The 144,179-nt window shown below is 38.5% G+C and overlaps 6 protein-coding genes and 3 pseudogenes across 7 annotated transcripts in view; 4 read left to right on the forward strand and 5 right to left on the reverse strand.

Moving 5' to 3' along the window:
* Nucleotides 1-35,078: 35,078 nt before the first annotated feature.
* Nucleotides 35,079-38,478, forward strand: LOC143542303 (transcription factor bHLH62-like). Its single transcript, XM_077034919.1, has 7 exons — nucleotides 35,079-36,003; nucleotides 36,566-36,730; nucleotides 36,828-36,893; nucleotides 37,146-37,214; nucleotides 37,303-37,374; nucleotides 37,725-37,868; nucleotides 38,130-38,478. The coding sequence occupies exons 1-7, from the start codon at nucleotides 35,263-35,265 to the stop codon at nucleotides 38,202-38,204; spliced, it is 1,332 nt and encodes a 443-aa protein (XP_076891034.1). The 5' UTR covers nucleotides 35,079-35,262; the 3' UTR covers nucleotides 38,205-38,478.
* Nucleotides 38,479-71,042: 32,564 nt separating this feature from the next.
* LOC143542285 (acidic endochitinase-like) lies at nucleotides 71,043-71,896 on the forward strand (annotated as a pseudogene).
* A 23-nt stretch (nucleotides 71,897-71,919) lies between these two features.
* LOC143542328 (small nucleolar RNA U3) lies at nucleotides 71,920-72,040 on the reverse strand (annotated as a pseudogene).
* Nucleotides 72,041-72,746: 706 nt separating this feature from the next.
* Nucleotides 72,747-77,056, reverse strand: LOC143542319 (peptidyl-prolyl cis-trans isomerase FKBP62-like). The gene is made up of 12 exons (XM_077034933.1): nucleotides 76,838-77,056; nucleotides 76,084-76,170; nucleotides 74,942-75,202; nucleotides 74,697-74,852; nucleotides 74,420-74,602; nucleotides 74,221-74,310; nucleotides 73,951-74,126; nucleotides 73,735-73,860; nucleotides 73,487-73,633; nucleotides 73,277-73,404; nucleotides 73,070-73,181; nucleotides 72,747-72,985 (listed from the first exon to the last, which is right to left on the reverse strand). Exons 1-12 carry the CDS (start codon nucleotides 77,022-77,024, stop codon nucleotides 72,941-72,943), a joined length of 1,698 nt encoding a protein of 565 aa, XP_076891048.1. The 5' UTR covers nucleotides 77,025-77,056; the 3' UTR covers nucleotides 72,747-72,940.
* Nucleotides 77,057-94,887: 17,831 nt separating this feature from the next.
* On the reverse strand, nucleotides 94,888-97,692 carry LOC143542286 (zinc finger BED domain-containing protein RICESLEEPER 2-like; annotated as a pseudogene). The gene is made up of 4 exons (XR_013136875.1): nucleotides 97,689-97,692; nucleotides 95,155-96,953; nucleotides 94,979-95,072; nucleotides 94,888-94,891 (listed from the first exon to the last, which is right to left on the reverse strand). The product of XR_013136875.1 is annotated as a zinc finger BED domain-containing protein RICESLEEPER 2-like (transcript).
* Nucleotides 97,693-98,137: 445 nt separating this feature from the next.
* Nucleotides 98,138-100,293, reverse strand: LOC143542304 (FK506-binding protein 2-like). Its single transcript, XM_077034920.1, has 6 exons — nucleotides 100,114-100,293; nucleotides 99,936-99,985; nucleotides 99,120-99,182; nucleotides 98,696-98,786; nucleotides 98,480-98,584; nucleotides 98,138-98,390 (listed from the first exon to the last, which is right to left on the reverse strand). Exons 1-6 carry the CDS (start codon nucleotides 100,271-100,273, stop codon nucleotides 98,302-98,304), a joined length of 558 nt encoding a protein of 185 aa, XP_076891035.1. The 5' UTR covers nucleotides 100,274-100,293; the 3' UTR covers nucleotides 98,138-98,301.
* A 4,282-nt stretch (nucleotides 100,294-104,575) lies between these two features.
* Nucleotides 104,576-107,552, forward strand: LOC143542305 (uncharacterized). The gene has a single exon (XM_077034921.1). The coding sequence runs from the start codon at nucleotides 104,579-104,581 to the stop codon at nucleotides 107,198-107,200; it is 2,622 nt and encodes an 873-aa protein (XP_076891036.1). The 5' UTR covers nucleotides 104,576-104,578; the 3' UTR covers nucleotides 107,201-107,552.
* Nucleotides 107,553-111,102: 3,550 nt separating this feature from the next.
* On the forward strand, nucleotides 111,103-118,195 carry LOC143542320 (NEDD8-activating enzyme E1 regulatory subunit AXR1-like). The gene is made up of 15 exons (XM_077034936.1): nucleotides 111,103-111,329; nucleotides 111,932-112,104; nucleotides 112,716-112,879; nucleotides 113,008-113,118; nucleotides 113,526-113,605; nucleotides 113,712-113,862; nucleotides 113,935-114,028; nucleotides 114,520-114,608; nucleotides 114,704-114,777; nucleotides 115,359-115,521; nucleotides 115,641-115,726; nucleotides 116,700-116,783; nucleotides 116,862-117,042; nucleotides 117,148-117,232; nucleotides 118,007-118,195. Exons 1-14 carry the CDS (start codon nucleotides 111,289-111,291, stop codon nucleotides 117,229-117,231), a joined length of 1,575 nt encoding a protein of 524 aa, XP_076891051.1. The 5' UTR covers nucleotides 111,103-111,288; the 3' UTR covers nucleotide 117,232; nucleotides 118,007-118,195.
* Nucleotides 118,196-143,941: 25,746 nt separating this feature from the next.
* The window catches only part of LOC143542307 (xanthotoxin 5-hydroxylase CYP82C4-like), a 2,693-nt gene continuing 2,455 nt past the window's right edge, over nucleotides 143,942-144,179 (reverse strand). Inside the window, exon 2 of the mRNA XM_077034922.1 lies at nucleotides 143,942-144,179. This exon is cut by the window's right edge and continues 576 nt beyond it. Coding sequence (XP_076891037.1) covers nucleotides 144,135-144,179 — 45 coding nt within the window. The 3' untranslated portion in view covers nucleotides 143,942-144,134.

A 144,179-nucleotide genomic window follows, 5' to 3' on the forward strand; every position in this document is an offset into this window, starting at 1 on the left:
GTCAGCAACTGGACGGAACCCACGTGGTGTTATATGTTCCAGATGACGCTGGTCGGAGCGGCCAGGGCGTGGTTTGATCGTCTACCGGTCCACCACATCTACGATTGGGCGGACTTCCAGCACAAGTTCAGCCAACACTTCAGTCAACAGAGAAAATATACTGAAGAGCAGTGGACGATCCTCAACTGCGTTAGAGAGGAGGATGAATCTTTGCTAGACTTCATCACTCGCTTCAACTCAAAGAAGCTGAGTCTGGGCACCATAAGTGAAGATCTTGTTCGCGCCACCTTCATCCAGGGCGCCGAATACACAGAGCTTATCCGCACGCTGACGGGTAAAGACGGCATGCCATCCACATGGGATGCCATCATTACGGCAGCCAAGCGCTTTGTCGAAACGGAGAAGCAACTGGGTAGGAATCTTCCCAGAGTACAAACCTCTACACGCAGAGGACCAGAGAAAACAACGTCCGTACCGCCCGGCAAAATAAAAAGAGGAAGCTTGGTATTTGGCAGTCAAGGGTAAACTTTGACACCTCATCCAGCTCTCGCCCTCTATTAGGCGGAAGGGACAACACGCACCCATCAAACCGGAACCCTAGATGGACGCCACTCACCAAAAGCGTCACAGAGATATTTGCCACCGAGAAACTCCCATGGCCAAAAGCTCCAATGATCCGACAGCGCCATAACGCTGATCAGAGCAAATCCTTTGACTTCCACGGGATAAAGGGCCACACCACTGAGGAGTGTACATCTTTGAAGGATATTGTCGAAACATTCGTCAAAGATGGAAAACTTACAAACCTTGTGGCATCAATCAAGAATGGAGGGAGGAATGATAATCGGTACAAGGGCAACGGACGAAAGCCCGTCGACATCAGCATCCACATGGTTCATGGCAACGTCAGAGGAAGAAAACGACGAATGACAGAACCATGTGCGTGGAAAGAAGCTGAAGTGCGCTTCCCGCGAGTGCCAGGAGGGCCCAACAAAGAAGACCCTATAGTCATCAAAAGCCAGCTGGGGCACTACATCACTTCCCGCACTCTTGCTGATAACGGCGCTTCGTAAACGGTCATGTACAGGCAGTTCTTCGACAAGCTAGACGACGAAGACAAAGAACGCTTGGAAACGGTCTACGCCTCGATGGAAGGGTTCGATGGCAGCACAAACACCCCCCTGGGTATCCTATCTTTCCCTGTCACTCTTACAGACGGAAAACACTCCCGCACAGAAGACGTGGACTTCGTCGTAATGAGGAAGCCACACCACACATACGACATTCTCTTCGGGAGAGATGGGATGGCAAGATTCAATGCCATGGTGTCTTCAGTCCATGGCATGATGGGGTGGCCAACAGCTGAGGGTGTAGCGATGATCACCGGTATTCCCCAGGTATGCATCGCATCTGTCTTATCTAAACCCAAACCAAAGATGGCTAAACCAACCATTGCCGAACCAGAAGAATGGGCCTTCAATGGCAAATACCCTGACCAGGCTGTTACCATTGGTCCAACAATCACCGATCCCACACGCACCTTACTCAAACGCTTACTGCAGAAAAATGCTGACATCTTCGCGTGGACACCAGCTGACATGACTGGTACCTCGAAGTAAGGCAGAGCATAAGCTCATGTGTGACCCGGCTTTTACGCCGGTCATACAAAAGCGTCGAGTAATGGGAGCGGAATAGGCTAACGCGTGTAGAACCCAAGTCAAGGAACTCCTTGACGCAGGCATCGTACGCGTTAGTAAATATTAAACATGGGTTGCAAATCCCGTCATGGTACCGAAATGTAACAAACAATGGCGCATGTGCATAGATTTCAAAGACCTAAACAAAGCATGCCCCAAAGATTGTTACCCATTACCCGAAATTGACCTTAAGGTAGATTCGTTAGCACCGTTTCGCCTTAAATGCTTCCTTGATGCGTATAAGGGATACCATCAAATCCACATGGCCGTTGACGATCAAGACAAAACCGCATTTCGGACGCCCGATGGCAAGTTTTTTTTATCAAATGATGCCATTCGGACTTAAGAATGCCGGGTCCACATACCAACGCCTGATGGACAAAGAGTTTCATGCCCAAATTGGGAGGAACTTGGAAGTTTACATGGATGACCTAGTCATCAAAAGCCTTGAGCCAGAAGCGATGTTGAAAGACATCGAGGAAACTTTCAACACGCTCAGAAAGATAAAAATGAAGCTCAACCCGAGCAAGTGTTCTTTTGGAATGGAAGAAGGGAAGTTCTTAGGAGTCATCATTACCAAAGATGGCTTCAGAGCATACCCTGAAAAGGTCGAAGCCATTATCAAAATGGAATCACCTACTACCATCAAACAAGCTCAGACACTGAATGGACGACTAGTCGCACTTAACCGCTTTTTGGCGAATCATGCGGATAGGTCGTTCCCATTCGTGTCAACATTGAGAAATTGTTTAAAGAAAACGCACTTCTGCTGGACACCAGAAGCGGAAGCAGCTTTTCAAGAGATCCGGTCACGCTTGATCGAACTCCCAACGCTCACAGCGCCAGAAGCGGGGGAGGAGTTAATCATATACCTCTCCACCACAGATAGAGCAACCGGGGAAGTCCTGCTAGTAGAACGAAAAGGCATCCAGATGCCCATCTACTATGTTAGCCGCGTCTTAACAGACGTAGAAACCCGGTACTCTACTTTGGAAAAATTAGTCTTAGCGCTCGTACAGGCTTCACGCAGGCTAAGACGGTATTTCCAAGGTCACCCAATCACCATTCTCACCAACTTCAAACTTGCAAACGTTCTAGGCAAACCCGAGTTGTCAGGACGCCTAGCCAAATGGGCAATAGAATTGGGAGAATATGCGATAAAGTACAAGCCAAGACCAGCCATAAAAGGCCAGGTCTTGGCCGACTTTATTGCAGAAGTCCCCGCTTCGCGGGAGAAAGAGTGCCAGGAAGAGGCTCAATCCTCTCCAGCACAGGACATTGATGATGTCTGGCGACTCTACACTGATGGAGCAGCCAACAACGAGGGTTCAGGCGCAGGGTTGAAACTAACCAACCCAGCAGGCCAAGAGTACACTTACGCTATTCGGCTGGATTTTCCAAGTACGAATAACGAAGCGGAGTACGAAGCATTCCTGGTCGGGTTGAGAATTGCGCGGAAGATGGGGGTGAAAAACCTGGAAGCCCACGTGGATTCCATGTTAGTAGCCAACCAGATAAACGGGACGTACACGGCCGTTAACGACACAATGGCCCTGTACCTCGCACAAGCAAAAACCCTTATGCGCGATTTCAACGATTGCAAAGTCATGCACATCAAGTGAAGCGAAAACAAATCTGCGGACGCGTTAAGCAAGCTTGCATCGTTAGCCTTCACCCACTTGGGAAAGGACATCCGCGTTGAACTCCTTGGAGCACCGTCAGTCCCGTACAAGGAAATTTGTGTCATCCAAACCGGTACGGAAACGTGGATGACACCAATCATAAATTACCTTGCGGCGAGTATACTACCAGAGTCAAAAGTACAGGTAAGAAAGATACGCTGTAAAGCACTGAACTATCAACTCGTTGATGACATACTTTACAAGCGTAATTTTCTTAGCCCACTCCTAAGATGCGTGGACGACCAAGATGCTGATTACCTCCTAAGAGAAGTACACGAAGGATTCTGTGGAGTACACGCAGGCCCACGAGCTGTTGTAGCTAAGCTAAACAACGCGGGATACTTTTGGTCGGGGATGCATACGGATGCGCTGGCATACATCAGAAAATGTAGGTCCTGTCAGCTCTACGCACCCAACACGCATCGCCCGAAAAATGAACTCGTTCCAGTCACTTCTTCATGGCCATTTCAGAAGTGGGCCATCGATGTGACGAACCCATTTCCCACAGCAGCAGGGAACGTTCAGTTCCTAGTGATAGCTATCGATTACTTTACCAAGTGGATAGAAGCAAAACCCTTAGCCCAAACAACCGCAAAACATATCAAAAAATTTATTTGGGAATTTATTATTTGTCGTTTTGGACTTCCACAGAATTTGGTGAGTGATAACGGCACCAACTTTGCTGACAAGAAGCTACAAAAGTGGCTGGAAGAACTTCAAATCACCCACACCTTTACCTCAGTGGCACACCCGCAGGGTAATGGTGAGGTGGAAAGAGCAAATAAGAGCATCGTCGACGGCATAAAGAAAAGACTCTTGGAACATAGATCCGGCTGGGTGGACGAAGTTCCACACGTCCTTTGGGCAAACAGAACGCTAAAAAAGGCAAGTACGGGAGAAACCCCGTTCAGCCTCACCTACGGCACTGAAGCCATGGTCCCGGTCGAAATTGGTCTACCTTCACCAAGGGTCTTGACTCAACCAGAAGACAATGATGCAGAAAGACGGTTAGACCTTATGCTAACCGAAGAACGCAGAGACTTAGCCGCAGCGCGTGAAGAGAACTACAAGCGACAAATGCAAAAGTACTACAACACGCGGGTAAAACTCTGCAACTTAATGTCGGAGACTACATATTGCGTAACAACGAGGCTTCGAACCAAGAACGCCCAGGAAAGCTGGCCCCGGTCTGGGAAGGGCCATATATTATCAAAGAAGTTTTGGGAAAGGGCGCATACCGGCTCGAAAGGCTCGATGGCACCCCCATCCCAAGAACATGGAATGGAGCTCAATTACACAAATGTTACATGTAGATCAATTCCAAACTTGTAAAGAAAAGGCCTAGAGCCACTTCTAATGGAAATGATTCTCCTTTCACATTGTGTTGATAGCCTTACCTTTATACTTATGAACATTCCAGACTGATATGCCAGTATTCAGCGCATAAATAAGTGTGGAAAGAAGTAAGTCGTTGCGTGTGGAAGGCGGCAAAACCCGCATAAACATAAAAACGGTAAAAATTTCTAAGGAAAAGATGAGGAAAACCTTCACGCAGGTCAGATATAGGTAAAGTTTGATCATCCTACTAAGTGAAAGTGACGGTCTTACCCGCACAATCATGATAGAGGAAGCAAAACTTGAACTTATTATCTACCACGTTGACAGGTTAACTTATCCTAAACACTTAGAAAATTGCTAAGTTAAACTAAAATATGTATGAGTACAACATATAAGGTTTACAAGGCAAGGCATTAACAAAACATTTATATTCCATAAAAATTCAAACATTACAAGAATGGCTGGGTATCTACCCGCCTACAAATATATAAATGTATCCTAACGGTGGGAAGGGATCTCAAGGTTCAAACTTCAGGACCACTCCCTCCAAACCCACTTAAACCCGCACCATCAGTTGGCTGTGGCGGTTCAAGGAAAGCCTTGAGAATAGTTAGCCCATCATCTGCAGCAGCAATCTTGTTCACCTTCTCCACCACCGGATGCGGGAAGGCAGCATACTGGTTCACTGCTTGGTCGTAAGCAGCTTCAGTGTCCACGTCATATAGAGGAAAGTTGGAAGGCGGGATGCCGTTCTCAACAAACCCCAGACCAAACAGGAAACCAGCCTTTTCCCCATCCTCATGAGAAGCGTTGAGGGCTGCGCTCATGGCATCGTCATAAGATGTGTTCGTGAAGATCCGATGCACAACCTACAAAAAATAAAAATATATGTATCAAAAACTTTTCTAAGTATAAAGAAAAGCGTCAAGAAATTACGGAACTACGCATACCTGCGACAACGCTTCTCGTAGAAGCCATTCCTTGGTGACCAGAGCTTCCTGGAGGGCAACTTGTAACATCCCGAAATTTCCAAAATGATATTAATTATATTACTTAATAATAGAGGGAAAGTTTACTCGGGTTATCGGAAAATAAATAAATAGAGTAGGAGTTGGTATGGGTCGGGCTAGTGTTGGGTAATGGATATGGGTTATGGACTTGGGTTATGAAAGAAGGAAGGAGAGTCCATGGGCTTAATCCCATGATCCCTAAATATAAATACCATTAACCACCATTTAATCCTCATTCTCACATATTCCATACACACACACCCAAAACACACACGACCCGAACCAAGATCCGAAGGCGAAAACCCGAGCTTGTTGGTGCTGGAACGTTGTGACGGACCAAAACAACATCAAGGCTTAACCGTGTTCGTAGTTCGACTCGTTCAAGGTACGTTTATAGTTAGAAATCGTTCATGTAGGTTCGGGTTGATTTGAGAAATGATAGATCTGAGTTTGTATGGTAAAAACGAATCCAACAAAGCTAATCTTACTGAAAATGGTTATGATTTGATGGGTTAATCGATTGATAAAAAGAACCCGTAACCTATATGCCTAAATCGCACCCTTTAAACATCGATGTTAGGTCGATTTGATGGTTGAGGTTTGTAGGCGCTGGTCAGACGATCCCGTGGGTACCTAAATCGAGATATTTGGTTAAGAAACGAAGGTGATTAAGGGATTTAAGAACGAACAGTAGCTGCAGACGACAACTTCGCCTGCAATCTAAGTTCGCCTGATGAACTTCGCCTGCAAGCTAAGTTCGCCTGATGAACTTCGCCTGCAAGCTAAGTTCGCCAGATGACAACTTCGCCTAAAGCCAAGTTCGCCTGATGACAACTTCGCCTAAAGCTAAGTTCGCCTGATGACAACTTCGCCTAAAGCCAAGTTCGCCTAAGGTTTAACTTCGCCTAAAGCTAAGTTCGCCTAAGGTTTAACTTCGCCTAAAGCTAAGTTCGCCTAAGGTTTAACTTCGCCTAAAGTCAAGTTCGATTAGAGAATAGATTAAAACGATAAGTAAAAGTAAGCTAATACTAGGCCACCAGATTAGATCAGACGAGTATTGATACGTGTAACTTATATAGTCAGCCGAGCTCAGTTAAAGAAGAGATTTACAACTATCGGAGGAAGAAGCTGAGTTCAGGTGAGTTTCTAGCCCCATTCCTTGTTATGTTTTCGGGGCTGTGTGCATACTCGATGTGTTTGTTAATACATTTATCCTAAGTGATAAGTGTATGCCATATGTGATATATGTGATGGATATGAATGATTGCTTGTCGGTACGCGAACGATCTTCGGATATTGCGCGTACTGTCAGGTTAAAAATAAAGGTACAAATATTATATATCGAAGATGTATGAATATTACAAATGAATACTTGTCGGGGCGTGAACGATCTTCGGATATTGCACGTAACGACAAGGGGTATGGTTGTTAAATGAAGGATGTAAAGAACGCCTAGAATGTTTTTATGCTATAATGTAATTATTGTATATGTGAAGTATGTGTATACAGGTACACGAATGGTATGTGAGTTCTACGTTCGACATAGTAAGTTAGGATGGCAAATCCCTCTAGCTTCTGTCGGACATAGACTCGGCTGGTGATGGCGTAGTTAAGGACTGCGAGCCTTATACGTGATGTAGATGATAGATATAAACGTAGATAGAGACGGTAGGCCTTATACGTGTTATATGAGATAGACACCAACATAGATAAGGACGGCGGACCTTATACGTAATGTAGATAAGGACTGCGGACCTTATACGTAATATAGGTAGGCGTCAGCACAGGGAAGGACTGTGGACCTTATACGTGCTTTAGCATGGGGGAGGACTGCGGACCTCGTACAAGAATTCTATAATTGTTATAGTTTTTTTCTTATTTTCCATTTTCTTGTCGCTATGTCATGCACATGGTGTAGAGGTATGATGAAGTTAAGTTAAAGAATAAGCGTTTTAATACTAAAATATCAACAGTCAAACACAAGTTATGCACATGAGAAACCGAAGATTAAGAATAGTTCTTGAGATAAGCTCATACAAGTTATGCACTTGGGAACCAGAGATTAAGAATAGTTTTTGAGGTGGCTTGCACACAGTAACACAATTTAGAGAGAGAACCATGGATGAAGGAATAGGGTTGTAAACTTGTATTAAAGATATCATCCGTAACTCATTCACACCTAAATTTCGTAACCCAAGCATAACCCATTTATATAAACGACTAAAACGGGTTATCGACTGGAGTCTGGAGGGTATGGGTTGTAAACATGCTAACCAGGTTGAAGGATTGTAACAGTTTGTACTTGTTACAGACATGTTGGCAGTTCAAAACTAAGTTATTAATGATGTGTACTGAATCACGTTAGGAATTGTCACCCTTAACATGTAGAGAACTGAGAACCTAAGCCTTTGAAAAACTTAGACACAATACTAGATGTCTAGATCAATTGTAACATCCCGAAATTTCCAAAATGATATTAATTATATTACTTAATAATAGAGGGAAAGTTTACTCGGGTTATCGGGAAATAAATAAATAGAGTAGGAGTTGGTATGGGTCGGGCTAGTGTTGGGTAATGGATATGGGTTATGGACTTGGGTTATGAAAGAAGGAAGGAGAGTCCATGGGCTTAAGCCCATGATCCCTAAATATAAATACCATTAATCACCCTTTATTCCTCATTCTCACATATTCCATACACCACCAAAACACACACGACCCGAACCAAGATCCGAAGGCGAAAACCCGAGCTTGTTGGTGCTGGAACGTCGTGACGGACCAAAACAACATCAAGGCTTAACCGGGTTCGTAGTTCGACTCGTTCAAGGTACGTTTATAGTTAGAAATCGTTCGTATAGGTTCGGTTTGATTTGAGAAATGATAGATCTGAGTTTGTATGGTAAAAACGAATCCAACAAAGCTAATCTTACTGAAAATGGTTATGATTTGATGGGTTAATCGATTGATAAAAAGAACCCGTAACCTATATGCCTAAATCGCACCCTTTAAACATCGATGTTAGGTCGATTTGATGGTTGGGGTTTGTAGGCGCTGGTCAGACGATCCCGTGGGTACCTAAATCGAGATATTTGGTTTAGAACCGAAGGTGATTAAGGGATTTAAGAACGAACAGTAGCTGCAGACGACAACTTCGCCTGCAAGCTAAGTTCGCCTGATGAACTACGCCTGCAAGCTAAGTTCGCCTGATGACAACTTCGCCTAAAGCCAAGTTCGCCTGATGACAACTTCGCCTAAAGCCAAGTTCGCCTGATGACAACTTCGCCTAAAGCCAAGTTCGCCTGATGACAACTTCGCCTAAAGCCAAGTTCGCCTGATGACAACTTCGCCTAAAGCCAAGTTCGCCTGATGACAACTTCGCCTAAAGCCAAGTTCGCCTGATGACAACTTCGCCTAAAGCTAAGTTCGCCTAAGGTTTAACTTCGCCTAAAGTCAAGTTCGATTAGAGAATAGATTAAAACGATAAGTAAAAGTAAGCTAATACTAGGCCACCAGATTAGATCAGGCGAGTATTGATACGTGTAACTTATACAGTCAGCCGAGCTCAGTTAAAGAAGGGATTTACAACTATCGGAGGAAGAAGCAGAGTTCAGATGAGTTTCTAGCCCCATTCCTTGTTATGTTTTCGGGGCTTTGTGCATTCTCGATGTGTTTGTTAATACATTTATCCTAAGTGATAAGTGTATGCCATATGTGATATATGTGATGGATATGAATGATTGCTTGTCGGTACGCGAACGATCTTCGGATATTGCGCGTACTGTCAGGTTAAAAATAAAGGTACGAATATTATATATCGAAGATGTATGAATATTACAAATGAATACTTGTCGGGGCGTGAACGATCTTCGGATATTGCACGTAACGACAAGGGGTATGGTTGTTAAATGAAGGATGTAAAGAACGCCTAGAATGTTTTTATGCTATAATGTAATTATTGTATATGTGAAGTATGTGTATACAGGTACACGAATGGTATGTGAGTTCTACGTTCGACATAGTAAGTTAGGATGGCAAATCCCTCTAGCTTCTGTCGGACATAGACTCGGCTGGTGATGGCGTAGTTAAGGACTGCGAGCCTTATACGTGATGTAGATGATAGATATAAACGTAGATAGAGACGGTAGGCCTTATACGTGTTATATGAGATAGACGCCAACGTAGATAAGGACGGCGGACCTTATACGTAACGTAGATAAGGACTGCGGACCTTATACGTAATATAGGTAGGCGTCAGCACAGGAAAGGACTGTGGACCTTATACGTGCTTTAGCATGGGGGAGGACTGCGGACCTCGTACGTGCTATGAATTAGGTTGCAACATAGGGAAGGATCGTGGACCTTGTACGTGTTGTGGATGTATGATGGTATAGGGAAGGATCGCGGATCTTGTACGTACCATGAATGGTGAACATAGGTAAGGACTGCGGACCTTTTACGTGTTCACGACCTTGAGTACAGGTATAGACGGCGGACTATGAACGTACTCTCGGTAGACTGAGGTTAGTGATTGTAGATATGTATGTACGTATGGTAGTAAGTATGTATGTAGAACAGAAGGGTAATTGGTTAAGTATGGATATGTATCTTCAGATATGTATGTATGTGTATGTATCGTGTGGCGTCCGATTAACTACAACTCACTCAGCGTAGCTGACTTTTAGTATGCACGCAGGTGAGTAGGATGAGGCAGCTCGCTTGAGGAGACACGTGGCACTGAATAAGAGGCTGGCATCGGAAGACTCAAGACGTTTAAGTTAATGTTCGTTAATTTTGAAAGACAAAATGATGTTTTAAGACAAGACGTGTTTTGTTATGAAATGTTTTATGAAAGTTTTTTTATTTTCCGCGAAAGTTTTAATGAACTCTGATTTGTACGAACTGTGTTTATGAGTAAATCCGACGTTAAAGTAGGGTTACCGGGTTCGGGGCCTTACACAGCTTGAGCTTGATCACGGGCGCGTTCGGCTTCATTTTTGTTAAGGTTGGCAAGCAACACATCCTTAGCAGCAGCATCTTCAACGCCCTTCAGCTTACGCTCAGTGCGGTCAAGCATACCCTTCTGGTCCAGGAGCTCTTGGAGTTTCTTGGCATCTTATAAGGCCAAAGCATCATGAGCCTGCTGAAGCCTCTCTAGTTTAGCTTTAAGCTCCTCATTCTCGGCGCGCAGAGGCTCAGCAATTGCTTCAGCTTTGGTGGCCCTCTCAGTCGCGTTCCGCGCAGTTTCCTTGGCCAACCTAAGCTGTTCATTAAAAGCTTGGGTAGCCTTGGAACGGGCCTCATGCCTGGCCTGGACCTCGACATCAAGGTCCTTGAAGGCCTTCTCCTTGTCCGCAGCAATCGTGGCAAGCCTTTTGTTCTCCTCCCGCAATGCACGCGCCTGAGCCACTTCCAGGCTACGCGCCGTCATTAACTTGTCGTTTTCACGACAAAGCAACTCAACGTGCGGCTTCATTCGAGCAAGGAGAATTCGAAGCTCATTGGTTAGCCTACCCTCCTGGTAGCTAGCCATTGCCTCCCCCAACGCACCGCTTGGGGCGGCGTGACGCGCCCATTCGACGCAGTCCACAGCCGTTCGAAGGGTTGTTCCCCGGCGGATGTTCCACCGTGGAACATACACCTCATTGGAATCTGAAACTGCAAAAACAAAAAACAGTTAGGAAAAAATGATAAAAAAAAAAAGACAATAGGCCAAAATAACCCCACGCACCTGTAGGGTCGACAACTGGCCGGTAGCCGCCAAACCCATCACCCGAACCTAAGGGATATCCATCCAAGAGGTCAAGGAGATGGGAAGGAGGCAAAGATTGGCTAGAAGCCATAACCCTGAACATACCTGATGAACCAGCCATGGACGAGGTAGTCGCCGGTGCCGGAGGAGGCATGGTTGAAGCCGCCGCGGTAGAGACCATCGGAGGTGAACTCACTGGAGGTGAACTCACAACCGTAGCTACCGCTGCGGAAGAGCCCGCAGAAAAAATCACCGCCGGCTCAATAAAGGATGCGGTGAAGATGGCACTGACAGCCGGCGGAGATGACGTCACAATTGGAACAGTTGCCTCAACGGGATGAGCAACTGAACCAACACTGCAAACAGGCGCAGCTGCCTGGGTCATCGCCTCGGGTAGGTTGACCAAACCTACCGTCGTGGGTCCAGAACTGCTCCTTCCCGCACCACTTTGGAATGCGGTTGCATCCACGCCTGCATGAAGATAACAATATTAAAAACAATGGCGGAAAGAAATGCGGGAAAGATAAATAAAAAGTATACTTACGGGTTTTCTTAATCTTGAAGGTTCTGACGGGCGGGGATGAACCCGATGGAATTGGCCTCTTCACGCCAGTCACCATCGTAGAACTTGGTTACTCGGAGGTGACAGCTGTCTCAACCTCCGAGACAATTGTCTCACCACCACCAGGGTTCCCCGCCACCTCCTCGCTTTCAGTCTCGGAGTCAGACTGATTTCCTAGGTCGACGGCGGAGGTAACCTTCGCCTTGCCCTTCACGGCGGCAGCTTTCTTCTTCCTCACGAAGAAAGGCCCATCTACGGATTCCTCATCAGAAGATGACAAAATTAGAGGAACTCCAGCAGAAGTCTGAGCATGCAGAGGGCGAGGATTAAAGAATCCCTTACCTGGCCGCGCGGCGCTCAAAATCTCGTGGCCCAGCGGATAGACCTCCACGAATCTGTCCGCCGTTTGCTCCAAAATGGGCAACTCGTTCTCGTCGAGATCACGAGTACCCAGTCGAGCGGGACCACCAGTCTCCCACGGTTACAGAAGCGATTGCAAGTTGTTCCCCTCTGAAAATAAAAAGAAACAGTTAGAAGAAAAAACCTAAATCAGCAAACAAGACGGAGCATACCGTAGGGAGTAGAATTCAAACCATATTCAATGATGATAGGTACTTGCGGCGTCCCAGAACCGGCATCCTTCCATACCCGGCTCATCCCGAGCATCACCATCCCAGACTCCGCAAAGCGGTAAACCGGAGTCTGGATCTGGGAGATCTTGGTAAACCATTCCGTCTCCTGGTAGTTGGAGGCGTGAAGGTTGGGGAGTGCTCTCCCGTTCTTGAATGTCATCGCAATGGGGACGACACGGGCAGAGATGTAGAAGAACTCCCGTTTCCAAGACCGAAGACTGCGCTCGGTAGCGCAGATCTTCAAACCCTTGATCCGAGTGACCAAGGTATACCAGCCTTGGATGCACCTCCAGGAGTAGAAGGTCATCAGGCGGTCGACACGGGGCTCGATGCCCAGAATGTGGCACACCCATTCAAAATGGCGGACCTTAGCGATCGCCATTGGGTGTACCTCCGTCAAGTGTACACCGTGTTTCTCCAAAACACGGTATACAAACTTCGTTAATGGGAATCTGAGATTCCCGTACATGAAGAATGAGGCATAAACTCCTATCTTGCCCTTGGGGGCATCATACACCGTCTGGTGAGGCTCCGGAAACTCAGGCTCGTAAGGATCGAGCATGAACTTCTTGACGATATAGTTGTATAGATCGACAGAAAGAGCACACTGGCACTCGCCAGCAGTACTCTTGTCGTCCTTGTCAGACGCGGACATCGGGTTCTCAGGGTATACGTCGGACTCTTCAGCAGTAACCTCAGGATCATGAATGGAAGACATGTTTTGGGTTTGAAGGAGAACGATTTCAGGAGAATGCTCGACAGAAAAGTTAGAGTATTCGCCGGAAATCGCTTAGAAGAAGAAGAAGGAGGTGAAGGTGTGAGTTGAAATGCACCCTCTTCCCCCTTTATATACCCATCGTAATAAATGCGATGAATTTAATGCGAAGAGAGAGAAGCGCAGGTGCAATGAAACGACGACACGTGGAAAGCGCAAGCTGGCAACAGCCGTCGACAAGACGCGTGCTGTAAAATTCGCCCCCAAGCTCCCGAAAACTCGGGCCCACGCGCATGAAAAAGCGTCTGGAATGACCTTATACTGTCACGTCGCCATAACTTCTTGCATGTCCTGAAACTGTCAGAAGAAACCGTCAGGAGACGCCAACGTCACTTCAACCGTTTGGACTGTTCTTATCCTTTCACCAACTCTTCAAATTTCAAAAAGATTCAAAAAGATTTAAGAATAAGAGGGAATATACCCCCTTACCTTGGGAAGCAAAAAACCATAAGACTAGTGCGAGTACCGTGTTAAGGCGAAACCCTTCACATACTTAGCACTTGCAGGGAATTGAAGCCAAGAAGGATCTTATGGGCCATGCTTGCGGAAAGGGAAATAACACATCCGCATGGCGGGAACGTTGAGAACTAGATTGTTTGAAACTTCAAGGTGGAATTGGTAGTTTAACATAACTGATCACTATGTACAAAACTACCAAAACCTCGTGAAGTCTATACAAGTGAAATGCAACGCTCCCGACTTGCGAAGAGGTTAAACACCTACCCGCATCATAACCAAAGATCAGGCAGAAAAGTCGGGAATTTCTGCAAGTGACATTAGGAATACCGCGGGAAGAATCCCCACGGAAAACCTTAAAAAACAAAAACCTCTTTAAAACCCCTTGTTTAAAGTCCAAAAGTTCACCTCACTCATTAACAATTCATGAGAAGAACAATGGACTGGTGGACTTGAAGAGGTAGGTCCCCGCAAAGCCCAGTTGGACCCGCAAGACACACCTTGAAGAGGTACGTCTGCGCAAAGACTAACTGGTCCCGCATGACCCACCATGCTCAGAGAGATGAAGACCTTATACGCAGTAAGCCAGCTGTTCTCGCAGGAAAGCCTCCCTTGGTACAGTACCCTGCTTGTTCCCGCAGCTATGGGTACAAGCCAAGAAGGAAGGCTACCCGCACTAACGGAAAGGCTACACGCATAAGGCACTAACTCATACTTCAGCAATGTCACCTGAAGAAGGAATGAGCAATGCGAGAATATTCCCGCCCAAAAGAGCCAGTCCGTACGCTTCTGGAAGATCTTTTGTACTATACCTGCCAAGGTATGGACAAAATATGCAATATCTGACCAAAGCAGCCAATTAACCAATCACAGGGTGACAGCTCACCGACAATAGTACGAGGAGGAGCACGCTCTAGTACAAAATGTCACTATCAGCCGCTGCCTACCCACCAACTCCCATCGTGGCACGTACATAGCCCGTAGTTGGTGGAAAAGGAATAGTATACAGCCGGTCATGTCACTATCAGCCGCTGCCTACCCACCAACTCCCATCGTGGCACGTACATAGCCCGTAGTTGGTGAAAAATGAATATTATACAGCTGGCCGTACCTGCTTGGAAACCTACCTTCGGCTATAAATACTCCAACACCTTGGAACGGTATCATCATCTTATCTTATCTTCTCTCTAGCTATTTTTCTCAATATACACTTATATTCAGAGCAATCTAGTCTGATTCTCACGCCGGAGGGTGGTCACAAGGAGAAACCCCCCCCCCCCTCTTCTCAGTAACGAGCTCACGGTGTCTGTTTTGCAGGTCAAGAAGAATAATCATCTTTGCCGGACCTAACCCTCGTGGGAAACATCTACTTAACCCTAAGATTATCCTTAATCTGCCGGGGTCATCTAGTGTTTCTTCAGTACATAACATCATAATCACTCAAGAATATTTTAAAAGTGGTCATAGTTTTTATGTCGGCAAAAGGTAAATATATATATTCACGTGTTGAACGAATGATTGTTAAAATATATGAGAAAATAGAAAGAATAAAATTCATCAAGACCGCTATTGTCAATCCCACAGTTGTATCATATTATCAATTTATCGTGCATTGTCCTAGCTAGTAGAGTAGTAGGTCAATGCTATATTTCTCTATAAATTATATCAGCTATGATATGTGAATATATTCTTACATGCAAGCTACCTACAATAGGAAATTAACTTGGAAGTTTATACAAGTCAACTAGCTATAATTGGATTCAAACGATTTTTACCTAGCTAAACTCGAACTAGTTGCAAGTGACAAACTTAAAGTATACAAAAAATGTTTTCTTTTTCATTTAATCATCTACTTATAGGGATGTAAATGTGTCAAACCGAACCGAGCCCAAGCTTGAGCTTGCCTTGTACTCTGTTCAATATATTTATATGTATGATTTTTATAAATGACATAATATATGTTATTTTTATAATAATTCATATCTATTGTATAAGTAATAGACTTGTTTAGGTTTGAAACCAGTTATAGTTCGGTATATAATATATTACATAAAAATATCAAAAGGTCTTCGGCCTAAATGGCGAGTGTTCAAACCCAGCAAATAACAGTAAAAAAATTTAAAAATCATTTAACTAGAAAAACATATAATTACCTCTCTCAAGTCAGCATCTTCTTTCTTTATTCTTTTTTTTAACATCATTTGGAATTATCTCCAATAATCTGATAAACATTTATGAGAGAAGATGTCAATATTATATACTAATTTTGATATTTCATGTCTGATTCATCAATAAACATCTTGAAAAATAAAATTCACTTTGTAAAATAAAAAACAAACTAACAAACCTACCTCTCAAGTCAGCATCTTCTTGATTCAAATATATGATTTTACCCTTTTTTTTGTTTTTTGTTCTTAGTCTATTTTTCTCTCCATCGGTTTGTACTTTATTACACAGTCTCAGGCGGCCCATTGTTTACTTCCAAAGCCCATGAATTAATTACCCACTATCACATTCATATTGACCCGTTAATTGATTGGCTAATCGGCTACAACACAGTAATTGGTCGCAGGCTAAAATTAATAGGACCCACTTTGATGTCTCGAAAAACTAATATTTTCATTTTTTTCTTAACTGAGTCCCATGCCCCCATAGAACCAAAGTAGTGGCACGCCATGAGCTTCAAAAGTGCTCCTTGGCACCGGAAACTCGTATGCATATGTGGCGTCACATGTCACACAACGCCCACAAATGGGCTCCATCCACTACACATTGTCTTATAATCTGCAGTTTTTTTAAATGACAGTCATATTAAAACCGCAAACAAGTAGCTAGAAACCCTATAACAATAAGAAAAAAAGAACACATATTTTTTAAAAAACACATAATAAAACAACAAAAATGAAAAATTAAACCAAAATAAAATCATACCAACTCTCACAATCCACACCTTACATTTTGCTTAAAGGTTTCACCTAAAGGAAGTAGCCTTTATATCACTTATTAGTTTTGTATTCAGCATTGCCTGTTATTGAAAATCTTAATATTGCCCGAGCTTCTTATCATCCAAAATGTTACTATCGTGATTGCTTGAGTTTCTTCACTCTTCTCGTTGGTTGTTAAATATGTTATCATAAGAATCCATTGTTAGTCTAGTCAGAAGTTGATAATACAAGATGACGTGATAACTATTAGTATACTTAACATATATTAAACAAATTTACAATTAAAAAAAATTAATACATTTTTTAATGTGTATGTACGAGATTAACGAAGCATAACTACGAAATATCAAATGGGATTCTGAATTTATTATTTTTTTACGAATTTGATCCAATCACTGTGTCTGGTTCTTTGGTTCGCCTACTTGGATCAGATTACAGTTCAAAAACAAAAGTGCCTAACCAAACCCGTTGTATGAACAGTTCCCGGTCCGCCGGCCGAATCCTTTATTCACTACACAAAACCCTAAAAAACTTGAAAACTTATGTGGATTGTAATTGATAGTTTTAATTTTTTAATCACTTATATTAACCCTTTTTTAATAAATTGTTAATAACGTAGAAATGCATGTTTTCAAATTACTCCTTTTATTGTTGGAGGTTTATGGTCAAAGATTGAAAGTTTTTAATTCTAGTCAACTTGGGAAGATGTGGTTTTCTATGTGAGTGCGACCGGTCCCGGTTTAGCCGCAATGATTCCGAGTTAGTGCAATGATTGACCCGGCCTTAACACGCTAATCTATAATCTATATTATTTATTATCACTTCAGTTTTCAGTTGAACAAATATTAGGGATTTTGATTCACTTGCACCATATTATATACATTATGTTTAATCATATTTATATACATTCTTGTAAGATATGAGATTTTGTTGAAAAGGTTTTGAATAGATGGACAAAGAAAGAAATTCAGGAGATGTGTGTTCTACATGTAAATTAATAAGCTATAATTATATTGTTTTCATATAGGTTTTCTTTGAAAAGCCAAATTTATAAAAGAAAACAAATAGAACTCCACAGGAAGCCCAATGTACAAGGAAAAAAGCTACATACAAATACAAACCGACAACGAACATGAAATTAAAAAAAAATTAACAAAATTAAATTTATTCATGTTTGCACATTTGCTTCTATGTTTTACATACAAGGAGTAAGCTTTAGTATCCCTCGTTAACTTTAAATTGAACACCTTTTGTGTTTGAAAATGTACAAGTTCCCGCTCTCCAAATTATTAAAAGGGTTACAACTGTTATAGATTGTATCATTTTGTCAATATCATTGCCCGTCTTGTGTTTTAGCGAGTACTCTAGGATTTCTTGGAGTGAGTTAAAACAACTCATACTCGGTATGTTTACATATATAAAAATAATAGATCTAAGTAACTTCGTATAGCAACAATTTACTAAGAGATGTGCGGTTGTATCAATATAGTTCATGCATAACCTACATTTGGTATCAACCACATTAATGTTTCTCAATGCTAGTGCACTACGTGTAGATCCAATAAGACCTTTCAATTTCTAAATAAAACAATTTACCATAATATATAATGTTTTTTTAGGTATAGAATAATAGTTTTTGGTGGTTTTGCTAAAATTATGATTATCCATTTTCGTTAAAAATAAATAGATATTTAGATCCTTTATATAATTAATTAAAATATAAAAATAAGATATTGTCTTCTTAAAAGACTAAACATTATCAATATTATTAGGGTTATACTATAAAAATACTATCATAGTGGAATAGGTCACTTGTAATGCAATTTGACAATTCGACATATTACTTTTTGTTACGTATGTTTCATATTAAACGTGTTGGATTGAATTTCAATTTAAATGTCATGTTTTGTGTTTTAAAATGCTTTTTTAACGGCTACAAACACCTCATCTATTCATATCCCAACGTCTAAACTATTCAAAAAGATAATATACTCTAATACCAGGTTTTGAACTCCGGTCTTTACTTCCAAAAACGAAAGTCATTACCACTCAGCCAAGGCTGGAATGACGAACTTTAAAATGCTAACATGTTTAGGTAGACTAATTGGTATATGGGCCTCGACTAGTTGCATCGATTTCAATGTATAATTGACATGAATGTTAATGTATGTGTTGGTGCATGTTTTTGTAACAGATGATCTTTCGTGAATTGAGAGCAACGGTCAAAGGGGAGTCTGTTGGTGCATTTTGTGACCGTCGCTATGCAATTCTGACCAGCGGAACGTCACAGGCGAAGTTAGAACAACTTCGCCATAGGCGAAGTTATAACAACTTCACCATAGGCGAAGTTAGCACAACTTCTGCCACAGGCGAAGTTATATCAACTTCGCCATATGCGAAGTTGTAACAACTTCGCCTACAGGCCCAAGCCCGTGAAGTTTATATATATATATGTGTGTCGTGTTTAGGGTTAGTAATCCAGAAATCAGAGTATTGTGTTTAGGGTTAGTATATGTGTGTCATTTGTTTTCATGTTTGGTATGTAAGTGTTTTGATTATTATATAAGAATCTGCAGATTTGATTATTCCGTTCTTGTATTTGTTCGTGTACGTGTTTGTGTTCTTCATCTTTACACCAATAAACGCCCCCTAGCTAATTAAACTTATCACACAATACTCTGATTTCTGGATTACTAACCCTAAACACGACACACATATATATAAACTTCACGGGCTTGGGCCTGTAGGCGAAGTTGTTACAACTTCGCCTATGGCGAAGTTGATATAACTTCGCCTGTGGCAGAAGTTGTGCTAACTTCGCCTATGGCGAAGTTGTTATAACTTCGCCTGTGGCAGAAGTTGTGCTAACTTCGCCTATGGCGAAGTTGTTATAACTTAGCCTATGGCGAAGTTGTTCTAACTTCGCCTGTGGCGTTCCGCTGGTCAGAATTGCATAGCGACGGTCACAAAATGCACCAACAGACTCCCCTTTGACCGTTGCTCTCAATTCACGAAAGATCATCTGTTACAAAAACATGCACCAACAGACTCCCTCTTAACTGATGATCTTCTGTTTGCTCATCAACCAGCCGTGTCTGAAACTGTCCTGTAGCTTCACAAATCTACCCATCACCCAGCGTCTTCCATATCAGATCTCCCCTTCAGTGTAAGCTTCTCCGACTATAATGATTGAGATCTTTGAAATGCATGCATCCTCGTGCCAATAGATCATCTCAACCAATCACGTGAGTCCATCTGACTTCACCAACACGTGAAGTTGGGCGTCCTCCACAACTTCACCAACTCGTCGGCATACGATAAGGTTAAATCTTCAACTACTCAACATCAAGTGATCAATTTCATCACAAAACCACCTTGACAGAATCTAACACATGACCATTAATTAATCTGAAGCATCTTCAATCACCAGGGATAACGATCAAGAACATAAACACTTTAATTCCCGATTAAATCCAACTTGTTCCAGAATTTTCACTCTAATAAATAAGCATCACGTTTCAGGATCCAATTCTCGAACTCCTTGAAAATAACATAAATAATATGCTCTGACCGCAATCCAGTAATGACGAAAACATTCAGTTCAATTTGACTTTCTTCAGTTGGTCAACCTCGAACAACAACAATTTCATTGCCCACAAACACCCAAATATGTGTCAATATCCAGTTTCAAACAATATCCCATTCACAAACTCAACTCCATATCCAGAGTTGACACGTATTTGTTCACACGTAAGACCCAGAGATAACAAGTTTCACTCGTTGACTGAACAACATCTTCGATCTCACAATAATCGTGTACACCGGGCCATACAGACGAAAACACCAAAATACTCTTTTTTTTTTTCTCATTAACTTCGCCTAAAGTTAACATCGCCTAAAAGTCAACTTCGCCTAAAAGTCAACTTCGCCCCTCAATAACTTCGCCTGGCCATAACTTCGCTTGGCTGCTAACTTCGCCTGGCCAATAACATTGCCGAAACCCTACGAACAGTGACGGCAACTTCGCCTGAATCCCATAACTTCGCCTGCGGCGCTGTTCAGCCAAGAACGCATCAGATTCGTGCCAGAAACACCAAAACGCCGATCTCGAACCATAGCATAAGAGCCTAAGGCTCTGATACCACATGTAGGTCTCCCCGGGGGCGTCGCCGATCGATACGAGATCCGCACGAGGTCTAGGAGTGCGGAATCCTCCTAGACTTGTTTATTGGTGTAAAGATGAAGAACACAAACACGTACACGAACAAATACACGAACAAATACAAGAACGGGATAATCAAATCTGCAGATTCTTATATAATAATCAAAACACTTACATACCAAACATGAAAACAAATGACACGGCCGACCCGAGGTGAGCTCTACCTCGGGCCGTCCCACACGGCTCACTCTCTCGGTTTCTCTCTAGCTAATTAAACTTATCACACAATACTCTGATTTCTGGATTACTAACCCTAAACACGACACACACATATATATATAAACTTCACGGGCTTGGGCCTGTAGGCGAAGTTGTTACAACTTCGCCTATGGCGAAGTTGATATAACTTCGCCTGTGGCAGACGTTGTGCTAACTTCGCCTATGGCGAAGTTGTTATAACTTCGCCTATGGCGAAGTTGTTCTAACTTCGCCTGTGGCGTTCCGCTGGTCAGAATTGCATAGCGACGGTCACAAAATGCACCAACAGTATGTAAAAGTTATTAAAGATAATTCAAAATAAAATGTAAAACAAAACAATGAAAATAACATTGAAATTTAAATGAAAGCTTAAACATCAAAGTGTTACAATGTTGTTTAGGGTGTTGTAGAGGCGGCAACCTTCACAACACCAATTAAACCTTCTGTAACATTACGAAAATTTCGGACCAAAAATACAAAATTTCAAAATTCAGAGACTAAAAGAGAAAATTCTGTTTTTCCTGTCCGATTGCGATACGCGACGGATCAGAAGGAGTCCCATCGCGTACCGCGATGGGTATGTTTTCTAAACCCAAGAAACGGACTGTCGGCGATACGCGACGAACCAAAACCCAACGTCATCGCGTACCGCGATGACGAAGTCTGACAGGTGACACGTGTCAGGACACGTGTCACCACGTGGCATAAAGGTATGACGAGGTGACACGTGTCCGCCACGTGTCACAAGGTGGCATCATGCCTTGCCACGTGTCACCACGTGGCACCGCGTCCGCCACGTGGCGAAGCTACTGGTGATTCATCAAACCTACATCGCGATACGCGACGAGGTTTTTATCAACCATCGCGTACTGCGATGGGTTCGTTTTTCAGTTATAAATATGAGGGTGATAGCACATTCATTTTCACACCACTCCACTCCCTCTCTAGAAATACTTTCTCTCTCTAGAATTATTCTCTCTTTACCTCGGTTTTCGTGCCACCTGACCCGACAAATAATAACCTCGTAATCCGCACCATATACCAACGACACCTCGAAGTTCGTACAACCGGTGCACCTTGTTTTGCGTGCCGACCTCGAAACGAGTGACGACCTCGTAAACCGTGTCAACTCGAGACGACCCGACATTTCGCCTCGAAGTACGTGCACGACCTTGCGACTCCCGAACGTTGCCCCGAATTGCGTGCTGAGGAGTTATTGATCTAGATAATAATAAGCCGAACAAGGTAAGAGTTCTGTCCGAATAAAGTATTAATAAAATAATAAAGGCTTAGACCCTAGTCGAGGGAATAGCCTACACCTTGGTCAAAGTATAACAATTAAATAAAATTTCTTTATAAATAAGAAATACAAAATAGTATCAACAAAGATTATATTAAAAATATAGTTTCTTTATAATTAAGTAACTTAAGCTTTTACATATGAAGGATATAGTTGAAATGTTTATGAAAAGTAAAGGTTTATGAACAAAGGTTATAGTTAAGATAGTATTTCTTTATTTTTAAGAAACATAAGACTTAACATACAAATGTTTTAGATAAATGACGTTTCTTCTTCAAGAAGAAACGTATCATAAAGATTTATTCTTGAAGAAGAAACATAGCACATGGTTAGCAAATAAAGAGAAAGAATTCATGTCCAAAATGTTTTATTCAAACAAACAATCAATCAAGGTTTAAGCTAACAAAACCAGATTAAAGGTCTGTAGCCGGATTAAGAGACGATCCAGGTATTTATATAAACTTATTTTATTATAGGTCAATCATTCAATCATTCATTCATTCACAAAGGTTTTCAAACGAGGTCACCACATCATTCACAACAGACAGTCACAGGTGAATACGTTAAACATTTTTCAGTCAAGATAAACGGGTTGTTTATCTTAAAACAAAAACAGTCAAATAAAGATTTATGGGATTACGTGATCCCTATTAAAATACAAGATAGAAAATAAAAGCAACTCAGACCGAGTACACATGTGTCTGGATCCAAACATAATTAATCTAGTCTATCAGTCAAGGCTACGTGGCCGCAGACTAGAGATCATAATAAAAGTTCTCCAATGTGCATCAGTTCCCGGAGAAGCGTAATTGTGTGTGTATGGCAAGTGGTACAAATCCCAGAAATAAGAGACGTTTCTGCTGAGGGTGTTTCATGAAAACTATCTTGTCAGTCAAAGAAAGATTTATAAAATGTTTTTAGAGTCAACGATTCACCAGCATATCCCTGACGTATTTCCCCCCAAATATTACAGAAAATAAAGTTAGCACATGTAGTATGGAATTATAGCCAACTCATGGAGATAGATGCTCGCAAGGTAGAGATGGCTCAATATTTTAAATTATTAAAATATTGCAAACAATATTTAAACAAAGTTTTATAAATAAAACAAAGGTTTGAATATCAAACTCTTGAATATTTATTATTCGAGAAGCTTTATATTAAATCAAATATTTTGTACAAATAAAATGTTTCAAAATATAAATTAATATTTTATTATAAACTAAAGACTTCCGCTAAAACTCTGATATATTTTCAAAACAGGTACCAACTATTGGTCACACGCCTAGGCCCTAAGTGAGGGTGTGACACCTTCGTAATATCACAACACCCAAATTACGTTGACGGTGCCATGGCTTCTTCCACCTCCCCCCCCCCCAGGTGGGGTCCACTGACACTAACAACCAATCTTTTTTTAATCAAGTTAAACATACTTAGCCCACAACGTGTTTATTAAAGGATGAGCTAGTTAAAGCTCATTATCTATGTGGCCTGAGGTTGATGCGACGCTTTAACTAGACTTTGCTAGTTAAATCATAGCACACAACCCTATATTTTTCTCTATAGAAAAATGTTGTGCATGACAAGAAGAAAAAAAGTAGCAACATTGTATGTAGACGGCTATGGGGCTAAATAGCTACTTTGAAGATCACAAACCTAAGATTTTAGTGCTTCTTAAAAGAGAAACGGTCCATACTTGATATCTCACCAAAAAGCTTATAGTCTGGTTGTATCAATATGTGTACATAGTGGTTTTTATCTTCATTATATTAAGGTTTCTAATCTTGCGATAAACAATGGTGTAGACTTAGAATTATAAGAGCCGTAAAAAAACCACACCTTATATCTTGACTTTAAGATTCTACTCCACACACCTAAAATCCGGCCCTGGTTTACCTACAAAAGCACCATGATTGAATAAACAACTTGTGAACCAAAATTATATTTTGATTGTTTTCTGTATTCATTCATTTGATTGCATTTTTCTAGACATATTACATTGAATGTTGAATTGTTATTGATTTGAATGGCATCTCATCATCCATTCTTTGTGTTATATAATTATCAAATTCAAGTATTTATTATTATCATTGTGAATTTCCTTATTGTATCGAATCCACCCTTCTATTGTAGGGTATAACCTGGCACAATTTTTGATTAAATAAAAAAAACACTAAAAGTTGCATATTAAACATGGGCCCGAATTACGTTTGGATATTAATCTAGTTTACGGTAGCTAGCATTATCAACTTCACTAAAAATTATGTTTGAACAAGAACGAAACAAAATACTACAAGACAAATTCATTATCAACAACTTCAAGTTTACCAAAAATGCTTGTATATATTAAATTAAAACAAAATTGATTAAAAAAACTTTTTTTACCGTTCTATAACAACACAAACTCTAGCTGTTAGCACGATTGCATGAAGTAATGGTATTTATGATTTGATTTGAAACCATGAAGCCGTTAAACCCGGTTTAAATTTGGTTTTACAATCCGTCTTTTTAAAACTTTTTGGTCAGTTTAGGAACTTCGAAGTTGTATTAAGTATCAAACGATTTGATTTTCGGTTTATACTTGAAATTGATTGGAAAAAATCGAACATGGTCATCGCATTTTGAGTTAAGTAACTTGAAGAGGTAGGTCCCAGCAGAGCCCAGTTGGACCCGCAAGACTCACCTTGAAGAGGGACGTCTGCGCAGAAACCAACTGGATCCGCAGAACCAACCATGCTCAGAGACGTGACGTCCTTACGCGCAGTACGCAAGCTGTTCCCACAGGAAATGCCTCCCAATGGTGAAGGACTCCGCCTGTTCCCGCAGCTTCGGATACAAGCCATCAGGGAAGGCCACCCGCGCAGCAAGGCTACACGCACAAGGCACTTAGCTCTCAATCACTCAGTGTCACCTGAAGGAATGAGCAAAGCCGGGAACAATCCCGCACAAGGGCGGGAGGGGGAATACTCCCGCCCAAATAAGCCAGTCTGTACGATACGGGAAGATCTTCTGTACTGTACCTGACGAGGTATGGGCAAAAGATCTGACTAAAGATACGACAGCTTATTGACAACAGTATGGCGAGCAGCATGCTCCTGTACTGTATGTCACTATTAGCCGCTGCCTACTCACCAACTCCTGTCATACCACGTGCATAGCCGGCAGTTGGTGGAAAAGGAATAGTACACAGCAGGCCTGGTCACTATCATCCGCTGCCTACCCACCAACTACCAGCAGGGCACGTGCGTAGGCCACAGTTGGTAGAACAGGAATACTATTCAGCAGGCCACACCTCCTTAGAAACCTACCTTCGGCTATAAATACCACAAATGGTATGACCATCTCATCTTATCATATCTTACCATATTATCATCATATTATACCTGATATCTGCTTTAGCAATCTCTTAATATACATTTATATTTAAAGAGCAATCTAGTCTGATTCTCACGCAGGAGGGTGGTCACAAGGAGGAACCCCCCCCCTTCTCAGTGACAAGCTCACGGTGTCTGTTTTGCAGGTTATCAGAAGAACCATCTTCTCTGGGTCTAACCCCTCGTGGGAAACATCTATCTAACCCCCAGGTTACCCGTAATCTGCCCGGGGTCCGGTTAGTGTTTCTTCATTGGCGCCATCCGTGCATAAAAGCTAGAACATTTTTCTCCAGTTTTTTTCAAACTTCTGGAAAGATGGTTAAAGAAACTCCGGTAACCACAACCCCAGCTACTGGGGGGAATACCGGCTGCACAGTTTTTACAAACACTACCCCGGTTACCCAAGCCGGGGCAAGTGAAGTAAATTTTACGAACACTACCCCAGTTACCCAAGCTGGGGCAAGTGCAGTAAATAATCGCTCACTGGGATTCACCGATACCCAGTTAGAGAAACGAACAAGACTCCCCCGCCAAACTCTCGATGAAGTTAAGGCATGGGCGGAGGCACGACAAAAGGAATTCCAAGCTGAGTTGGACGAACGCTTGCGTTCCGTCCAACAGGCCGACGAATTCGAAGAATACTTGGACGATGACTCGGAGGAATCCGACTCCGACGCGAACCCTTGCCATAGGGCAAAAGGGAAGCGTAAGGAAACGGACTCCCAACCGAGAAGGCATTTTGGAGAAGCCTTCAAACCAAAAAACACAGGTGGAAGTCCACGTGACTTCTCCAAAACATTCAGACCAAACGTTGCAAATGCGGGAACGTCCAAATTTGCAAGGGACATTGCGGAAGCAATCGCCCCAAAAAGTGCCAAACAAATGTCCAGCATAGGCACATATGATGGTATATCTGACCCAGATGATCATTTGAACAGATTCATAGCGGGGGCAACCGTCAGTAGTTGGACGGAACCTACGTGGTGTTACATGTTCCAAATGACGCTTGTTGGGGCTGCTAGAGCGTGGTTCGATCGTCTACCGGTCAACCACATCTACGACTGGGCAGACTTCCAACAGAAGTTTAGCCAACACTTTAGCCAGCAAAGAAAGTATACCGAGGAGCAATGGACAATCCTCAAATGCATTCGAGAGGAAGATGAATCTTTGCTAGACTTCATCACTCGCTTCAACTCGAAGAAGCTAAGTCTGGGTAACATTAGCGAAGATCTTGTTCGCGCTGCTTTTATTCAGGGCGCGAACGACCCAGAGCTCATCCGCACCTTAACGGGTAAAGATGGCATGCCATCCACATGGGATGCCATCATGACAGCAGCTAAACGCTTTGCGGAAACTGAGAAGCAACTGGGTAGAGATCTCCCACAGAGCACAAACCTCTACACTCAGAAAACAAGAGAAGACAACGTCCTTACCGCCCGATTAAACAAAAAGCGAAAGCTAGGCATTTGGCAGTCAAGGGTAAACTTTGACACCTCATCCGGCTTGCAACATCGGTTAGGCGGAAGGGATAACGTACAGTCAAACAAGAACTCCAGATGGACGCCGCTCACCAAAAGCGTCACCGAGATATTCGCCACTGAGGAGCTCCCATGGCCAAAGCCTCCAATAATCCGACATCGTCACAATGCCGATCGGAGCAAATACTGTGACTTTCACAGGACAAAAGGCCACAACACCGAAGAATGCATAGACGTAAAGGACATGGTCGAAGCATTTGTCAGAGATGGGACGCTCGCGCACCTCGTGGCGCAATGAACGCTGAGCAGGCTGATGCGTGTAGAACCCCAGCTGGGGAAAACACGAATAAAAATCCCAGCTTCAATGAGGAGACTACATGCTGCGTAAAGAACGAGATCCCGAACCAGGTGCGTATCGGCTAGATGGCATTCCCATCCCAACAACATGGAAGGGAGCTCATTTACACAGTTTGCATGTAAATCAATTCCAAATTTGTAAAGAAAAGGCCAAGAGCCACTTTTAATGGAAATGATTATCCTTAGAACATCGACGCTGATGATTTTACATTTATACTTTTATGAACTTTAAACACTAATATGCCGGTTTTCAGCGCATAATTACGTGGAAAGTCGTTGCATGGGGAAGGCGGCAAAACCCGCATAAACCCAAAAAACGGCAAACCTTCACGCAGGTCAGTTGAAGGGGAAAAGTTCAGTCATCCCACTAAATGAAAGTGCCGGTTTATCCGCATGAATCTTGATAGAGGAAACTGAACACTAACCTATTAACAACCGCGCGTCGAACGGTTAATTTATTAAACACTAATATGCCGGTTTTCACCGCATAATTACGTGGAAAGTCGTTGCATGGGGAAGGCGGCAAAACCCGCATAAACCCAAAAAACGGCAAACCTTCACGCAGGTCAGTCGAAGGGGAAAAGTTCAGTCATCCCATTAAATGAAAGTGCCGGTCTATCCGCATGAATCATGAGAGGAAACTGAACACTAACCTATTGACAACCGCGCGTCGAACGGTTATTCAAGAAAATTTCTAACAAAAGGATGAGGAAAACCTACACGCAGGTCAGATATAGGTAAAGTTTAGCCATCCTACTAAGTGCAAGTGACGGTCCTACCCGCACAATCACGAAAGAGGAAGCAAAACTTCACACCTATTATCTACCACGTTCAAAGGTTAACTTATCCTAACACTTAGAAATTTCAAAAAAAGATGAGGAAAACCTACACGCAGGTCAGATATAGGTAAAGTTTAGCCATCCTACTAAGTGCAAGTGACGGTCCTACCCGCACAATCACGAAAGAGGAAGCAAAACTTCACACCTATTATCTACCACGTTCAAAGGTTAACTTATCCTAAAGAGATTTCAAAAAAAGATGAGGAAAACCTACACGCAGGTCAGATGTACGTAAAGTTTAGCCATCCTACTAAGTGCAAGTGACGGTCCTACCTGCACAATCACGAAAGAGGAAGCAAAACTTCAACCTATTATCTACCACGTTCAAAGGTTAACTTATTATAAACACTTGGAAAATTGCTAATTTAAACTAAAGTATGCAAGTCATATAACGTTTATAAAGCAAGGAATCCAAAGAAAATAGCGGTCTTACCCGCACAAAGATTTATATTTCATAATGATTCATTACAAGAATGGCCGGGTAACTACCCGCCTACAAGAAAATAAATCTATACAAGCTAAATCTATCCTAGCAGTGGGAAGGGATCTTCAGGATCAGGCTTCAGGGCCACTTCCACTTGGACCAGCACCATCAGTAGAGCGTGGCAGTTCAAGGAAAGCTTTAAGGATAGCTAGCCCATCATCAGCAGCAGCAACTTGGTTCACCTTCTCCACCACCGGATGCGGGAAGGCGGCGTACTGATTCACTGTTTGGTCGTAAACAGCTTCAGTATCAACATTATACAAAGGGAAGTTGGAAGGCGGGATGCCTTTCTCAACGAACCCTAGACCAAGCAGGAAGCCGACCTTTTCCCCATCCTCGTGAGAAGCGTTGAGGGCTGCGCTCATAGCATCGTCATAAGATGTCTCTGAGAAGACCCGATGCACAACCTACAAAGAAAAAATACAAGTATCAGAACCTTTTCTATTTACAAAGAAAAGCGTAAAGACATGAAAAGCTTACCTGAGACAACGCTTCTCGAAGAAGCCATTCCTTGGCAACCAGAGCTTCTTGGAGGGCAGCTTGAGCTTCGTTACGGGCGCGTTCGGCTTCACTCTTGTTGAGGTTGGCAAGCAACACTTCTTTAGCCGCAGCCTCTTCGACGCCCTTTAGCTTCCGCTCAGTATGGTCAAGCACCCCCCTCTGGTCCAAGATCTCCTGGAGCTTTTTGGCGTCTTCCATCGCCAAGGCATCATGAGCCTGCTGGAGAGCCTCTAATTTGGCTTTAAGCTCTTCATTCTCCACACGTAGAGGCTCAGCAACAGCTTCAGCCTTGGTGGCCCTCTCGGTCGCGTTCCTTGCAGTTTCCTTAGCCAGCCGAAGCTGTTCATTAACAGCTTGGGCAGCCTTGGAACGGGCCTCGAGCCGGGCTTGAACTTCAACCTCGAGGGCCTTGAAGGCCTTCTCCTTCTCCGCAGCCGCTGCGGTAAGTCTTTGGTTCTCCTCCCGGACAGCCCGCGCCTGAGCTACTTCTTTAACGCGAGCTGCTTTTAACTTGTCGTTTTCACGACAAAGCAGCTCGACGCGCGGCTGCATCCGGGCCAGGAGAACCCGAAGCTCATTGGTTAGCCTACCCTCCTGGTAGCTAGCCATGGCTTCCCCCAACGCACCACTGGGAGCAGCGTGACGAGCCCACTCCACGCACTCCACAGGGGTGCGAATCTTGTGCCGAATCTTAGCAACGCTCGAAGTGCCGAATCTTGGCAACCGCCATCGGGTGCACCTCGGTCAGGTGCACACCGTGCCTCTCAAGGACACGGTAAACAAACTTTGTCAATGGGCACCTAAGATTCCCATAAACAAAGAATGCAGCATATACCCCGATCTTGCCTCTGGGGGCATCGTACACAGTCTGATGGGGTTCAGGAAACTCAGGCTCGAGAGACTCGAGCATGAACTTCCTGACGACGTACTGGTACAGATCGCCAGGCAGAGCACACTGGCACTCGCCAGCAGTACTCTTGTCATCGGCTGTAGATTCAAGATCACGAGACGACATCTTGCAAAGGAAAGAAGAAAGCGATTTCGAGAGAATGCTTGCCTGAAAAGGTGAGTATTCGCCGGAAATCGCTTAGAAGATGAAGAGAAGAGTGAAAGTGTGGATTACAAAGAACCCTCTCCCCCTTTATATACTAATCGCAATTAATGCGATGAATTTAATGCGGAGGAGAGAGAAATCGAAGGTGCAATGAAACTATGACACGTGGCGAAAAGCAAGCTGGCAACAGCTGTTGAAAGGACGCGTACCATTAATTTCGCGGCCACGCGCCCGAAAAATTGCGCCCACGCGCCTGAAAAAGCGTCTGGAATGACCATGTACTGTCACGTCACCATAACTTCCTGCACGTTCTGACACAGTCAGAAGAAACCGTCGCACGACGTTTCAGAGGTTTGGACTGTTCTTATCCTTTCACCAACCTTTCGAATTTCAAAAATTCAAAAAGATTCAAAAGTAAGCGGGAAAATACCCCTTACCTTGGCAAACAAGTAACCGTAAGACGGATGCGGGTACAGTGTTAAGGCAAAACCCTTCACATACCTAGCACCCGCAGGGAATTGAAGCCAAGAAAACCTTGGCAACCAAGTAACCGTAAGACGGATGCGGGTACAGTGTTAAGGCAAAACCCTTCACATACCTAGCACCCGCAGGGAATTGAAGCCAAGAAAACCTTGGCAACCAAGTAACCGTAAGACGGATGCGGGTACAGTGTTAAGACAAAACCCTTCACATACCTAGCACCCGCAGGGAATTGAAGCCAAGAAAACCTTGGCAAACAAGTAACCGTAAGACGGATGCGGGTACAGTGTTAAGGCAAAACCCTTCACATACCTAGCACCCGCAGGGAATTGAAGCCAAGTATACCTCGGCAACCAAGTAACTATAAGACGGGTGCGGGTACAGTGTTAAGGCAAAACCCATCACATACCTAGCACCCGCAGGGAATTGACGCCAGGAATACCTTGGAAGTAAAGTAACCGTAAGACGAGCGCGGGTACAGTGTTAAGGCAAAACCCTTCACATACCTAGCACTCCGCTGGGAATTGAAACCAAGAAGGATCTTCTGGGCAATGCTTGCGGAAACGGAAATAACATCCCCGCATAGCGGGAACGTCGAGAACTACGTTGTTTGAAGCTCCATGATGGAATTGGTGGTTTTAACATAATTGATCACTATGTTCAAAACTACCAAAACCTCATGGAGAATCCACACAAGTGGGACTCAACGATCCTGACTTGCGAGGAGGTTACAGACCTACCCGCATCATACCCAAAGATCAAGCAGGAAACTCGGGAATTTCTGCAAGTGACAAGGACTTCCGCGGGAAGAATCCCCATGGAAAACCTTAAAAAACCCTTTTCAAAACCCTTGGCTTAAGTCCAAAAGTTCACCTCACTTTATTAAACACTCATGAGAAGAACATTGGACTGGGGGGACTTGAAGAGGTAGGTCCCAGCAGAGCCCAGTTGGACCCGCAAGACTCACCTTGAAGAGGGACGTCTGCGCAGAAACCAACTGGATCCGCAGGACCAACCATGCTCAGAGACGTGACGTCCTTACGCGCAGTACGCAAGCTGTTCCCGCAGGAAATGCCTCCCAATGGTGAAGGACTCCGCCTGTTCCCGCAGCTTCGGATACAAGCCATCAGGGAAGGCCACCCGCGCAGCAAGGCTACACGCACAAGGCACTTAGCTCTCAATCACTCAGTGTCACCTGAAGGAATGAGCAAAGCCGGGAACAATCCCGCACAAGGGCGGGAGGGGGAATACTCCCGCCCAAATAAGCCAGTCCGTACGATACGGGAAGATCTTCTGTACTGTACCTGACGAGGTATGGGCAAAAGATCTGACTAAAGATACGACAGCTTATTGACAACAGTATGGCGAGCAGCATGCTCCTGTACTGTATGTCACTATTAGCCGCTGCCTACTCACCAACTCCTGTCATACCACGTGCATAGCCGGCAGTTGGTGGAAAAGGAATAGTACACAGCAGGCCTGGTCACTATCAGCCGCTGCCTACCCACCAACTACCAGCAGGGCACGTGCGTAGGCCACAGTTGGTAGAACAGGAATACTATTCAGCAGGCCACACCTCCTTGGAAACCTACCTTCGGCTATAAATACCACAAATGGTATGACCATCTCATCTTATCATATCTTACCATATTATCATCATATTATACCTGATATCTGCTCTAGCAATCTCTTAATATACATTTATATTTAAAGAGCAATCTAGTCTGATTCTCACGCCGGAGGGTGGTCACAAGGAGGAACCCCCCCCTTTCTCAGTGACAAGCTCACGGTGTCTGTTTTGCAGGTTATCAGAAGAACCATCTTCTCTGGGTCTAACCCCTCGTGGGAAACATCTATCTAACCCCCAGGTTACCCGTAATCTGCCCGGGGTCCGGTTAGTGTTTCTTCATAACTTGTTATATTTTAGTTGGGTATTTGATTACTTTAAGAGTTTTAGTTAGAATGTGATTGAGTTTTGCTTAACAATATTATAGACAGAGTTGGTCTTTTAAGTTTTAATTGTTGAAATCTTATTGCTATACCTTTAACACGTGTGTTACACGGTAAAATCATTTTTCCCCAAAAAAACTTGTAATGTATACTTAAGACCCCATATTGGTAAACGAAACAACCATATCCCTTCAATAAAACTTCAATTCCCAATTTTGAAGAAAATAAGGTATAGTTTCTAAATCAAACTTAATTTAGGAAGGATTTCATACATTCTTTTCTAAAATTGTAAAATTGCATATATTTATCCAAAACACAAGTTTTCAATTAATAATGTATAATGTTTTTTTAAGGATTATTTGAGAAAATATGTAGTTTTGTATGTTTAATAAAGTATAATTTAATGACATTTAAAATTTATTTATAAAGGTATGGTAACAATTTAACCAATGCAAAAAGTCAAAACTACAAACATGATCCATAAAAAAAATTGCATAACTAATAGTCGAGTTCAAAAATTACCAATATTCTTTTAAAATAATTTTTTTTACTATACAAATTGTGAAGCTATATATGAAAATAGTGTACTTAAGTATTAAAATTTATTTTGGGAAGCAAACAAACGTTTTTTCCCTAAAGAAAATAAAACCTTTTAAAAAGTTTTACACTGGGCAATCATATAGGTGCTTTCAATGTCATATCAACACCGTACAATAAAGAAAAATCAATATGGTGAAAATTATGGACATGTCAAGAAATCCTCAATTTAGTCGTATAATCGTTTAAAGGCTTTTGAACTTTGAAGGTTCGTAAAAGTATTTTAAATATTTCTAAAAGAAATTATTATAGTATTTAAAAAACCATGTTTCATCACTTTCGTATAAGGATTAAGGATGAGCAATATTTCCCTTTTTTAATAAGGATTAGGGATGAGCAATATTACCCTTTTTTAAGGTAAATAACACTAATGAATATGTCATAATATAGTAATCAATTTTCAAAAAGTGTTTTAAATAGGTCATTAATGCATATTTTTTAAAATTAGATCGCTAAAGTTTCAAATCGAGTCTCATCGTTTTTTTTTGCGTCAATAAAGAGATGGAGGATAAGATGTGGAGGGCGTAATTTCCAATATATGTAGTTAAATTTTAAATTTTTTTAAAAAAGATTAGTTGTATTAAAATTATAAAATAAACAATAAAATTCACAACGCCACTCAACGTAAACTTAAAAAAAAGATAAAAAGATTTTCCAATGTGAAACAATAAAAAAAAGGCTAAAAAACATATTAAAACTTTTAATTTAATAAAATATGAAAGTTAAGTAACTTAATTGAAACACTTTTTAAAATAGAGTGACTTAATTGGAACATTTTTAATACTTGATTACAATTCTATTAAACTACCCCTTTCTATCTGAATAGTTATAAAAACATTGTATTTTGATAAGTTATTCTAATTTAAAACGTGTTCCAACATGTGACATCCCACATTGGTTAAAGAGGAGAACAAAACATTCTTAATAAGGAGGGAATATCTTCTCCATCATAACGCGTTTTGTACGCTTAATGGTAGTAAATGAGATGATGAGTCTCTTCTGGAAAGTCTCCACCTGGAAAACCTAAAGCAAATCCATGAGACTATGATGATACACTCCAGCTAAAACTGACAATACCATGATGTGGCGGTAGCTGAGCTATTACACAACACACGTATCGATCAAAAAACAGAGAAGTTCTGCTCAATTGTATCCGACCGGCCAGACCGATCCGGTTTCCAAAATCACTACCCAAAGAAAGATTAGACTAAAACAAGTCACTTCTTTTTTTTAAAAAAAAAATTATATTTGTATATATCTAAAACTTTATTAAATAAAAAAACAAATATGATAATTTTAAATAAATTTAAAAGAGTTCGTTATGCTATATAACTTCACCACCTTCCCACTTTCTCTCTCTCATCTCTTTCCTTTTTCTGCACTTCAAGTCTCATCACCTCCCAATTACCTTAATCCCATTATCCTATGTTCTATGTTCTTCATCTCACCCATCAATCCAACTAAACCCCAATCATTTCCACACATTTCAATGCCGTATTAACAATCTTTTCCATCTTGGTACCCTTAATTTCCAATAAAAAATCATAAAGCTTCAATCTTGAACACTTCCCCTGTTTCCACCATGAACAGAGACTTCTTTATCAACCAATTTGAACCCAACTGGAAGCTGACGTCACCTGTACCAGAAGTTAATTACTCGCCGGACCAATCACATGTTGACAGATTCAACAGTTTTGAACCCAATTTGACCTCAATTGTCACATCCCCTGTTTCAATTTCAAATAGTAATTATGCAATTCGTGAATTAATTGGGAAATTGGGGAGTAATGTCGCCGGTGATGGCTCTCCGGCGACTTTATCTCCGGTGGGTCCGGTGAATTGGTCTCCCAATTTGCGTAATTCGGTCAATTCGGTCCCGAATTTGGGACCGAATTTGTCGAATTTTCCGTCCTTGGCGGCGGATCCTGGATTCGCCGAACGGGCGGCAAAGTTTTCGTGTTTCGGTAGCCGGAGTTTTAACGGTAGAATTAGTCAATTGGGTTTGAATTCAAACAATTCAAATAACCCGGATTTGCAATTTAGATCTAGTGTTTCAGCATTAATGGGAAAGTCGAAAATGCCGCGTGTTTCGAGTAGTCCTTTGCTTAAGATTGATGGATCTGTAATGGGTATTCAAGAAAACAAGAATTCGGTTAAGACCCATATGGCAAACGGGTCGGGTGAGGCGGGTTTTGATCGAAAAACCGATTCGAATGACGAGTCTTCTGTTTCGGAGCAAAAGGAAGTCGGGTCGGGTTCGAGAAAGCGAAAAGCGGCATCTTTAAAAGGAAAAGCTAAAGAAGTTGCATCAGTAGTTGTAAAGGTAATAATAATAATAATAATAATAATAATAATAATAATCAATAACTTATATTAAAAAGCTCGTTTGCCTTCTGTCATGATGTAAACATTATATTTTGTATCTGGTAGTACACTGTATCTTATCTTATAGCCCGGCGGGTCGCCTTTTTAATTCAATGGATAGAAGAAAGTATTAGATAAGGAGTAGGTGAGTGAGTCCTCGCTGACCTGAGCGATTTCGATCACCTAGCAGGCCTTTTATTTGGTAGGTAACATCTCCAAAGCGTATCATCAGATTTTACTACGAAGGAAGGAACTCGGCAGAAGATCGGTCTGCAAGATCATTTCAATGGTGAAGAAAGAGAAGGCTAATACTGTCTATTTTCACAACTTCTCTAGATTTGATGGGATTCTCCTGCTAAAACACCTAGTATGCCATCATTGCTACACGCTTAAACCACTGATGAGGAACAATAGGCTTTACTAAATAAACTTTACTGTAAAAAAAATGTTAAATAATAAATAACTTAGTTTTTTATTATGTTACAAAAAAACAAGATTTTAATAATTTAATGTTGGATCAGGAAGAAGGAAATGATGATTTGGATGCAAAAAAGGTAAAGAAAACAGAAGAGGGTACAAATGGTGAAGCAGAGAAGAAAGCAAAGGTTGTTGAACCACCAAAAGATTATATTCATGTTAGAGCAAGAAGGGGTCAAGCTACTGATAGTCATAGTCTAGCTGAAAGAGTGAGTTTCTGTTAAAAAAATAATAATAAAAATGACATTTTGATATTTTTGTTTAGATTCAAGATCTTGAATTTCAATATGATCATGTCATTTTCAGGTTAGGAGAGAGAAAATAAGTGAAAGAATGAAACTTCTTCAAGATCTTGTTCCTGGTTGCAATAAGGTACAATCATCTAAATTAGAAACAAAAGTTTGATAAAAGTTATGTTAATTGTTTCGTTTTTACTAAATGTACCCCAGCTAAATTTGTCACACCAACTGTCTACTTCTATTAAGAAGGGTTGCGTTAACCGTATATGAAAGGAGTTGCGTAAAAGTAACCCTGTATGCTAAACTAAACGTATCCATTACCAAGTACATGCTGCGCAAAATGTGTAATTTGGGTGATAGACTAAAATGTGTGAATCTTTTTTAGGTTACAGGAAAAGCACTTATGCTTGATGAAATAATCAATTATGTTCAATCATTGCAGCATCAAGTTGAGGTAAAAATATTAAAAAATGTAAAAGTAAAAAAATCCAAAATTTTATAAAAATATTGGATTAATTTGGTAATTTATTCTTGTTTTTCAGGTTCTTTCTATGAAATTAGCAACAGCAAATCCACATCAAGATCTGGACATGAACAGTCACATCTCCAAAGATGTAAGTCAACCCCTCTCTCTCTCTCTCTAAAACACTCTTATTAATACTCATTCCGTCCCATTTTAAGTGTCCTAATTTGATTTTTCAAGTCTTTCTTTTTTAACTTTGACCGACAATATTTTTGTTTGTGTTATATAATACTTAATGTAAAATATATGAATGGATTGGGTTTTAAATGTATTTTACATTGATATAATTTTCATCAAGTATTATATAACACAAATAAAAATATTGTCGGTCAAAGTTAAACAAGAAAGACTTGAAAATTCAAATTATGACACTCAAAATGGGACGAATAGAGTATTAAATATATAAATATCCAGGAATAATAATATTTACCATTTTTGCAGATAAATCAAGCCAATACTAATATGTCACAACAGTTATATCCAATTGATTCATGTACGTCAGATTATTATCAGCAAAACCCACAACTACTCTTTCCAGTGGACCCATTGCCTCCTGTTCATGGATTCACCGAAACTTTTTCACAGGTAAATAAGAGATGTGTTATTCATACACTCTTTATATGGTGTATATAGGGTTTAAATGTGTGTTAAAAGGGTGTGTGAATAACCAAAAAGGGTGCGTGAATAACCATGATCGTAAATAATTAATTTATTTACGAAAAATAAAAAAAATGTTATCATTACATTCAATTAATAATTATTAAAACGTTTACTAGTATTAGACTTTTGCGGGTCTGGTTTTTCTCTATATGTTGTGATAATCTATGATCTAATTTATTATTTCAGTTTGTCGGATTTGAAGGGGATGATCTTAACAGCATTGTGAAGATGGGTTTTGGGGAAAATCGAGGTCAGACGTAGGACATGAAAATTGAGCTTTGATCGACGGTAGATTAATGCTGTAAATATAAATATAGAGTAATTTTAGTTAATATTTGGGTAATTATGAAGTATTATTTTGCTAATTCATCCACTTGTAGGTCTAATTCTTTTTGTCATTTGGTTAGTTTATTGTAATATGTGTTGTATTATAGGGGGATTGTGTGCAGTGAAAGGTTGAAATTTAATAATATTAGATTTGTATTATATAGGTTTTTATATACAGAGGAATTAAACGCGGAAATTTCTATTCATTTGTTTATGTATATGTATAGGGATGGTAATGGGTCGGGTTTAGGTATTCCTAAACCCATACCCGGTTAGTAAAGTCCATCCCAAACCCGCCGGGTTTTAATCGGGTAATTACCCGTCGGGTTTCGGGTTTCCTATCGGGTTTTGATATAATACCCGTCGGGTATACCCGGCTCGGTTTTGACAAAATATAACTAATTGATTACAAAGATGGTTACCATAAAGATAAAATATCCCAAATAATTAGCATAAACAAGTTTCGACAAATAATATGTTGGAATATAGTATATATATAATATAATAAGCTATAACGGGTACATCAGACATATAATCGGGTAAATGGGTTTTTGTTATCGGGTAACCGGGTCGGGTAATCTGGTATATTAGCAATCCCAAACCGTCCCAAACCCGCGAAAATTTTTAAAACTAATCCCAAACCCGTCCCAAACCCTAATGGGTCGGGTATTACCCGTCTCATTTATGTCGGGTTTCAGGTTTTCTCATCGGGTTCGGGTTTCATTTTCTATTCATTGTTATTTACGAAAAGATATCATAAAATATAATATATATTTAATAATTTAAATTACTGCAAGAAATGTTTATTTGTGGTTGAAATAAATAGAAAACTGATTTCTTTCATGGTGCTACCTTTTCTGTTCCACTTTTACAATTCTTTTGTGAGTAGAACAGAGTAAAAGTGTATTATTTAATTCAATAAAAATATATGTGAGGTTTTTTTAGAAGTAAACAATATTTATGGTTAAAGTTGATTTTATTTAAATAATACGAATAAAGATCAAGACAGAGATGGTATTTTGGTATCCTTATATAGAAAGTAATTTTTTTTAATAATTAATTTTTATCTCCACCTTTTTACATTTTGTGAGTGTTGAACCATCGTCTTTGCTATGTAATACCAACACATTATGTTTAGAAATGTATTCATTTATAATGTCTATAAATATTGTATGTTGTGTTAATAGGAATCTCATTGAAGAGGTAGGTCCCAGCAGAGCCCAGTTGGACCCGCAAGACTCACCTTGAACAGGGACGTCTGCGCAATGACCAACTGCTCCAGCAGGACCCACCATGCTCAAAGAACCTTACGCGCAGTACGCCAGCTGTACCCGCAGGGAAAGCCTCCCAATGGTGAAGTACCCCGCCTGTTCCCGCAGCTGCGGATACAAGCCATCAGGGAAGGCTACCCGCACTAACAGCAAGGCTACACGCACAAGGCATTAGCTACTTCAGTAGTCACATGAAGGAATGAGCAAGGCGGGAATACTCCCGCCTAAATGAGCCAGTCCGTATGCTTCTGGAAGGTCTTTCGTACTATACCTACTAAGGTATGGGCGGAACAGACAATTTGACCAGAGCAGCCCATGAACCAATCACAGGGTGACAGCTCACCGACAACAATACGAGGAGGAGCACCCTCTAGTACTGTTTGTCACTATTAGCCGCTGCCTACTCACCAACCCTTACGATGGGACGTGCACAGCCTACAGTTGGTGGAACAGTGCGTAGCCGGCAGTAAAGGAACAGTATACAGCCGACCTTTACTGTTGGCCGTAGCCTATCCACCAACCAGCATGGCCTGTGCGTAGTCCACTGTTGGTGGAACAGGAATACTATTCAGCCGGCTGTACCTTCTAGGAAACCTACCTTCGGCTATAAATACTCCAACACCTTGGAATGGTAAGGACATCATCTGATATCTCAATCTTATCTAGCAATCTCTTAATATACACTTATATTCAGAGCAATCTAGTCTGATTCTCACGCCGGAGGGTGGTCACAAGGAGGAACCCCCCCTTCTCAGTGACGAGCTTACGGTGTTTGTTTTGCAGGTCCCCTGAAGAACAACCTTCTCTACTAGACCTCATCCTCGTGGGAAACATTACTTAACCCCCAGATTATCTATAATCTGTCCAGGGTTCACTTAGTGTTTCTTCATTGGCGCCATCCGTGCATAAAAGCTAGAACTAATTCTTAGTTTTTTCAAAGTTTCTGAAGAAATGGTTAACGTTACTCCGGTCCCAAGACCAGTAAGTAACCAAGAAACCCCGGTGACCACAACCCCAGTAACTGGGAACACCGGCGGTTATACAAATCTTACGAACACTACCCCGGCTACCCAAGCCGGGGCAAGTGCAGTAAATATTCCACTGGGGTTCACTGATGCCTAGTTGGAAAAACGAACGAGGGTCCCTCGCCAAACACTAGATCAAGTGAAGGCGTGGGCCGAAGCACGTCAGAGAGAGTTCCAAGCTGAATTGGATGAACGCTTGCGTTCAGTTCAACAGGCTGACGAATTCGGCAGTACTCGCCAACATCTCAATATGAACAGTGAGTGCGAGTACTCAGACGACGAGAGGGAAGAATCCGATACCGACGCAAACCCTCGCCATAAGGCGAAAGGAAAGTGTAAGGAAACGGACTTCCAACCAAAAAGAAATTTTGGGGAAGCTTTTAAACCAACAAATGCGGAGAGAAACCCGCGTGACTTCTCCAAAACCTTTAGACCAACTGCTACAAATGCAGGAAAGTCAAAGTTCGCAAGGGACATTGCGGAAGCAATCGCCCCGAGAAGTGCCAAACAAATGTCCAACATTGGCACTTATGATGGTCTATCCGACCCAGACGACCACTTGAACAGGTTCATTGCGGGGGCAACCGTCAGTAACTGGACGGAACCCACGTGGTGTTACATGTTCCAGATGACTCTGGTCGGAGCGGCCAGGGCATGGTTCGATCGCCTGCCGGTCCACCACATTTATGATTGGGCGGACTTTCAGAATAAGTTCAGCCAGCACTTCAGCCAGCAGAGGAAATATACTGAAGAACAGTGGACGATCCTCAATTGCGTTAGAGAGGAGGATGAATCTTTACTAGACTTCATCACCCGCTTCAATTCCAAAAAGCTAAGTCTCGGCAACATAAGTGAAGATCTTGTTCGCAGCCGCTTTCATCCAAGGCGCCGAATACCCAGAGCTTATTCGCACATTGACGGGTAAGGATGGCATGCCATCAACATGGGATGCCATCATGACGGCGGCAAAGCGCTTTGCCGAGACGGAAAAGCAACTGGGAAGGGATCTTCCCCAGAGTACACACCTCTACACGCAGAGGACAAGAGAGAACAATGTTCGGATCGCCCGGCAGAACAAAAAGAGGAAGCTAGGTATCTGGCAGTCAAGGTTAAACTTTGACACCTCATCCAGCTCTCACCCTGTTGTTGGCGGAAGAAATCACACACACCCTTCAAGCCAAAAGCACTGGTGGACGCCACTCACCAAAAGCGTCACGGAGATATTTGCCACTGAAAAGCTACCATGGCCAAAAGCTCCAGTGATGCGGCAGCGACCTAATGCGGATCAGAGTAAATCCTGTGACTTCCACGGGACAAAAGGTCATAGTACGGAAGAGTGTACATCCTTGAAGGATATTATTGAAGCATTCGTCAAGGATGGAAGACTGTCACACCTGGTGGCATCAATCAAGAAGGGAGGAAGAAACGACAACCGGTACCGAGGCAACGGACGAAAGCCCGTTGACATCAGCATCAACAAGGTTCATGGTAAGATCAGAGGAAGAAAAAGGCGAACGACAGAACCATGCGCGTGGAAGGAAGCTGAGGTGCGCTTCCCGCGAGTGCCAGGAGGACCCAGCAAAGAAGGCCCTATCGTCATCAAAAGCCAGCTGGGGCACTACATCACTTCTCGCACTCTTGCTGACAACGGCGCCTCGTCAACGGTGATGTACAGGCAGTTCTTTGACAAACTAGATGACGAAGACAAGGAACGCCTGGAAACGATCTGCGCCTCGATGGAAGGGTTTGATGGCAGCATAAACACCCCCCTGGGTATCCTATCTTTCCCCGTCACTCTTACGGATGGGAAACACTCCCGCACAGAAGATGTGGACTTTGTCGTGATGAGGAAGCCACACCACACATACGACATTCTCTTCGGGAGAGACGGGATGGCAAGATTCAACGCCGTGGTATCCTCAGTCCACGGCATGATGGGATGGCCAACAGCTGAGGGTGTAGCGATGATCACCGGCATTCCCCAGGTATGCATCGCATCTGTCTCATCTAAACCCAAACCAAAGATGGCTAAACCAACCATCACCGAACCAGAAAGATGGGCCTTCAATGGCAAGTACCCTGACCAGGCCGTCACCATTGGCCCGACAATTGTTGATCCCACACGCACCTTACTCAAGCGCCTATTACAAAAAAACGCTGACATCTTCGCGTGGACACCAGCTGACATGACGGGTGTACCCCGAAGTAAGGCAGAGCATAAGCTCAAATGCGATCCGGCTGTTACGCCGATCGTACAAAAGCGCAGAGTAATGGGGCCAGAACAAACTAACGCGTGTAGAACCCAAGTCAAGGAACTCCTTGACGCAGGCATCGTACGCGTTAGTAGATATCAAACTTGGGTTGCAAATCCCGTTATGGTACCGAAGAATAACAAACAATGGCGCATGTGCATAGATTTCAAGGACTTGAACAAAGCATGCCCCAAAGATTGTTATCCGTTACCCGAAATTGATCTTAAGGTGGATTCGTTGGCACCGTTCCGCCTTAAATGCTTCCTGGACGCGTATAAGGGGTACCATCAAATACACATGGCCGTTGATGATCAGGACAAAACCGCTTTTCGGACGCCCGATGGCACATTTTGTTACCAATGATGCCATTCGGACTTAAGAATGCCGGGTCCACATACCAACGCCTGATGGACAACCAGTTTCATGCCCAAATTGGGAGGAACTTGGAAGTCTATATGGATGACTTGGTCATCAAAAGCCCTGACCCAGAAGCGATGTAGAAAGACATCGAAGAGACTTTCAACACGCTCAGGAAGATAAACATGAAGCTCAACCCGAGCAAGTGTGCCTTTGGAATGGAAGAAGGGAAGTTCTTGGGGGTCATCGTCACTAAAGATGGCTTCAGAGCGAACCCTGAAAAGGTCGAAGCCATTATCAAAATGGAATCACCTACTACCATTAAACAGGCCCAGACACTGAATGGACGACTAGTGGCACTCAATCGCTTTCTGGCAAACCACGCAGATAAGTCGTTTCCCTTCGTGTCAACGTTGAGAAACTGTTTAAAGAAAACGCACTTCCGCTGGACATCAGAAGCGGAAGCAGCTTTTCAGGAGATTCGGTCACGCTTGATCGAACTCCCAACGCTCACGGCACCAAAAGCGGGAGAGGAGTTAATCCTATACCTTTCCGCAACAAATAGAGCAACCGGGGCAGTCCTGCTAGTAGAGCGAAAAGGCATCCAGATGCCAATCTATTATGTCAGCCGTATCCTAACAGACGTAGAAACCCGGTACTCTACCCTCGAAAAATTAGTCTTAGCACTTATACACGCTTCACGTAGGTTAAGACGATATTTCCAGGGTCACTCAATCACCATTCTCTCTAACTTCAAACTTGCAAACGTTCTAGGCAAACCCGAGTTATCGGGACGCCTAGCCAAATGGGCAACTGAGTTGGGGGAATACGCGATAAAGTATAAGCCAAGACCAGCCATAAAAGGCCAGGTTCTGGCCGACTTTATTGCAGAAGTGCCTGCATCGCGGGAAAAAGAGTGCCAGGAAGAGGCTCAACCCTCTCCAGCACAAGACATCAATGATGTCTGGCGACTCTACACTGATGGAGCAGCCAGTAACGAGGGTTCAGGCGCAGGGCTGAAACTGACCAACCCAGCAGGCCAAGAATACACTTACGCTATTCGACTGGATTTTCCAAGTACGAATAACGAAGCCGAATATGAGGCATTCTTGGCTGGGCTGAGAATTGCGCGTAAGATGGGGGTGAAAAACTTGGAAGCCCACGTGGATTCCATGTTGGTAGCCAATCAAATCAACGGGACGTACACGGCCGTGAACGACACAATGGCCCTGTACCTCGCACAAGCAAAATCCCTTATGCGCGATTTCAATGACTGCAAAGTCATACACGTCAAGCGAAGTGAAAACAAATCTGCGGATGCGTTAAGCAAGCTTGCATCATTAGCCTTCACCCACTTAGGAAAGGATATCCGCATTGAACTCCTCGAGGCACCTTCGGTCCCGCACAAGGAAATTTGTGTCATCCAAACCGGCACGGAAACGTGGATGACACCAATAATAAAATACCTTGCGGCAGGTACGCTACCAGAATCCAAAACACAGGCAAGAAAACTACGCTGTAAAGCACTGAATTATCAAATTATCGATGACATCATTTACAGACGTAACTTTCTTGGCCCACTCTTAAGATGCGTGGACAACCAAGATGCTGACTACCTCCTAAGGGAAGTACACGAAGGCATCTGTGGAGTACACGCAGGTCCCCGCGCTGTTGTAGCTAAGCTAAACAACGCGGGATACTTTTGGCCGGGGATGCATACGGATGCACTGGCATATATCAGAAAATGCAGGTCTTGCCAGCTTTACGCACCCAACACGCACCGCCCGAAGAATGAACTTGTTCCAGTCACTTCTTCATGGCCATTTCAGAAGTGGGCCATCGATGTGACAGGCCCATTTCCTACAGCAGCAGGAAATGTTCAGTTCCTAGTGGTAGCCATCGACTACTTCACCAAGTGGATAGAAGCAAAACCCTTAGCCCAAACAACCGCAAAACATATCAAAAAATTTATTTGGGAATTTATTATTTGTCGTTTTGGACTTCCACAGAATTTGGTGAGCGATAACGGCACCAACTTTGCTGACAAGAAGCTACAACAGTGGCTGAAAGAACTTCAAATCACCCACACCTTTACCTCAGTGGCACACCCGCAAGGTAATGGTGAGGTTGAAAGAGCAAATAAGAGCATCGTCGAAGGCATAAAGAAAAGACTCTTGGAACACAGATCCGGCTGGGTGGACGAGCTTCCGCACGTCCTTTCTGCAAACAGAACGCTGAAGAAGGCCAGTACGGGAGAAACCCCGTTCAGTCTCACCTATGGCACTGAAGCCATGGTCCCGGTGGAAATTGGTTTACCCTCACCAAGGGTCTTGATTCAGCCAGAAGACAATGATGCGGAAAGACGGTTAGACCTTATGCTAGCCGAGGAACGCAGAGACTTAGCCGCAGTGCGTGAAGAGAACTACAAGCGACAAATGCAAAAGTACTACAACACGCGGGTAAAACTCTGCAACTTCAATGTAGGAGACTACATACTGCGTAACAACGAGGCTTCGAACCAAGAACGCCCGGGAAAGCTGGCCCCGGTCTGGGAAGGGCCATACATTATCAAAGAAGTCCTGGGAAAGGGCGCATACCGGCTCGAAAGGCTCGATGGCACTCCCATCCCAAGAACATGGAATGGAGCTCAATTACGCAAATGTTATATGTAGATCAATTCCAAACTTGTAAAGAAAAGGCCTAGAGCCACTTCTAATGGAAATGATTCTCCTTTCACAATGTGTTGATAGCCTTACCTTTATACTTATGAACTTCCCACACTGATGTGCCGGTATTCACCGCATAAATGGGGGAAGAAGTAAGTCGTTACGTGTGGAAGGCGGCAAAACCCGCATAAACACAACGCTAAAAATCTCAAGTTTTAAGGAAAACCTACACGCAGGTCAGATGTAAGTAAAGTTTAGCCATCCTTGTAAGTGCAAGTGACGGTCTTACCCGCACAATCACGAACAAGGAAGCAAAACTTCAACCTATCATCTACCACGTTCAAAGGTTAACTTATTCTGAACACTTAGAAAATTTCAAAGGAAAAGATGAGGAAAACTTCCACGCAGGTCAGATATAAGTAAAGTTGAGCCATCCTACTAAGTGTAAGTGACGGTCATACCCGCACAATCATGAAAGAGGAAGCGAAACAAACTTATAATTTATCACGTTAAAAAGTTAACTTATCTAAGTACTAAAGAAATTGCTAAGTTAGATCAAAACATGCGTAAAATAAACAAGGCAAAGAACTAACACAATCTTTATTTCATCAAATTCAAATATTACAAAGCTATACAAAAGCAAAAATCTACGCTAATGGTGGAAAGGGATCTTCAGAATCAAGCTTCAGGACCACCTCCACTTGGACCCGCTCCATCAGTAGAGCGTGGTGGTTCAAGGAAGGCTTTAAGAATAGCCAGCCCATCATCAGCAGCAGCGACTTCGTTCACCTTCTCCACCACCGGATGCGGGAAGGCGGCATACTGGTTCACTGCTTGGTCATAAACAGCTTCAGTATCCACATCATACAAAGGGAAGTTGGAAGGCGGGATGCCTTTCTCAACGAACCCTAGACCAAGCAGGAAGCCGGCCTTTTCCCCATCCTCATGAGAAGCGTTGAGGGCTGCGCTCATAGCATCGTCATAAGACGTCTCTGAGAAGACCCGATGCACAACCTACAAAGAAAAAAAACAAGTATCAGAACCTTTTCTATTTTACAAAGAAAAGCGTGAAGACATAAAGCCAAACATACCTGAGACAACGCTTCTCGAAGAAGTCATTCCTTGGCAACCAGAGCTTCTTGGAGGGCAGCTTGAGCTTCGTTACGGGCGCGTTCGGCTTCACTCTTGTTGAGGTTGGCAAGCAACACTTCTTTAGCCGCAGCCTCTTCGACGCCCTTTAGCTTCCGCTCAGTATGGTCAAGCACCCCCCTCTGGTCCAAGATCTCCTGGAGCTTTTTGGCGTCTTCCATCGCCAAGGCATCATGAGCCTGCTGGAGAGCCTCTAATTTGGCTTTAAGCTCTTCATTCTCCACGCGTAGAGGCTCAGCAACAGCTTCAGCCTTGGTGGCCCTCTCGGTCGCGTTCCTTGCAGTTTCCTTGGCCAGCCGAAGCTGTTCATTAACAGCTTGGGCAGCCTTGGAACGGGCCTCGAGTCGGGCCTGAACTTCAACCTCGAGGGCCTTGAAGGCCTTCTCCTTTTCCGCAGCCGCTGCGGAAAGCCTTTGGTTCTCCTCCCGGACAGCCCGCGCCTGAGCTACTTGTTTAACGCGAGCTGCTTTTAACTTGTCGTTTTCACGACAAAGCAGCTCGACGCGCGGCTGCATCCGGGCCAGGAGAACCCGAAGCTCATTGATTAGCCTACCCTCTTGGTAGCTAGCCATGGCTTCCCCCAACGCACCACTGGGAGCAGCGTGACGAGCCCACTCCACGCACTCCACAGGGGTGCGAAGGGTTGTTCCTCGGCGAATGTTCCATCGTGGAACATACACTTCATTGGAATCCGACACTGCAAAAAACATAAAGCAGTTAGGAAAAGATGATATATATATAAAAAAAATATATATATATATGGAAAGGGCCAAAAGAACCCTACGCACCTGTAGGGTCAATAACAGGCCGATAGCCGCCGAACCCATCACCTGAACCCAAGGGAAATCCATCCAAGAGGTCAGGCAGATGGGAAGGTGGCATAGATTGGCGAGAAGCCCCATGCGTACCTGATGGATCGGCCGTCGTTGCCGATGACGGGGGCATAGTAGCAGCCGCCGCGGTCGGCGCCGCGGAATCCGCAGCAAGAGTGACCGCCGGCTCAGTGAAAGATGCTGTAAAAATAGCACTCACAGCCGGCGGTGACGTCATCTCAGCTGGAACAGTCGGCTCAAAGGAGTGAGCAACTGAACCAGCGGAAGCAGGCGCAGGCGCCTTGGTCGTCGCCTCAGGTAGGCTGACCAAGCCTACCGTCATTGGCGGAGAGGTACCCCTCTGCGCTCCACCCTGGAATGCGTCAACATCCACGCCTGCGTAAAGAAGAAAAGTGTTAATGATATTAAGCTATGAAGTAAAAAGACAAGAAATTTGTACTTACGGGTTTTCTTGAGCCTGAAGGTACGGACAGGCGGGGACGAACCCGATGGAGCCGGCCTCTTTGCGCCGGTCACCGTCGTCTTCTTGGGCTCTCCGGAGGTGACAGTCACAGCCTCCGGAGCGGTGGTCTTATCACCACCGGGATTCCCCGCCACCTCTTCGCTCTCGGTCTCCGAATCAGACCGAGGCGCCGGATCGGCAGTGGAGGCCACCTTCTCCTTTCCCATCCCACCGGCAGCCTTCTTCTTCCGCACCAACGGAGGACCATCTGCGGATTCCTCATCAGAACATACGATTAGAGGAATTCCAGCAGAGGTTTCAACATTGAGGGGTCGAGGGTTGAAGAGCGCCTTACCTGGCCGCCTGGCGCTCAGGATCTCGTGGCCTAGCGGGTAGACCTCCACGAACTGATCCGCAGTTTGTTCTAGGATGGGCAACTCGTTCTCGTCTAGAGCGCGAGTACCCATCCGAACGGGACCGTCAGCCTCCCGCGGGTTCAGGAGCGACTGCAGGTCGTTCCCCTCTGAAATAAACAGGAAAAAAGTTAGAAGAAATTCAGAATCAACAAAAAGAAACAAAGCATACCGTAAGGAACAGAGTTCGAACCGTATTCGAGGACGATCGGAATCTTTCACGCATCCGCCTCCTTCCACACCCGGCTCATCCCCAACATCACCATCCCGGACTCCGCAAACCGGTAAACCGGAGATTGGACCCGGGAAATCCTAGAAAACCATTCCGCCTCCTCGTAGTTGGAGGCGTGAAGGCTGGGAAGAGCTTGCCCGTTCTTAAACTTCATGGCAAGGGGGATGGCGCGAGCGGATATGAAGAAGAACTCCCGCTTCCACGCGCGAAGACTGCGCTCGGTTGCGCAAATCTTCAAACCCTTAATCCGGGTTATCAACGTGTACCACCCCTGGATGCACCTCCAAGTGTAGAAGGTCATCAGGCGGTCAACATAAGGCTCAATGCCTAGAATCCGGCACACCCACTCGAAGTGCCGAATCTTGGCAATCGCCATCGGGTGCAACTCGGTCAAATGAACACCGTGCCTCTCAAGGACACGGTAAACAAACTTTGTCAATGGGAACCTAAGATTCCCATAAACAAAGAATGCAGCATAAACCCCGATCTTGCCTCTGGGGCATCGTACACCGTCTGATGGGGTTCAGGAAACTCAGGCTCGAGAGACTTGAGCATGAACTTCCTGACGACGTACCGATACAGATCGCCAGGCAGAGCACACTGACACTCACCAGCAGTACTCTTGTCATCAGCTGTAGAATCGAGATCACGAGACATCTTGTAAAACAAGAAGAAAACGATTTCGGGAGAATGCTTGCCTGAAAAGGGTGAGTATTCGCCGGAAATCGCTTAGAAGATGAAGAGAAGAGTGAAAGTGTGGATTACAAAGAACCCTCTCCCCCTTTATATACTAATCGCAATTAATGCGATGCATTTAATGCGGAAGAGAGAGAAATCGAAGGTGCAATGAAACTATGACACGTGGCAAAAAGCAAGCTGGCAACAGCTGTTGATAGGACGCATACCATTAATTTCGCGGCCACGCGCCCGAAAAATCAGGCCCACGCGCCTGAAAAAGCGTCTGGAATGACCATGTACTGTCACGTCACCATAACTTCCTGCACGTCCTGACACAGTCAGAAGAAACCGTCGCACGACGTTTCAGAGGTTTGGACTGTTCTTATCCTTCCACCAACTCTTCGAATTTCAAAATTCAAAATTCAAAAAGATTCAAAAGTAAGCGGGAAAATACCCCTTACCTTGGCAACCAAGTAACCATAAGACGGGTGCGGGTACAGTGTCAAGGCAAAACCCTTCACATACTTAGCACCCGCAGGGAATTGACGCCAGGAATACCTTGGAAGTAAAGTAACCGTAAGACAAGTGCGGGTACAGTGTCAAGGCAAAACCCTTCACATACTTAGCACTCTGCAGGGAATTCAAACCAAGAAGGATCTTCTGGGCCATGCTTGCGGAAACAGGAATAACATCCCTGCATGACGGGAACGTCGAGAACTATATTGTTTGAAACTCCAAGATGGAATTGGTGGTTTTAGCATAATTGATCACTATGTTGAAAACTACCAAGACCCCACGGAGAATCCACACAAGTGGGACTCAACGCTCCTGACGTGCGAGGAGGTTACAAACCTACCCGCTTCACACCCAAAGATCAAGCAGAAAAGTCGGGAATTTCTGCGTGACATCAGGAAAACCGCGGGAAGAATCACCACGGAAAACCTAAAAACTAAACCCTTTTCAAAACCCCTTGCTAAGTCCAAAAGTTCACCTCACTTATTAATAATTCATGAGAAGAACATTGGACTGGGGGGACTTGAAGAGGTAGGTCCCAGCAGAGCCCAGTTGGACCCGCAAGACTCACCTTGAACAGGGACGTCTGCGCAATGACCAACTGCTCCAGCAGGACCCACCATGCTCAAAGAACCTTACGCGCAGTACGCCAGCTGTACCCGCAGGGAAAGCCTCCCAATGGTGAAGTACCCCGCCTGTTCCCGCAGCTGCGGATACAAGCCATCAGGGAAGGCTACCCGCACTAACAGCAAGGCTACACGCACAAGGCATTAGCTACTTCAGTAGTCACATGAAGGAATGAGCAAGGCGGGAATACTCCCGCCTAAATGAGCCAGTGCGTATGCTTCTGGAAGGTCTTTCGTACTATACCTACTAAGGTATGGGCGGAACAGACAATTTGACCAGAGCAGCCCATGAACCAATCACAGGGTGACAGCTCACCGACAACAATACGAGGAGGAGCACCCTCTAGTACTGTTTGTCACTATTAGCCGCTGCCTACTCACCAACCCTTACGATGGGACGTGCACAGCCTACAGTTGGTGGAACAGTGCGTAGCCGGCAGTAAAGGAACAGTATACAGCCGACCTTTACTGTTGGCCGTAGCCTATCCACCAACCAGCATGGCCTGTGCGTAGTCCACTGTTGGTGGAACAGGAATACTATTCAGCCGGCTGTACCTTCTAGGAAACCTACCTTCGGCTATAAATACTCCAACACCTTGGAATGGTAAGGACATCATCTGATATCTCAATCTTATCTAGCAATCTCTTAATATACACTTATATTCAGAGCAATCTAGTCTGATTCTCACGCCGGAGGGTGGTCACAAGGAGGAACCCTCCCCCTTCTCAGTGACAAGCTTACGGTGTTTGTTTTGCAGGTCCCCTGAAGAACAACCTTCTCTACTAGACCTCATCCTCGTGGGAAACATTACTTAACCCCCAGATTATCTATAATCTGTCCAGGGTTCACTTAGTGTTTCTTCACTCATGATTTTTTTATTTGTATGAGATTTCTCAATGATCATACTACTTTATGTTTCTTTTATCGAAGGAAGGTTAGCTATTGAGCTCTCTTTTCATCCGAGATAAAGTAATTAAATCATGTTGGTTGGACTTGTAGCGGATGTCAAACATTCCTTGTAACTCGTCATCTCTCATATCCATAATTGATGTATGTAACCACCTATTAGGGTTTTTTAACCCCCGATGAGGTTTACCACACTCTTCAAAATGGAATTCGAGTGCCTTTCGTACCATTTGTTCATCTCACATCTCATACCAACCAATTTCGTCTCCTTTCCTTAGCTAAATTTCATGACTTTATTTTTAGTACTATGAGTAAAGACTCCCCAAAATGTCACACTTCCTAAAATTTCTCCATCAAAGTATACCTGGTTTTGGTATTTGAGGTCAATGCCAACACCCATCATGTCTATTTATGAAGAGAGACATTTCTAAGGTGTCATATGTGTTTCTTTTTCGTTTGTTTCACATCTTGCATGTCACCAACGTTAAAGATAATACATTCGCCTTCTACGTGTGTGATATAAGTGTTTATCGTGTTTTGCTGGTGTTTTGACTTTACATTGTAGTTTTGGTTTTGAAGTATGGTACATAATCAACTTCCCCGATCTTGTAGGACATTTACTTACATGAATTATGGTTATTTTTATCCAAAGGGTATTTAGTCATTTACCTTATTTGTATTAGTGGACATCATTGTTTTTCTAAAGGTGACTTACTTTGTTGGATAGATGTAGTACTTCCTTGATATCTTTGTTATAAGATTTGAATTACTTTAGTAACAATGGATGTCCCATTAACCACAACCAATGCATCCAAATGTAGATATTTGAGGCAAAGTATTTATTGTGAACCAAGCTTTATATTATTCACGAAGTATTTGGGATTTGCTTAGAGTGTCACAATCACTCGTTTTATGGGTTTTCATCTAGATAAGATCTAGCCCCACCATCCTAATCAATGATGTAGGATTCACCTAAGATTACATGTAAAGGCACCAATTGTTGGATGTAAATTCGGAATTTAAGTCACAAGTCGGGAAACTTGAGAGACCAATATTGACAAGTAGATCATAGTTGGTAATGTATCAAAATTGTATTGTAATTATAATTGATAATGTCTTGGATAGCAAGTTAGGTTAGCCTATATAAACCAAATCATGGTTAGGCATTATAAAATGTGTGAAATGCAACCTATTTACTATGATCATGTCATTTGAATCACCGTTTGAGATAAGTTTTACAGTAGCCGACTCGTATCCTTTTTCGATCAACGCTTCTAAAACATCGATTTGAAACTCTTATAAAAACTTAACGACGATAAGTGTTTGTTAACGGAGATCCATTGAGACAAAAATAGTTGAAAGTTTGGACCGTTGGTAGTGATTTTTAAAGATGTGATTATTATCGGCTAATAAACAAAATATCAAATTATTATCTGCTAATACACAAATGGTAATGTTATTTATTTCCAATTTATCAAAAAAAAATTAAAAAAACAAAACAAAAAAGAGTACAATAATTTTAGAGAATAAGAAAACATTACTAGATCCGGTGCTATCAATGAGCATATATACTTTTATGTACATTGATATTATAAACATCAAGATAAAGAAAGCTTATTATCAAAATGAATGATTATATCAACGCAACTAAATGATTATGTAGTTTGAAAGTAATTAACTAAAAAGGAAAAATGAATAATTTTGGAGTTAATATTTAATTGGAAAATTAAGAATCCCAGGTTGGCATCGGCGGATTATTATTCGAACCACTCCATACAAGAATACGACTAAAAAATATGGATGTGATTAAGGAAAAGACGACTCAATTGTAGTGGATTTACAGGTATGAAAAAGATTCCCATCATATTCGATCATTCTTTTATTAAGTACAATTAGTTTTTTTTTGTACCTAGAGTGTTTATATCTTCTTTAAATTATAATACAGGTAAATTCACATAATATATCTACATAACTACATTCTAAAATGAAAAATATAGTAAAACTTATTAAATATATTAGTAAAAACATACGGTGTTTATAAACTTTATGAATTTCTCATCTTACATTATCCAAAAAAAACTAATTTATAAATTTATTTGGATTTCTATTCAATTTCATACGGGGAGAGAAAATTCGAACTATTAGGTTGTTCACTATGGAGGGGGGCTTTAAAGCCCCTCCAAAGTGCTACATCACCGCCACGTATGTACCGGGAGCTTCGAAACCCTTCTCCATTACGATTCGCAGCGGTTTAAAACATTTTTACCGCTCCATTATATATATATATATATATATATATACATGGATATGTACATGTATGAGAGAGGAAAAGAGAGAGAAAAACACATGGCCCCATCATAATTCCCTTTGTCGCCGCTCTTCACCACACCGCCCCTCTGCGTTGTTCCCCTCCTTTACCGACCCTAAACCGCCCTGGACCACGCCCATAGCGTGCAATCTTAGGGTGTGTGATAACCAAAGTCCAATCGGTCCAATGGTTGCCCGATGTTTTTTCATGTAGGATGTCGTGAATTCGAGTCTCGCTCGTGACAAAATTTCATACACGAGCCAGGTGTTTTTCTAAAGTAGGCCTTCATGCGATGAGTATCTCCTAGAATTGACGGTGGGCTGGGTCACTAACAATGTTTGCACTTGACGCGTGGGTGATATTTTCCTTTTGCCAATAAATATACTGGGTGACCATTGATATCCCACCACCCACCATTATGCTAGAGGTACTTGTATCACATTATCGTGGCCTATGAATTTGATAGGCATATTTTAGTGTAGCATGTACTAAAAATGACATTAAGCGTGTTAAATCAATCCCCACTATTCTATCAAGTTGTTGCGGGTTATGTGTCTACTTTCAATTTATAGTGAAAGAGACGCAATACATGAATGCTACTATCTTGCAAAGAATTTATCCAGAATAAGCTACACTAGTAAAAGCATTTACGTATTAACAAAATCTAAAGATGGTGGAATTTAAGTATCATCGTAAGTATGCAAGCGAGGATGCCTATAGAGTATTCGGTATCCACTGAGCTTAATGTAGATTTGTATGAGGTTCAACAAAAGTTTGAGTATAAAAATAATACAATTTAGTGAATGCATCCATACATCGTATAATACGAATGTAGATGATGAATACCGTGACAATTCATTAGCCTGATGATGATGAGATGGCTACCAATTTACGTAAATAGAGTCAGACATGTATAATGATAATCCCCTTATAGGCATCATGCCCATCCCCATAACTCCTAAGGGGGCGGTGTTAGGACTTGGGAGCATTATGATGTGTATTATAGCGCCTCATGACACATGCCCTCAATTTACATTAGACTAAAAAATGTTCAAAAGTTTATGTGATAAGAAAGCTCACCAGATCGAGACTTCAAAATGATTAATGGAGCATATATGGTCTCTTAACAATAATTATATTGATGTTATGTAATAATTAAATTTCTGTTAATTTTCGTTATGTTGGTTATTTATGTAAGTTTATTATATACGGCAAAACGTTTCACATGTCTCGTCCACTTCGTGCATAACATGAAAGTTAGTTCAAGTTCGACAAGTACTACTTAATGCTTAATTGCTTATCATTATGTCAAGTCTAGAAGACATACGTTGACCAGCTTGTATAGCTTAGATTAGATCTGGATCTTAATTGAGATATAAACTTTTATATTCTAAAATAAAATTTCACTAGCTACAACCATACATTGAAAATAATATATTTATATAACGTAAAACGGTGTGTAAAACCATATTGAAATTATTAAACACATTTTGGTACTTTGGACGACATGCAAAAATTACTTTTGTGCATTAAGCGATCTATATGGGCATATATGTGTACATATATGTTTTATTAAATTAAAAAGACAAAGTTTCCATTTTGTAGGCCGGATTCAGTGCACGAAAATTAAAAGAATGAATAATTTTGAAAAGGTTTTAATGTTTATTTGGGTGATAGGCAATAGTCACATGGTAAGTGACTTAAGCATTTGGCCTTTAATATAAGAATAATAATTATCAACAATCACATGATATGTGCCAACAAGTATTTGACATTAACGCTACGTTCTTTCAGTTTTTTATTATGTGGAAAACTAATATATAAAAATCAAAGAATTAAAATAAAGTCTTGTTTACAGTTAACTTCTTTTAATAGTGATATTCACCATTTGACTTTCCTCGCATACTTAAGACTAAGAAATGAAAACTAATAAATTATAATAAACTAACTTTGTTACTTTATTTTAAATATATATATAAAAGAAAACTTCCTATATTTTCGGAAGTCACCAGATTACTTTATTTGTAAATGAAGACTTCTTATACATTTAACCCGAATTTACAGGTATGAGTTTCACCAAATCCAGATAACCAATTGATGATACCCATGAATGTCCATTCCCCTCTAATAACCAAACATATGATGTGTTTCCATTCGTTTGCATATTTGCCTATTTGGGGTCGGGTTGATTTCTAACTTGACCTTTTAGGACTTTTTTGGTTAAGATTTTAGAAGTTCACATCACATCTATGATCTACCTACATTCACAAACTCCTAATTAATTTTTTAATAATTATTAAATGAAATTAAAAGCAGCCATTAAGCATATTTATTAGCCTTTTAAAACTCTCTTCATGTTTTTATGGTCACATTTTAACTATATCTTTGGACAACGAACTACGAAGGTGGGTTTGCATAAATCCATATAAATTTCGAAAGTAGTTTACAAATTGGAAGAAAAAAAATACTTTGCTTAACAAAGAGAAGTGTTTGTTAGTTGTTTTAAATGTTAAAATGATAATAAAAAGCATTACATAATAAATATACCGAAAATCCTCAAAATGGGATGAACTTGGTATATCAATAACAAAAATACCAATACCGAATTTAAGTGAGCATAATATTAAAAAGTCTACGCTTAAAATTAAAAAACAATTTGAAAAAGTTTTTATTTGAATCCATGTGATTTGTTGGTTTGATCTATTTGTATCCAATTCTCAAATTTTTAACGGTTTAACACTTTGAATCCTTTTCGTTTCAGTTTTAATTGTATGTATACAATTAACTAACACCATCAACTTATTCTGTTAACTTTTTATAAAAAGACATGAATACTCCTTTAATTAATAGTAGTTAATATTAATTTATTACAGTGTGGGACCCATAAATAACATACAAAACCACCACCATCCCTTTCGTAACATATTTTATTACTCATCATCTTGAACGACCCGTCACCACCACCACCACCACCTATCAAAACCACCACACAATGAAATCACCATTACACCCAACCCAATTTACAGGTCATCGGCGACATCAATGTCTTTTGTTACAAGTCAAACAGAAGAACTCAACCAAAAGACTAGTCTGATAGGTGAGGGAACCCATTTGGCTTATAAACTCCACATCAGTTGCCCATACAACCGATGTGGGACAAGTCTCATACCTTGCATTGGTTTCAGTCCGTAACAATGCACCCTCCTTAAGGGCCAACGTCCTCGTTGGTTACGGCCACGTTGGTCACGGCTGGCTCACTCCAGGCCACCACTCCGAGTCCTCGTTGGTCACGGCCACGTTGGTCACGGCTGGCTTCCTCCAGGCCACCACTCCGTGGGCCACCACTTCGAGGTTGGCTCTGATACCAATGTTACAAGCCAAACAGAAGAACTCAACCCAAAAGACTAGTCTGATAGGTGATGGAACCCATTTGGCTTATAAACCCACATCAGTTGCCCATACAACCGATGTGAGACAAGTCCCATACCTTGCATTGGTTTCAGTCCGTAACATCTTTTCACAAAAAGTTAACAGAATAAATGAAAGGTGTAAAGTCAATTATATACAAATGGTTAAAACTGAAAATTGCAAGGACTCAAATAGTTGAAGGTTAGTAAATGATATATAAAATTACAAATAGATGGAACCACCAAACCAGAAGGATTCAAACATAATTTGTTTTCAAATAATTTTGTTAATTCTTTTTCTTTCTTATAAATAACTAGATGGGCGTCCGCGCGATGTAGCAGGAAACAAAGACTTGGTAATCACGTAGCAAGTTTATGGGTGTTCATTGTTTGGTTTAAAGCCGTAAAACTGTTGAAATCGGTCATTGGTATGATTTAAGGGTTGATTTTTTTCTTTAGTTTTTGGCCAGCCGTTTTCAAATTTCAATGATTTGGTTTCGGTTTACGATGACAAAAAATTGTTACTAACAGTTTGGTTCACGGTTTAACTTGAAAACCATCAAAACCATACCGCAAACACCCCTACGCAACATGCTTTTTTTTACTAAAAAAAACTATAACAATATCAAACTCAAATTAAAGAGAAAAATATACTCGTTTTTATGGTACAAATTTTTCTAAAAAAATTTTAACGTACGAAAAAATTATTAACGTTTAAAAATCATGAGGGAGTTGAGTTAAAAGTGAAAATATAAATAAACATTAATAAAAGATTAAGAGTAATAATTGTAACTATACATTAAATTTACATAAAGTTGATTATACTTGAGGGGGGAAAGTTGTAACTATTTTAAAAGAAGTTATAAACACGTGAGTTTTGATGTTGTAATGACCTTTTTGTCCCTATTTAAACTTGTACTATGTGCTTCATTACTTGTAAATTACTTAAAAAGATGCGTCTTAATTTACCCTCATTTGGTGTATTGTATATAGTAAAGATTAAGGTATAACAAACTAATCTATACATACTTCTAGGTGTAGACAAGATATATCTTTATACATTTTTCGACATACAAAAGTAGGATGGCAATGGGTCGGGTTTGGGACGGGTCTAAGTATTCTCAGACCCGGACCCGATTATAAAACCCCGTCCCAGACCCGTCGGGTATTTATCGGGTAAATACCAATCGGGTATCGGGTATACCCGCGGGTTTCGGGTATACCCGTTAGTTTATTAAAAATACCCGTCGGGTATGTCCGACTCAAATCCCATCTGGTTTCTACCGGGTTTTGAAAATACTACATAAAAAAAATTATTTTTCTAGTTTCATGATACACTCAATTTAACAAAAAGAAAAAAATTATACCAAGAAATATATAAAAAAGATCTACGTAATTTATAGAGTATGAGTGAGTGGCGGGATGTAATACAATAGGATTATGTTCATTTCAGAAGTGATCTTAGTGCGTATATAATATAATTTTAATATTCATGGAGGACACACGAAGGACAGTTGAACACTAATACCATTTTTTTTATTGTTACTATGTGTGTGTGTGTGTGTGTATAATTATGTCGGGTATATATTTGGGTAAACGGGTCCATATTATCGGGTAATCGTGTGACATTCGTCAAATTTGAGTCACGATTTATATTAGTTTTGTAAACTTTTATTTTTGTAAAACCGATTCAACATTCTTAGAACCTTATTTAGTTATTATATAATATTAATATAGACTTCGATCTTGAATAAAACGATGTTTGTCATAATATAAAGTTGTTAAGAAAAACATAAGGGGTTTAAAATGACTTTCGTAAACTCGTTATAAACTTTGGAAACCTTTAAACTCGTGTTAAACAACGATTGAAACTTGGAGGGCTTGTTTTGAAAATATGCATTACATATACACACACCTAAACTAAAAACCTAAACCTAAACATCACATTAAAACATCACAAACGCCCTCTTTCTCTCTTGGCGTTTTCCGGCGTCTGGTGACATTCCGGCGACCTCCAACACCGATCTCCGGCCACCACGTTACTCCCTCCCCTTTTCTCCGACACCACCACCCCGTCTCCCCCTACCTCCGACCGTTTCCCTCTCTCTCTCTCCCTTTGGTCCGAAACCCCAGCCGCCGGCTACCCTCCTCACACTCCACTCGTTTTTCCGGCGACCGGAAGTCCGTCCGCCGTGCCACACCGCAACTCTCGTTATCTCCCTCTATCTCTTTGTCTCTCAATTTCTCGTATTTCTCTCTCTCTCTGCCTCGGGGACTGTTATTTTCTTCGTGTCCAACGGGTTCGGCTCGGTCCTTTCCGATATAGAGCCACGACTCGCGAACCTCTAAAAGGTATATAATTTGGGGTTTTGGTATTATGAGTTTTTCATAAATTGATCTCCAGATTTAAATGGTTAATAGTGGGTTGTGTATCGGTTATAGTTCTTGCTTTGGGTTGGATGGATATGGAGTTATTTTTTTTATTTGGGGAAATGGATATTGTATTTTTATTATGGGTTTAAATTAACGATTACTATTTTGGTTCGGTCGTTTTGTACGTTAGTTAATAAACTAGAGGTCTCGGGTTCGCAACTCATCCTAGACCAGTTTTGATATAATTTTTATACTTAACAAATTTATTGTTAATAATAGTATTAATATCAATATATAAGGATTATTAATAGTATTATTACATGTAACTTACTATTATATTTATTAATTGATATTATTATTATTATTATTATCATTATTATAAATATACAAGTTGTTATTAAAGTTATTAAAAATCATATTATCATTATCTATTAAAATCATTTTATTATCATTAATTATTAGCATAATATCATTATAGTTATTTTGTGAACTCATTTAGAAATCGAACCAACATCGGGTATGATATCATTATTTACTATCAACATTATTTATCATTATTAACATTTTTATCAACAACATTATAAGTAATACAAGATTTCTATTCTATAACTATTAATATTAGTATTATTAATAATAAATATTGTTATAATTATTATACAAATTTAGTATTATTAGTAATAGTCATTGTTATTATATTTAACTTATATATATATATATATAGATAGATAGATGAAAACATATTTTAAAATCATTATTATCATTTTTATCTTTAACATTAATAATATTATTATAAACTTTATTATCAATTCATTTTTATAAAACCGAACCCTTGATTTAAAAACCGTCTTGTCTCTTTTAATATTGGTTTAGCTATTTAAAAGCCCAATAAAATAATATTATTTTTATTCTAATTATTGATTATTGTACGAAAACTAACCGGTAACCCGATTAACAACCGAACCGTCTCGTCCAATGTTTCAAATGTAGTTTCAGTTAAAGTTCAAGTTCATTAATATATTTTATTTATTCATTTTCAATTAGCTTTCAAGTCGGATTTGTTTGTTTCGTTTACAAGCTTTCTATTTGTCGATCATTTATTATTTCCCGATTCGTCAATCGAGGTGAGTACTTTCATACCCCTTTTTCCATCTTTCGTTTTGGGTGACATTTCATACTTATCAAACTAAATGCTTTATTTACTTGAGTCTTAAACCCACAAACGTGATTGTATACTTGACTTGAATAATTGCTCGATTTGGTGTTCTATGCTTATTTGCCTATGTGTTTACAGCTTTTGGATGGTGGAACTATAAATCCTATACCATTTGGCAATGGCAAGGTGTCGTTAACGTAATGCAATTAACGATAACTATAAAATCCTAGACTACTTGGCAACCCCTTGTAGCTAGGTGGTGCTAATGTAAGCTTATTAGCAATTGTCAATAAAATCCTAGACTAATTGCCAATAGCTAGGTGTCGCTAACTTGTTTAGCGATAACTATTTTATCCAGGTTTATAGCTCTTATTTATTGTTTTGTATACTAGTTTTGTGGCTTTTCATACTATATACTATTGTTGCTCAAACTTATGAATTGCTCACCAACCTTTGTGTTGACAAACTTTATTTTATGAAATGTTACAGGTTTGACTATTGTTGACTCAAGTACTTGACGAAAACGTTACAAAGACTATTAGGATATTAGTAAAACGAACAATATATTTGCTACTCGTATTTAACTTGGTTGTGTGAATGAGATGTGTTGTTTATTGATTTGTTGAACTAAAATGAGTTGAATAAATATTGTCACTTTAAATAGTGTCTTGTGTATTTGTTCAATCACGTTGCACCCCGGCATGTTCCCCCGCCTTTGGTCGGGGTGTGACAAATCGGGTATATTAGAAATCCCAGACCCGTCCAGACCCGCGAAAAAATTAAAAACTAAACCCAGACCCGTCTCATACCCTAATGAGACGGGTAAGACCCGTCCCAATTATGTCGGGTATCAGGTATTCTTATCGGGTTCGGGTTTCACTACCATCCCTATCTAAAATTAAATAAACCTATGCTATTTTATATATTTAGGTAGCTGTACGTAAATGCAATATTTGGTATAGACATAAAAGATATGAACATGTAGGTTTAAACAGTAAAGGAAATGCAATGAGGGTATTCATTTCAATGCCAATTATGGTATTAATGTAAGCAACAATAACTAGGGTCGTTGGTATCAAGTAGCTTACATTTCACTTGTTCAAATAAAATGAAGTTAACTCATTCAAAAAAAAAAAAAAAAAAAAGCTTAGATAACTCGTTGAAAATCAAATTGTTTGTAAACGATTCAGCTTGACTCTGATTCTGAGTTCAAGCCGAACCTTAGCCATACTTGATTCGACTCAAACACCACTACGTTGATCAAATTATTTACAATTTAATAAATAACTATTTTAAATTTTATTAAGAAAAAGAGTAACATTTTTCACTTTTAATGTGACTTTTGGTCACTTTTGGGTGAGGGTTTGGTGGGTGTTTTTTCATTGCTTAGTATACTAATAGTAAAGGACAATTATTTGTTTCAACTAACCCAAAAGTTACTCACTTATGTGGTATCCAACTGGAAGTGTGTTTCTTGTAAATCCAATTTGGTAGGTTTTTTGTTTGGGAAGCAACTTTGCATAATGTTTTTATCCTTTTTAGCAACAAATAAATATAAAATATAATATATAGTTGAATTAATTATCAACTTTTTGTCTCTAGAATGTGGGTTAGCATGTCCTATTCTTTGGGGGTGGGGGGCATAGAAGAAGGGGCATTAATGTATAAGGTGAAATGTCCTTTTTGTTCTATTTTGTGACGTATGAAACAAAAATACACACTAGTTTTTCAAACAAAGTGGTTTTCTAAATACGGAAAATTTGTTGTTAAGTGAGAATGATGTTTTCAAGAAAGGGGTTGTTCAGTACAAAATAAGAATACATTTATATAATAACAATTTCAACTAAACTTAGATTGTGGTTTTATACTTTGTGGAGCTAGAGTGGTATAATTAATAATCCTCTCAAGTTTTGTAATCATATATTTTTAAACCTTAAACTTTTGTAACAATTGTAAAATTCAAGATATGTTCTTAAGCAACCTACATATACGTAGAAACCTTAATCTTTTATAACAAAGTTTGTGACTCTACACCTGAACCGACCTCTTTATTGTACTTTTGAAACATTCAAAAAGACCCCCCCACCCCACCCCCACACAACACGAGGGGTGAAAATACTAGTGTTTATATAATTATAAATCAAAATAGCAAGATTTTTAACTCAATGTTAAATTGTTTTTCCACCCCTTTTTTAAAAATAATTTAACAAATTTATTTTATCAATCTATCATTCCGCTTTAAGCATCGACCGGTGGTTTAAATAAAAAAAAATCTATAAACATCGACGATATCTCATGCACTATTTTCAACATCGATGTCATAATTATATCTTATTCCATCCATCTACATGATATTATCTTCAGTTTAACTAATTACAAATGTTCTTAATTTGTATTGATTAAGCACAAACACTCGTTATGGTTTCTGTTATATTATCCTCCTTGTTGTAAGTGAAAATCCTTATCGTATAGCATGTGCAACTCAAGTTGGCTCAAGTACAACTATTACTTAGTACAATTGTGTGTGAATTTCTATCACTTGTTAAAAATGTTCTTAGATCTCGATATTTTATTAGCCGGTATAACTTTTTTGGTGTTGATGGAAGTATATTTTGTCATCATAATTTCTAACAATATTAATTGATAATTTCTATATGTATAACTAAAACTAGTTTTTATCTCCCGTATTACAGGGGTTGTTTTATATTATTTGTTTCTAATATTTATTTATTTTTTGAATATTTATTTTTTTATTATATGAAAGTACATAATATACTTATCGTTTGATGATAAATTGTTTCATAAATAAATAAGATGTTATAACCCGGTTTAAAAGCTATATGGGTTTGATGAAACCCAAAACTCGTTTATTTTTTTTACTATAAAATTGGATTTTTAATTATAAATAATATATATCTTTTTTTAAATAAATCATAAATTATTTTTTAGTATATTCCTACTTTATGAGATTTTTATATTAAATATTTGGTGAGATTAGTTTTTAATTTAATGAGATGTTATAACCCGTTTAAGAAATATCTGGGTTTGATAAGACCCATACCTGTGAATTCGGGTCAAATGCATGAGAAGCCTCCATTTAAAAATAAAGCAAATCTGGTGACCCAAAAAAAAGAGGGAACGATCACATCGCGACACATAGGATTTTTTTTGTTTTCGTTTATACCCCGTATTACGGGGGGTTGTTTTATATTGTTTGTTCAAATATTTATTTATATTTTGAATTTATATTTTTTTATTGTATGAAAGTTAATAATATACTTATGGTTTGATGATAAATTGTTTACAAATAAATGAGATGTTATAACCCGGTTTTAAAGTTATATGGTTTTGATGAGACCTGAGACCCGTTTATTTTTTTTACTATAAAATTGGTTTTTTTAATTATAAATAATATTTATGAAAGTTAATAATATACTTATGGTTTGATGGGACCCAAGACCCGTTTATTTTTTTTTACTATCAAATTGGTTTTTTAATTTAAATAATATATATATATATATATATATATATATATATATATATATATATATATATCTTTTTTAAAATAAATAATCTATTATTTTTTAGTATATTCTATTTTATAGGATTTTTACATCAATAATTTGGTGAGAATAATTATTTATTTAATGAGATGTTATAACTCGTTTAAGAAATATCTGGGTTTGGTAAGACCCATACCCATGAATTCGGGTCAAATGCATGAAAAACCTCCATTTAAAAATCAAGCAAATATGGTGACTCAAAAAAGAGGAAACGACCACATTGTGACACGTAGGATTTTTATGTCTTCATTTATATATATTATAGATTATATAAAGTGTGATCATGTTTGAGAGGCTTATCTCTTAGTTCATGTAGTTTTGACACTCGTTTTTTAAATTTTTAAGGGCTCTACGTACAAATTGAGTTATGGACATTGAAAACGGTCTTGATGTCGAAGCTTCTAAACAACATATAGTATATTTAATCTAATTACACACGTGTAAAATTACCAACAAAATTAGTATTATTATAAATTTTCTTCTAGTAACAGATAATCAACATATAGTGGTAGTGGTATGCAATATTCTAAAACCTAACAAGATGACAAAAAATGAGTTGACAATATTCAGCAAAGGAAACATTAGGTAGCGTTTATTATGTTTATTATGTAAAAATGATATGCGAAAGAAAATGAACAATGACATGGGATCACCAATTATACAAATAATCTCATTCTTTAAATGCATTAAAATCATTTATCTACCTCCTGTTTTTTTTCATCTATTCCCTTTTCGTCATATTTTGTCGACATCGTCACCTGTCGTCACCACCTCTGCCATCATTGTCACTGTCACCTGACCACCACCACCATCATTGCAATCATCACCTCCGTTGCCGCTGCCGGCAACAACGATAGCCACCAGCCCCATCACTACTGTCAAGGCTGCCCACCACCATCATTGACCCACCACCGTCGCAACCACCACTACCACTTGACCATCACCGCCGCCACCATTACCATTTTCTTATATTAATAAATTTTCTTTATATTGTGACAACGCTATTTTTGTTGCTTGTATAAAAATTAACTTGGAAAAAAGGTTATCACAATGAGAACAATTTTCTTTATATTGTGACAACGCTATTTTTATATTAATGTCACTTTTTATTTTTACCGGATATGATAATATAAAAGTTAATTTTATTTCCTTAGATTAACCAAATATGACAATATAATTAAAACGATTCATTTTATTTCTTATTTCTTGATCCATTATATTATTTTGTTAACTTTATTTCATTGGCCACTCTATTATCCCATACTTCTCATGTAACATGACAAAGTACGTTACCTTTAAATGATTACCACCAATTATAACTTGGAAAAAAGGTTGATTTTCCTTTTTGAGATAAATCTCCTAGAGATCCCATTGAAAAGCATAAATCCTACCAACACGAATTTAAATAATTATTATCAAATCTCTAACACCAACTTTTAAATTTCATCGTTATTCCTAATTATTTGACACCCACGACTAAAGTACACATACTGTCATAAATATATATGTTTAATTGTGAACTACAAAATTCATATTTAATTTATGACAATTAAATAAGTTATCTCTAACTTTATGATTCATAAAACTTATTAATCTACTCTCACCTAAAATTTACGAGTGCATTAAATCGTACAAGTATTTAAAGTATTAAGATAATAAGATGAAATGAATCTCGGTTAAACTTCAATAAGAAATTGGAAGTCTTTTATAAATTTTGAACATCGATGTGATTTATAACCATGAATGGAAGCTTAACTCCGTAATAGTTTATTAACGTGTAAATGGATTTAAGTTTTCTTTTTTACAAAAGTTTATAATACACACATGTATGTATATAATTTAAGTGATACGACCCATTTAAATGTTTCATCAAGCATTAGCTTAACTACTCAAGTGTGTGTAATATAATATGTATGTACCTAACATATGAAGAACTACAGAACCTAGAATGTAAGATCATTTATGTAAACATAAAACTTAGTTTTCACTCTCTAACGTATAAAAACTAATTCACAATTTTAAGCATGAAACATATAAAAAATTAATTCGCGTTTCTAAACGTGTTAAATATAAATTAAATTCATACTTTTTATTGTAAATACATATAAAATTGGCCCCAAGTAGCCTCCCTACTTTTATTAATATAGATAGCTTTATTGATATCCTTAAGTTTAAGAAGTTTGTTGGATGATGGGCTATTTGATATTTTTTGGAGCGTCAAATTACACTCAAACGACGAAGGGGAGGGGAGAGAGAGAGAGAGGAGATCAATTGTACAATGTCGACATGGACAAGCCTGTCCCCTCCAGTTGGAGGCGTTCTAAGAAACTTCATGTACAAATTCCGTCACTTGTACACTTGAAGTGATATCGAGTTATAAACATGTAGTTATGTAGTTAGGTCAGATGTTAACGATCAATATTAGTTTTTGTTGTTAGCTTCTTGGTGTTTATTCACTCATCCGTTTGTTTCACAACCCATACTGAGTTGGGCCTGGTTTGTTGGGCTTTGTCCAATTATGGGTTTATCAATCATCAAGCGCGAGTCTTTAATCTTTATTGCTATATATATGAATTATGATAATTTACTATCATTTTTTTCACTGTGATAAATCTTTTAATGTACGATCAGAGCTTTGTAATTTGTAACATGCCATGGTATAACATCATTCATGTGTGACCATGGTCAACCCATTTTGACAATGCTTGTAGGTATTGATTAAAAAACAACTTGATTAGTCGCGGACCGGTTTCACTCCAGCTCCCTAAGTAGAGGTGTAGAACAAACATCTGGCCATGAGTCGGTATTCTAAGATTGCGTTTGGTATACAAAAATGAGAAGCGGAATGAAATGGACAATTGTTAGAGAATGAGAAAAAAAGTATTTGTTTGGTCAATTGATTAATCACCATCACCATATTCATTTCATTCTCCTTAAAACACTTCAAATTCATTTCATCCACTCGCTCGGGTTTTTTTTCATTCCATCCCTTTTTCATACTTATCGCCTCCACCACCCTCCCACCACCGCCACCTACAAGGCGCTGCCCACCACTACCCCTGCCACCACCGCCACCACCCATCCTGCTCACCGCCCACTACCACCCACCACCACTCACTATCATTTTTATTTTATTCTGGCTTTTTCTAGTCTACCAAACAACACAAAATAATAGTTATCATTTCATTCCCACATAGTAATCAAACATCCCAATGGAATGGATTCCATTACTTCGTTCATCAATTCATTCGCTCATTCCATTACATCGTCCATTTCGTTACCTCATACCAAACAAACCCCCTTAATACTGGTTAAACTACAATAAGAAATTAGAAGACATTTATATCTTTTGCAACATGCATATATCTAACATATCAAGAACTATAAAAAGTAAAATCCGTTTATCATTCACAAGCATGTAAACCCCAACCTCGGACGTTGCTCCTTGGACCCAACTAGAGACGAGGTCACTACAACGTGATGCCTCCTTAGTGCCCCATAATTATTTAGAGTTAGATATTTAATCAGATTGACTTCTCGACCAATGTGAGCCATAACATACATTAAACAAGACACGAGGTGTGGAGCGCACACTTATTTAAGTTTATTTTGATCTAGACCCTGGTAGGGTCCAAGAGGTAGAGCCGGTGGATAGTGTTGAGCTAGCAGGTCAGCTTGGAAATTTTTTTGTTATACAGTTATTGTTGTATTAAAAGTTCATAATAAATGAATTTTTTGGATTTTGTCACACATAAAATCCTAATTCCTAAGTCAAACTAAACACATTTTGATGAATAATTACTCAAGTTGTTTGTACGATTATCATGTTAAAAGCCGTTTGTATTTTATTTAAAAAAAACTAACTATTAGAAATAATACTATTTAAATTTAAAAAGAAACATATAAAAACATCCCGCGTTTGAATAATATGGCTTTATTCATTGAACCTAAAGTGTGAAAACAGAATCTGTTACCTGCTCGAACCTTCATAGAACATGTCACACGACAATAATCCCGCGGGAATCTCTTTCTTTGTTTGTTAAATACATTTTTATGAAAATGTATTCGATATTAACCAATATATTATACTTAAGTACATCATTTGTTCCTCACAAATCAAAATTCATACACAACATTTGAATCTTTTACAATATTCAACTTTCTTCGAAGGTGACTGATCGGTTCAGGTAACACTTGCTTCTTTAATTTTGATATGAATAAGTTGTTAATATTGTAATTTTTGTAACATGTATTTATGAAATTTGTTATATGTTATTTGAGAAAATGAAACTATGTGTAACAACTAATTAACATGATGTGATCATATGTTCATGCACAAATTTAGAGAATTGGGTGGTTGTTACAAGATCTGAAGATTTCTAGATAATATTAAAAGTTTAATAAGATGGTGAAAGAAAGCGAACCCGTTGTAGACATCGAGAGTAACCAAAGTGAATGCGAGCAGGTGACACCTGGCAAAAGAGTCAAGAACATGCTTAGATCACTAGGTTTAACTTTGAGTTTCCAAGGATTCTACGGTGGTGAAAACATCGATGATGCTAACGCGAATCGTGACATTGAATCGTTGATTAAGGATAAATTTGAAGGCGAAAAGAGGGAACATAATAATATTAATAATATTAGCATGGCAGTTATAGGGAAAACAAGTTCAAAAGAGAAACAAAAGGGTAAAAACACAAAGAAGGCTTGCAAACCACCCCGGCCACGTAGAGGACCGACATTGAGTGCAAGTGATATGCGGTTGGTTAAGGAGATTTCCGAGCTGGTTATGAAGAAACGTGCAAGGATTGAACGATTGAAGTCTTTGAAGAAGTTGAGATCAGCTCGACTACCATCAGCATCAGTAGAAATTGCATCGTCAAGCATTAGTGTTTGTGCTATGATAATTACTCTTCTTTTTCTCTTTGTGATAATTTTTCAAGCTACAATTAGAGGCTTGTAAGATGATAGTACATGTGAGTGACCAGTGGGCTATTAAACTATGAAGTATGAACAATGTACAACTTTTGAGCATTATGATTAATGTACAAAAAAAACATAAAAATGATATTATTGATAAGCATGGATTTACTTCAACATTGGTGACAGTTCATACAACCATTGCGGTTCGTCTCCGATGTTGATTGTTACTGTCAATTTGGTAGTGTTTTGTCAAGAACATCCTAGTAAAGCTTGAAACATTCAACCATATAATATGTATTATAGTTAATAGAAAGTTGTGTAAAATTTAAGTAATATATGGTTTTAAAACAACGAGAGTAATATATATGGTTTTAAAACAACGAGGTTGTTAACAACTGAGTGAAAAATGTTTTATAAATGTAGAAAATTGATATAATGTTTAAAAAGTGATATAATTATAAACTGATTAAGAAAATATGTGTCGAATACCTTATCGGGTTAAGGCATATCGCTTAAAAAATATAATATGTTGTCTGTCAGACAACCATGTAACCATGCCGGGTTTCTGTCTTCTTAGGAATAAAAATACAGAGATGTCTAGATGCTGTTCAAGAAAGGTCGTGCCATTCCGTCTCCCGGTGCTGTATATATGATGCCTTCACTTTTCATTGCCAACCGATGTGGGACAAAACCGTTTGTAGACTTGGTCAACTATAAAAAAAACCAGAAACATTATAGTTATAACTTATGTATCTCATGAGATTAGTAAATAAGTTAAGTTTCGCTTTTTAAATAATTCTCGTCTTAACGATAACATTTTTTGGTGCAAAAATATCTTGCTCAAATCATAAGCGACGTACAATCTTTAAAGCATACGAGTACAACTGTACACGTCGTAATAGCATTTAGTGTCTTTGTAACCTTGTTACAGAAACTGTCACTAAAGAGTTTGCTAGTTTTGTATATTAGATAAATAAACTTCAACAAGACAAAAATAATTTCGACATGTATGTTTCGAGAGTTGGGTGTGGTGCAGTTCAAGTTCACCAAGCGTTCTTGGCTGCGGTCCTGAAAAGACTTTCAATCTATGCATGTTTGTTTTCACCCTTATTTTGATTTGGTCAAGGTCTTTGAAGATCAATAATTCAATATGTAGCTACTCCAAACGAGTTCCAGTCAGTAGTGGACCCATTTTGCTAAATGGGTTGTTTCGGGTCAGACCCATTTATTTTAAGAATATTATTAAAAAATATGTTTTAAGTCAATCTTAAGTTGATCGGGAATTTATGCCAAATTATAAAAGATAAATGGACATCATGTCGTGTTCAGGTTTCACAATTTTCGAGTTTGACTCACATACGGCCCATTTAACACCCCTACTTAGTGACAATAAGAAAGATACAAATTTGTCTGATACTTTAGATTAAGAAACCATAAGTTGATTTTCTTTAAAATGGACAAAAGTTTATGCAAAAGACATGAAGAAAGAACAAACAGAAGATAATTAAGTGACAAGCAAAAACACTCAAATGATTTCTATTAATCCTTCATAAGCTAAAATAGGATTCAGCAGAGTGCCCACTAAAATGCTTAATTTTTAAAAAATTAAAAACAACAAAACTAAACTTCCCAAACACTAAATCACATATTACATAGTCAACTCAATTTTCTTTTTGTTCTCAAAATGGCATACACTTTAGTACTTTTCTCTTCAATAATGTTCTTATTGGCAGTAAATACGAATGCGGGTGGTATTGCTATCTACTGGGGTCAAAACGGTGGCGAGGGCACGTTAGCCGAGACTTGCTCGACAGGAAACTATGATTTTGTCAACCTTGCATTTCTAGCAACATTTGGAAACTGCCAGACACCAATGATTAATCTTGCGGGCCATTGTGATCCATACAGCAACGGCTGCACCTATTTAACAACCGATATTAAGTCATATCAAGCTAAAGGAATCAAGGTGATGCTCACTCTCGGAGGAGCAACGGCTGCAAAACAAGTCGCCACTTACCTTTGGAACAACTTCTTAGGTGGCAAATCATCCATCCGTCCACTTGGTGAGGTAGTTTTAGATGGAATCGATTTTGATATCGAAGGAGGAACTACGCAACACTGGGATGACCTGGAAAGGTATCTTTCTAGCGTCCGTTCCCAGATGCATATATTGTAGTCGCGCTTAAAACAGGTCTGTTTGACTATGTTTGGGTTCAGTTATATAACCACCTGCCCTGTCAGTACTCTGGAGGTATCACTAATCTTGAAGATGCTTGGAAGCAATGGACTACGGAGATACCGGCAACCAAGATATTTTGTGCAGCCTTGCAGGCATATGGTCGAACCGGTGTTCGGCGTTTGAAAAGAAATACAAAAAAGGATTATGTTCTGTCCGCTCTGGTTGATGAACCAAGACCTCTGGAGGTATCACTAATCTTGAAGATGCTTGGAAGCAATGGACTACGGAGATACCGGCAACCAAGATATTTTGTGCAGCCTTGCAGGCATATGGTCGAACCGGTGTTCGGCGTTTGAAAAGAAATACAAAAAAGGATTATGTTCTGTCCGCTCTGGTTACAGAGTCTTGGTTCATCAACCAGACATTGGTTTCAGTCTTCTTAGGAGGAAAGAATACAGAGAAACAAGCCTATAGAACAGATCCTGTTCAACTAAGGTCGTGCTAACTCATCACCCAGTGCTGCTTATATGATGCCTTCTATTTTCATACATAACCGATGTGGGACAAAAAATAGCACATTATGTTGGTATCTGTTTTTTGTCATGAATCATTCTTTTGAACCTTCACCCTTCACATTTGTTGGCGCAAGGTCAAAAGGATCTCGCTCAAATCATAAGTATTGTACAGTCTTTAAAGCATATGAGTACACGTTATAGTCGCATTATTGCCTTTGTAAGCTTGTTACTGAAGCCGTCACTAGAGAGCTTGCTAGCTTATCAGCTAAAGTAATTTCAACAAGACGGGTGAAATCTGAGTTCGTCGCCATTTATATTTTGGTCTACAAAAGACTTGCTACGTGCTATTTTAGCCTGTGATCGTTTAAGATCATCAGTGTCCTTATGGATACGAGACGCTGGATTTGGATTGAAATACAAAACACATTTAACTAACTGGGTTGTAAGTTTGTAACCAGATTGACACTTGCTTTACTCACTCTTGTTCCTGTCACGTAACATGGACTGATTTACTTTAAACCAGAACTTCATACACTCGTTTTGGGTGTTCGATTTTCTATAACTCAACTAGCAAGTGACATGATTTCAGTTATTAATGACAATAGCAGTCTTTTTTCTCAAGACTCAAATCATTGCAAGAATCGAAGCACGTGCATGCATGTATAAACCAACACATTGCAAGAATAGCGAAAATGAAAACAAAGTAAAAGGCCTCAACACAATCTTTTGCATCTTGATTATGTTTTTACCAAATACAATTCAGTTAACAGTATCACTTCTAACATAAACGAGAAAAAAAAATCACCATTGTCAACACACAACAACTTGATAAGAGAATACTAGACCGTAAAAATCCCAGAAAACTCATGCACTACAATCACACTCTTATGCCTTGCTGTCAATGCTCATTGGCTCTGCCTCCTTTGCTTTCTGCATAAAACAAACAAAATGTATATCAATAATCACACCTTTTTTAATTACAAATATTTCCTAAAAAAAAAAAAGAAGACTTACATTGGAAGATGACTTGGTCATCTTGGCAAACATATTTCCATAAAACTTGGCATCCTTTTTATTATATTCCTTTATCTTCTCCTTCAGCACTTTGTATTCAAGTTTCACATCCCTAATTGTCCAATAATAAAAAAACAAAACACATTAATAACTTCCATATTCAACACAATAATAAAAATAATCAAAGAAGTATTAAAAGGTTCTTACTTGTTATTCGGGTCGATCTCGAGAGCTTTCTTAATATCAATCTCTGCAAGATCCAAATCAGCCACGTTTATGTAAGCTTGAGCCCTCCGGTACAAGGCCTTCACATTCGTACTCTCAAGTTCCAGTACCTGTGTAAATTACCGGCCTTCGTTAGTACACATTAATATAATTAATTAAAAAAAAGAAAAGAACATATCTATCTAATCTAACCTTGGTGCAAAGCTTTTCAGCCTGTTTGTACTCCTTAAGTTTCAACTGGCAGGCTGCATTATTAAGATTGCAAGTAATTTTCAATGCTTTTGCTTGTTTCTTCTCGTCTTCTTCAAAATTAGTATCATACTCGATGTACTTAGCAGCCTGAGATTCAAAAGATAGAAAGTTACATATTATTTAACTGACATACACGCAATGTTGATAACAAAAAAGTTGGTGTTGAGAGTTATAACATTGAATATTACCTTCTCGTAGCGCTTTATTGCTTTCTTATATTTACCGGCTTTAAAGAACGCATTTCCTTCTTCCTTCTTTTTGCCAGCTGCCTCGATCTTCTCTTGGGTCGTGTTCATGTCCCAAGATTCCTTGTCCTGAAAATAAAGAATGTTGAGATAAGATACAAACAATAAAAATTAAATTTAAAATATATGAGTGTGGATTTATCCAGAATGTAAACATACCTTAACAAAAGAAACAAGCTCAACTTCATAAACAACAGTAGCATTAGGTGGGACCACTGCTAATTCTTGCTCAGAACCGGTAGAACCGAAGGCGTATTCTGGTGCGACTGTCACAAGAGCTAGTTCACCTTTCTTCATTGTCATCACAGCTCGGTCCAACCCATCAATCACTTGCTCTGTTTATGCAAACACCAATATAATCATTTTTGAAATATTTGAAAACAAACATGCTAAATAAACAAACTTTAGATGATGTAGATACATGCATACCTTCGTCTGTCTTGAACTCCAAAGGCTCCGAATCATCATGGCCTTTTTTGATGAATACAGTTCCATCTTCTAGCTTACCAATCAGCTTAACTGTTCATCATAACCAATTTTAGACATAATATGCAAAATAGACATAATATGCAAAATAGATCGTGCAGCAAACCGGTAAAAAAACATAAAAATATTAAACTTTGCTTACCCTGCACAACAGCTCCTTCATTCGGGCGTTCATATCCCTCTCCTTCTTTCAAGATTTTCTTGATAACTTTCTTGTCATCTGTAACAGTTGACACCACTTTCCATGATAGAAGTTCCAGTGTGATCAGTAGTGTAGCATTTGCTGGAATTGAAGCCTCAGGTTTCCCCTTCTCCCCAAATCCATCTGCAACCCATGAAACCACAAATGTATCATCCTTCTTTCGCCACTCAAATACTCAATTCAAGATTTTTTATAAAATACATAACAAAACACTTACATTCTGGTTTGACTGTAAGGATGACCTTTTCCCCTTTCTTCATTGTCTTTACAGCCTTAGACAGAGCAGGGCAAAAATGACCATCTTGTACCGTAAACTCAACTCCATCTGATTTAGCAACTTGAGTCCCATCCTCAAGTTGAACCTCATAAGTCACTGCATTTATAAAAATTTAATATATGTTAAATAACATGAACATGAAGTCAAGAATCAAAAAGCAAGAAAAGTGGATTTGAGAAAAGTACCTAAAACCTCATCAAGGTCCTTAGGGTTCTCCCACTTCTCTCCTTCCTTAACAATCTTCTTGAAGATACCACCATCCTTGCAGATGTCCTTGACACTAACCCAAGAAATCAATTCCACATCAAACTGGAGGGTGGCTTTTGGAGGGATTTTTGGGGGCGAACCGGCTTCACCGTATGCTAGGTCAGCAGGTATGGTGAAGAGTGCGTTTTCACCCTTCTTCATGGTCTTGATACCCAAATCCCATCCCTTGATCACTTGTCCTGAGTCGTCAAAGAACAAATATTATCATATTAATCAGCGTCTCAAAGTAAAGGTGTGCATGAATCAGGGTTTTGACATCCCAGGAGGCGTCTACTTGAGTTACCAGAACCAAATCCATGAGTTCTTGCAGCAAAGCAAAGAATATTGGTTGGTAGTTCGAACAGGCCGGATAATGCATATAAGTTGTGAATGATTTGTCATTCTTATATTCCATTAATAAGTTGTTTTCTAAGATGAACATGATAGCTTTAGTGTTATCGTTGATCTTGCTTTCAATTATATACAAACCGCAGTAGCAACTGATAGCAGTTTGCCAAAAAACAATAATCTTGATTATCTGGAATAGAATGAAGGTAAGCATAAAACAAAACTGTGCCCAAATTAAGTAAGCCAAACAATTAACCACTCGTCTGGTTAAGTTGGTTAAGTGATAAATGATATAAAAAACTTCGGTTAATTTGGTTATGCCACACAAAACCATAACCAAACCACAATTTTTTATCATTCGGTTACCACTTAACCAAATCAAAACCATCGATTAAATAAATGTTTGTTACATTAATTTAGTTCCGGTTTAGCTATACATGCCAACCCTTATCAAGATAATCAAAAGCATTAGTTAGTTTATTCAAAAGCCACTAACACTTGCTTTTAACAGTTTGCGTATCACAGAAAGCAACATCGTCAACATCACTAGAGCTATATTTCGTTCAAGCTTACAAAACAAGACATTAATAAAAACACACATGCATACAATCATTCATAGCTTATATATATAACATAGCATCCTGCCTCACTAGCTTACAGTTGTATTAAGTGGAACACTCTTGATATTATTAATTAATAATCAGAAGCAGCAATAAACAGAAAGTAGACTCACCTTGACCTAGAGTAAACTTAAACGTTTCTCCTCTATCCCGACTCGAATCAAACTGCGTTCCATCAAGCAGCGTTCCAGTATAATGAACTGCCAAAACAATAATTATATATTTAAACAATATATTTAAGCAATATATGTATATTTAGGCCCTGTTTGTTTTTGCCTCTTTTCTCTGAACAGAGGAAAACGTCTGATTCGGTCAGACGTAATCAGACGTGGGGCTGTTTGTTTTTTTTCTAGCATTAAGAGGTTCAGCGTCTTAATAGCATCTGAACCAGTAAGAGCTTTTAGTTAGTGGGTCTGAAAACCTCTTAACCCAAAAAAAAACATACGTTTGTCTCCGGCCTCCATTAACTTTTAACCCGGAGACTAGGCTCCATCTCCGACGACTAGAGGTTCGTCTCTAGCCTCCACCTCTTAATGATTCAGATTTGAACCACCTATGTGGTATTCAGATTCAGACTTAAATCTCTAAAAAAACAAACAGGGCCGTAGTGTATGAATCATATACAAATGAAAGACTTTTATCGTGAGAAGTGTACAAATAACTAAGTAATTATGTTAACACTAGTGTAATTACTATTACTCTATAACTTATTATTACACATTTCAATTTTTTTATAACATAATTACTCTAGTTTAAAACTGTACTACTCCAATTATAACTAGCTAATTTTATTTGTACCGGATCCGCAGCCTGAAACCTAGATCGTAAAAACCGTACAAATTAAAACCTAATTAATAATTATACTACCTTCAACTTCATCTCCATTTTCTGGAGTGTCCCAGCCTTCACCTTCCTTAAGCAGCTTCTTCTTCAAGCCTTGATTACCGATCTCCTTCTCTTCTCCGACCTTCAACGTCACCGGAGCATCATCAACTTCATCCATAAACTCATCGTTCATCTCATCAGCTGCTGGAATATCGAAATCGTCATCCATTGTAGCTTGAATTTGAATTGGATTAAACTTGAACTAATTGGTTAATTAATGGTTGATGTGAGTGGTGATGAAAGAGGGGTTTTATATGTGTGAGTGTAGTTCTAGAGTGTTCGGAAGGGTTTGGAGAATAATAATAATAATAATAATAATAATAATAATAATGGAGGGTCAGGATTGTTCGAGAGAGAGAGGTCACGTTGACGTTAGTCTCGAGATTTCGTGAGGGTGCGTGATGATCTGATGAAGTGATCTGACGGTCAGTGATTGTTGACGGGATGGTTTTTCGGAAGGGGTGTTTTATAAACTTTAGGTTAAAAGTTTTATAAATATATGTTTTTTGTAAAATAAATAAATAAATTATAGTTAGGGATAGGATCAAAATAGACTTTTTTACAAACATTTCTTTACCAATCCCATGAACCAAAGTTATCTAAAATGGTCACCTTTTAAATTGTCGGATACAACATATTAGAAATGACATCTGACATATCTATTTGATACTCTTTCAATTTTAAACTAACCACATCTAGACACATATACATTTAAATGGTCGGTCAGGATCTATTCTGTCGGGAATCGGGATTCATATCTATTATGTTGAGCCTCTGTATCTATTTCGTCGAGCTTCAATTTCTTATGGAATATTATTCTGTCGGGCCGACATAATAGATGTAAAGTCCGAGAGAATAGATACGAAACCCGACGGAATAGATCAATTGTCGACCGTTTAAGTGTATGTGTGTCTATATGTCGGAGGTTTAAAAAACAGAATGGTGGCAAATAGATCCGTCTGGTGTCAGTTCTGATATGTTGGATCCGACAGTTTAAAAAGTTAATTTTGGGAATTTTTTGTTCAAGAGAGTTAGTCATGAAATGTTGTTGATAAAAAAGGTCATTTTGGTCATCATCCCTTACTATTTATATATTTACACTGAAATTGTGCATCAGTGGTTGTACAGACTGCAGTAAAAGTTGTATAGCATATCACGTGTAGATCACCGCTTCTCCATCTCACTTTCAACCCACGTGTCCTCTGGCTTCAGTTGCTTTCTCACCTTCAACCCACTTCAGTTATGTCTGACAATCGGTGTGTTCTCTGTTTGTTAATTTGATCGTTCAAAATCTTCCCTTTAGCATCGGTAATCACTAATTACACATCCTTCGTAATTGTTATGTTTATATTGCTTTTAGGTCAAATCAATTACATTATTTAACAACAACGTATCAATTTGTTCTTGCTCTCAAATATAGATAGAATTGTATACCAAACTGGGATTCTGGTATACAGTTAGTTGCCTTCATAAACATAGTTAGGTAATTCATCATTTTTTTAATTTCATTAGAATTGATTTTCATAGGTATAATTGAGTGTATATTCAAGTGTTGCATTGCAGTAATAAACAATTACATTTAGAGGTTAATTGGGGCTGTTGTCAATGCACTTGGAGGATGTAATAAATAGTTACAGTTTTTCTATAAGTTGCTTTTGTTCATTGTACATTTTGGCTTTTGTTTATGTTGCAGAGAGTAATGAACACAAAAAAAAAAGATGAAAGTGATGTTGGTTTTCAAAAACAGTGTTCGCACCACGCTCCGTCTACCTCACCATAGTCACTGTTGCCGGGTTTGATTACAGACTCTTGGTACCAGTGGCGCGGACGGTGTCGATGGTTATAGCGGTTGATACGGCAGCGGGGTTTATGGTTGTGGCCTATTTTGTGTGTTGTTGGCGGGTTCAGTGTGTTCCGGTTACCATCATCTCCCCTTTTATTCCAGCATCTTATGTCGTTACTTGCTCTCTGATTCATCCCTTCACTGTTGTCGGATTCGATTTTCGAACCCTTGGCGACAATGGTGTGGTGTGGGTGGTGTCTGCTTAAGGGGGTGGTGGTTGTTATGGAAGACAATAGCAATGATGATGGTTTATTGTGGTTGATGACTGTGGCTACTCAAAACGTTTCCCGACCTTGTGTTGCTGGTGGCTATACTGCCGTCTATGGCGGCAGTGGACAACGATTGTGAGTCAGTTTGGTTGGTAAAGGCTATGATGGTCACGTAACAGAGCCTATTTGTGATTCTGTTTTAACAACCTTTGATTGTTGTGTTTCTTTCGATTTGATTTTATTCAAATTTACATGTTCATAATCTATTTGATCAATTTGATTTAAGTGTGTGTTACTGTGCTAATAGGCGAATGTCTAGGCAATTTATTGTTGTTTTTATCGTGTAGGTTTGTTCAATTTACAAAACTTTGCTAACTTAGATTTGTTTCTAGGGCAATTTGTTGATGGCTTTTATTGCAAATTGGGGTTTTTAGATATCATAATGCGTGTTTGTTTCAATTCTAAGTTTTGGGGTCCTAGATTTTTATATGTTTTACTATATTCATTTTAACTTGCTAACCAGTTGTGTGTTTCATCTTTGAAGGTGCGACTGCTCAACGTGCCTGTACTTTCCAAAGGTAATTTCTTTTATTTGTCGTTTTAGATTTTAGCTGCATGTCTGCTGTACAAATGGCCATTCACTATGTGCTACCATTTCGTTTTACATTTTGGATGTGTGCATGTTATACGGATATGATGTGTAAGTTGCCTAATTGTTGGCATTCAGTTGATAGCTGTCTTCTTGAGTCCTTTGACTTCAGCTTATGGTATTGGTATTTTCCTATCCAAGTTATTGTGCACATTCTCTACAACTTTGTCGCATACCAAAATTCAGTTGCATGATCTCAAGAAATAGGGCAACTAAACATATTATTAGATGGCATATGTTTTGTTTTGGCCAAATAAAATAGTAAGTAGTACTGCACCAATTAATTTTTACTAATATTTTGGGATATATACTCCACTCATAAAAGAAAGTATCCTGCTTAAGAAAATCGGCCCATCTGTTCATAACCCAGGCATTGTTGTCTGCAAAATGAGTTGCTTATTGGTCCCAAGTTTATTTGAGTATTTCTTGAATTTTTTGGCATGTTAGTAGGTTGTTGTTAGTGGCTTTATGATATTCAGTTAAGTTTTCTTGCTTAAGGAAGACTTGCCATCAATTATAATATGTGTAGAATGAGTTGCTTATTGGTGTGGCTTGATGGTCCAACTTTATTTGGGCATTCCTTTGATTTGTTTGGGGATTTTAGGTAGTTAATAATGGCTTTTATTATGTTTAGTAAAGTTTTCTTGATTCAAACACGCACATGTATAAATTTTGATACTTTGGTCAATCAAGACATTTTTGAAAGTTAAGAATGAATATGGAGCAAATTAAGGTGTGCCTGGATTACAAGGGAACTTGAGCTACTACTTGGCTTAAATTGTGGGAGCGAATAGAAGTAGATAAGTGATGAATGGGTTTATGTAAAGATTTTTCCATGTTATGTTCAATAATGCATTAGTCTTCGTAGATATTGTAAAGTTGGCGTAGCGTATTATGTGAAAACATAAATTATGCAAGTTACACACGTACTGTATTACTTAATGTTTGTCTAAACTCCGCCGCAACGCGGCGGGTCCGCCAACTAGTTTATTATGGTTGTATCCTTTTAACTTAGCATCTTTATTAATAAATTAAAACAATAAAGTATATACTTGAACTGTCACAGCCCCCGACCCCTATATCCCGGGATGGGAAGCCGTGAACATTGATTGGTGGTATCGGTGTTTATTAAATTATTTTGCAGCGGAAAATTTCATCAGAACCGTAGTTAGGAAAAATGATCAGAGTTATAAAAACACCATGATTATTATTATGATAAAACAGGAATTTAATCCCTTTTGATACAAACATAAGTTTTATAGGGTTAAACCCTTATTTACCAAACACGTTTCTTTATTCTGGTGACAAGCCACTTATTTAAGCTGGAAGCCCGCATGCATCATTCATTTGTCTCTAACAAGTCACCTGAAACATGTTTAAAATATTTGATCAGCAAGAAATACTGCTGAGTACATTCATTTGTAAATGACACAGTTTACAGTTACAGCATTAAGATGTTTTTACATCTGCCTGCTTACAAATTACCGAAAGGTACTTGTCACTCGACCGTATCTATGACTGTGGTCATATTACTTATTGGCTGACACTTGTCCAATAAGTAACGTGTAATAGACCAGTAGGCAAGCCTTGTATACAAAACCCCACAATACCAGTAGTAAACATCCTGTAAGTCTACAGAGACATAATCACTGTAATGTATTTAAAATACTTTTAAAAATATATTTGAAAATATTTAGACCATCTGCCATGAGTTTTATAGGTTTTGAAATCATCATGACAGTGTCGTAAAAACAGTTGTCTCACGCAAATGTGAGTGGTACAAAAACTCGAATGTCTCACCTTGCAAGTTTACAATTAAAGAGAACGCCTCTTGATATTAAGCGCCTAGGATAAACACAATGTAGTATACCTAGATTAGTATAAACCAATAATCATAACGATAATCACGAGATTAGAAACTTTACACGATGGCACAATGTCTTACCTTAACAGGCAGAGCTTTTGGATTCGTGTATGTTTCTTTCGATCGGATAGGATATCGCTACGATAACTTGAGTATTATACTTTATAAAATACTTATGTGTGTGTGTGTTTTCAGAGAGAAGAGAATTTCGAGCGAAGAAATGAAGTCCCAATGCCTTTCTATTTATAGTAAGTTTCGGATCTTGTAGCTTCACTGAGTCAGCCCTAGGCCTGCTACGTGGCACGCCACGTGGCAGGCTACGTGTCTCGTCTGCGTAACTTCCACGTCACGGTACGTGATGGGTAACCCAAACCCGTCGCGTATCGCGATGGAAGGATTTTTTTTTTATTATTATTTTTTAATTCCCAACAAAAATACTAAGGCGACCCTTAAGCGGCTCACGGCGACGCGAGCGTGCGAAGTTCAAAGTGCGCCATCAAAGCGCCACATTGCGCCCATCGCACTTCGCCCGAGCCCGTGCTTGTGTGCGTGGAAGCACCCTCCGCTAGGACCACTGGGTATGATATGTCTTATAAGAACATTAACATAGAAATTTCCTTTCTTATAAAGAGCTCACTAGTTTGTTAATCTAGCGATGTGGGACAAAAGTTTACAAACCTATTTATACTATGGTGGTTCCTTCTCCATTTATTTCCTCCACCAATGTGGGATGAAATTTTTCCTTCTTTCATTTCCTTACCTTTTTCCTTTTATTTATTTTGTGGTTTATTATAGTCTCCCCTCCTTATTTTGAGTCTCGTCTTCGAGATTTGGTTGGAATAGGTCTGGGTACTTCCGTTTCATTTTGGATTCCAATTCCCAAGTATATTCTGGTCCACGTTTTGAATCCCACTTCACTTTGACCAGAACTATTCTTTTATGCTTGAGATTCTTGATCTTTCGATCTTCAACTTGCAAAGGTTTCTCAACGAATTTCAACTTTTCATTTACCTTTATATTTTGAAGGGGTACTTCTAGTGTTTTATCAGCTAAACATTTTCTTAAGTTACTTACATGTATACCTGACATTTCCTCTGGTAATCCTAGCTGATAGGCTACTGGTCCAATTCGTTTGATAATTTGAAATGGTCCAACAAATCTTGGACTAAACTTTCCTCTTTTACCGAATCGGATTACTCCTTTCCATGGAGATACTTTCAGTAGCACTTTGTCTCCAACTTGAAATTCCAATGGTTTGCGTCGATGATCCGCATAACTTTTCTGACGATCTCGTGCGGTCTTTAATCTTTCCTTAACTTGATTTATCTTATCAGTACTTTCTTGTATGATTTCAGGACCTGATAATTGTTTTCCTCCTATTTCTGCCCAACATACTGGTGTTCTACACCTTCGTCCATAAAGGGCTTCAAATGGGGCAGCATTAATACTTGTATGATAACTGTTAGTATAAGATAATTCTATTAGTGGTAAATTGTCATCCCAATTTCCACCAAAATCTATTGCACATGCTCTTAGCATGTCTTCCAATGTTTGTATGGTCCTTTCACTTTGACCATCAGTCTGTGGATGGTATGTTGTGCTCAAGTTTAATTTTGTTCTCATAGCTACTTGAAAACTTTTCCAAAAATGAGAAGTAAAACGGCTATCCCGATCCGATACAATGGATAATGGAACTCCATGTAATGAGACAACTTTGTCCACATACAGCTTAGCTAATTGTTCCATTTTGAAAGTTTCCTTCATTGGTATAAAATGGGCTGATTTTGTTAATCTATCCACAATCACCCAGATTGTGTCATTACCTCTTCTTGTGGTAGGTAATTTGGTAACAAAATCCATTGTTATTAATTCCCATTTCCATTCTGGCATTTCTAATTGTTGAAGTAATCCTGATGGCTTTTGATGTTCCGCTTTAACTTGTGAACAAGTTAAGCATTTTGAAACATAACTAGTTATGTCATTTTTCATTCCTATCCACCAATAGATTTTCTTCAAATCTTGATACATTTTATCTCTTCCTGGATGCATTGTGTATTTGGAGTTATGGGATTCTTTGAGAATCTTTTCTCGTAATCCTCTTATGATTGGTATCCAGATCCTATTCCCCATTCGGAGAATTTCATCATTTCCTTTGACGAGTAGATCAATGGTACCATTTCTTTTCTCATCAGCAATATTATTTTCTTCTATTGCTTGTTTCTGAGCATTCTTTACTTCATCAATTAAATTGATTTGAAGTTCTAACCTTAGAGCTCGCACTCTTTTAGGTTTCTCATACTCTTTTCTGCTTAATGCATCGGCTACTATATTTGTCTTACCTTCACGGTATAAGATTTCACAATCATAATCGCTAAGAATTTTCATCCAGCGTCTTTGCCTCATGTTAAGCTCCTTTTGCCCAAAGATATATTTTAAACTTTTATGATATGTGAATACAGTAAACTTACTACCATATAGATAGTGTCTTCAGATCTTTAGGGCAAAAATTATTGCTCCCAATTCTAAGTCATGTGTTGTGTAATTCTCTTCATGCTTCTTTAATTGTCTAGATGCGTAAGCAATAACTTTTTCACGTTGCATTAGTACACATCCCAATCCTGATTTAGAAGCATCACAACAAACTGTTAAATCTTCAGTTCCTTCTGGTAGCGCAAGTATCGGGCATTTGTTAACTTTTGCTTCAAAGTTATAAAAGCTTTTTCTTGCTTAGGTCCCCATTCAAACTTAGCATTCTTACACGTTAACTTAGTTAACAAAACTGCTATTCGGGAAAAATTTTGAATGAAGCGTCTATAGTATCTTGCTAATCATAAGAAACTTCGAATTTCTGTAGGAGTTTTAGGAATTTCCCAATTAGTAATAGCTTCTATTTTGGAATAGTCCACGTGAATACCTTCATGATTAATCAAGTGTCCTAGAAACTGTACTTCTTGTAACCAGAATTCACACATTGAGAATTTAGCGTAAAGCTTCTCTTTTCTCAATAGTGTCAAAAGTGTATGAAGATGTTTAACATGATCTTCACTGGTTTTGGAATAAATAAGTATATCGTCTAATAAAAACGATTACGAATTTATCCAAATATGGTTTACATATTCGGTTCTTCATATCCATGAATGCAGCTGGTGTTTTGGTTAAACCAAATGGCATGACTGTAAACTCATAATGACCATATCTTGTCCTAAAAGCTGTTTTAGGAACATCTTCTTCTTGCACTTTTAATTGGTGGTATCCTGAGCGTAAAATCGATTTTAGAAAAATATCGAGCTCCTTGGAGTTGATCAAATAAATCATCAATTCTCGGTAAAGGATACCGATTCTTAATTGTGACTTTATTCAATTCTCTATAATCGATACACATACGCATCGACCCATCTTTCTTTTTGACAAACAGTACTGGTGCTCCCCAGGGTGATGAGCTAGGTCGTATGAAACCCTTTTCTAGCAATTCATCTAATTGCTTCTTTAATTCTAACATCTCTATTGGCGCTAATCGGTATGGTGCTTTAGCAACTAGCGCTACTCCTGGTATTATATGGATTCTGAATTCAACTTCACGATCAGGCGGTTGCCCAGGTAAATCTTCTGGAAAGACATCAGGATATTCCGATACTATCGGAATTTCTTTTAGCTCTTTTCCTTTGCCGTTAATGATTACAGAAATCATATATACTACGCTTTGTTTCCTTAGATAGCTTGCCGCTTTCATTACTGATATAAATTTTCTAGGCTTGAGCATCTTATCTCCTTGAATTGTAATAATTTCTCCCGTTGACGAGCGAATTTCAACAGAGTTTGTATTAGATAGGATTCGAGCATGATTGGCTGCTAGCCAGTCCATTCCTAATATAACATCGAATCCAGCCAGATTCATTGGGAGTAAATTTGCTTTAAACTGGTGGCCTAGTAAGTTTATGTTTTCTTCTTGGAGTACTTCATGAATATGAATGGAATTTCCATCTGTCGTTTCTACCGTGCAGACTTGATGGAGTTTGGTTAATGGTTGATTTAAGGCTTGGCAAAACTTCGTGTTTATAAAACTTTGGTTTGCTCCGGAATCAAACAATACTTTAGCGAAAACGTTATTGATAAGAAACGTACCCGCAATGACGTCCGGAATCATTGCTGCTTCTTGTGCAGTAATGTAACATCCCCAAAATTTCGATCCAAATTTGACAACTAAGTAAAGTTGAAGGATCAAAATTTCCTAAAATAAGTGTTGGGAAAATTTAAATAAAGAAAATAAGATCATTCTATAAGGAAATAAAAATACTCCTTAAACAAAGTTATCTTATGTTAAGGATATGGAATAAGGAAATTCCATCCCACATTGAAAGATGCAAGAAAGTGGAAGCATTCCACATGGGTACAAATAAGGAAAATGGAATTCATCCCACATGGAAAGTGGTAAAGAAATGGAAGCTCTTTATAAGGAAGAGATTTTCCATAATAATATTCTTATATGCCTAGCATGCACCCAGTGGTCCTAGCGGAGGGTGCGAAGCACCCGACGCGCACGGGCTCGGGCGAAGGGCGTTGGGCGCAATGTGGCGCTTTGATGGCGCACTTTGCTTAAGAGCCGCCTTAGTATTTTTGGACAACGAGAATTAGACTAGAAATGACAAGATATCAAAGACAAGGGATTAAAAGTGAAAAATAATATTCAGGGACCCATCGCGCTACGCGATGAGTCCAAGAAGACGGCCATCGCGTATCGCGATGGGCCGTGATGACTCAGGGACACGTGTCACACTCTGGTGACACGTGGCAGCAGGGAAGGACACGTGGCAGGCCACGTGGCGCCCATGCAAAAATGGCGGCGTCGCGCTACGCGACGGCCGACGAAGAGGACCCATCGCGTACCGCGATAGGATCCAAAATCAGCTATAAAAGGGAGGTGAACGGCATCTCATTTCTCACACCAAATTTTCTCTCTCTAGACTCTCTCTCTAGAAATTACTCTCTCTACCTCGGTTTCTGTGCCAACCCGACAAATGTCACCTCGTAATCCGTGCCATACACCGACGAAACCTCGAAGTGCGTGCCATCCGAAAATAACCCGACATTCTATCTTGAAGTATGTGCATGTCACGACGGCCACCATATGTTGCCTCGTTTTGCGTGCCAACCTCGAAGTTCGTGCTAAGTCCCAAAGTTCTGACAATCTAAGCACCAGTACGCGACATAGAGTAAAAGTGTTGCTCGTACAAACTTAGGTATTTAACTTCGAATACCCGTGTAAGGTAAGGGTTCTGACCTAAGTCATTATGTTATTATTATTATATGGCTTAGACCATAGTCAGGGGTATAGCCCAAACCTTGATCATAATTATGTTTACATAAGCTATAAATATACAAAGGATTATAATAGTGTTTCTTTACAACTAAGAAGCATCAGTTTTACATTCATAAGGAAATATAGTTTCTTCACGATTAAGAAACATAGCATTCGTATACAAAGAATATAGTTAAAACATTGTTTCTTCATGTGTAAGAAACATATGATTTTACATGCATAGCAGTCAATGATTGTTTCTTCTTGAAGTAGAAACAGATTATAGATGTTTCTTCATGAAGAAGGAACTCATCATATGATTTGGTAAATAAACAAAAAGACTACGGGTCTAAATATTTTATTCAAACAAATGATCAATCAAGGTTTAAAGCTATTTAAACCAGACTAAAGGTCTATAGCCGGATCAAGAGACGATCCGGATATTTATATAAACCTATTTTTAATAGGCCAATCATCAATCAATCAATCATTCACAGTCAAGGTTTCAAATGAGATCACCAAATCATTCAGAACAGTCAATCACAGGTGAATACGTTCAAACCTTTTATAACGTGAATACGTTAACCTTTTCAATCAGTCAAAACATATTTATACTCAATGAGACGAACGGGTGTTTGTCTTAACGAGTCAATCAATGTCTACATGAGATAATGAAATCTCTAAAAACATTATAATACAAAGTAGAGAATAATATCAACTCAGACCGAATACGCATGTGTCTGGATCCAAACATAACTGTTAAAGCTAAATCAATCAATCAAAGGCAATGAAGCCGCGAGCTTAAACGGTCATGACCAGTTCTCAGTTCAGGACCGTTTGGCTCGGGGAATACCGTTATGTGTGCAGGGCAGTGGTACATATACCGGAAGTTGAAATGCTTCCGCTGAGCTTGTCAAGAAAACTATGTTTGTATTATAATGTCATTCAAATGTTTTATAGAGTCATACGTGTTCACCAGCATATAGCTGACGTATTTTTCCCCACATTTCAGGGAATATAGATTAGTACAGGTAGCAAGACATTCATGGAGTTAGATGCTCGCAAGGTAATGATGGCTCAGTTTTTTATTATTAAAATATTGCAAACGATATTTCAACAAGCTTTATAAATCAAACATCGGGTATTTATTATCCGATAAGTTTTCAAAGAAATTAATATTTTATTCAACCAAAGTCTTCCGCTAAAATAACCCGCAACTCTGATGTATTTACAAAACATGTACCAACTATTGGTCATACGCCTAGGCCCTAAGTCAGGGTGTGACAAGTAAGCTGAAAAGCTCTTGCATTCTTCTTAGGTCCATCTGTGTTCTTTGCTTTGTTGTTAGGCGCCTTTGTCAGCTTTGGACATTCTGGACGGATATGGCCAGGTTCTCCGCAGTTGTAGCAAACACGACTTTCCTTTCTTCTACATTCTTCATCCGTATGTCCAGCCATGTTGCAATAATTGCAATACTTGGTTTTCTTAAAAGCGCATCTCCCTGAATGCCTTTTTCTGCAAGTTCTACAGAAAGGATGAGCATAAGATTGCCCTGTTCCTTTCTTTCGAAATTCTTGGGAAATCTTTTGGGCTAAATCTTTCTTTTTATTTTCTTCCGGAGTTCAGGCTAATCCATCTGTCATGGTATTTGCTAGCTCGACTGTTTCTTCAATAGTCTGTTGTCACACCCTCAAAATCCACTAACGGAGTTTTATCGTCAGAGGGTGTGAACTAACATGATCGGAATCATTAGTTATAATCAAACACCATGTTTAATGTTTTCAAACCAACAAGACATTAAGTCTTAAATAAAATGCGGAAGCGTAAATTGTAAACCAAAAAGTTTGTGCCACACAGGACGACTTAAAAACCCAAGTTATTAAGACAAAAATTAAAAGAAGTTTTCAAAGCGATGGTTTTAGTGAATGCATGTTCCTATACCGCGTGCCCGCCTCGGCTACCTGAGAATAACATACTAAAAGTGTCAACACAGGGTTGGTGAGTTCACAAGTTTATATAAATAAAGCATTTGCGTTTGCGTTTTGCGTTACCAGATAGTGTTAAGTCAATTATATATCAATAGGTAGCTAACCTATCAAGCATGTATTACTAAATGTTCGACACCGAAGCTGACTTTTTATCAATTTGCCTTGCCACCATGTCAACCACGACCATGGTAATGTGTTAGCCAAGATTACACCCACTTGACCTACAGTCGAGTTTAGAGTTGGGTGGGGTTTGTCAAACCCAGTAGTACTACTCAACAGTGACTTGCTATTATACAAATATTAACCGGTTCGATGTTATGAAGGACTTTAGTTGGTTTGTGTTTGCCACTTAGCCTTACAAGTGATATATAAAAACTAACAAAATCTATAGCGTTGGAGTATGTTATCTCCCCCAAATAAAGCGTTTAAAAAGAGTAAAAGGGGACGTGAAACTCGCTGTTTGCGAAGATAACCAAAAAGATCCGAGAAAGGTGTGGGTCACAGAAAAATCCTCACTAGTGCTCTAAAACAAAAATGAGATTTTCTAAGTATTTATACTACGAGTGAGTCCCTAGACTCGACACATACAACTTATGTATGAGATGCGTTTCGTGTCTCGTTTGTGAAATAAGTGCGACTCGACAAGCACGTTGGTGATACGTTACATGTGTGAACAACTACTTAAGTGTCAAGTATTAACATTGTACATTACTAGCAACTATCCCCCACAAGGGCAATTTAGTCAAAGCATAGCAAACATCGATCGGTTATACACTTTTCATGTTAATCCAAATAGTTCAGCAGCTAAATTGTCCAGACAGATTTTCACTCGACAAGATTACTCTATTTAATAAATCCTAACATGTCAAATAAATCACAAAATATCATAAAAGAAGCACGCGTGAGTTAGGTTTCTAAAAATATTTTTATTATATTTTTATCATATACGGTTTTATCACAATGATCAAAACATCACAGCAAACACACAGCAATCATTATCATGCGCAACAGAATGCTATTTGTTATTCCTGTTAAATGACAAATCCAATTAATGCAAGACCAATTAGGTTAGATTCCTAACTCATAATATTAACTTCCAGAAGTGGAACCAACCCATTTGGTCTTGTCGTTTATGAGATATCTTAGTCGCAAAACAGCTTACCAGCAGGTCTCTCGAATCAGCCTTGCACAACAGTTTTGTAAAATAATAAAAACTAACTTTTACACGTCCAAAATTTACAAACTCGGACTTTTCAGAAACTAGACTCAACCTAGTATATTATAGAATCAACAATCACACCAAAACATGTAATTAACATCGAGTTACAGTCATCTAAACACGAATTCAATAATCTGTTCAGCATCAGTTTTCATCAAAACTCAACAAACTATCAATCTATGAACAATTAACCATGCAAGTAACCCTCTAGACTCATAATCTATCAACAATCAATAGTTTTAACATCAAGGGTTTATGTTTATTATGCTTAATCATGCAATTAACTCAATGAAATAGACTAGAGAGGATGTAATTTACCTAGCTAGCACTTTAACCCTTTAATCCAAGCTTGAATAATAACTTGTATATGTATGTGTGTGTGTGGTGATCGGCCGAGCAAGAACCCTAGGAAAAATGATCAGAACCGTAGTTAGGAAAAATGATCAGAGTTATAAAAACAAGTTATTATTCAAGCTTGGATTGAAGGGTTATAAAAACTTGTACCCATCAGAACCGTAGTTAGGAAAAATGATCAGAGTTATAAAAACACTATGATTATTATTATTATGATAAAACAGGAATTTAATCCCTTTTGATACAAACATAAGTTTTATAGGGTTAAACCCTTATTTACCAAACACGTTTCTTTATTCTGGTGACAAGCCACTTATTTAAGCTGGAAGCCCGCAGGCATCATTCATTTGTCTCTAACAAGTCACCTGAAACATGTTTAAAATATTTGATCAGCAAGAAATACTGCTGAGTACATTCATTTGTAAATGACACAGTTTACAGTTACAGCATTAAGATGTTTTTACATCTGCCTGCTTACAAATTACCGAAAGGTACTTGTCACTCGACCGTATCTATGACTGTGGTCATATTACTTATTGGCTGACACTTGTCCAATAAGTAACGTGTAATAGACCAGTAGGCAAGCCTTGTATACAAAACCCCACAATACCAGTAGTAAACATCATGTAAGTCTACAGAGACTTAATCACTGTAATGTATTTAAAATACTTTTAAAAATATATTTGAAAATATTTAGACCATCTGCCATGAGTTTTATAGGTTTTGAAATCATCATGACAGTGTCGTAAAAACAGTTGTCTCACGCAAATGTGAGTGGTACAAAAACTCGAATGTCTCACCTTGCAAGTTTACAATTAAAGAGAACGCCTCTTGATATTAAGCGCCTAGGATAAACACAATGTAGTATACCTAGATTAGTATAAACCAATAATCATAACGATAATCACGAGATTAGAAACTTTACACGATGGCACAATGTCTTACCTTAACAGGCAGAGCTTTTGGATTCGTGTATGTTTCTTTCGATCGGATAGGATATCGCTACGATAACTTGAGTATTATACTTTATAAAATACTTATGTGTGTGTGTGTTTTCAGAGAGAAGAGAATTTAGAGCGAAGAAATGAAGTCCCAATGCCTTTCTATTTATAGTATGTTTCGGATCTTGTAGCTTCGCTGAGTCAGCCCTAGGCCTGCTACGTGGCACGCCACGTGGCAGGCTACGTGTCTCGTCTGCGTAACCTCCACGTCGCGGTACGCGATGGGTAACCCAAACCCGTCGCGTATCGCGATGGAAGGATTTTTTTTATTATTTTTTAATTCCCAACAAAAATACTAAGGTGGCCTTAAGCGGCTCGCATCACCGCAAGAAGTGCAAAGTGCGCCATCAAAGCACCACATTGCGCCCATCGCACTTCGCCCGAGCCCGTGCCCGTGCGCGTTCGGGTGCTTCGCACCTTCCGCTAGGACCACTGAGTGTGATATGTCTTATAAGAACATTAATATAGAAATTTCTTTTCTTATAAAGAGCTTACTAGTTTGTTAATCTAGCAATGTGATACAAGAGTTTACAAACCTATTTATACTATGGTGGTTCCTTCTCCATTTCTTTCCTTCACCAATGAGGGATGAAATTTTTCCTTTTTTCATTTCTTTACCTTTTTCCTTTTATTTATTTTGTGGTTTGTTATATGAACTGAACATCAAGCTAGTTATCTGGCAATCGCACATTTGTTCACCTTGTATTGCCAATGTTAATGTTGATTCTCTTTGGTTTATTACAAAAAGAAGTTACAAGAATTCTATAATTGTTATAGTTTTTTTCTTATTTTCCATTTTCTTGTCTCTATGTCATGCACATGGTGTAGAGGTATGATGAAGTTAAGTTAAAGAATAAGTGTTTTAATACTAAAATATCAACAGTCAAACACAAGTTATGCACATGAGAAACCGGAGATTAAGAATAGTTCTTGAGATAAGCTCATACAAGTTATGCACTTGGGAACCAGAGATTAAGAATATTTTTTGAGGTGGCTTGCACACAGTAACACAATTTAGAGAGAGAACCATGGATGAAGGAATAGGGTTGTAAACTTGTATGAAAGATATCATCCGTAACTCATTCACACCCAAATTTCGTAACCCAAGCATAACCCATTTATATAAACGACTAAAACGGGTTATCGACTGGAGTCTGGAGGGTATGGGTTGTAAACATGCTAACCAGGTTGAAGGATTGTAACATTTTGTACTTGTTACAGACATGTTGGCAGTTCAAAACTAAGTTATTAATGATGTGTACTGAATCATGTTAGGAATTGTCACCCTTAACATGTAGAGAACTGAGAACCTAAGCCTTTGAAAAACTTAGACACAATACTAGATGCTAGATCAATGTATCCATGTCTTGTTCGACTTAAAACTGTTTGTCTTGTACACAATTCGAATGCCATGTCTTTAATGTGCTAGTATAGTTGTATCAATATATAAAACTCCACAAACAACCTTACCCTTACCCATTCACTTAATTCCAGAAGATTAAATTGATAACATTCAAAAGATTGATAAACGAACAATATACGAATAACCGACTTTTATTATAACATTAAAATGTAACTCAAAACTGATTACAATAACTTTGGTGATATCTAACACTAACTTGGTAGATATATTTATACTAGTTAACCAACTTGTCAACTACTTTAATTTATGTCCCGTTCATTTATATCCAACCACCTTATAGTCTCTTAAACTCATGCACTATAATGAGATACTTAGGCTCGACTCAGTTAGTTACCAACAAACATGAGGTTTTCGCCTTGATGGTTTTAAACATGAAATACGAATTCACACTCACGTAAGCACGTATGGAATGAAGGAAGTTGACAAAAACACCAACACATGAAATCACATGTGTAAACTAGCCCTTGATGTCAAGCAGCATATAGGATCGTATATTCGGATCCTTAACCATGTAGGGCTCAACTCTCAAGCATAAGAAAATTAATTATTCATTCATTGTTTGAGCTCCTTAATATTTTACGTTCAATATATTATATTAATTTGTTGTACAAAGAAAAGTATTTCTAAAAATTAAAATATTAAAATACCATAATTCATGAACAAGTAATTGTTCATTCATTTCTATTATTTTTCCCCAAAAGAAAGCAAAATATCGTACATTTGGATGATATAATTCTCATGACCAAATTTTTTATGTTCATTTTAATCATATTAACTAAATTGGAGAAATAATCACTAATTTGGTGGTATTAACTAGAGGTGGTAATTGGGTTGGGTTGGGTTGGGTTGGGTTGGGTTGGGTCATGGGTCGGAACGGGTTAGGGTTGAAACTGGTTAGGGTTGAAACAGGTTAGGGTCGAAATGGGTCACTTAAAAAAAGGGTTGTTTTGGTTCGGGTCGGAACGGGTTAGGGTAAACAGGTTCGGGTTATAACGAGTCAATGTATGAACGGGTCAAAACGGGTTTCGAGTCAGTTTTTTTTTACCAACGAATCAGCGCGTTTCCAACACGTTACAGCTCTTTTTAACAGCAAAAGCTCGTTTAAGCGGTTTTTCAGTTCGTTTCAGCACGTAACAGCTCGCTTAAGCGGTTTTTCAGTTCGTTTCAGCGCGTAACAGCTCGCTTAAGCGGTTTTTCAGTTCGTTTCAGCGCGTAACAGCTCGCTTAAGCGGTTTTTCAGTTCGTTTCAGCGCGTAACAGCTCGCTTAAGCGGTTTTTCAGTTCGTTTCAGCGCGTAACAGCTCGCTTAAGCGGTTTTTCAGTTCGTTTCATCGCGTAACAGCTCGATTAAGCGGTTTTTCAGTTCGTTTCAGCGCGTAACAGCTCGTTTAAGCGGTTTTTTCAGTTCGTTTCATCGCGTAACAGCTCGTTTAAGCGGTTTTTCAGTTCATTTCAGCGCGTAACAGCTCGTTTAAGCGGTTTTTCAGTTCGTTTCATCGCGTAACAGCTCGTTTAAGCGGTTTTTCAGTTCGTTTCAGCGCGTAACAGCTCGCTTAAGCGGTTTTTCAGTTCGTTTCAGCGCGTAACAGCTCGTTTAAGCGGTTTTCAGTTCGTTTCAGCGCGTAACAGCTCGTTTAAGCGGTTTTTCAGTTCGTTTCAGCGCGTAACAGCTCGGTTAAGCGGTTTTTTCAGTTCGTTTCAGCGCGTAACAGCTCGGTTAAGCGGTTTTTCAGTTCGTTTCAGCACGTAACAGCTCGCTTAAGCGGTTTTTCAGTTCGTTTCAGCACGTAACAGCTCGCTTAACAGGTTTTTCAGTTCGTTTCAGCGCGTAACAGCTCGTTTAAGCGGTTTTTCATCTCGTTTCAGCGCGTAACAACTCGTTTAAGCGGTTTTTCAGCTTGTTTCAGCACGTTTTGACTAATTTTGTAGCAATTCAACAATAAAAATCAGTAATTCTGCTCGTTTTTGTCCGTTTCATCAAGTTACACAACCAATACTTCAAACAAGGTAAACAATGACGACATTTCCTAACCAAAACATCATTTAAGTACTTTAAGATCACATATTTGCACAATGTCTTTATCCAAAATAACAATGATGACATTAAACAATTCAAAACAACTAGAAACCCTACTACAAGTTGCATTCTTGGTCAACACAAGTTGTTCCTCCATCTCGATCTCGTTTCATCTAAATATGTAAAAAAGGAAAGTTGTTGTATTAATAAACATATACAAATATAAAATTAAATTGCAAAGAGAATTCAGTTTTTAATACCTCTCGGCCAATCTAAAATTGCTACTATTATAACTCGGAATCAACGCTTCAATGTCTTCAGCAAGTTGTTCCTCCATCTCGATCTCGTTTTCATCTAAATATGTGAAAAATGAAAGGTGCTATATTAATAAAGATATTACATAAAATTTAGTTGCAAAAGAATGAACTTTTAATACCTTGTAAAACATCCAACCAATCTTGAGCGCATAGCAACGCCTCGACATTGGATGGTAGAAGTGAAGTTCGATACTTGCTCAAAACCCGACCTCCAATACTAAAAGATGATTCGGAAGCAACGGTAGTAATTGGGATGCTCAATAGATCACGAGCCATTAGAGCCACTTTTGGATACCTTCCTTGATTATCCTTCCAATACCGTAAAACATCAAGTGGTTGTTTTCTGTCTAGTAGAGGTTCATCTAAGTACAATGTTAACTGAGACTTTTCGTTAACATCATTTCTATATTGGCTTTCAAATGAGTCAAATCCCTCCAACTCGTCCAACGTGTTGTCACCAACATTTGAACTCTCGGGTCTTGAAGAATCGGGCATTGTCTCCGATTGAATATCATACTCCATAAATAGCTTATGAATGCCATCAACGATACTCTTCAATTTCGTTTTTCGCTCTTCAACTTTCATGTCAAGTTTTGAGAAACAATACTCAACAAGCTTAACCTTGTACCGTGGATCTAAAATAACCGCAAAAGATAACACCATACTATAACTTTCCCAATATTTATCAAACTTTTTTTTCATGTCTTTTGCCATGTTACTAATAACATCATCCGTATTGCGAATTGCTTCTTCAATATGCAATTGAATTTTCCACACTTGATAAAAATATAAGTTGGAAGTCGGATATAAGCTTCCAGAAAACAAAGTAGTGATATCATAGAAAGGTTTCAAAAATTTTGTGATTACTTCCACCCTTTCCCATTCCTCTTCTGATGGATTACTCTTAAAATTGGAATCAACTAGTGCTAACTGAGAATAAGCCCGACGATAAGCCAATGCACAATCAAGCACAAGATACGTAGAATTCCATCTCGTTACGATATCTTGACGAACATGTTTACTGCACCGTAATGAAAGTAATTCGATAAATTCTGCGAACTTACACTTCCTAGCAGCACTTCCTCTCACATACTTAACCGAATCTCGAACCTTTTCAATAGCTCCTTCAATTACTTTAATTCCAGCTTGAACAACAAGATTTAATACATGGGCAGAACAACACACATGAGTATAATCACCATCACACACTAATACGTTATTCAAACGCAAATGACTTTTCAAAGAAGATACTAAAACATCATTATACTTTGCATTATCTAGTGTTACTGTGAAAATCTTTTTCTCAATATCCCATTCTGCTAAAAAGTTGATCATGTGCTCTGCTATGATGAAACCAGTGTGTGGAGGAGGTATAAATCTAAAATTTAGTACCTTTTTTCTTAGAACCCAATCCTCATGAACATAATGAGCTGTCAATGCCATATATCCGTCCGTCGTGAGAGAAGTCCATAAGTCAGAAGTCAAACATAACCTACTAGTCATGCATTATAATTTATCTTTAAGAATCATCTTCTCCCGATCAAGATATGCGACTTTGCAGTGTTTCTTGTCATGTCTTTCACATCAGGATGTAAGAATTTATGCAAATCTCGTGTTCCCTCATGTTCAACATAACTAAAAGGGTAGTTATGTTTGATGATTGAAATTGCTATCTTCTCTTTATACATTTCTAGATCTAAAGGGGCGCGCTTTATTGGTGGACCTGGCTCATCAATATCAAAACACTTAGGGATATGTCGTTTTAAGTTCGATGTTCCCAAATTTGAACCAACCTTGTACTTCTGTCCACACGCTTTACAACTTACTTTCTTCATCCCATCAGGTTCAACCATTACGCAACCAAAGTAGTCCCAAACATAAGAACGTTTACTTGAATCATTTGAATTAACTTCATCATCTCATTCCTCACCTATACTATGTTGATCAAAACCAGTGTTGCTTGACATATTCGCCAAATATTCTTGAATCTTGACCTACCAAAAGTCGTGTAAAAAATATTAAAAAAAGTCAAACATAACATAATGCAAGTACAACAAATCCAACATTTCGGTTTTTGGTTCGGTTTTAGCCCAACAATTAATAAAAATTTAATTAAAGATATATACACCAAAAGATGATTAAAGATTTCCACTTTATATCAAGGTTGAACAATAACTTTGCAGGTTAATACAATCCATTGATCAACAGTATGTTAACATTCATTTTTGAACATATTAATCCAATTCAATGTTGTATAATAAGGAGGGGATCATACTTAAACTTATTAATGATTCTGCCAACTAATATGACCCGTCAATAATATTTATATTATTGATTGCAAATGAAGAATGCCATTCACACTAATGCAACACCAACATATACATAATCTAATTTGGGATTTGATAAATAACTCCTTGGTTGGAATATGGCAGACCGCAGACCAGTAGATATAATCATAATAATAATAATAATTAATAAGCATTAGATATATAACCTAGGGTTACCCGGAGAGGCGGAGATGAGATGAAGATGCTGACCGGAAGAATTTACCCACGGCGTTGGTGATTGGACGTCGAATGGCGGCGACGGCGGGGCTGACGGCGAGTGGTGATTGAATCTGCTGAGGCGGAGATGAACTGATGAAGTCACGAACCCATGGTTTTCACTGGAGATCTATTCCCTAACCCTAAACAACCCATTCTAATAAAACTATCAACCCAATTTGACCCGTCATTCTTAAACGATTTTTCATATTTAACCCATTTCAACCCTTACAATTAAATTACCCAACCCATTTCAACCCAAAAGGTTTTAAATTTAACCCAAACTGACCCAATTAAATGACTTTGGGTCAGAATTGCCCCCTCTAGTATTAACTATTATTAGAGATAATCACTCGGTTGGGGTGGATTAACTCTCAGACCTGACCTAAGAAAACCAATGAACCGACCTAGACCAACCCAAAACCAACCCGATATACTGACAATCGTTCCTCAGTCCTTTGGATTTTTATGCAATTTGGTTTCGGGCCGAGCCATCCCAAACCAAACAGTTACCCATCCAAACCCGTAAAGCTTATCTAAGCTCTCATGAAGGGAGATAACATGTTAAGATGCTCTAATCTTTTTGAAAAAGACATTTAGTCCCAGAAGATATTCGGTAAGAGTTCAAAATACAAAAATGAAACATTTAAAACCTATATCATTCTCTCCTAACACCGATTACCGGTTAACCAACATGATATGTAATGATCAGGTTTCTACACATCACAGCTCGCTGTTATCAGTCTCTTCTGCACCTGTTCCTTTCCCATTAACCGCAACTAACTCGGTATCAAAGATAAGCGTGGCCCCACCTGTTTAATCAAAGATAACATAGTACCAAACATTAAATAATATTTGCACAACAAAAACATGAAAAATACAAAAAAGAAGCAAACATTACCTGGGATAGTAGGCGGTGATCCCTGCTCTCCATAACCCATCTTTGCAGGTATCTTCAACTTACGCTTCTCACCAACACACATTCCCAGTAGCCCCTGATCCCATCCTGAAACATTAATTCATCAAAACCACAATAATTAATCAATATGTTATTACTTATAGATAACTGTATAACACAAAGTATGAATTAAAGGCGGTTGGTTTCATTATTTCATACCTTTAATCACCTGACCAGTACCAAGCTCGAACTCAATAGGGTCGCCCCTTTCAAAGCTGGAATCGAAAACAGTTCCATCAGTAAGTTTTCCCTGCAAAACGAGTGACCACAAAAGTGTTTTCAGCGAAAAATATCACATCAAGAAAATGTTTACTATGCATCATTGTAAAAATGTAAACCATATAACATGAGCATACTATTGACCCTGTTGTTTTAAATGTTCAATCAAAGTATCAATCTTTAAGCAACTTCATTGTATATAAATCTCGTAATCTTCATATCATGTACAAGTTCATTATTATTGACACAATTGAGATGGTTTAACATCAAATATATATCTAATCAGTAAACTAGTAAAGCATCGGCATATAATAGTAAACTGAGAAAGGGAAATGAGATGTGAAATAAATATGTATGTTCTCACCCGGTAATGAACTTTAACCCTATCACCTTTGTGTGCTTGAATTTCACAAGATGCTGGTTTGTGCTGCAACAACAAAAGCTCGTTAAAGCCATAAATATAATACAACAAGCAAGATCAAATTAACACCAATAGTTTGTAAAATACAATTCCAACACGGATCAAATCAAACCATAACTAACTAACAGAAAACATTACATGAGCCAAAACACAGATCCTCTTAAGTTATAAACAAGTAGTTTACACAACGAACATGTACAGTCACAATAAGCACCGACACTTACTTAACCGACACCAATCTCTAAACGGCGTCAAATCCAAATCCAAAATCGAAAAATGACGAAATTCAGACCTCCTATATCAAAATATCGGGGAAACAGAAGCTCACGTGACGATAAATTATACGTAATTGTTAACGGGCCTGCTACTGAACTACAGTGATAACAATAAGGCAACAAGTCATAAACAGCCGGAATTTTACCTTTAACAAATTAATAACTAGTTTTCGACATACTAATCCAACAACAGATCCAATCAAACCCTAACTAAAAGAAAACAATTCATGCACCTAAAATACATATCACAATAATCACTAATGCTAACCTAAGTAATGCCAATCTCTAAACGGCATCGAATCCGGAATCCGAAATCGAAAAACTATAAAAATATGACCTCTAATATAAAAAACTGTAACAATTAGGGATCAGACAACAACAAATTATGCGCAATTGTTAACTAACCTGCTTATAAAATACAGTAGTAGTAATAATAATAATAATAATAACAATAATAATAATCTGTAAGCAGCCGGAATTATACCTTAACGCCGATCTGTAACTCCGTAACATCACTGGCTTTCTTCGCCGAAACTGTTTAATTAAACAAATAAGATCAAATCGTTATTTAATATTTACACAATCAAACGGGTAACACGTGTTTCTAGTGATTTAAAACTTATAAACAAATAATAGAGGTTTAAATTATGAGTTCATGTTACCAAATGTGGCGGCAATTAGAAGAATCAACAGAGAGAATCCTTTCATTGCTGCAGAGAGATTTGCCATTTTTGCACGCTTCGAGCTTCTGAGATCACTTGCTTGCACTAGGTTTTGTAAGACCAGTGACGAGGCTTGGCCAATAATATACCGCCACGTCATAGAAAATAAACGTCAAAATAATTTACGGTAAGTACATCGTGAAGCCCCTGTATTTCAGTTTTGTAACATCTTGAGTCCTTGAGCTTCTACATATGACAATTTTGCGTCATACAACTTTCACATTTTTTTAACGGCAAACGAATTGGGATGTACTCGTCTTTTGATTTAGGGGAAACTCTCACCTAAGGCCAACATCCATAAACACTCTCCTGAAGGCAAGATAGTTGGTGAGATATAATTCGTACAGTTCAAGGATCCAATTAGTGAACGTTACATACTAGCCTAGTCTTCCATCATCACTTGGTGCCTTTGAAATTAAATGATGAGGCGGGAATCAAATATAAGCCACATAGAATAGTAAGTCTCTTTCTTACCACTTTCAGAACTAACTAACTAGTTTGTTGTTTTAATAGATTAATATTATACCTTCATTGCAAATTTGCAATCACGATATCAACTTTTTTCAAGTCATCTTTTTTGAAAATTATAATTTAGTTGTCTTTTATTACTTATTCAAAATTTAGATTCTGAGTATATCTTTTTCTTGTTTAGTACAATCAAGACTATTAGACTACATGTAGTGGGGCGTGGGCTACGATGAAAAGGTTTTGGAACACCGCCCCCCCCCCCCTCGGGCGATTTTTGGGCGAAAAGGGGCCGGGCGGAGAGTTGTTGTCGCCCATAATTGTTTAAAAATAATAATATTTAATAATTTGACCGTTGTCAAACGGTCAATAATAAAAAAAATCAATTAAATCAATATATTTATATATCTATATAAACATACATCTTCTTCTCCATTTCATATCCATTTCATATTCTTCTTCTCCATTGCATATCTATATAAACATACACTTTCTTCAAAAATCTAGCAAAATGAATCCTAGAAACAACCCAAACCAACCGACCTCCGTGGAACTCACCGCTACCATGAGAGAAATCATCAAAAAACATGAGAAGTGTGCCGAGGAACTCAACGATGCCATGAGAGAAACCAACAAACAACACGAAAAGATTGTCGCTATGTAGAAATTGCGGGAAATGAGTAAAGAATACGAATCCCTCAAAGCGGTCGGGTTACACGAAGAGGCCGCATTATTGCAATGACAACGAATTGAAAAAATGCGCGAATATTATGGATATTAGTATTTTTTTTTTGTAGTTATGTATTTTTTTAATTTTTAGTTATGTATTTTTTTTAGTTATGTATTTTTTTGTATTTCTTTTTAATTTTTAGTTATGTATTTTTTTTGTATTTTTTTTAATTTTAATGCATTTTTATTTAATTATTTAAATAAATTGGTTTTTATTTGTTTAGGTTAATTATAAAAATAAAATAATAAAAAAAGATAATGTGAACCCAGTTTGTAGCCCTTACACCATTACACCCCAAAAACAAATTCACACCCCTTGTTGACTGGGCGCCACATGTCACAGTCCACCCCATTTGTAGCCCTACATTACGCATAGCCTTTAGATTCTTGTTTAATAAGTTGATTTATGTTTAACAAAACATAATTATAATTATAAGCATAAAGCTTGTCTATCAAACATTTCAGTTTGGGTAATTTGATAATGATCAACTATTCTTGAGTCATTTGAGTAAAGCCGTGAAACCGGTATCAATACTAATCGAAGCCCTACTCTATAAACATTTAAAAGTCTTTATGAATTTTGATAGTTTTAGGATATGACATCTTTGAGTTTGTTTTTTCTTGAAATACCTTTTCAAGAAAATTATAAAACAGAACATGTGAACAAACTGAATTTCTTATTTATTTTTTTTATAGTTTTCCTTCCCTTTCCTTATACCAAATTTGGTAATAAACTATGAATCATATAGATATTGATTTAAAGTATACTTTATCTTTAATAACGTTTTAGATTTATTAGTTTTTGCCAGCTTATTATACTTTATTCTCGTCGCAAAATAAAACTTAAATTACACTAGACCGGAAATCATGTAGGTAACTTAGCATGTTACTTGTGTATGCTTGGTCTTCAAGAACAACACTTTTATTGCTCTCGGTTGTTTTATTCGTTACATTCGTGGCACCATATATCACTTACCATCTCATATCATTTTTAGGCACCATATAGAAAGCTTTCGTGATAATCGCCAATTTGATTATAATCATTGTGTGTTTTTTAGATAACTCGTTATATTGGATTCAGTTGCAGAACTTGAACATTGACATTGGGTGAGCCAAAAATCTTTAAAAAATAAATATTTATAAGCAAACCCTGAGAGTTTTTTCATCAAATAATGACAATAAATCTCAAAAACATATGGCCAAAATTTGTTCACTGATATGCTCCATTGTATGGATCGATTGGAAATGATAGTAGCATAAGAGAGAACTAAGATTTTCGTTCTTATGGTTTGTTCAAATTTACTATTTCAGTACAAAAGATTAAAATTTGTTATTTATGTCCCTAAATTTTCATTTTCGTTGTAGTTTTCATCATTATTGTTAACATATTTTGACTGAATTAACATATGTGAACAAAACATACGGACGTAAATTGCAACGAAAATGAAACTCTAAAGACGAAAATAGCATTATTTAAACCTTTGTATTGAAATAGCAAACTTGATCAAATCACAAAGACAAAAATATAGTTCTCTCTAGCCTTCTTAAAAAAATAAAAATAAGAAGCTATCTTATTTTTATTGCTCACCCCTTACGGCCTCACGCAATCACGCCAACATGACCTGGGCTTCCATGGTTTGCATGGATTGTGTGGATAATTAAATGTATCTAATCTATAATTTATCATTCGTTAGCTATCTGCCTATCTATATCAATTGAGTTTTTTATATAACTAGTTTTTAGACCCGCCAGTTAAGATGTGTAATGTTTCAACTAGTTTTACATTACTATAAAACCCACAAAATTAATTCACTTTGAATCTAAATCTATTGGAAAAACAAAATGCAAAAATACATTCAATTTGAATCTAAATCTATTATAAAAACAAAATGCATTACCAAAACAACAATTGACTTGTTTCTTCCTTTGCCAAGCCTTCTTTCAAAGAGGAGACATTAGTTTGAAACTTTGAAATAGAAGCATTGAGGTCTCCTTGCTTATTTTCATTGCAGCCTGTGTAAACATATACAACTGATTATTAACTTAAAATAAGTACTTGTATATTATGTACCATTCTTTAGCATCTAGTAAAACAGTACAAACCTGTTTCCATGTTTTTTGTTCCCTATAAATCAAGCATCTCACTCGACTCATCTTACTCCTACCTAAGCGATGTCTTTAGAAAAATAGCTCAAAACAAGCCAAACTCGTTTACACCCCTAACTTGAAGACAAAGGTGCACAAAATACCCGGTTCTAGACTTTACCCGAAACCTGTTCCTACACATAACCAACCCGCATGTACGACTTAATACTGGGTTTCTCCCCAAACTTTACCAGGAACTGTACCCGACCCGGACTCGCTAGAACCGGTTCCACATTTTCCGATCAAAAACCGACCCGACCTGGAAGCCTGAAAAAAAGCCCAGAAAACCCAGTAAAATATCCGACCATACCCAGAACCGATTCCTACTCGACCCGGTTTTCGGTTCTTAAAATTACCCTTGAAGCAGGTCTTTCTTAGACTGGTCGCTATGGGGCGCCCATGGCTGAGGTGGCGGGCGCCGTTGGGCGCGGTCCAACCAAGGGCGCGGTGGTGCCCAGCAAGCCAACGACCGGCGCTGATGGAGAAAATAAGGTGGGCCCCCCTCCAACGGCTTTCATCTCATATTTGAAATGTGGCTCGTCACTGGTGGCTTCTTTCTTCTTGTCGGGTTTGTTGGAGAAAATAAACCGGAGATGGTCGGAGGTCGGAGGTCCAGACAAAACCCTTTTCATCTCAGATTTGCTTCCTTTTCTTGACGAGATTGAGATGGTCGGAGGTCTTTGTTTTGACAGAGGATGAGGTTGGGTTGTTGAGTTTGATATATAGGGTTTAGGTGTTTGGTGTTTTGGCAGAGGATGGTTTGGGTGTTTAATTTTATAAAAAAAATTAAAAAAATTAAAGGGGCTTCGAAGCCCCCGCACACCATAGAGGGGCATCTTTAGGGTCTTTAGGGTGGGGCTTTGAAGCCCCCAGTGCACACGTAGCGCTGACGTGACACTGGAAAGGGCTTTGAAGCCCCTCATCATAATGACCAGTCTTATGGCCCAATTATCCCGACGAAGCCCACTCTGATTAACGTTCAATAATATCATCATATTCCGTCTTTCCAGTTGGCGCCAATTTCCTCCACCGTCTTCTATGAATCATCATTCCGCCGACCAAATGCATGTTGATATTCACCACAACCACACTCCGTACACTACCCATCAAACCCCACCACTTACTCCCACTCATCTCACACTTCACTCACTTCACCCACAAACCCTTAAACCCAATTAACCAAATCTCAACCCTTATAAACACAAACCCAAATTGGCACCTAAACCCACACCTCAAATCACTCACTTCTCACCTAAGCCCAGAATCCGCCTGCAAAATCATCTCACTTAATCACACCGACACCCAACTCTGCTTCCGGTTTTTCAAATGGGTATCAATACACTCCACTTATTGCTATACTTTAACCAGTAGAATCCATTTATTAAAATTATTATTGCATTGTAATCTTTTTGGGGTTTTACACAAGGCGATCGTTGTCGTTCTTAAAGACGGGTGTTCTTCGGTTAACGACGCCTTGCGGGTGGTTAATGTTGTTAATCAGATGAGGGATTATGGATTTGGGATTGGGTATCCGTGTTATAGTGTTCTCTTGATGTGCTTAAGTAAGCTGCAAATGGGTTTATCGGCTTTTTCGGTTTATACGCGAATGGTGGACGACGGGTTCGAATTGGGGGTTATTGATTATGCAACGATGGTGAATGCTTTGTGTAAGAACGGGTTTGTGCGAGCTGCGGAGACGTTCGTTTCACGCGTAGTGAAGGTTGGGTTTGACGTTGATGTTCGGATTTTGACGTCGTTGGTTTTGGGTTATTGTAGGATTGGGGATGTTGAACGCGCCCGCCAGGTGTTTGATGAAATGTCTAGACCAGACGGGTGTGGTGCGAATGAGGTGACTTTCACGGTTTTGATTCACGGGCTGTGTGAGGCCGGTAAGGTGACGGAAGCGTATGAATTAAAGGAGCGAATGGGTGTTAAAGGATGCAGACCGACTACACGGACGTACACGGTTCTTATTAAAGCGGTTTGTGATATGGGATTGACTGACAAGGCTATGTGTTTACTTGATGAGATGGTTGATAACGGAAGTGAGCCGAATACTCATACTTTTACGATATTAATTGATGCGTTATGTCGGGAAGGTAAAATAAACGAGGCGAATGGGATGTTTAGGAAAATGATTAAAGATGGATTGACTCCAAACACGGTTACTTTCAATGCGCTTATTAACGGTTACTGTAAACAAGAAATGGTTGTTTGCGCGTTTGAGCTTCTTTCCATGATGGAAAAGAGTAACTGTAAGCCGAATATACGCACCTATAACGAACTTATTGAAGGATTATGTAGAATCGGTAAGCCTTATAAAGCCATGATATTATTAAGAAAGATGATTGACAACGACTTGTGGCCTGAGAGATTAACGTATAACATATTGATTGATGGGTTTTGTAAAGAAGGCCAGATTAATATCGGTTTTAGGTTACTAAAGTTAGTTGATTCAATGCACTTTGTTTCCGATCAATTTGCTTACACAACGGTTATTGATTGGCTTTGTAAAGAAGGCAATTTGGATCAAGCGAATGGACTTTTGGGGTTAATGTTTAAGAAGGGAATACATCCCGATGAAGTGACGGTTACTTCTCTTATCGATGGGTATTGCAAGAATGGTAGAATAGAAGATGCAGTTACGGTTCTTGATACAATCGTCGGGTCAAAGACTCTTACTTTGACCGGTCCTCATGTATTCAACTCACTGATCGATGCTTTCATAAAATGTACGAAATTTGGTCTTGCAAATGCAATGTTGGGAAAGATGTTAAAAGGCTGTGTAACACCTTCTGTGGTGACTTACACTATTTTAATCGAAGGGTTTTGCGAAACGGGTGATATTAATCAATCTTTAGAAGTTTTTGAGTTAATGAAACGTTGTAATTGCGCTCCAAATGTGTACACTTTCACAGTTTTGGTTAACGGGTTTTGCCAGACGGGTAGATTCGAGGAGTCTTTGAAGCTTTATAAAATAATGCGTGATTCGGGTGTGCCTCCAAATGTTGTTACTTACACTATATTAATTAAGGCGTATGTTAAATCCGGTGATTTGGAACGTGGGTTTAAAATTTTAAATGATATGATGAAAAACAAGTGTCGACCGAACTTTGAAACGTTTTCAGCGTTGCTTGAAGGGTTAGTTGTGTTTAAAAATGTTAAAGATGGTTCGTTAACCGTGCTTAAAAAATTGGGTTCTAGTCATATTGTTGAGTTTCTTCAAAAAGCCAAGAAATTTGGTGTTGCGGATTCGGATGTTTATAGTTTCTTGATTATGGGTTTGTATAAAGTGGGAAGAGTAGTTGAAGGTGATGAATTGGTTCAAGAAATGGTGAAAAATGGTTACTTTCCGGATATTATCGCGTGTTCTTACATCATGGAATACTTGTGTAAACAAGGGAAGTATGATGATTGTGTAGTGTGGATGAAACTTATGTTTGATCATGGGTTGATGCCATCTTTTAGGTTATATTGTTGTTTAGTTCAAGGCTTTCAAAAGGAAGGAAGGAGTGTTGAATTGCAAGATTTGATATATGATTATTTGAGTAAAGTTGGTGTTGAGGATAGAGATGGAATGTCAACAACATACATGGATTTTTTGGTGAATTGTGATGAACATGATGAATGTTTTGAGGTTTTGAGAGAGATTGAGAAACTTAGTGATCAAGAGAGACCAGTTATTTAGCTTGATTTAAAGATTGTAATTAGTGTTTGATATCTCCATCATGATCTTATTGGTCTATGTTCTTGTGAATTAATGTAGTTTAGTTATTAATGGTCATCTTACACTTTTTTTTAGTCTAAAACTCTAAATAGTATGTTATGTGATAGTTCGTTTTCTAGTCCAATGACGTAGAGGTGATATTTAAGTCTTGAGATCTTGTGGTCTCATGTTTGAAACCCGACTTAAGACGGTTTTCCGTAGTTGTAGATTTCTTCCTTGATGTTTTTGAGTGAGTTAGACCCGGAGCGTCAAAATCAATATGGACGATTGACATCCTGTCTCTGAAAGACTAGTCCAAACGTTATTACTACTATATATAATTAGAAAGTTTGGTGCCGCAAGTGGCCTATTGGGCCACTTGACGACACCGTATTAGCCGGTAAATTTGTGAAAGAAACCAACCAAGTTCGCGCAAACTCGTGACCTTATTTAAAGCCCATGACCGACAACGCTACCGACCCCCCCCCCCTATATTGGTCGTTGGTCCAACTCAAGTTTAATATTTTTTCGTTTTTTAGTTCTGGTACCGTAGGTACATAATCATAACCGACTGAATTCGTGTCAAGTTATCGCTCAATGCCCAGGACCGATAACACTTGGGTTTAACCACCGACCGGGTTTGCCAACCAAATAACATCGTCTTAAATATTGTGTTTTCTTATATGTTAATGTTTTTATATGTTAATTTGACGAACTAATTTTTAGATATTTAACCCGCATGTTTTACCAATGGTGTATATCGTAACGTACGCAGCCAGCACCGACCGAATTCGTGTCAACTAATCGTCGTAACGCTTGGGTATTACCAACGTCGGGGTTTCAAAACTGGGTTTTTGCCAGCTGCCCCGGCGTAACGCGCCGGGTAGAAAAACTAGTTATAAAAATAATTATGTTATGTGTATGTCGTATCAGATTTTAAATGCCATCTAAACTGTATATACCAAACCATGAATAATTAAGTCTTTGAGTATGTATAGATATACATACATACAGTTTTCAATATTTAACTACTTTATTTTACTTTTATAATTAATTTTGAGCATATTTTGTTCTACTAACTTTTAAGATACACAGTTTTATAAAATTTCTAGTATATTGTTGCGAAACATGTCTACTTTATATTTAGATCTTCATGTATACATTTTTTTTCTCAAAACCGGGTTGTATTCTTTTTTTTATTTCTTAAAATTTTAAAACTGAGTTGTAAATAGTAATATGCCCGACACTCCATAAAACCTGACACTTCATAAAACCTGACACTTCATGTATACGACCCTCTCCCCGATGTAGGTCCCCCCGGGGACGTCGCCGATCGATACGAGATCCGCACGAGGTCTAGGAGTGCGGAATCCTCCTAGACTTGTTAATGGTGTACAAGATAAAGAACACAAACACGTACACGAACAAATACACGAACAAATACACGAACAAATACTAGAACGGGATAAACAAATCTGCAGATTCTTATATAATATTCAAAACACGTTACATACCGTAACATAAACAGAAACACGTCCGACCCGAGGTGAGCTCTACCTCGGGGCGTCTCTCACGACACTTCCTCTCTTTTACTCTCTAGACAAATAAACTGTAACACACAATACACTAATTTTTGAATACAAAACCTAAACAAGACACACATATATATAGACAAAACATCTTCTCGGGCTTGGGCTTGGGCCAGTAGGCGAAGTTGTTCATAACTTCGCCTATGGCGAAGTTGTGATAACTTTGCCTAAGGCAGAAGTTGTTACAACTTCGCCGTTGGCGAAGTTGTTCTAACTTCGCCTAAGGCGAAGTTGTGCTAACTTCGCCTGTGGCGTTCCGCTGGTCTGAATTGCATAGCGACGGTCACAAAATGCACCAACAGTCTCCCCTTTGACCGTTGCTCTCAATTCTAACAAACACAAAAGATCATCTGTTACAAAACATGCACCAACAGACTCCCTCTTAACTGATGATCTTCTGTTTGCTCTTCAACCAGCCGTGTCCGAAACTGTCATGTAGCTTCACAAATCTACCAATCACCCAGCGTCTTCCATATCAGATCTCCCCTTCAGTGTAAGCTTCTCCGACTATAGCGATTGAGGTCTTTGAAATGCATGCATCCTCGTGCCAATAGATCATCTCAACCAATCACGTGAGTCCATCTGACTTCACCAACACGTGAAGTTGGGCTTCCTCCACAACTTCACCAACTCGTCGGCATACGATAAGGTTTAATCTTCAACTACTCAACATCAAGTGATCAATTTCATCACAAAACCACCTTGACAGAATCTAACACATGACCATTAATTCATCCGAAGCATCTTCAATCACCAGGGATAACGATCAAGAACATAAACACTTTAGTTCCCGATTACATCCAACTTGTTCCAGAATTTTCACTCTAATAAATAAGCATCACGTTTCAGGATCCAATTCTCGAACGCCTTGAAAATAACATAAATAATATGCTCTGACCGCCATCCAGTAATGACAAAAACCTTCAGTTGAATTTGACTTTCTTCAATTGGTCAACCTCGAACAACAACAATTTCATTGCCCACAAACACCCGAATATGTGTCAATATCCAGTTTCAAACAATATCCCATTCACAACCTCAACTCCAAATCCAGAGTTGACACGTATTTGTTCACACGTAAGACCAAGAGATAACAAGATCACTCGTTGACGGAACAACATCTCTGGTCTCACAATAATCGTGTACACCTGGCCATACAGACGAAAACTCCAAACAATTTTTTTTTTTAACTTCACCTGGCTGCTAACTTCGCCTGGCTGCTAACTTCGCCTGGCCATAACTTCGCCTGGCTGCTAACTTCGCCTGTTCATAACTTCGCCTGGCTATAACTTCGCCGAGAAGTCAACTTCGCCTAAAGTCAACTTCGCCTGTTCATAACTTCGCCAGACCTTATATCTTCGCTGAAACCCTACGAACAGTGACGGCAACTTCGCCTGATGAACAATAACTTCGCCTACGGCGCTGTTCGGCCAGAAACGCACAGAAACGTGCCAGAAACACCAAAACGCAGATCTCGAACCATAGCATAAGAGCCTAAGGCTCTGATACCACTTGTAGGTCCCCCCGGGGACGTCGCCGATCGATACGAGATCCGCACGAGGTCTAGGAGTGCGGAATCCTCCTAGACTCGTTAATGGTGTACAAGATAAAGAACACAAACACGTACACGAACAAATACACGAACAAATACACGACCAAATACTAGAATGGGATAAACAAATCTGCAGATTCTTATATAATATTCAAAACACGTTACATACAGTAACATAAACAGAAACACGTCCGACCCGAGGTGAGCTCTACCTCGGGTCGTCTCTCACGACACTTCCTCTCTTTTACTCTCTAGACAAATAAACTGTAACACACAATACACTAATTTCTGAATACAAAACCTAAACAAGACACACATATATATAGACAAAACATCTTCTCGGGCTTGGGCTTGGGCCAGTAGGCGAAGTTGTTCATAACTTCGCCTATGGCGAAGTTGTGATAACTTCGCCTAAGGCAGAAGTTGTTACAACTTCGCCGTTGGCGAAGTTGTTCTAACTTCGCCTAAGGCGAAGTTGTGCTAACTTCGCCTGTGGCGTTCCGCTGGTCTGAATTGCATAGCGACGGTCACAAAATGCACCAACACCCGACACTCCATAAAACCTGATTTTTTAAAAAAAAAAACTTATATGTATTTTTATGAAAACCAATATATAGACCGTCTCAAATTTTAATAAGTTGTAGGATAAGGTTTTTACTTTTTACATCAAAATAGGCTTAAAGCCGTGTATACAACTGAACTCTTGATAAATACCCAGGCGAGTTTGGTCCTACGGAATTAGGTCAAAATACGCACGCACGCACGCACGCACGCGATTCGTTCTCATCACTCAGAAATCAAAATTCATTCATTCAATTAATTCCTTGGTTTAATCCGCATTGATTCAGTAATCTAATTCAATCCAATAGTTAGTTATTTAGTTAGTTTGTATTATAATTATACAACTACAACTACAGCTGAGCTAAGCAATGGCCGTAGAAGCAAAGACCAAATACGATCGCCAACTCAGGTAATATTATTATTGTTATTATTATTATTAGGAATATTGGATTTTAATAATCCCAACTTAATGCAGTTGACCGATAATAATAATCCCAACTTTGAAAATAGCTGTCACCTGTCGCAACTTTCACACTATTTGTTTTCACTTGACCTCCGAAACTTAACGAAGTTAAGTTTTTTTCAAATTTCAAACTGATATTTTAGGGCTTTTAATCGGAATGGGGATACGAGTCGATTTATGTAAAACCTAACTCGAAACGCCGTTTCAAACAACTTGATTTTTGTTAAATAAAAGTTTAAACACCGGAATTGAGGCATCCTTTATTCGTTTGGACAACCGTTTGAAGGTAAGTTTTACATAAATCGACTCGTATCCTCATTCCGATCAAAAGCCTTAAAATATCAGTTTGAAATTTGAAAAAAACTTAACTTCGTTATGTTTTTTTTAACAGTGGTCCAGTGAAAACAAATAGTGTGAAAGTTGGGACCAGTGACAACTATTTTCAAAGTTGGGATTATTATCGGCCAACTGCATTAAGTTGGGATTATTAAAATCCAATTTTCCTTATTATTATTATTAACATGATGAAAACACAATTCAATATACAGGATCTGGGGTGAGCAAGGGCAAGCTGCACTTGAGAAAGCTAGCATATGTTTGCTTAATTGTGGACCCACTGGTTCCGAAACACTCAAAAACCTTGTTCTTGCTGGTATCGGAAGTATTACTGTTGTCGATGCTTCTAAAGTCGAATTAGCTGACCTTGGAAATAATTTTATGGGTATGTTTTTCTTTATTCAACTTTATTATTATTATTATTATTATTGTTATTAGGTGTATCGGTTTTTATTAATCCCAACTATTGGTCGATGCCAGTCCCAAGTCCCAACTAACGAATTGGCTCATATTTGTTCCCAATTTGTTCCCGACGGTCCGTGACTAACAGAATTCTTCTAACGGCGTTAGTTGTAGGTCGCTGGAAAACTCACATTTTTCCAGATAATTCGACATTTGACCTTTAGGAAACTTTTTTTAGTAAAAGACCGAATCAATCATTGAGGTTGTTGGAACTCTAGAACCATTGTTGGAATCAGTTGGTGGTGGTTGTTGGTTGGTGGTGGTGGTGGTGGTGTTCAAGTTGAGTTTTTTCGGCAAAAATTGTGTCTTTTTCGGCCAAAAGAGTTTCCTGGGTGACCTGCAACTCTGCAAGTAACGGCGTTAGTGTTTTGTTAGTCGCGGAACAAATACGTTAAAAAGATGGGACTGTCAGCAGCCAATTTGTTAGTTGGGACCGACAACGACCAAAAGATGATAGTTGGGATTAATAAAAACCAATATACCTTATTATTTATTATTATTATTATTATTATTAATGTCTACTTATTTTCACAGTCAATGAGTCAAGTCTTGGACACCCAAAGGCAAAATGTGTGTGCGCTTTTCTTCAGGAACTAAATGATGCCGTTAAAGCCAAATTTATTGAAGAACATCCAGTCACTTTAATCGAGACAAATCCTTCATTTTTTTCTCAGTTCACATTGGTTGTAGCCACTCAGGTAAATCAATTTAGCCTAACATTTTATGATAATCAACAACAGATGCTCTATAAAGTCTTTTGATTTGTCTTTTTCATCCATCTATGGTTTATCATAGTAAGTTTCACTAACTGTGGATTTAATGTCAGCTGGTTGAAGATTCTATGGTGAAGTTGGACCGCATTTGTCGTGATGCAAATGTTATGTTAATATTTGCACGCTCATATGGTCTCAGTGGGTTTGTTCGAATCAGTGTCAAGGTACATGTGAATTTTTATTTGGAATATTTTCCATTAGTATGCGTGCATCCCTTTCTGAGTTTAATCTAAACATTTTATATTTACCTATTCATAGTAGATAAGATTTAAATCAGATACAATTTGTTTCTTGAATAAACGAACAACATTATATGCCGAGACGAAACCAAGTAATAATGTTAAATTTATATTTGTTTGTTCAATTAAACATATTGATTTTGATATAAGTGGTTAGCCTTATTTTTACCATGGGATGAGTAGATATGGTATTTTTGTGTTTTGAAACAGTTAGTACATATGAAATTCAAGGATGTTGTTGTTCATGTAGTTTCATTATTAATACAGGTCAAATGTTGACTTTCCTATACAACAAGTCAATGATCGTAATCATGTTTTTCATTATGTGACAGGAACATGCGGTGATTGAGTCAAAGCCTGATCATTTTTTGGATGATCTTCGGTTAAATAATCCGTGGCCTGAACTTAAAAAGTTGGTATTTTTTAAGTGAACATACTTTTGTTAGTTTGTGCTGCATTTGTCTGGAAGTAGTTTTATACTTCTGTATACCAGATATTAATTTCTTACATTGTTTTAGGTTTACCGAGAACATCGACTTAGATACATCTGATCCCGTAGTCCATAAACATGTGCCATACATTTTAATTCTTGTGAAGATAGCAGAGGAGTGGGCTAAAAGTCATGGTGGAAAGCTGCCATCAACTAGGGAAGAGAAAAAGGAATTCAAGGTTTTTACTTAATTCCCCAAGATTTTCTTCTTATCTCTCAGTATTTTAAAACTGTTACTTTGGAACTTGTAGGATTTAATAAAAGCGAAAATGGTTGCAATGGATGAGGACAATTATAAAGAAGCTATTGAGGCCTCGTTCAAAGTTTTTGCCTCAAAAGGAATCAGTAAGTACATAAAATAACTGTAACATAATCTTCTACTGAAGGGTTCTAGCTGTATGTTCCGGATATTATCATTTTGAATCAATTAATTTTTTTGTTCCGGATATTATTATCATTATTATTATTATTATTATTATTATTATTATTATTATTATTATTATTATTATTATTATTTTGTGTGTGTGGCATTATTAAGTCTTTAAACTTTATGAAAACGAGCTTTTTGTTAGGTTTTAAGCGTACAAGGGTTTAGCTGTGCACAAATAAAGTCTAGGCACTTATGTGCGAATTTAGAGGAAGTCTATTGTATTTTTGACAGTTGCTCTGTTTCTAGTTATCTATAAGAAACTGAAATCAGTAGAAACACTCATCTGCATGAATTACACTTTATGCTATGTTAATGGATTATAAATTTAAGTTGATGAAAAAGTGTAGACGAAAAAATGAGGACTAGCACTGAAAATATTAACAAAATACATTCGTTTAAACTCCAGGTTCAGATTTGAAACGTATACTTGATGATCCACATGCTGACGTCGAATCTGGTTCGTCAGATTTTTGGGTGATGGTGGCAGCATTAAAGGTAGTGATTCACGTGTTACTCTCATTATGCATTTTTCAGTTTTTAGTTTTGTAAAACATTGCTTCTAGGTCAATGATTATAATTCTTGATTGCAGGAGTTCATTGCTAATGAAGGTGGTGGGGAGGCACCACTTGAGGGATCAATACCGGATATGACATCTTCTACTGAGTGAGTCACCATTGATCATTGCTTCTTTATAGGCCAGCTAAGTAGTATAGCGCTTTGTTTATTCCTAGATGGTCAAAGTCACAAGGCTAGCCAATTGGTTTAAAAATTAAAATCAATTAAAAAAAAATTTATATCGCCCTACGCGTGCCTTGTTTGCGCCTAGCTAAAGGCAAGTGCGTCGGTTGTGCTTTTGAAAGCTTCTTGCTTGAGCGCCTTTGACTACTATAGCTTATACACTTAAAAACATGCTGGAAATTGACCAAAACAACCTTTTCAAAATATAGACTGTTCTTATTCAGTAGACATGTTTTTGGCTTAATTTTGTATGAATGAAAGCAGATACATACTATAAAGTAACGTTTTTTTATATCATAATGTTGCTTTTCGATGGATCAATACAAGGGTATATTTGTTTTCCCAAAAAGTTTGATGGATTTTCTTTATTAGGCATGAATGGCCTATATAGTAATTACTGTATATTAGTAAACTTATGAAGAAAGTTAGTGTGGCCCCGCATACAATTTTTTTTACCACATGATGTTTTTTTCATTAAACAAGGCGTGTTGGCAATTCATTTCTAGGTTATATGTAAACCTGCAAAAACTCTATCAGGCCAAAGCCGAAGCTGATTTTCTTGTGGTTGAGCAACGTGTTAGAAATATATTGAAAAGAATTGGCAGAGATCCATATAGCATTTCCAAAGCAGTCATAAAAAGCTTCTGTAAGAATGCAAGAAAACTCACTGTACGTATTTACATTTAGTAAAATATCTCATACCACCTCTCACGTCTCTATGTATGATTTGTGTATTAGCATGGTGGATTTGTGACCTCTTCTATGTAAATTGTTGCTTCATTTTTTAGGTATGCAGATATAAACTCGTTGAGGAAGAGTTTAACTCTCCAGTTTTACCTGAGTTGCAAAAGTATTTGACTGATGAGGAATACAGGTATTCTAATCACTTTTTATCTTATTGTATTTTCATTAGGGAAAATATAGAAGAAAGGAAAAGGAAACTGCTTATTGATGGTTATGCTTGATTATTATTTTTATTAGAGTAAATTATATTGTCTCATGGTCTGCGAAACAATACAAAAATCATCTCTAATGTAGCCTAAAATCTGTATAATTCCTGAATAGGCTGTTGTGGTTTGGGATTACTCTATAGAATAGTAACCAAGTTTTGAAGTTGTTCCAATCAGGTCACTCATTAAATCTTTTGTTAAATCAGGTCACTAAGTTTCATTTTTGTTCTAATCCTAGATACTTTACCTGGATAGCAGGTTATGTAGGCTTTTATTTTATTTTTAAATAGTTTGACATTGCAATATATTTTTTTAAAATGGAGAAAAATAATTTTTAATTTGCGAAAAATTGCAAAAAAAAACTGAAAAATTGAAACACAAAAAAATATCTTAATTTTTTTTGTGTTGTAATTTTTCAGTTTTTTTTTGTTGCAATTTTTCACAACTTTAATTTTTTTTTCTCAATTTTTGTTAATTTTTCAATTTAAAAAAAAATTATTTTCCCATGTCAAATTATTTAAAAAATTAAAAAAAAAACCCTACAAAACCTGCTATCCAGGTAAAATATCTAGTGGGATTAGAACAAAAAAGAAACTTTAGTGACCTGATTAGAACAAAAGATTTTATGAGTGATTTGATTGGAACAACTTTAAAACTTGGTTACTATTCAATAGAGTAGTCCCTTGTGGTTTGGGTCCCTGGTGTGTGTAAAAATGAATAAACGCCCCCCATCTTCAACTTACAATTTGGTCTTAAATTTTATTTAATTTTAAACCCAAATTCATAACCTTCAACAACACTGAGAACACAATCATAAGTTCATAACCTCGAAAAATGTAATTGTTATTTGTTATTATTATTATTTATTAGTTTGTTACTGACAGTTGTTAATGGCAGTGTTGCTGTGGGATTCTATATTTTGCTTCGAGCTGTTGATCGATTTTCAGCTAACTATAATGCTTTCCCTGGGCAGTTTGACGGGTAACATCCATCTTCATCATTCCATTACTACCTACCAATGTCATAAACATATTACTTACACTACTAGTATTTGTACAGGGCAATGGATGAGGATATATCAAGATTAAAAACTACAGCAGTTGGTCTTCTTAGTGACTTGGGGTGCAACGGGTCCACTTTGACGGAAGACCTTATTAATGAAATATGTCGTTATGGTGCTGCTGAGTTACACACAGTTGCAGCTTATATTGGTGGAGTTGCATCACAGGAAGTTATCAAGGTTATTTCACTTGCTGTTTTTTTATTAGTAATAGAGAGATCAATTTTCATTCACTTATTGTTAAGTCAAACAAGTGAATGTAATTTAAGTTTTAATTGCGTGCAGCTTATTACACGACAATTTGTGCCTATGAGTGGAACTTTCATCTTCAATGGCATTGATCACAAATCTCAATTGTTGTCCTTATAAGGTTATTCTCTTGTATTCTATCCTCACGATTGTCTATATTACTTGTTTGCCATTGCCATCATTACAAGCAATTGACGACAATCGTTATTTAAGGGTGTATTTGGGTAACGCATGGACACTTGTTTTAAGCTATGTATCTGGTCAAACAATGTAAATTAGGCCCGGTAAAATAGGCTATTCTAAAAAATATTAATTGATCAAAATCATAACAAGAAACCGCCTTTAAAATTAATGAACACAATTAAGCATGAAGACAAACCATATCTTTCTGAAAAATAAAGTATTTACTAGGGGTGCAAACGAGCCGAGCCCGAGCTCGACTAAGCTCGAGCCCGGCTCGTTTCAAGCTCAATTTTCAAAGCTCGAGCTTGGTTCGTGAGTAGATTTTCAAGCTCGAGCTCGGCTCGTTTACTACTTATCAATTATTTTTTATATGATTATAATTATTTTTATATATTTTTTCTATTATAATATTTTATGTATAAAATAATATATATTATTTAGTTATATTTATTTAATTTTTCATAACATTAGATATATTAATTAATAATTATTAAATATATATTTTAAAAAAATTATACAAATGGCAGGCTCGTTTAGGCTCGCGAGCCGGCTCGAGCTCGTTTATAAAATGAGCTTACTTTTAGGCTCAAGCTCGGGCTCGGGCTCAATTAAGCTCAGTTCGATCGAGCTTTTTAACGAGCCGATCTCGAGTAGCTCTCGAGCAGCTCGGCTCGTTTGCACCCCTAGTATTGACTTTTGTTTTGATATTTAGATGGTTGCAGGGTTGAAGGACAAGTGTGGTTTGGAATTGCATACTTTGACATGAGAGTTTGATTTAGGAAGAGAGGGGATGTTGAACTTCATATTATGGGCATGGATATTAATTATATTGGAAGTAATGTTGGAGTTGTATTTTGTGGAGAAAAAGTTGGACATTACTTTAAACCCTAACATTTTTTGAGTGATCCATATAGTGTCGGTTATCGAAAACGCAGGGCGAAAATACAACCAAGTTATAACCACAAGTGGTAACAAAAAAATCTGTTACATATGGTCGTTGAGCGTGGGTCCATGTCAGCTTCAGTCGTCTTTGGTTGTAATGTTAAAGAGCTTTATATAGAGCTTCGATGAACTTGACCTCAAGATATAGAACACTAAGCTTCTTAAATTTATATATTTGTTCACCAAATATTTCAAATTAATAATTCAAACACTTAAAAACTTTAATTTTAATTAGTTGTGGGCTAAGCTTTTTACATCAAAATAGGCTTAAAACAATTTAACGTCTGAGAAATTAGGCTTAAATAATTTAATTTTAACATCATTACTTATGGGCTTAACATTTATATTAGATGTTTATATAACTATGTCTATAACTCTATATACGTATTAATTGGACTACATTTGTTATATTAGATTTATATTTGTGAATGCATAAATTTCTAATTTTGTTTTTTCCTTGGGGGTCGACCAAAATTTCATGAGTGTTGATATCAAAATTTTATTGAGGTCAATCGAGATTTTAACGTATATAGTACTTCAAAATTACATGGGGTTGGATGATCACCATAGAACAAATGTAGGCCACCACCGGTGAATGCACATGCTATCAAAGATATATATCAAAACGTATTGCTATCATAATCACCTCACATTTAGCTTCTCTAAAAATATTGACGTAAAATTCACCTTTTTTAGAATAGTCTTGTTATAATTTTTTCCGGAGGTTGCGAGTAGTAATGTCCAAATAATCGAAACATAAAAGTACAGGTTATCAAAGCTAACTCACATTTAGTTTTTTTTTGTTTTATTTTAAATTTACGGCGTTACTATTTTTGTTATTCTAATAATATAATGTATTGCTTTATATAATTCGGAACATAACATTGCGACGTGCTTTCTTTTTTATCTACGCATAAATTGATTTAAAAATAAAGTTGTGTTCGTAATAAAGTGTGTGTGTATATATATATATATAAAGGATCCGATACATTAATTCCTTCTCATACATTACATACGCGAGCACATAGAACGTTGATTTCAGAAACCCTAAATCACATAAAAAAAACTCATCTGTCCCCGTCGCTCTCCCTCAATCCATCTCCACCACCACCGATCCACCACTCGCTGGCAACAACACACCTCCTTCACTATCATTGAAGTCGACAACGATGGTCCTGCAACTCACCGAAAAAACACGAACGTCGCTCCCCTTGTTTCACAGGTTTTTGTTTAGCTTTTGATAAGAATTGAAATTGAAATTGAAGCCAATTGGTCGATTAATCTTTGAAATCGATTCAATTGATAATCAATTTGAAGCTTCCATCGATCAATTTTGAGTTTTGAATGATGAGTTCTAACCTTGAATGTATCAGGATTTAAGCATGAACGTTTAAGTATTTTTTTTGCCTGAACGTTTTAGATTTTAAACCTGAACATTTTAGGGATTGGGAATTTGGTTTGAACATTTTAGGGTTTGGGAATTTGGTTTGAACGTTTTAGTGTTTTTAGCCTTGAACGTATTTCGTGTACACTAAGGAATTATTGTACATTAACTCACCCCTGTATATATATATATATATACATGTGTATGTATCGTAAGGCTAAGCTACAAAGAGTGTTAGCATGGTGGCGTGACAAACCGAATTGATACCGGCCAACAATATTGGTACCACTATGTTTCCAACATAACAACATCATTATAAATATCGTACCGTATTCGTCTTATGCTTTTGGTGTTGTGTGTGAGTGGAGTCATGCCCGGCCTTCAACTCCGTGGACCACGCTACACTTAACATGTTTCACAATGCCAAATCAACCTCATTCGATGAGGTGTGATAAATGATATTCAAGGGCCTAGCATGGTCTTAGTCTAAATTCACATAAAACGTGGGTGGTGGGTCAAATATCATGTCAATATTCAAAGTGCAAGCCAATTTTATGGCTCAGAACGAGAGTGGGTATAGTACGTAGAAAGAGGAGTAACATCAAAATTAATATTTCAGTTTGTCAAGGGATCCTTTATTATTATTATTATTATTATTATTATTATTATTATTATTATTATTATTATTATTATTATTATTATTATTATTATTATTATTATTATTATTATTTATAGCATCTTTAATAATTTCTCAATTTATTTCTTTTATTTTTCAATTGTAACGAAAAAGTAATTTAGTTTCATACATTTACCTTATTTACCTTTGTATGAACTTTAAATACAACCGAATATAAAAATGTGTTCTTTAAAAAACATAGTTTAGCTGTTCATAAAATAAAAAGTTTAGCTATTCATAAAGTAAAATAAAAAAACACAGTTTTAGCCTAAACCAATAAATAAATTAGGGGCAGACAAAGGAGAGACTAGAGAGGCAGGTGCTCGCCCTAAAAAAATAGTTTGGTGTATTAAATACTGGAATGGTCGAAAATCCTGATCCCCAATACCTGTAAGGCCCTCATGAAAGGAAAAAAAACTTGGTGTATTGTAAATCATGTCTTACAGTATGAACAAAGTCTAATTAAGATTGTCACTGTAAGCAGTTAAGTTAATTTATTTTATCTTTATAACTTATAATTAGAAAAGAAAAATGATGTAATATTTATGGAAGCAGCCCTACCAAACAGAAATATATGTTCTAAATGATTATGACATGGGCCATTTTACGTTATCATGACACATAGGTGATATAGAAATAGAATAATATCTAACTGATCATTTAATCTCCAAGGTTTTGAACCACAAATGTATAATATCAAAGACAAGATGAAAGGAGTACCACCTAGGTTATCAAACTTTCCAGAAATAGAATAAAGTATATTATTAGAAAAAAGACTTCAGAAAACTCATAATTATCTGTATACTAGTTAGGTGCCCGCGTTATGCAACGGAGTACGTGCGCAAACCCGAGTTCGTAACTCGAAATTGGACTCGTAACACGTGCAAAGCCAATACGTGTGTATCTGACAGTTGAACACACATAACTGACACCTGAATGCATGTTACATGCATTAAACATGCTTAATCGACATCATGTGTGTAACTCACGTTGATTACTTGTGTGTTACGTGGTGTTGGTTATGTGTTTATCGGGTATGGTACGTGTAAATAATGTCATCACAGAACTGATGCCTAAAATGTACAATAATTTCAAATAAATCGATTTTCAAACCAACCCGTTTTGACCCGAAACCCATCTGGACCAGACACCGTTTTAACTCGAAACCCGTTTCGACCCAATAGCCTTTTGACATGACCCCTTTCGACCTAAACCCATCCTGACCCGAACCAAATTAACCAGCTTTTGTATTGATATGTTCCGACTCTAATTCATTTTGACTCATTATTCGAACCGCCCGACTTGATCCAATGTCGTTACAAACCGGTAATCAAGTAATTGTTATTTTTTTAAATTAATAAACTCTAGTAATATCATACTCAAATTAAAGGGAATAAAATGTTTGTTTTTATAGAATAATTTTCTTAAAAAAATATTAACGTGTGAAAAAGTTATGAACGTTTAAAAGTCGTGGAGATAGTTTGTTTTAAATAAGGGGTTGATGTGTAATTATTCTGTAAATTAACAAAATTTTATTAAAGTTAGGAGTAAAATTGAAACTATTATGTAAATTATGTAAAAAAACTAAAATAACCATACATGTTGAGCTATAAAGACAACATTACCCTTAAAATTTCTTAATTCTATGCATAGCATGTTGTACAATAAGCAACAAGTTAGGTACCTCTTAAAATTTAAGAGGTCCCTAACTCATGATTTATATATAGTAGAGATAGTAAAACTGAATGTTGGCGCCACAAAAGGAATGTTAGCGGCTTTGAGGTTGGTTTATTTTAGAAAATTGTGGGAACATGCTTGCAGTGATAGTCCAGTGGTTTAGCTATGTTTCAATTAGGTGGTTTTCTTCTGACTACACAGGTTCGATTCTGTTTCGGATCCTTAATTTAGAGCTTTATTAGTGACTACTTAAGTTTTTTCATTTGCTTCTAAAACTTCATTAATGGCTGCTTATTTTTAATTTAGAGCTTCATTAAGGGTTGTTTATTTTTTTTTATTTGCTGGATCCTGTATATTGTAAAACGGTATTTGCATGGCGTAAGTGTCTGGCGTGTGCCGACGATCGGTAAGTTTAAGATTCGGTGTTTGCCTACTGCTGTGTTGTTGTGGAAGTTCTTCGTTTTTGTAATTGAGTTTGGCATATATCATACATCGCCACGAATCATCTTGAAAAAGTTGTTTTGTGTTCCCCGGTCGTACACTTGTCAGTCATACGTGGCCTATACAACCCGTATAGCCTTATACGAGCCGTATAGGCCTTTATAGTCACCATGGGAGTGGTATATGAAGATTACATCATTGAGTTTAATTGAATGTTGGTGTTTATTTTCGGGTTAACTCCAAACCAGTTTCGTTTTAACAAAGAATGGTTTTGTTTTGTTTTAGTTCCAATACCGTAACAAACATAGCTAATACCGACTGAATTCACATTGACTTAACACTCCAACACCCGGCTTTTACCCACCGATTTCACCGCGCAACGCACGGGTAAATAACTAGTTAATAGTATATACCAGTAAATTCAAAATATTTTTGTAAAAATGGACTCAACTAAAAAAATGTTGGGAAAAATGTATTGTAAAGATTAATTTGTTGGCAAATTATGATATTAAGAAATTAATTTGGATTAAAAACGGATTTGCGGTATTGTGTTTTATGAGGTTGTTTGAATTTGTGTCCGAACACAACACGCTAGGTTAGGCTCTTCTCTATGATGACTAAAAGAAGTGCCACACGTGCAACCTTTTTTAAATTATACATTTTTTTTGAAACTTAAACTTAATTTATTTTTTCAGTTTTTTTATAACCTTTAATTTATTTTGTCTTTAAGACTAAGCGTAGTGGGCGTGGGTTAGGGCGAAAAGGGAGCGAGAATGCTTTGGAACACCGCCCCCCTCGGGGCGATTTTTGGGCGAAAAGGGGCGGGGGCAGGGTTCTTTTGTCGCCGGCTTGTTTGAAAAATAATAATACTATATTAAATGGACGTTTTGCAACGGTCAACTGTAAAAAAATTAATTAATTAAAACAATATATATATATATATATATAAATACACCTTTTTCTCCATTTTATATCCATTTCATATCCAATTCATACCCAAATTTTTCAAAAAGTCAAGCAAAATGAATCCTAGAAACAACCCGAACCAACCGAACCACCCATTCCCTGCTTTCGGTCAATTCTATGGTTCGCAAAACCAACCGAACATGAACTTACAATGGAACCTGGTGAACCCGACAAACCAACCGAGCTATCCGTTTCAATTTCCGACCCGAATGTAAACATGTACGCCAACTATCTCAGCCCCCAAATCTTAATGTCGGCGTTCGGGTCTACACCACCGGAGTCGGAGCCGGAGACGCAAACGGCACGGGCCTCCCGTTCAAGCCAAAAGGCGACCTGTAAACACAAAAGAAACAACCGGGGGAGCCGACGGCGCAACGTGATCCATACAAGCATTGGAGCGAGGATGAGGAGGTAGCCCTCGCAAGGGCTTGGATCGTCATTTCGAAGGATCACGACGTCGGTAAGTTTTTCAATATTAAGTATTTATTAAAAATGTATTTAGTGTTTATTAAAATGTATACTAATTGTGACAAATAAGTTTAATTTGTACTTTCAAGATACCGGGGTGTTTTGGAAGAAAGTCTTTGAAGCTTGGCTCGCGATAACCGATAAACCCGAAGACTACCGGGAAAAAGAAGCGGTTCAAGCCCACTAGAAGGGGCTTAACGCCGATTGTCAAAAATTTGCCGAGATAATTAACTGGTTACAGGAGCCCGGCTGGCGTAGCGGGCATAACGACGGTGACATTATAAGTTAAGCCTTGAGCGACTTTTAAGCTCAAGGCCAAACTTTTGACCGACCCGGAAAACCGTTCAAGTATTTGAATTGTTGGAAAAAACTATGCGGTTGCGCGAAATGGAAAGGGGCACCAACCGTTCCGGTCGCCCAACGAGCCGGCTCATCCCGGCCTTCAAAAAGGTCGAAGACATCGTCGTCGACAAATCCGAGCACACCAAACACACCCTCCGATGCTCGTAGCTTCTTCCTGAACGACACAGTTAATTTAGCCGAAGATGTTAATGTCACACCCCCATCTAAAGCCTAGGAATGTGAACCATAGTTGGTATCATAGTTGTAAATAAATCAGAGTTGCGAGTTAATGCGGAAGACTTTATAAAAACATAAGGATCATATTTATAAATATTTACAATACAAAAGACGAGACGAAAGTTTCGATTAGTTTTATTTGTTTATAAGTTTACAAACCACCATATTTTAATATTTACACAAAATTATCCGAGCCATCGGATTCTTGAGCTTCTTCGTCTTTCAAGCTCTATTCCTGATTATCTGCAAAATGTTATAAAAATACGTCAGCAACAAATGCTGGTGAATATGCTGACGCTAAAATATTTTGTTTACTTAATTACTCCTCAAGACCACGTAAGTATCGGCCCATCTTGGCTTAGGAATAATCAAGTTAAACAATCATCATAAACTCGAGTCTCTACACTAGATCACCTCAGCAAAACACCGCAGCGTTTCGACGTACTTAGGTACCATAAATATACACAAGGTCATTCTCACTCGGACATACTTTGGTCCGGCCCATCGTGGCTGGAGGTCGTGACCAGGCGTGGTGCGATGTGCCCACCGCATACCACATATGTAAGGATCCAGACAAACGCATACCACAACCTGAGGGCTAGGTTTATACTCTTATTTACAATGTTTTTAGAGACACGAAGCCTCATGTAAAGTTTTACACATAACACGTTTGTTTGTTTGGAAACAAGTTTATAAAAGTGGGGCGTATTCACCTTTTCAATGGGATCGGCTTCCAACACCGTCCGTTAGTCTTTCCTTCGCTATCTCGCACCTATAGTACGAGTATAACATTCATTAGTCGGATACACGATCCGGCTTTAAGACCTTTAGTCTTATTTATCTCGATGAACCTTTAGTTCATAATCTCTTTTTACTTTAAAACCTTTAGTTGAAAAGTAATATTAATAAACCTTTAGTTTATTTATAAAACCCGACGTTTCTTCTTCATTAAGAAACGTATTTCTTTCTTCATTATTTAAGTTTACTCATTATACTTAAGTAATATATATTTCATAACAAAGAATAATTATATATATATATATATATTTATATATATACTTTATCTTTCTTTTCTTTACTTTCTTTGTTATATCTTTCTTTGTTTATCGAGAATAACTTCGACTAGGGTATTAAGCCGTTGTAATATTTTATTATTATTTTGGTCGGATATTATGCCTACCTTGTTTGTCTTAGAAATACCCTTCACACTCGGGTAGCACTTCGACTCTATCCTTCTTATCAACACATGCTTGATCAACCCTTGACACGCTTATCGAGACACCAACACCTTATAGCACGTACTTCAAGGCAGTCTCGGAACGTCGGGGCAGCACCTCCTCCTTACTTGTTTAACGTTGTCGAAAAGTGGCACGTTTATCGAGGTGTAGGGCACGGAAAACAAGGTAACGAGGTACGTTTAACGAGGTGGATTAATGGCACGTTTACCAATGTGTAGAGAGAGGTTAGAGAGAGAGTGTGGTATGAGAGATTTGGTGTGAGAATGGCATGAACCCATAGCTGCTATTTATAGGGCTGAAATTGGGTCCCATCGCGGTACGCGATGGGTTCCCTGGCTGGCCAGTCGCGTACCGCGACATAGGCCTGCCTAGTCATACCCTAGACCTGTCACGTGTCAACACGTGGCAGGCGCCGTTCCACGTGGTGGCAAACGTTGCCACCGTGTGCCACGTGGCATACGTGTCAATATCTGTCAGACAACCCATCGCGGTACGCGATGGGTGTCTTTCTTGACCCGTCGCGTAGCGCGATGGGTCCAGAAATCAGATTTTTCATTTTGGCCCCTGAAGTTTAGAAATTGGCAGAATTGGTCCATTGACTTTGAAAATTGACATTTTTGGCCCGATATTTACGTGATGTTACATCCTCCCCACCTTGAAATAAATCTCGTCCTCGAGATTGCTTACGAGAACAAGTGGGGGTATTTCTTTCTCATTTCGGACTCGAGTTCCCAAGTATACTCGGGTCCTCGTCGGGAATCCCATTTCACTTTCACAATTTTCAAAGTTCGTCTTTTAAGTTTCTTAGTTTTTGAATCTTCAATTTGAATTGGTCTTTCGATAAATTTTAAGTTCTCATTAATTTCTACATCTTTTAGTGGCATCGAAAGAGATTCATCGGCTAGACATTTTCGTAGATTCGAGATATGGTGTATCCCTTGCATTTCCTCGGGTAGTCGCAAACGATATGCGACTGTACCAATTCGTTCGAGTACCTTGAAGGGTCCAACGAATCGAGGACTTAGTTTGCCTTTCTTGCCGAAACGGATTACGCCTTTCCATGGCGAGACTTTTAATAGAACTTTATCACCGACATTAAATTCTAATGGCTTACGACGAATATCGGCGTAACTCTTTTGGCGATCACGTGTCGTCTTAAGTCGTTCGCGGATTTGAAGAACTTTGTCGGTGGTTTCTTGGACGATATCGGGTCCAGACAATTGATTGTCTCCGGTTTCAGACCAGCACACGGGCGTTCTACATTTTCGACCATATAACGCCTCGAATGGTGCGGCTTGAATACTCGTGTGGTAACTATTGTTATATGAAAATTCCATTAGGGGTAAGTGGTCATCCCAACTTCCACCTAAGTCTATCACACAAGCGCGGAGCATATCTTCCAGCGTTTGAATTGTCCTTTCGCTTTGCCCATCGGTTTGTGGATGATAGGCAGTGCTAAGGTTTAATTTTGTACCAAGAGCTTGTTGGAAGCTTTTCCAAAAGTGAGATGTAAAACGGCTGTCTCGATCAGAGATTATAGACAACGGTACTCCATGCAAAGCAACAATGTTGTTTACATAAATACACGCTAGTCTATCCATTGAGTACGACTCGTTGATAGGAATGAAGTGTGCGGATTTTGTTAAACGATCCATAATCACCCATATAGCATTATGTTGTCGAGTCTTCTTCGAGAGTTTAGTAATGAAATCCATAGTGATTAACTCCCACTTCCATACGGGAAGTTCGGGTTGCTGAAGCAATCCCGAAGGCTTTTGGTGTTCAGCCTTGACTTTCAAGCATGTTAGACATTTCGCAACGTGCGAAGCGATGTCATTTTTCATTCCATTCCACCAGTAATTCGACTTGAGGTTTTGATACATTCTGTCACTACCGGGATGCATTATGTACTTTGTTTTGTGAGCTTCATTCATGATTTTCTCACGCAAGTTTCCAACGATCGGTACCCAAATTCGGTTTCCCATTCTAAGGATACCATCGTCACCTTTGACTAACGAGTCAATGGTGCCATTACGCTTTTCATCTGAGATCTTGTTTTCATGAATAGCTTGAGCTTGATCAGATTTAATTTGGTCGATAAGATCAATTTGAAGTTCTAGCCTTAACGCTCGGACTCTTTTTGGCTTTTCGTGCTCTTTACGACTTAAGGCATCAGCCACAACGTTGGCTTTACCTTCGTGATGAACGATTTCACAGTCGTAGTCGTTAAGAGTTTCCATCCAGCGTCGTTGGCGCATATTAAGCTCTTTTTGCTCAAAGATGTGTTTCAAGCTTTTATGATCGGTGTACACGATAAATCTTACTCCATAGAGATAGTGTCTCCATATCTTAAGTGCAAAGATTATGGCGCCTAACTCTAGATCGTGAGTTGTATAGTTCTTTTCGTGCACCTTGAGTTGATGAGAGGCATAAGCGATTAGTTTCTTTTGTTGCATTAACTCACATCCCAAACCGGAATGAGATGCGTCGCTAAAGACAACAAAGTCTTCGGTACCCTCTGGCAAAGCCAGTGTAGGAGCTTGGGTAAGCTTTTGTTTAAGTATATCAAATGCCTCTTGTTGCTTTGTTCCCCATTCGTACTTGATGTTCTTACGAGTTAATGAAGTTAGGGGAACAACGATTCGAGAAAAGTTCTCGATGAATCTACGGTAGTAGCCGGCCAATCCCAAGCCCCAAGAAACTTCGGATTTCGGTTGGCGAATTTGGGACTTCCCACATAGAGATAACTTCAATCTTAGCGGGGTCCACTTGAATACCGTTGACATTAATGATGTGACCAAGAAATTGTATCTCGTGTAACCAGAATTCACATTTAGAGAACTTGGCGTACAATTTCTCGGTTCTTAAAATTTCAAGTAAGGTTCGAAGATGATGTTCATGATCGTCCTTAGACTTAGAATAAATAAGTATGTCGTCTATGAAGACGATAACAAATTTATCCAAATAAGGCTTGCAGATACGATTCATCATGTCCATAAACGCTGCTGGCCCATTAGTAAGTCCAAATGGCATAACCGTGAACTCATAATGTCCATACCTTGTTCGGAAAGCCGTTTTCGGAATATCTTCGGTTTGAACTTTAAGTTGGTGATAGTCGGAACGAATATCAATTTTTGAAAAATAGCTAGCACCTTGAAGTTGATCAAATAAGTCGTCGATTCGAGGAAGTGGATATCGATTCTTGATTGTGACTTTGTTGAGAGTTCGATAGTCGATGCACATTCGCATGGATCCGTCATTCTTTTTAACAAATAGTATCGGCGCTCCCCATGGTGATGAACTTGGTCGGATAAAGCCTTTCTCTAGAAGCTCGTCCAATTGTTTCTTTAGTTCCTTCATCTCGGTTGGCGCGAGGCGATACGGAGCCTTGGCGATCAGAGCAGTACCAGGAATAAGATCGATCCTAAACTCTACTTCACGATCGGGAGGAATGCCGGGGAGTTCGTCGGGAAAGACATCGGTATAATCGGAAACAACAGGAACGTCTTTGATATCTTTGGGCTTTGATTCTTCGGTAACGTAGGCCATGAATGCTAAGCATCCTTGATTTAGACATTTGTTAGCCCTTAACATAGAAATTAGGGTAACTCGGCCAACGTCTTTATCCCCTTCAATTCGAATAGTTCGTTTATCAAGGGCTTGAAGTTCAACGGTTTTGCTATTGCAAAGGATACGAGCATGGTTGTTGGATAACCAATCCATACCCAATACAACATCAAAACCAGCAAGAGTCATGGGTAGCAATTGAATAGGCAAAACATAACCGGCTAATAAGATTTTTCCGTTTTCTAAAGCTTCGGTGATTTTAACGGTTTCGCCATTAGCGGTCTCGACGCTTAGAGTTTTATTTATTTTGATTAAAGGTTCGTTTAATAGACTACAAAACTTATAATCTATAAAACTTAAATTGGCTCCCGAATCAAACAAAACTCTAGCATAAGCGTTGTTAACAAGGAACGTACCGGTGATGGTTTCCGGCATATCGGCCGCTTTCTTCATGTCCAGGACGAAGACTCTTGCATTGCCCTTCTTGGGCTCATTCTTCTGACCGTTACCACCCGCACCACCAGTCGCGGGCTTGTTCTTGGGACACTCGAAGCTAAGATTTCCCATCTCTTTGCAGTTATAGCAGGTCATCTTCTTCTTCTAACAATCGGCCGTGGTGTGGCCGGGTTTGTGACATGACTCACAAAGACGTGGAGTTAAAAGGCATCTACCCCGATGATACTTCTTACAGATCTTGCATTGTGGGATGCCGGGGTTGAAGCCTGACCTTCGTTGGTCAACTCCCTTACCCTTGAAACGGGTATTCCCTTCTTTCTTCGTATCTTGCGTCGTTACGCCCTTCTTATCTTCTTCTTTATTGCGGATCATTCCGCCTATCAAGTATCCAGCTAACTCCATTGCGGAGTCAGCAGTTTGTGGCAAGTGCGATCTTACCATGTCACGAATCTCTCGTGGCAGTCCCCATATGTAACGAGTAACTTTGCTGGATTCTGGGGTGACCAGCTGGGGAACTAAACGACAGTACTCGTGGAATTTTGTATTGTACTCACGAAAATTTGTTCCGACAACCTTGTGAGCCAAGAACTTGGTTTGTATCTGGTCCGTCTCAGGCATCGGACAGAACTTTGACATCAACAACTCCTTGAATTCGTTCCAAGTCATGCTGTACATTACCTCCCTTCCTCTACTCATCATTAGTGTGTTCCACCACTCCAGTGCTTCGCCTTTAAACATCAAGGCGGAGTATTGAATCTTTTCCTCGTCAGAACACTTGCTCGTAAACACAATCGTCTCCATCTCTTCGAGCCACCTCACCATTGTGATGGCTCCCTTGTCGCCATGAAATTCTTTTGGCCTATAATATTTAAAATCTTTAAACGAGCACCCACTAATCTTAAGTTTCTTAAGTTCTTGACGAACCCCTTTGTCAGTATTGGATTCATGGTCGCTTTCTTCCTCACGTGAGAGTCGAGTACGAGGTTTAGAAACAGATTTGCGGGAAGGATTTTCAGATTGTGAGTGTTTTGTTTGAGAATATTTTGTTTGAGATTTAGACATTGATTCTTCTCTAACCGCATTTTTAACCATTTGTTGGATTTGTTTCGGATATTTGTTGAGAATTGGTTCCTCTTTCTCAGGACCTTTTCCTTTCACTTCACGTCTCTCGGCTTCCTTTCGGGAAATCTCTCGATTATCACTTTGTTGAGACATTCTTTTTATCTTTTATTCATTTATCTGAAACTTTAACATATTTCTTTTCTTAATATACAAGTTAATTTATTTCACATTCATATCATAAACGATATGTATATTATTTTACAACATACTTATATATATCTTTTCAGCGATATATAAAGTCTTATCCTTATTACATATGATACATACATCACACATATCATACAAACTATTTTACACACATAAACTTCATTCTTCGTACACACCATCATCATTATCCACTTAGTCTTTCATAAATTTCTTCACCACTTTCGTTAGCTTGTTGCATTTGTGAAGAAGCTTTTCTCCTATCTTCTTCTTTTTCTTCTCATCTACAGCAATCTTTTTCCTAAGGTCATCAGTTTCGTGTAAGGCTCGGTCCAAATGCTCCTCCTGGGACTGAGTCATGTCAGTCGGATACCCATATCTTGGAGGTGGGTCGCGGTAACCCATCATCGCAACATCATAGTGGTTCTTGGGATCAGGGTATGGAGTTGCAGTCTCTTCAGAAGGATAATTGAAGAATGCATCGGCTGCTTCATTTTGCTCACGGATTTCATTGGCCTGTTCTTCAATGGATGGAATCTCGCTTTGGTATGGTGGGAAACTTGATGACGCTTTTCCCTTAAGTTCGTGGAGAAATTTCATGTATGGATCGACAGAACCATAGCTTGGGGTGGAGTGTTGTTCTTCTTCCGGTGTGGTTACTTCATTTGGATTGTCCGGATATTCTTCCTCGGGGTCAGTTTCCTCTTCCGATTCTTCTTCTGGTTCCTCTTCTGGTTCTTCCTTGGTCATTGCCGGCATATGTATCTTCTCGTATGGCATCGTCACTCTCATCTTGGGTTTGTGAGAGGGTCCTTCCTTGTTGACACGAGAATTAGCAGTATCCATAGTTGAAGTGCCGGTATGCTACCTCCGTTGATCGGAGTGGCATTGCATCCAGTCGGATGAAGAAGATTTTGGTTCCTCCTTGATTGGTAAGTTGGATAGGAAAGCGTATGAAGGATGTGGATTTGGTGGGTAATACGTTGAATCTCCGGATGGATAATAGGTGGGAATTTCAGAAGGATGGTATGTCGGGATTTCGGAAGGTTGATACATTGAAAGGCTTGCTGGATGATAGCTGGAGTGTCTTGGTGCTTGGTACACTTGATGTGGAGTGTTATCTAGATGGTAGATTGGACTCGGATTGGGGTTTTTATTGTGTTCTTCGTTGAAGAATGATTCAAAGTAGTTCTTGCTCATGATGCCTTGTGGGAATTTGTAATATTTCCTTGCACTTCTTGCATCCTTATCATAATATTCCATTAACTTCTCATAAAACATCTTGATAGGTAGTTTAGATTGAGGAGAGGAAAAGGAAAGGTTACCAACCAATCTTATCCCTATTCAAATAAACAAATAAATATTTCCTTTGCTTGGATCGAAGCTTGAGTATTGTTTTATGATACCCAATTCTCTAAGATCGATGGCTCTGATACCAACCTGTCACGCACTCACGCCCCCATCTAAAGCCTTGAAGTGTGAACCATAGTTGGTACCATAGTTGTAAATAAATCAGAGTTGCGAGTTAATGCGGAAGACTTTATAAAAACATAAGGATCACATTTATAAATATTTGCAAAACAAAAGACGAGACGAAAGTTTCGATTAGTTTTATTTGTTTATAAGTTTACAAAACCACCATATTTTAATATTTACACAAAATTATCCGAGCCATCGGATTCTTGAGCTTCTTCGTCTTTCAAGCTCTATTCCTGATTATCTGCAAAATGTTATAAAAATACGTCAGCAACAAATGCTGGTGAATATGCTGACGCTAAAATATTTTGTTTACTTAATTACCCCTCAAGACCATGTAAGTATCGGCCCATCTTGGCTTAGGAATAATCAAGTTAAACAATCATCATAAACTCGAGTCTCTACACTAGATCACCTCAGCAAAACACCGCAACGTTTCGACGTACTTAGGTACCATAAATATACACAAGGTCATTCTCACTCGGACATACTTTGGTCCGGCCCATTGTGGCTGGAGGTCGTGACCAGGCGTGGTGCGATGTGCCCACCGCATACCACATATGTAAGGATCCAGACAAACGCATACCACAGCCTGAGGGCTAGGTTTATACTCTTATTTACAATGTTTTTAGAGACACGAAGCCTCATGTAAAGTTTTACACATAACACGTTTGTTTGTTTGGAAACAAGTTTATAAAAGTGGGGCGTATTCACCTTTTCAATGGAATCGGCTTCCAACACCGTCCGTTAGTCTTTCCTTCGCTATCTCGCACCTATAGTACGAGTATAACATTCATTAGTCGGATACACGATCCGGCTTTAAGACCTTTAGTGTTATTTATCTCGATGAACCTTTAGTTCATAATCTCTTTTTACTTTAAAACCTTTAGTTGAAAAGTAATATTAATAAACCTTTAGTTTATTTATAAAACCCGACGTTTCTTCTTCATTAAGAAACGTATTTCTTTCTTCATTATTTAAGTATACTCATTATACTTAAATAATATATATTTCATAACAAAGAATAATTACATATATATATATATATATATTTATATATATACTTTATCTTTCTTTTCTTTACTTTCTTTGTTATATCTTTCTTTGTTTATCGAGAATAACTTCAAGGCAATCGTCGGGATGTCAGGGCAGCACCTCCTCCTTACTTGTTTAACGTTGTCGAAAAGTGGCACGTTTATCGAGGTGTAGGGCACGGAAAACAAGGTAACGAGGTACGTTTAACGAGGTGGATTAATGGCACGTTTCCCAATGTGTAGAGAGAGGTTAGAGAGAGAGTGTGGTACGAGAGATTTGGTGTGAGAATGGCATGAACCCATAGCTGCTATTTATAGGGCTGAAATTGGGTCCCATCGCGGTACGCGATGGGTTCCCTGGCTGGCCCGTTGCGTACCGCGAGGTAGGCCTGCCCAGTCATACCCTAGACCTGCCACGTGTCGACACGTGGCAGGCGCCGTTCCACGTGGCGACACGTGGAGGACGTGTTGCCACGTGGCGGCAGACGTTGCCACCGTGTGCCACGTGGCACACGTGTCAATATCTGTCAGACAACCCATCGCGGTACGCGATGGGTGTCTTTCTTGACCCGTCGCGTAGCTCAATGGGTCCAGAAATTAGATTTTTCATTTTGGCACTGATGTTTAGAAATTGACAAAATTGGTCCCTTGACTTTGAAAATTGACATTTTTGGCCCGATATTTACGTGATGTTACAGTTAATATAGCCGATGAAGAAGAAGTAAAGGAGTTGTCTCGACCACGCCGGAGATCGAGAAAAAAAATAAGGGGGAAGGTTCGTCGTCAACACGATTCAATACGGAGCCCGGCGAATTAAACGAGTTGGTCGGTCGTTTGGAAACAAATGCCACGGAAATAGGAAACGACCTTCGAGCATCCAACAAACAACAAGAAAGGCTGAACCAGACGTTTTCACGAGGAAGCCGCATTATTGTTTCAATGACGATGTGAAAAAATGCGTGAATATTACGAATATTTGTATTTTTTTAGTTATGTTTTTTTTTTAATTTTTTTTCTTTAGTTATGTTTTTTTATATTTTTAGTTATGTATTTTTTTTAGTTATGTATTTTTTTTGTATTTCTTTTTATTTTTAATGCATTTTTTTTTAATTATTTAACGAAATTGATTTTTATTTGATTAGTTTAATTATAAAAAGGAAATAATAAAAAAAGATAATGTGTGCCCAATTTCTAGCCCTTACACCATTACGCCCTAAAAACAAATTCTCACCTCTTGCTGACTGGACGCCGCGTGTCGTAATTCGCTCATATTTGTAGCACCTCCACTACACATAGCATAATAACATGTTATCTAGCTAATTTTATTTACACTCTCTTTTCTCTAAGTACACATATTTATTCTTTATAGGTTTTGATATGAATTTTATATGAAAATGAGTTGTATCTAATATAACACATTTTTTATATTGCGATAACACAAAATCCGTTAGTCTTTTGTACGACCTCATTTTCAATAAAAGTTGTACTATAACGTAGACAAAAAACAACTTTGTATTTAGATTTTTTTTTGTTTAAAGAGTGAATAACAATTATTGGAGAAAATCTAAATTTCATGTAAGATAAAGTTTTTAAAAATAAAAAAATGGTTAGAGATCTCGCTTTCATACATTACCCATTCCTTAAGAAGTTCTAAAATAGATAACTAACGGGTCAAAAGGGTTCACTCGTAAGGGTTGATGCACACATCGTCTTTTCCTTTCGTTTGGTTTCTATAACTAAATAACGTGTTAAATATGATTATAAAGATTTTTCAAAAGAAATCATTTTTCACATGTTTAAAATTATGGTTCGATGACTTTTGAATTGTTTCATATGCTCAGTCGACTCATCTGATCTTTTAAACACTAAAAATAATAACCTAAAAATAGACTTATTTAAAGCATTCTCAACCCATTCTTTAAAGTTGTCAAACCCATATAATTTAGGGTAAATTTTAAGAAAACCATCAAAATCACCTCTCCAATCCATTCCCTATTAGGCTATGTGTAGTGGAGGGGCTACAACTGAGGACGAATTGTGACACGTGGCGCCCAGTCAGCATGGAGTGGAAATTTGTTTTGAGAGTGTAATGGTGTAGTGGCTACAAGTTGGGCCCACAGTGTGTTATTTTATTATTTTCTTTTTATAACTAAACTAATTAAATAAAAACCAATTTATTTAAATAATTAAATAAAAATGCATTAAAATTAAAAAGAAATACAAAAAAAACATACCTAAAAAAATACACAACTAAAAATATTAAAAAACATAACTAAAGAAAAGAATAAAAAAAACATAACTAAAAACAAGAAACTAATATTTGTAATATTCGTGCATTTTTTCACGTCGGCGTTGCATCAATAATGCGGCATCCTCGTGAAACCCCTCCGCTTTGAGGGATTCGTAGTCCTATTTCATTTGTTTTAATTCGAACGTCTGGTTCAGCTTTTCTTGTTGTTTGTTGGATGCTCGAATGTCGGCTCCAATTACGGTGGCATTTGTTTCCAAACGACTGACCAACTCGTTTATTTCAACGGGCTCCGTATTGAATCGTGTTGACGACGAACCTTCCCCCTTATTTTTCCTCGATCTCCCGCGTGGTCGAGGCAACTCCTCTACCTCATCTTCGTCGGGTATATTCAAATCATCGGCTAAAATGACCGTGTCGTCGAGGAAGAAGCTACGAGCATCAGAGGGTGTGTTTGGTGTGCTCGGATTTGTCGACGACGATGTCTTCGACCTTTTTGAAGGTCGGGATGAGCCGGCTCGTCGGGCGACCGGAACGGTTGGTACCACATTCCATTTCGAGCAACGACGTAGCTTTTCCCAAGAACTCAAATACTTGAACGGTTTCCCGGGCCGCTCAACAATGTGACCCTGAGCTCGAAAGTCGCTCAAGGCTTGACCTATAATGTCGACGTCGTTATTTCCGCTACGCCAGCCGGACCCCTTCAACCGGTTAATTATCCCGGAAAATTTTTGACAATCAACGTTAAGCCCCTTCCAGTGGGCTTGAACCGCTTCTTTTCCCTGGTAGTCTTCGGGTTTACCGGTTATCGCAAGCCAAGCTTCAAATAATTTCTTCCAAAACACCCCGGTGGCTTGAAAGTTAGCTACAAATTAAATTTATTTGTAACAATTAGTATATATTTTAATAAACACTAAATACATTTTTAATAAATACTTAATATTAAAAAACTTACCGACGTCGGGATCCTCCGAAATGTTAATCCAAGCCCTTGCAAGGGCCACCTCCTCCTCCTCGTTCCAATGCTTGTATGGATCACGTTGTGCCATCGTCTCCCCCGTTTGTTTTTTTTTGTGTTTACGAGTCGGCTTTTTGCTTGAACCGGAGGCCCGTGACGTTTGCGTATCCGGTACCGACTTCGGTGGTGTAGACCCGAACGCTGGCATTGTGTTTTGGGGGCTGAGAAAGTTGGCGTACATGTTTAGGTTCGGGTCGGAAAGTTGATACGGATAGCTCGGTTGGTTCGGTTGGCTCGGTTGGTTCCATTGTAAGTTCGGTTGGTTCGGTTGACTTGATTGCGAACCATACGTTTGACCGAAAGCATGGAATTGGTAGTTCGGTTGGTTCAGTTGGCTCGATTGCGAACCATACGTTTGACCAAAAAGAGGGAATTGGTGGTTCTGTTAGTTCGGTTGGCTCGATTGCGAACCATACGCTTGACCGAAACCAGGGAGTTGGTAGTTCGGTTGGTTCGGGTTGTTTCTAGGATTCATTTTGTTTATTTTTTGTAAGAAATTGGGTATGATTTGTGTATAAAATGGATATAAAATGGAGAAGAAGGGTGTATGTTTATATATATATATATATTGTTTATTTTTTTTTAATTTGACCGTTTCACAACGGTCCTTTAAATATAATATTATTATTCTTCTCCATCGGCGACAAATATATGCCGCCCCCGCCCCTTTTCGCCCAATTATCGCCGGGGGGCGGTGTTCTTCCCAATTATCGCCCCAATTCGCCCAACCTTGCCGCCCACTACACTCGCCCTTATATGGATGAGTTATATGACAAATAAAGTAAATCCTTAAATATAGGGACTCATTTTTGATCCATACCATATAATATATCATATATCAACAATCACCATTTACTATATAATAAGACAAAAGAGAAAAAAAAAATAAAGAATTAATTTATGGATATGAATAGGGAATAGAATGTGAAGGAATTTTAAAAAATAATATATAAATTTATGAAATGATGTTTTTTAGCTAAATTATAGGGAAAATATATGGAATGATATGTGAATGCTCTTATACTGGGCTTGTTTTGGAATTATTCCAACTAACATTAACCATTTTATTTTATAGGTTCTAATCTTATTTTGGAATTAATCCAACTCTTGCCCATGCGCTCTCACATCCTGCGAGGCTGCGGCTTCGTTTGCGGTGATTCACTTGACTCTTGCTCGGTTGCTTCAAGGGTTTGACAAGTCAACACCGATGAGGAAGCTAGTGGATATGATCAGTGAAGGGTTAAAGAATTGCATTGCATTGCATAAGGTGAAACCACTTGAAGTTGTCATTACTCCAAGGCTTTCTCAAGAGCTTTATTAAAACCAAAGAGACTGGTTAGAGGATTAATGGAGTTGCATGAAGAAATAAAATCATAATATATATATGATTGTTAAATGTTATATTATGACAATCTCAAAGTTATAAATTTATAGTTGTATTTGTATAATTAAACTAGTGTGCATGTACTTATTTTTTCTTTTCTAATTTACTATATATGTAAACACCTTGCAACCGGTCTTCTCTCTTTAGATTTATTGATTTGCTATTTGTAGCAAATTAACGTGTCTCACATTTAGATTCTTTTTTAATTTGTTTCATGAGAAATGCATAACACCTGTGACTATTTATGACGCATTTTAGTGTATCATAAATTTATGTGACAGTTTGAACAGTTTACTAGTAGTGATCCGTATTTATATCCCCTACGACCATTGATATTCTTCCCCCTTCGGCAGTGTCCTTTGGTGTTTTACACGAGTTGTCCTCTCAATTTCAAGAATAAAGGTTATTAGACTATGTGTAGTGAATATGCTATAAATTGGGACGAATTACGACGCATGACGTGCAGTCAGCAATTTGTGAGTTTTTGTATTTAGGGGTTACTGGTGTTGTAACTCCTCACTGTCAAGTCAGTTTTTTTTATTATTTTCTTTTTATAAATATACTAAATAAATAAAAACCAATTAAATTAAATAATTAAATAAAAATACATTAAAATTAAAAAAGAAATACAAAAAAACATAACAAAAAAAAAACATAAAACTAATATCATAATATTCGTGCATTTTTCCAACAAAAAAAATGCATTTTCTAAATTCAGTTGTACTTAAAGTTCATAAAAATAAAAAGATAAAACATAAACAAAATATTAAACTTAGTTATTGTTTCATTACGAGCCTTAATTATCATCCAGCCAATGCTAGAATAACATTTTATTTTTCATACAATTTAAAAATAAAAGAAATACATTAAGAAAACGATGTTATAAATATAAATGTTCCCTCAGCAAACAATAATACTAATTTTTATTCCAGTTTTGATCTTTTGACCTAACTTTCATTCTTAGCCATATTGCAATTAAGTCGAAAAGTTATGATGATCAATAGAGCCACATACTCAGCTCTCGGGATAGGGATTTATAATAATGACTTATGAATATGTGACGGGGAGATCTCACACGTCATTGAATGTACAATCCTGAAGACAACAATGAATATGTGATTAATAACCTCGGTAGCTATATATAATTTAAGAACAAGATATAGAGTCATAAATTTGAGGGGTGGCTCACACCTGCCGTCGGACACACTCATCTAGTGTGAATGGTGCTTAGATATAATATAAATGTTCCCTCGGCAAACAATAATACTAATTTTTATTCCAATTATGATCTTTCGACCTAACTTTCATTCTCAGCCATATTGCAATTAAGTCGAAAAGTTATGATGATCAATAGAGCCACATACTTATAACAATGACTTATGAATATGTGACAATGACTTATGAATATGTGACGGGAAGGCCTCACACGTCATTAAATGTATAATCCTGAAGAAAACAATGAATATGTGATTAATCTATAGTTTAAGAAAATATATTTTAGAGTCATAAATTTGAGGGGTGGCTCACACCTGCCATGGGACACACTCATCTAATATTTCATTGGACAATTCTTTTCAGCTTTCATGTGGATGTAATCAAAGATAGCCTATGAGCCATAACTTGGTTTGAACTTTGAATATTAGCGGTCCACTACCCACATTATAAGTATGTACATAAGTCATAAGTGTTGGGTTTCAACGGTGGTTCGGAACAAACGGTCAAACAATTTTAACCCATTTTAAGTATTCCGTTTAAATAAATATTAATCATATTAATATATAAAACGAACCAAAAACGCAGCGGAAAATAAATGATTAAAGCGAACCGGAAACCCGAACTCGGATCCGGTTATAACATATACGAGCACGATAATAAATCACAACCATATATTTAAAGATAGATGTTTTTATACCTCGGTTATCGAAACCGGTTGAGACACCGAGGTTCAACGAACGAGCGCTAGTTGACGACACGAACAAGCGGGACGGCGGCGGTGCACCACGGCAGCGGCGCAGGCAGGGGCTGTTGGCTTCCGATGTTGCAGCAGCGGAAAGCCGGTGTCGGAGATGGACGAAAGATCGATCGGGGATGTGACGGCTGTGGTTATGTTTTGTTGACTTCTTTTCTTTTGTTTCAAGATCTCACGTCGGGTTCTTTACCCATAATCATACGTATATATTTATAGATAATATTATAGTTATCTCATATAAATATTAACCGGGCCTTAAAGTCCATCTCGATCCAACTCTCGTCCAAAGCCCGAACCAGTTTACTTAATTAGTAAATAAAAATAACTTCCGTTAGTTGTTCGCCATCACCGGTTAAGCGAGTTAACCGGGTTTATTGTCCGTTTCCCAAGGTGTAACTTTTACGGGTCAAAACCCTGTCGGCGTCGTTGACTTAATTGACCCGGTCCATAATTCCAACAATAAGTGTTTAATTGGGCTTGATTTGTATATTTATATTTGTAAATGTTTAAATTTCAAAGACCACCCGTATGGGTGCGTTTTGTGTAGCGTGTAGGAGGAAAACGCGGGGGGTACACCGCCCCCCTGCGTTATATGATTTTTTTTTGCTACGTTGTATACAAAATGCGCAGAATGACACAAAAATCAAAAATGGACCGTTGCATATTACCGTTGGTGAATAAATAAAAAAAAATTATTTCTTTATATATTTAACCAACTAATTCCCAATCAAAACTTATCAAATTTATAAAAATTCTCTTTCAACTCTACAACTCTATAATTCCTTTACACAAAATTCACTATATATGGATCCTCCATCTATATATAAACAGTTCGGGCCCGACCAAGAAGCCGAGGACGTGGAGGAGGAACAAGCGGTTACGAGTGCGATTATGCTTGCGACACAGTATATGAGTTCCGTTACGGGTGCCATTAGCTCTCCACCCCCCGTTTCAAAAAGAGCATATATCGAACGCGATCGTGCCGAAGCCAACAACTGGTTGATGGCGGATTACTTCTGCGACTCGCCGAGATACAAGAACCCGAAGACCTTTAGGCGTCGTTTTCGGATGTCTAAAAATTTATTTATACGCATCACCAATGATTTGGAGCGTGAGTTTGATTACTTTAAGCAAAAGCCTGACGCTCGAGGGACGTTAGGATTCACGGCTATTCAGAAGGTTACGTCAGCCGTGCGCGTGCTCGCCTACGGAAACACGACCGACATCAACGACGAGTATTTAAAGATGGCCGAAAAAACAACTCGGGACACCTTGGAGTATTTTTGTTACGGTACGTTTTGTTTTTTTTTTAAATAGTTTATCACTTGTTTACTGTGATCATTTATTTTATAAAAGTTTTGTAAAATATAGGAATATTTAAATTATATGGACCACATTATCTGAGAGAGCCCAACGTTAACGATCACGTCTTTACGAGGCACATACAAGGGTGCATGGTTTCCCTGGCATGATAGGGAGTGTAGATTGCATGCATTGGGAATGGGCTAATTGTCCAACTGCATGGCGAGGTCAATTCACACGAGGTGACCAAAAGGGACCAACGGTCAGCCTTCAAGCGATCGCTTCATACGACCTTTGGATTTGGTCGACATTCTTTGGTGTTCCCGGTTCCAACAATGACATAACCGTCTTAGAATTGTCTCCTGTGATGGAGAGTTACATTTCTGGGACCGTTCCCATCGCTTCGTTTTGGGCTAACGATAACTTCTACCATCATGGATACAATCTGGGTGATGGAATATATCCAGAGTTCGCGATAATTGTTAAAACATTCAGAGACCCAATGGATGAAAATAGACAGTATTTTAAGAAAGTGCAAGAGTCTGTGAGAAAGGATATCGAGAGGTGTTTTGGTGTTCTTCAACAACGATGACATTATGTTAAAAATCCTTATCGTCTGTGGTCTTTAGAAAGAATGAGATGTGCTATGTATGCGTGTATCATAATGCATAACATGATCATCGAGGACGAGGGAAGAGCAATATGTCCAACTTTCATACCGGACCCGGATCCACCACGGACTCCGGCAAGTATGGAGAAACGACTCAAAAACTCGGATTCCTTGTGGTCAAGAGAGATACAGAACGCACTAAAGGAGGGTTTGGTTCAACATCTTTGGATGTATCGGCCTCTGCCTAGTGAAAACGATGATCAAAAAGAGGGCAACAATGAAGACGATGATGAAGATAACGACGACGATGGCGAAGACGATGAAAACGAAGATGAGGACGACGAGGAAGACGACGAAGAGGGCGAAGACGACGACGACGACGACAACGACGAATAGTTTTTTTTTTTAATTTTCTTGTAATATTTATTTAATAAAATATTATTGTTATTTGATTATTCTTATTAAAAATTAAAAAAAAAACAAAAAGTGTAAAAGTGACTGGGCGCCACGTGGCGCATAATACCTGGATGTAGAGAGTTATGACTACAGCCTGTTTTTGTACAAAACCATAACTCTGACTGGGCGCCACGTGGCGCATAACCCCTGGTAGTGGAGCTTTATGACTACACATAGTCTAATAAGTCGTTTAAAATTTCAGGAGTCGATGCCAAGTCAACGTTGATAAGGATCAATTTGGTTTTTAACATATATATAATACAGTTTTTTTTTCTTTCATGGAGGGGGTGACCCCCAACACTAGTGAATATACATGTTATCAAAGCTATTAATTCACAACATATATATTATCAAAGCTACTTTATATTTAGGGTTTTTAAAAAACAAAAAAAATAAAACAAATACATGTCGTTGAACTTTTTTAGAAAAGTCTCAATAATATATTTTTTTCCAATTAAAATCAGGTTGCAAGTAGTGATGTACAAATAAATAATCAAAATACAAACGTACATGTTATCAAAGCTAACTCTCATATGGTTTCTTTATTTTAAATTGACGTCATTTATTGTTTTCGTTATTTTAATAATATAACACTACGTACAACTTGGTTATTTTTATCGATGCGTAATTTTGTTATAATAATTAATATCTTTTCTTTGGGTATACAGAGTGCTGTCACGGTATCTTGACGAACCGAACTGATACCTCTCCAAAAGTATCGGAACCATGAAATTCAACATCGTTAGGGTAACGTACCAATTAGAACCATTACTGATATTCTTTTTATAGTTTTCGATCGATGTAAAACACACGTCGTCATTTTGTTGGGCGTATCACAATTTTATTTTCTGGATTTTTTTGGTTTGCGATACCGAGTCCCAGTATCGTATCAATACCGTAATGAACCGACCAGATACTGACTGTATTCCAGTAACAACGCGAGAAAGTATTATACTAGTTTAAAACATTGTGAGGGTATACATGTTATCAACCAACCTTTATTCTTGAAATTGAAAGGACAACTCGTGTAAAACGCCAAAGGGGGAAGAATATCATTGGCTTTCGTTGGGATGCCCGTACTAGTATCAATTCGTAAGAGTATTCCTAGCTCGTTCCCTATAAAATGTGAGTGAGTTTTGTAAAGTATATGGTATGATTATAAGTAATTGTGAATAAATGAGAGAGAAAATATTATATTGCAAAATCTAATTTAGGTTTATATCGTTCATGTCGTGTAATATTTTAATATTTTGTTATAGTGTTTGTGAACGAAGTAGAGAGGGTATATCATTTAATTGAAAATTAGAGAAAGAAGATATCCGTTTTTATATAGTTATATAGATTTGAATAGAAATAGACTAGGAATGCTCTTAATAAATTTGGAGTATTACACTAGCTTTTGCCTAACCACGTGTTAAAAGTATGTGCAGAATGACTATGTGTATTATTGAATAGATAATGGACTAGGAATGCAGTAAACCCCAAATCAATACATCTGAAGAGACCGGTTGCAACTTGTTTACATATATGGTAAAAAAAAGTACATGCACACTAGTTTAATACTTCAATTATACAACTATACTTACATAATTCTGAAAGAATATTATAATATCTTTCAACAATTATCTAATGATTTTATTTCTTCATGCAACTCCATGAAACCTCTAATTAGTCTCTTCGGTTTCAATAAAGCTCTTGAGAAAGCCTTGGAATAATGACAACTTCAAG

This window comes from Bidens hawaiensis, unplaced genomic scaffold (genome assembly GCF_021521415.1).
Source record: "Bidens hawaiensis isolate Kalapana, Puna unplaced genomic scaffold, B.hawaiensis_p1.1 tig00012815_1, whole genome shotgun sequence".
Classification (NCBI taxonomy): domain Eukaryota; kingdom Viridiplantae; phylum Streptophyta; class Magnoliopsida; order Asterales; family Asteraceae; genus Bidens; species Bidens hawaiensis.

Coding starts and splice junctions, on each gene's coding strand:
- LOC143542304 (XM_077034920.1), bottom strand. CDS start 100,273: ATGACGTGGCGGTATATTATTGGCCAAGCCTCGTCACTGGTCTTACAA. Junction 99,183..99,935: donor AGTTACAGATCGGCGTTAAG/GTATAATTCCGG, acceptor TTGTTGTTGCAG/CACAAACCAGCATCTTGTGA. Junction 98,391..98,479: donor ATCACCGCCTACTATCCCAG/GTAATGTTTGCT, acceptor TTGATTAAACAG/GTGGGGCCACGCTTATCTTT.
- LOC143542303 (XM_077034919.1), top strand. CDS start 35,263: ATGAACAGAGACTTCTTTATCAACCAATTTGAACCCAACTGGAAGCTG. Junction 36,731..36,827: donor GTCATAGTCTAGCTGAAAGA/GTGAGTTTCTGT, acceptor TGTCATTTTCAG/GTTAGGAGAGAGAAAATAAG. Junction 37,869..38,129: donor TCACCGAAACTTTTTCACAG/GTAAATAAGAGA, acceptor TTATTATTTCAG/TTTGTCGGATTTGAAGGGGA.
- LOC143542320 (XM_077034936.1), top strand. CDS start 111,289: ATGGCCGTAGAAGCAAAGACCAAATACGATCGCCAACTCAG. Junction 111,330..111,931: donor AAATACGATCGCCAACTCAG/GTAATATTATTA, acceptor TTCAATATACAG/GATCTGGGGTGAGCAAGGGC. Junction 116,784..116,861: donor TTCCCTGGGCAGTTTGACGG/GTAACATCCATC, acceptor GTATTTGTACAG/GGCAATGGATGAGGATATAT.
- LOC143542319 (XM_077034933.1), bottom strand. CDS start 77,024: ATGGATGACGATTTCGATATTCCAGCAGCTGATGAGATGAACGATGAG. Junction 74,853..74,941: donor GGACCTTGATGAGGTTTTAG/GTACTTTTCTCA, acceptor TTATAAATGCAG/TGACTTATGAGGTTCAACTT. Junction 73,182..73,276: donor GAGATCGACCCGAATAACAA/GTAAGAACCTTT, acceptor TTGGACAATTAG/GGATGTGAAACTTGAATACA.
- LOC143542305 (XM_077034921.1), top strand. CDS start 104,579: ATGTTGATATTCACCACAACCACACTCCGTACACTACCCATCAAACCC.